Raw genomic sequence first — 108,024 nt, 5'->3', positions numbered from 1 at the left:
GCAGAGAACACATTTGACAGGGTGGAATAGATCTGCTACACAGATCTGGCTTTGGCTCAGGTTTTATATTATATAACTGTCCAAAAGCAACAGGGAACAAGCTGAAAGACTTCAGAAACGACATTAGTCAAAATTGGTTTGATTTACCTCATATGTTTGTTTTTATTTTTTTGTTTGTTTGTTTGTTTGTTTTTTTGTTTTATTTTTTAATTTGATTAATTTATGGATCTACAAAACACATGAAGGCAAAGAGATAAATGCTTATAGTAAAGTGAGAATGCTTATTTCAGACATGTTCCCAAGATAATGAAACTGAGATAATATTGATAAGAGGAAATCATTATTATTAACTGTATTATAGAAGCACTTGTACAAGGCATATGAAAATGACTATTTACAGCAATAATATGATAATTATAATAGCAATAATAAATTCTGTATCTGACTTGTATTTATAAGGATAAACCTTTTTTGCTTGCCCCAAATGTAATATGTACGTCACAAGTTATGGCCTTAGTCTGGACCTAAGCTTGTAGCATTTCAGTCACAGAGTAATTTCCCCTCAGGGATTGTTTGATGGATTTTATAAGGAGAATGCATCCCATAGGCTATTACACAACAAAAAAAGCAAAATCAGAAAATATATATACTACATTTTTCTGTGTTACAGAAGTATCTGGTAAGCCAGACGAATAAATACTCTTGGTTTGTACTATATACTTCTTTTTTGTTTTGTCTGTGTTAAATTAACACACACACACACACACACACACACACACACAGAGAGAGAGAGAGAGAGAGAGATAGAGAGAGAGAGAGAGAGACCTAGGGCGAGATAGATAGGAGAACTGTATCACTGCAACCAAGAATTGTTTTCACTCTTGAAACAGCTTTAATTTAACTATAATTATTTGAATTAACTAATAGATTGATTAACTAATAATTCAAGTTGTAGAGCACTGGGTGGTTTCTGAGAGAATAACGGAACTGTGTTGTGAGGGTTAATAGGCTGGCAGGTTGCCAGGGAAACCAAACGCCATGCACTCAGCGAAAGCAACAGAACACTTTAAAAAGGAAGTATCAAAATAAAAATGTGTAATCAAACACATTATTCATGACTTTTAGAGACAAACTTTTTTTTTTTTTTTTTTTTTTACGACCCGAGGATGGCGAGTGACGCCGCGTGCACGCGCAACTCAGAATGCGCGCGCCCGCGGCGTCAACCGGAGTCGGAAAGATGGTGGCCAGCGCCCGGGTGCAGAAGCTCCTCCGACGGTACAAACTAGCGATTGCCGCCGCATTGACCATCCTCCTGATCCAGGGGCTGGTAGTATGGAGTCTGAGAAGTCTGGAGGAGGGAGAGGCAGAGGTGAGACGCCGTCGCACCGATTATTTCTGGCGTGATAACGACTGGTTTGCCGTTAGCGCTTAGCTTAGCTCACCGTGTGTTATGATACGGGAACGCTAGCTGATGCTAGCTAAGTTAGCGACTAGGGGGGTAGAAGGGGGACGGGGGGGGCAGCGCTGCTCCGAAACATTTCAGTATAACCGAACCAGCCCTGCCCTGTCTGTCTGTCTGTCTGTCTGCAGCTGGGCACAGGGTTGGACACACACTACAAGCTGCTACGTGTACACAGCTGAGAACTTAGTGGCACCAATGGGTCCAGTTATATGGTAGTTGGCTGGTTTAAGAAGCAGCCGCGGTCTTAACACTGGTGACTGACTGTGTGCATTTCATTTGGAAATCACTGTGGTGAAAATGTGATGATGGGCAAACGGAGGAAACAGACACTGACTACACAGCAAAGAGGAAGAAAATGTCTGTGAAGTGATCCAACTTTGTGTGAGACTCTGTTATGATTCATTGAAACTAACAGCTCATCAGTATGAGCTGGATCGCCTCACACAGCTGTCCCAGGATATCCAGCATCTGTTCTGCGTTCTTCATTTATTCTCTGCTTATTTATATCCACCGGTGGCCTTTCACAGCGTCTCTGTTCTGTTTATCTGACCTTCACAAAGCTTTGACCCAGGGAGGCAGCATTTCCCACGGATGAAGGCTAAAGTTAAGCAGAGAGTTGGCCTCCTCTACATACCACTTCAATAATTTATTTCACATTAGCCTAGTCCTCTGTGGGAACCTTATCTCTCAGTCTCTCTCACACACCTGGAGCATACTACCTTTAGGCAGTGTCTCTTCCCTCTAAATAAAGTAAGGCGAGTTGTGAACAGATGTGACCAGTGGAGGATTGCTGTGCGTGTGCAGAAGTCATTTTTTGAGCTGCACCAATACTGATAAAGCCCCAGGAATGCAAGCTGAAACCTGAAGTGGGAAGCGTGCTGTCTCTCTGCCAATGATGTGACAAGAGTGGAGGGTGCATAAAATCCCTTCCAACATGAGTAGATTGCAGATCTGTTTGGTGGGTAGGAGGCAGGCAGCAGATGTGACAGTGGCTTCAGAGGAAGATGTTTGACCCTTTCCGTGTAGGAGGGAAAAGAAGGGTCATGATTCTGTAGTCTGTGCTCTCCCTGTGTTGACCAGTGAAAGGATTTGTTTGAGTTTAAGCTGTATTGGTGAACTGAAATCTTAATTGTCAATTGCCTGGCCCTTTGCCACATTGTTACTATGAATTACACCAGCCTAGATGAAGTAATTCATTTCCTCTGTACACACTTGTACACACACATTGTACCAAAACGGATAATTTGACATGAGATTCACCATATTGCAGAAGAGATGTTCATTTTGACTTCTATCACCAGTTTGATTTGTAAGCCTCCGGGCTCTCTGCTGCTTCATCAGATGCAGGCTTAAACATGCTTCAGCAAAGATACAGAAAAATGTTTATAGGGGCTTTGTGGTTAACTGTAGTGCACATGGGACTGTAAAGGACCAGAAGTGCACACCTTTAAAAATCTAAACACAACAACATGCAGGATTTGCATTTATCCAGTGCCTCAGATAAATGCTTTAAAGGAAGGGATATTCAGTAGCACTGGATTTGGACCCAACATGAGAAAAGTCCCAAACTCAGAACCCACACATATTGTTCACTTTATTAATGATCTGATTTCAATTATTTTTGTAATTAACGATTTAAAGTTGAAAACAGGTGTCATTAAGTCCCCTGTGAATGCTCTCATGGGAAATGTGACACTGCTGCTTCATACGTATGTCAGCCTTAACACACAGAATCTATGCAAACGGCAGCACACGGGTCTTTGCATGTTTGCAGATTCAAATTTCAGACTTACGCATCCATACTAAAACATCACTTCACCTCAGAACAGCACATATTCAGTCAGGGACGTTCGCCAATGTAGGCAACACGAGCGAGCGTGGCTGCATTACTCCATGCTCCATGGTCTCTGCATTAACTCACAACTGCTCTCATCAGTGGCTTGCTGTTCATGTGTGAACACAGCAACATGTGTTGCAATATTGCCCAGTACAGAAGAGTGAAAGGATTGTGAGGACAGAAGAACAAGACTCTGTCATCCTCGTATCATCCCCTGCTTGCCCACACTCTTCTACAGAGCTGAGCGCTTGCTGCTGCTTCGTGCTTCAGCAGATGGTGACGCAGATATGGTTTCACTTGACTTTAATTGGAAAGTAAAGAGGCTGCCTAGCTTGCCTTTGAATCTATACATTTTTGACATGATGGCGTTAATTAAAAGCTGTGAAAACGAGTGATAAGAAAAAATGTTAGCCCCTGCTGCACGCTTGTCTTCTGTGTGAGAACATTTGCTAAAGCAGCGTAAAAGCAAGTAGTCTCTTTATCAGTGTTAGACGAAAAAAAAAAGCTTAGACGACATGTTATTCACAAAGAAGTGTTTATAATAATTTTGCAGCTATGAGCCACCACCAGAAAGAAAATGTGCCACTGTTGAAAATGTGTGAAATGACCAAATTATTAACAGTTTCAGTGCTACAATTTGCGTCAGAACCAAAACTGAGAACAAAAGCACAAAAGAAATGGCATTGAGCTGAAATTGATCCTCATCTACCACTACTAGACAGAATCATTGGGAAAACACAGCTGGAAACAGTTGTCTTATCCTTAATGTTGTTTTCTAGCTTTGCTGTTAAACTGCCCTCTTACAATAAATGCTGTTTACATGCACATAATTTTTTTTCCTTAGACATCAGATTAAGTCAGAAAACTCATGTACATGCGCTGCAATAATATGCTGTTGTAAAACCAGATTTCTTCCCATCGCTTCTTTAGATGGACTAATTTCAGGTGCAGTTTTTAGTTGGACTTTTGATTAGATTTTAGTTTCAAGGACACTGCTGTCACATTGATGATTTTTGTGTCTGGAGTGAACCTGTAAAACTCAGTTTAGAATACACTACGTGGAGAAGAAGTTGGGTTTCCGCAGCACAAATCTAGTTGTGTGTCTCTTCATCCTTCGCCCTGATTAATGGAACCCAGGTTTTTTTGTCCAGGTGATGTTTTGGGCATCAGGGCTCTACAATGCATTTTACTGTAAAGTCTCTGAGAGTGCAGTTGGCAATCAGTAGCTCACTGTGCTGTATTGTTTGGCAGCTGGTTCACTGGCTGTGTATTATCTGGCTCCTTGTCTTGACCACGCAGCTCCAGTCCCTATTCTGCTCCCACCGTCTCTGGGCCGTTGCCGTTCCATCAGCACGAGGCGAGCGAGCCCGCGTTCAGCCATACTGTCTGACGAGGCAGAAAGCTTTCAGCCCACTCACTGTTGTCTCTTCTTCCTCCTCTCCAAGTGCATATTTTGAAGGGCTTTTTGTGCGATTCAGTAATCTGCTGTGCCAAACCTATGATGCTGTTTGGCTAGAAGATTTTGAAAAATGGCCTAAGTCCTGTTTTATTCAAAGCCTGCCTTCCATTTTTGGAGGTGCGATTTGTGCTCCAGTGGGACTGATTCTCTCATGGTCTTGCTTTGAAACCAAACTGTGTACTTGGGACGTGATGCTGGAAGTGACTCAGATTAGAGTGATGATTATGGTGTGTCCACCATTGGCTCTCTATTGGATCAGTTTTCTTTGATACTATTTTTTAATCAGTTTTTACATATGCTTTAGAGGAGAGCACAAAATCAGGCTGATATCTATTTTGAGCTGTTGAAAAGAAAAACTTTTCTGCTTTTACTTATGCTCATATGACTTTTCTGTTGGGGAAACACACAGCTCAACATGTCTCTTGGAGTTGAGCTTTCCCTTATATAATGTCTTTCTTCATTGAACCACAACTGTATGATGCATACTCTCTGGACCCTACATCTCTTTCAGGGAGGTTACAGCCAAATATTCCAACAATAGGATACCTGAATGATTTCATTCCTTCATAGCAGATGATAGAAGATCACATCTTGACATTTTAGGGAGCCTATGAAGTCTCAGAGGATGATATTAATATGCAAATGTTAAAAACACACAAATGAATCTATGATGATATGTTATAATGTTACAGATTTATTGTAATAAAAATAGTAATACATGGCTGGAGTAAATGCACTTCTCTGCCTTTGTGCAAACACCTGCCTTTGAGCCCACACAGAGCTTTATTTATCTTGAATCAATCAAATTTGGATATTTTTACTATCTTTCACCTGCTGTAGGGTAACCATGACCGATACAGATTTTCTGTGACACCTCCTCGTCTGAGGTGTGTATTAAGCGTTCGTGAACACGTGACCTACATGTACATGTGGATGCATTTTTCTTGCAGTTTTTGCCAAAGGCTACAGACAGAGGTTTGCTGAGGTTTCTACGGTGAATCACTGGGCTCATTATGCATCTTTGAGTGTGTGACTACCCAGAACAGTGCTTTTTGCAGATTAGCTCCACAAAAAGGCAGAGGCTCAGCTAAAAATAACCCAGATCAGAGAAATGGGGGGGGGGGGGGGGGACAAAACCAAGTAAACACATCCTTCCCTCTGGGCTCTTTCTGCTGTTATCTCAGTGGAGGTCTTTGTTTACCTTATGTCATTCTTGGATTGTGAATCAATGCCTCTTCTCAGTAGTGTTTGTCCAAAATGTTCTGAAGGAATGATTGACACCAGATCTGATTTAAAACATATTTTTGTTGTCCCTCTCTCTCTCTCTCTTTCTCTCCCTCTGTCTCTGTCCTGCTTTCTTCTTCCCTGCTCTCTCTCCTCAGAGAAAAATACGACGGTCTAAGCTGCCAGACCACAACAGCCAGGACCCCAAGAGAGACACAGCACTTTGGGAGAAACAAAACTCTTTGTCAGGGAAGAACAGGGGCAGATGGAGCACCAGGTTGGAGAGGACAGGGGGCACAGCAGCCAGTGCACTGAGGAGAGGAACCAGTCGGCGAGGAGGAAAGCCTAGCATCAGGCTGAAGTCTCCCCAAGAGCGGGGGATGACGGGGGCTGGAATGGACGGTGTTCTACCCCATGACTTGTCCAGCAGCCGCAACTTGAGCGAGACCCGAGGAGGCACAGATGGGGTGGCTAAACTACCTGCTGCTGCCATACCAGGGGAGCCGGGCAGCGTGGACGGCGCTCATCAAGCTCCTAGCAGTGACTTTGTGCCTAAATGTGATATCATGGGCAAGGACGCTCTGTCTGCCCTCCATCGTGCCGCGTCACAGCAGTGCCGACAGGAGATCGCCAACATCGTGTGCCAGCATCAGGCTGGTCAGCTCATGCCAGACGCACTTCCTCAGTTCTGCCCCCAGCTTGGTGAGAACATTTTCAAAGTTTGCACGGATGATGTGATAATGCTGAAGGTGCAGGCAGTTTACACACTGAGATTTTCTGGTCTTCACTCTCATTTCACTCGCTGATCAGTTAGTTGATCAACAGAAAAATGCTGCAGCAATAATTTTGAAAAACAATGATGGTGACAATCAATGGTTTTCTAAGTCTCCTTCCTGTGTCTTCAATTTGAGGATTTGCTGGTTTCTTTAATCATCTTTTATTGTAAATGAAACACCTTTGTGTTCTGGAATGTTGGTCTGATAAACAAAGACATTGTTGTGGGCTTTGGTTAATTGTGATAGACATTTTTCACAATTTTCTGACATTTTATAAACCAAACAATCAATTAAATGCAGTGTCAATCGTTCTGGAGCCAAATTACCCACAGAGATCTTCACCTCCCCAAAGCAAACAGCCCCTGCGATCAGATCCTGTAAGAAGACTGAATAAAGCAGTTTTACTTTATAAATCAGTTTCTCAGACGCTGACATAAGACATGTCAGAGGGGCTGTGAGCCAAGCTGCTGCTAACATTTGCTCAGCTTGTTTCTCTGATAACATAAGATCCAAATGTTTGATGACTAAAATCCTAAATGTATAGTTTTTTTTCTTAACCGCCTCTGGCAGACAACCACACTGCTGATGCATGCACAAAGGGGATATGTCATCATTGACAGGCAACCAAATGAAATGCACCGTTACCTTGATTAAATCACAGATTTAGTTTAAAAATGACTAGAAACATTTTGGATTATGTAAGTATTCAAAAAAATATATCACATAGCTCTAGTTGCTTTGAAGACATTTTAATTCGCTACGCTCTTGTAAATGTTATTTATGTCTCATGTTAGTGTTTTTATACATCAATAAATGGCCCCTCCATTTTTCTAAAACCCAAGTAGGGCTGAGTAATAATTGAATATAATCATACTGACTCTTCATATAGACTTATGACAAAATTCATTTAGAGATGTTGTGGCTTTACAGTTGTTATGCGTATATGAATGAAATGATATTTACAGAGTATTCATAAAGTGTTCAGACCCCTTCAGGTTTTCCATATATTCATGTTTATGTTGCAGACTTATGCCAAAATCAATAAAAAAAAAAATTCTGTCATCAATCTTCACTCAATAACTCATAATGAAAAAAGTGGAAACAGAACTTTAGAAATGTCTTTACATTGAATAAAAACATGGCCTCCACAATTCTTAAATGGTAGAAGTTAGGAACAACCAGAACTCTATCTAGAGCCGCCTGACCGGCCAAACTGAGCAATCAGAGAAGAAGGGCCTCAGTAAGAGAGGTGACCAAGAACCTGATGGTCACTCTGGCTAAGCTCCAGTGAGCCTGTGTGGAGATGGAGAAACACGGCGCTTAGAATGGAGACCAAACAGTTCAATCTTGGTTTCATCAGACCAGAGAATCTTGTTTCTCACAGTCTGAGAGTCATTTGGTTGCTTTTTTTTTTTTTTTTTTTTTTTTTGTGGCAAACTCTACATCTGGAAGTTTATGCCTGAAATTCTGTTTTCACTTTGTCATTGTGGGGTAGATGGATGAGGATAAAAAATATTTTTTTGATTTTAGCACATGTGAAAAATTTAAGAGCTCTGAACACTTACTGAATGCACTATATACATATATTTTTTTACCCATTTGGTCACAGAATGAGATCATAAATATACATTACTGAGTCAGTAGGATTTTCGTCCAGCACAGTGCTAAAAGCAGAAACATTTGAACCACTGTGATTAAGATGTATGTCATATCTCCATGTGTATTTCACCCACCGCTTCTCTTACACACCAAGTAAGTTGGACATCATGGAAATCAAACTGCACATATCTCTCATTTTATATCCAGTGAAATTCTGTATAGCTTTAGTACACAACTGTAGTATAGCGTTGGGGTTTGCACTGGAGCAGAACACACAACCCACGCCTCTGGCTTGGTTGTGCGTTCAAGTGAACACAGTTGGCAGTGTTTTTGTGTGGGAAGCTTGTTAAAGGGAAACTAAAAAATAGAAAAACAAAGACAGAATGTTAACCCCTTTTTTAATCTTGCACACTTCAGACATAAACCTATAATGTAACCTACCGAAATCTATTTTTACCCATTGAACAGTGTCTTTTTCAACACTCAGCCTTTAAGCTATTATTATTGGAAACTCTCCAAACCCTCCTGAATCCTCTATTTCTCTGTCCTCTTTGGTCAGGTGTATCAAATCCAGTTCAGGCTGTTGGCGAGCTGGACAACAGCCTATCCAAAGTGGAGAACCCTGTCAGGGTGGCTTTTGTTCTTATGGTCCACGGCCGTGCTGTACGGCAGCTCAAGCGCCTCATCAAAGCCATATACCACCGTGACCACTACTACTACATCCATGTGGACAAGGTAATCACAGTGCATTTACTACTATATATTCTCTGCAATGTGCAGTCCCACTGATAATGGCATACAGTATTATTTATTCATGCTAAGGCTGAACATTGAACAGTGTATTTGGCTCACTGCTCGGTGCTGGCTACACTGAGCTCACAAATGCTTTTACCGGTTAGGTCGTCTTGCATTATGAAAGTTAAATTTATCCCACAGGTCTCACAGTGTGGTAAAGGGGATTAGCCTGGATAGAGTAAAGTGTGGTTATTCTTAGGGGCTGGATTTAGTGGAGGAAAAGTCTGCCATCATGTGCAGCTGGAAGGCAAAAGACAAATAGCTGCTGACACCGAGGCAGAGACCTCAGGTGCGTTGAGCACAGACGGCAGAAGAACAGGTGCCTCTCGTCAGTGCACCTGTGTAGCCGGAAAGGTTAACGAATCCTGGGGAGTTGCCCTGTTCTGCTGCCAAGGGACAGATGTGAGGCTTGCCGGAGGCAGTGATGAATAAGAAGTCAGTGGAATAGTCACACCGCAGACACAATCTCAAAAGCCTATTTGAGAGATGAGGCTGTAAAACAGGTCAGGTTGTACTAGAATCAGTCTACCAGCTCCTCTGCGCTCCACCACCCAAACCCTTTTCTTATTTTCCTGCTGTCTACAACTGAACTCTGTGATTTTAGGACCATCACTCTGCCTTTTTCTCTGCTGTTGCTCTCCTTTCTGAATACAACCAGGATAACCATAGATTCTTGGCCAATCTGAAATCCTTGTACTAAATATCCATTCTGTATTTATTTAATACAGGACAATGTATGTCCTTTAAGTCCTGTATTAAATAAATACTGTTTGTGCTTCACTTAATACAACAAATTTGGACAAATGTATAGACACCAATTGTGTTTCTACCTTGTCTTTCACTGCTATGGGAGTGTGTGGTAGCCCCTAGAATCGTATGGTAAAAAGTTATGAAATTTGGCACATTGTTTGGGGACCTTCCCATGATGCTTTTCACCAAGTATCATGTCTGTGACTCAAGTGCTGTAGCGCCACCAACAGATCAAAGTTGGAGGTGCATTTGTGAATGTAACTTCTGAACCATATGCCTGATTTTCAAATCAAGCCAAGTTCAACTATGAAGACAATTTCCACCATATGGTTTTGTTCTGTCATATGGGATTTTTTTTTTTGCTACTCCTCAGACAAACTTTTCCAATCTTCACTAAAATTGGCATAGATGATCTTCAGACCAGGCCCCACAAAAGTTATTACATGGATTTTTGATTTTCAAAACATTTGTTTCTCACAGCCAATTACAAATGACAGCAATGCCAATGAGGTCATACCTCAGAAATGCTTTTATGTATGAAAATTAAACTTCCTACGTGGACTCAGGACTCCAACGGGAGGTAGCTCAAAAAGAATCTGGTGTTTATTGAACTCTAGGGGGCACTGCAGTAAGAAGATGTCCATTTTGTCTTAGTTCCTGTGTTTGGTCTTTACCAACACTGACACAGATGTTCTTCAAACCAAGTCTGACCGAAGTTATTTGTTGACTTTTTGGTTCGCAAAAATGTTAATCAGCCAGAGCCAAAATTGGTGACAAAGGTGCTTAACAAGAAATCGAGTCATATACCAGCCAATCTGTAATCAGCCGACATGAAACTTGCTGTGAGTGCTCTTGACATAATGACATCATGTTTCCATGGTAACTTTCGCCTGCTGGTCTGCTCTGCCCCCACATTGCTGGTTGCAGCTATATTTTATAAGTGTCTTTTTCTCTTAAGCTGCTCATTTATCACTTCAGAACCTTTATTAGCTGTGTTTATTTGGAAACATGCCTGCTAATTAGTTGGTAATTAATCTAATTTATCTGCATGAGGAAATAAAAAAAAGTTTTATATATCTTTTATACCTGCAGATTTTGGTTTCCTCCAATCTCTACACAGTTGGTCACACATGCTCATTCACAGCTACATCTCTCACCATGTTATGCGCATGTCTGTGCATAAAGCTTGACAGCTGTTTGGTTTTTTGACTTTTTCCATCTCATCCTCTATGCCCTCTTAATGTTTAATCCCGGCTCTGCAGTTTTCCCCAGGCTGTCCCTTTCATTTATTTTGGTCTTGCTGTCACCTAGAGCCGCTTAAAGAAGGAAATATAGTCAACTTGCTACAAGGCAAAAACAGCTAATTTTGATCTTCTCTTTCTATCGTCATAATGACCCACAGTACAAAGCACCATGTGGCTGTTGTTCCTCTCAGATCAAATTCTCTTTCAACATGAGCCAGCTTTGTGTGGTTTTCTTGGCACAGTGGCAGCTGGAGATCTGTGGGAACTGCTATACAGCTAAAACTAGATTACATTTGCTATGCAGAAACACAACTCATTTAACTGTTTGACCTTTTGCTTTGAAATCTTCCAGCGGTCCGGCTACATGCACCGAGAGGTTCTGCAGATAGCCCAGCAGTTCCCAAATGTGCGAGCTACACCCTGGAGGATGGTCACCATCTGGGGTGGTGCCAGCCTACTGAAGGCCTACCTACGCAGCATGCAGGACCTGCTCTCTATGCTGGATTGGAAATGGGATTTTTTCATCAATCTCAGTGCCACAGACTTCCCTACCAGGTTGGTCAGCCACGTGCAGCAACACATTATCTCAAATTATCTCTGAGAACCTTTGGCCTTACTGCATTTAGCTTTTACTGTGGTCAGGTTGTTCAAAGGCTTAATATGTTAGGTGCAAAATATACACCTGCTTCGTATTTTTGTGGTGCTCTTTGGTGCATTGCCTCAAAGTTGTTAAGTTCTGCACAATTTTTCCAGTTTGTGTTGATTATTTTGTCTCTTTCACATTCATGGTTTAATCCCTCAGTGCTGCATTGAGACCTGCTTCTCTTTCTGTCCTGCAGTGAACTTGTCTTTTACAGCAACACTATACTACAGTAGCAGCCAAAGCATTTGCCGGATGAAAAGAGTACTCTAGTAGCTGCGTTAAATGGATTGTTTTGGTCACTGAATTGCAGAGCTGGCAGTAGATAGTCTTTGTTCTTGCTGATCAGTTCTGGCTGGATTTCTGGGGCAGCTCTGAACTCCCTATCAGAGCAGCTGCTTGTCCTACTGAACCGTCCCAAGGGGTAATAGCTCGGACTGCTTGGATGCACACAGAGTATCTAATTTTCTACTTGAGGATATTTTCAGCCAGAACTACAGTCAGTCCAGCGTTTTATTTTCAAACAGCCCTCTAGACCTTCTTCATTTCAATTCTCACCTTAACACCCTCCTGCAGGACCAATGATGAACTGGTGGCTTTCCTGTCGCAGCAAAGAGACAAGAACTTCCTCAAGTCACATGGGAGAGAGAATGCCCGGTGAGGATGCTAGCTTTAACATACACAACCTGCTAAAATCACAACTCTGGTTGGCATTTGGCTTAATTAAATGTGACACCTCTTAACATTTAATCCAAACCTTTGAAGTGTTTTTTTGCCTAACAAATTAAAGAGATAGTTCTGATTATTTTTTTTTACTTTTTCTGACAAATATCTAGAAAATTATGCATGAACAAAAACACACTCTGTGAAATCGGTGGAGATGTTTCATCAAGTTTGCAGCAGCTGATGGAACCAATTAAGAAAACGTTTTAAACTACATTTTGATATAAGTGCAGACAGACATTAAAAGCAAAAAGCAACATGATAAATGGATCTGTTAAAGCTATTTACCTGCCAGTGTTAAATACAGTGTGGCAGCTCAGAAAATGGTTTGTTTTACCATTTACTCTGATCAGTGCTTCACGTTGGCTCCTCCCCCCCATCATTTTCAACCGTCCTCTGTGTTCAAGGTTTATTAAGAAGCAAGGCCTTGACCGTCTCTTCCATGAGTGTGACAACCACATGTGGCGTCTCGGGGAACGCAACATCCCGGAAGGCCTGGAGGTCTCAGGTGGCTCCGATTGGTTTGCGCTCACCCGCCGTTTCGTGAAGTATGTCATCAACTCCCAGGATGACCTGGTGTCAGGGCTGAAGCAGTTCTATTCATACGCTCTGCTCCCTGCTGAGGTAAGTAAGCCTTAGGTGGTCTGTTTATCAACCGTAGTTGAGACAGACAGTTTGATATACAAGTCTGTCTCAGGCTTGTCCTCCCCTGCCAAGTCAGAAGAGCCTAGCAGTGGAGATAATGTAATACTTTAAGCTTTCAGGCGCAGTGTGCTGCAGAGGTGCCAGACGAAAGGAGGGTTCACTAGAGTTTATCTGACTGTGTAGTTTAATGTCTCACAGGAGGAAAAGCGGTGTGTTCGCTGTTGTTTGGTGCTATACCGGCATAACCTTTTGTAATTTAGAGTGGGTTAGAAACTGTTTATGCATATCTTTGACAGTTTACAGTAACTTGACCCCCTTTGTTTTATTTCACAGTACAACATAAATATTGTATTTACCCCTCCACTTTCTCCTCAGTCTTTCTTCCACACAGTGCTGGGGAACAGTCATATGTGTGACACCCTGGTGGACAATAACCTGCGCGTCACCAACTGGAATCGTAAACTGGGCTGTAAATGCCAGTACAAGCACATTGTCGACTGGTGTGGCTGCTCTCCCAATGATTTCAAACCACAAGACCTCATCCGAATTCAGGTGAGTGAGTCAGAGTTCATAAACCTTTTTTTTTTTTAAATCTGTTTCACTCTCACGTTTATTTTACTACCAGTTTGGTTCAGTATTTTAAAGTCTAATTTTACCAATTTCTCTTTCTATTCCACAGCAATTGACCCGGCCAACATTCTTTGCCCGTAAATTTGAGTCAACAGTAAACCAGGAGGCCATAGACATCCTGGACACTCATCTGTATGGCCAGTATGCTCCAGGCACCATCGCCATCAAGGCGTATTGGGAGAGCCTGTTTGAGCAGCTGGATGGCATTGGCTCACTCAGTGATGTGGCACTCACTGCTTACGCTTCTTTCTTTCGCCTGGGCCTGAAGAATCTGGCGACCACTCAGAGCAACGTGGAGGCCTGCAGGTAGTCAGTCTGTCTTTTTACTGTAACTGATATAGCATATGTATTACTTTATTAAATATATGTTACTTTCATATGTTATGTATGATTTATTTATTTCCTCACTTCAGGTTTGAACCAGTAGGCTACCCTTTATCGGTATACTTGTACTTTTACGATGACCGTTTCCAAGGGTACCTGGTGCGTCAGGAAGCCCAGGCTGTGGGGTCAAAGGTCAGGGAAACACTCGAGATGTGGGCAGTGCCCCAGGCCTCACTCGTCCTGGAGACGAACCTTAAAGAGTTTGAAAGGCTCAAGAATCTGGAAGTAAGCTCCCTCTGATATAGTGGCTTTTACATCACATTCATCATTGTTCTTGGGTGTGTGACTTATGATACATGCTTATTCTTTATTATATTGTTAAAGTTTCTATCCTGCACCTTTAAAGATGAATTTGCCCCATGAAAATAGCTGTGTAGAGAGATCCTCTCCTGATATATAAAAATTGGGGTGGCATTATCAGGGCTTGATCTGACCACAACCGAACTTTGAAGTTTAATCAGTCTAAAAACTATGTTAATATTGGGAGGAAGGGTAGTGCAGAAAGTGCTAACTATTCATTTACCTTGTCCTCAAATAGCTCGCTACGGACTCTACAGACTGTGAATCTTTTCGTCTTTCTCCCTGACAGATTGGCACAGAGTGGGATCCTAAAGAAAGAATCTTCCGAAACTTTGGTGGGGTGATCGGGCCTTTGGATGAACCCCTGGCAGTCCAAAAGTGGGTGCGTGGTCCCAACCTCACAGCCACTATTGTGTGGCTTGACCCAGCTCTGGTGGTGGCAGCATCATACGACATTACAGTGGATGTGGATGCAGAGTACACCCAGTACAAACCGCCGCTGCAGCGCCCCCTGCGGCCTGGGACCTGGACAGTGCGGGTGCTAAAGCAATGGGAGCGTGTGGCAGAAGTTCGCTTCCTTGTCATGCCGCTAACCTTCAAAGATAAGGAGCCACTACGCAAAGGTAAAACATGGAGGTAGAGCTTTTGAATTTGGTTTGATTGATTATGTTAGTTCAAAGAGTAAACCTTGTGATGTTCTATATATTTTTATTTTCAACAAATCCCATGAAATGACCAATACCAATAATGTGTCAGTCTGCTTCTCAGTACTCTCTGATTTTCCAGTACCAGCCTATTGGTTCCTACTAAAGACACAAATCTTTAAAAACAGGTCACAGACATTGTTTAATTTTGAAAAAAAGACTCAAAAAAATCTAAAACAACTGGTCATTGTAGGTCATTGTAGTTTTTGCATCTGATGATGACTAGTGTTCACAGCACCAGGAAGGTGTGTGTGGGATCAGCTCAGTAGCCATTTTCATGGTAATAAAGGTGCAGTGCAACAGTGTGGCTCGTTGATGTCTTTAAATAGTTTTTGAGCAACAATAGAGCTCTGTGGCACAGAGTGGCACCTACAGCATATCAGCCTGTGACTACACAGTCACAGTGCTCAATATTATGATCAGTTCATTGAGCATTTTGGTCTTTTCTTTGTTGGAAAAAGAAAGAAAAAACATATTAGACTTAATCGAAGCTTTAAAGTTTAATATGTAGACACTCATCTATCATGTGTATCATGTATCACTCATCTTGTTGGATTTTTTTAAAGTCCCTTACCCCTTTTCAATTTCTCCAGGAGAGGACAGCTGGCTCCATGCAGGCCCTCCAGGGAACCTGTACCTGGAGCAGAGTTTCCAGCAGCTGAGCTCCATGCTGAAGCTGCCTCCCCAGGAGTCTGCTATGCAGCAGGCCCAGCATAACGCCCAGCTCGTGGGTCAAGCCCTTGAAGCGTGGGTGGACAGCAGTGTGAAGACCTTCTGGGTTACAGGCGGCCTGTGCGCCACACAGACTTCATCCTGCCCAGCACTGGGACCTTGCTCCAAAACCTCCTGGAGCTCTCTGTCCCCAGACCCCAAGTCTGAACTGGGCCCAGTCAAAAGTGATGGGCGGATCAGGTAGCCCCAAGAGAGGAGGGGCTGTAGACTTTAACACATACACAGGAAGACTGCGAGAGAGCTGGGCCTACACTGGAGAGCTCCAGGAGAACCTGTGTGAACCGGATATTGTCCTCATGGTCGGCTCAGAGCTCAAGGGCACATAAACAACAACAAGGCAACTTCCTGCACTGAGGAGTTGAGACATTCTCAGTGAAGTGGTAATACAAAGTTAAAAGAGGAGGATATGACTGCTGGAAAATTTGCACATAGAAGATTGCAAGTGGAAAGACTTGTGTCATTGTTTGCTCAATGGTTCCATGGATGTTAGATGTATTGTTATGTTTTTTTGCTGGCACACAGGTTTTCAGTCAGGGTCGATCCAGGTCGGACTCTAAAAAGAACCCTCTGCACAGTTTTTGGTTTTGCCTCTGCTTTAAAAGAATCAGAAAGCAGTTGTCAAAACTCAACAAGAGGTTCCTTCGCTGTGCTTCTTGTCTTCATTTCAAGGGAGAGTGGAACCACTGAATCGTATTATTGTGCTTATTTTGAAGCATTACTATGTAAGCATATGGAGCAGTCAGATGAAGTGCACTTTACTGTAAGACTGTGATGTTACGAGGAGGTGACTTGGTTACAGTGAGGAGCAGAAGTTAAAGAGTCATGGATAAGGTCACATCACGTCTTCATTTTACAGTAGGCTCTAAGATAAATACCTGCACCGTGACTCCCTGTTGCACAGACACATCAGTTAATACTCAGACTGTAACTTGGGTTAGGAAAAAATAAGGAAAGAGAGTGAGTGGGGTTCATAGGTTTCAAGTGTTCTTTTATTTTTAGTACTGTTTACTGTGACATATCTTTTTTTTTTTTACGTGTATTTTTCATGTATTTGTTTTGTCTGTTAGTTCCTTGAAGTGGCTGATAACGCGTTGAGTTGTCCATTGTTGCAAAAAAAAAAAAAGCCACTCACTCTCGTTTTTGTGGTCAAAGGAAGTGCCTAGACAGCTGCAGCAACAAGGTTGCAGAGATAGTGTGGTCGAATTCAGTAGTCCTGTGAAGACGTTGATAAAACTATCTCAGCTCAAAGACGCACACTTTCATGACAGCTGGGTGTCTGAGGAAGTGTGGAATGGTCTAGAGCTTCAGAACAAGCGAGTATGTGGACCTTGAGTTGAGATTGTTTTGTTAAATGATGTGACAACGCTCAAATATTCTGAAATAATTTAGAGCTGCAATGAGTAGTCAGTTAATCAATAGGTCTCTCAATAGAAATAAGCAACTATTTGGATTATTACCTAATAATCATTCATTTTCATTCATTCATTTTCAAGAAAAAATCCAAACTAATCGTTAGTTGCAGCTGCAAAACAATTAAATTTCAATGAAACTTAAAAGGAAAAGTTTGACCTTTTGGGAAATACACTTTCTTACTGAGAAGATTGATACTAATCTCATGTCCATACACTAAATATGAAACTACAGTCAGCAGCAGGCTTAGTTAACACAAAGACTGGGAACAAGGGAAATAGCTCTTTCCACAGGTAACAAAATCCACCAGCACCACTAAAGCCCACTTACTTGTTACATCAGTTTGATCAGTTTGTCTTCCTTGGTTGGAACCAGTAACTTGGCATAAACTTGCCAAGCCTTTGTAAAACAGTGACTTTTTGTTTTCATACTGGTGTGTTCAGATTAAACAAAAAACAAGATATAACATTTAAAGTAGTGAGTTTTAGAGATGCTGGCTGGCAGATTTTTTTTACCTTTGAAAAGAGACAGTGTAGCCATTTCCCAAAGTTTCCACACAACACACCTAGTAAGTGTATTTCCAAAATTGTCAAAGATTTCCCTTAAATGCAAAGTTTTCAAGCTGCAAACCTGCAACCTGGTTAGATATTGTATGTTATACCTCTTGTGTGTCAGTTTAAATGCAGTATTGTCACACCTGTGTGTGTGTGTGTGTGTGTGTGCGTGCGTGCGTGCGTGCGTGCGTGCGTGCGTGCGTGCGTGCGTGCGTGCGTGCGTGCGTGCGTGCGTGCGTGCTCTGTTTGCCTCACTGGTTGGTTATTTTCATTTAATTTCTTAAGGTGCATTTCAATTTTTCAAATCCACCTACCAAAAAATGGTACATAGCATGTTCGTGTTTTTATTCTAGCGTGATCAAGAGAATCTAAGCTGCCTTTACTTAGCTGAAAAGATGAATGGTTTATACGGGATAATAGCTTCCAGAAATGTGCAGATTAATGCCTTTTCAGAGGACAGTAAACCCCCCTGTCTGTGTCTTAGTTTGCATTTTACCTAGTTTTATGTGACCTTTTATGTACTTAAATAATAGTTGGCCACTATATGAGTTTTCAAGTGACCTTGTTTACCTTGCACAGTACAGCTGCTTCAGTGAAGCCCCAGTTTTATTGAGATGAGAGAGCAGAGTAATCGGCGCTAACAGATGTTATTTTTCTACACATTTTGAAAGGAAGTGTGTGTTGTCCGTTCATCTCCAGTGCTCTGTTAAACTATTAAAAACTGCTGACTACTTGTGTTGTGTTTGACAGTCCACCTGTTTAGTGTCATTTGAAGCAGACCTTCTGTTCTGTTTTGTTTTGTTTTGTTTATCTTGGATGTTGTTGGGATGTTGAGGTTTCCGTCCGTGCTGCTGTGATAACCAGCAGCAGTCTGGCGGCTGGTGAGTCATCCTGGGCTCTATGGCTCTTATATGAGTAGAGAACTTTAGCCTGTCGCTGAATGCCTCTGGAAAAACTCATAGGATAGGCATCCTGACTGATGACTCAATAAAAAACACTTAGGTGAAGGTTTTTGTTGTTATCTTTTCTTCTTTACATGTCTTTACATTGTCTGTCTATGCTGTTTTCCCCCTTTTAAAGCAGATGGAGGGGGTGGGACATGTTTATGAGGAGGAGAGTCGCTCTCCAGGGTGCTGAACACTTCCTCCTGATGCTTCCTTGTAAAACTGCTGAACATGATTTTACTTCATAAATACTGTAAGCTACACCTTTCGTGTTGGTCTCTAACCGGAACCCTTTCATATAAATATTTATGGTCAGGTTTGTGCGTGCTTATCCACATGACTCGTTATTGTGCGTCGTTTTGTTGAGGATATAAACCTGCACAAAAGAAGGGGCAGAGGTGATGAGCTACAGGCTGGGGAAACGAAGAACCGGACTAAAACAGGATTTAATTTATTTTCAGGACCTCAGCTGTCCAGAACGTCTCCACTACTGACAGGTAGACTAAGTGACATGGATGATACCTGTGTGGCACGGAAGGAGGAGGCGGGGATGGTTTGCTCAGACAGCGCGTACATGTCGTCTGTAGTGGACACGGACACAGAGGATGGACAGACACCCACATCCAACACCTTCCCTTATAATGAAGAGCTAACACATAAGGTGATTACTTTTACTTTTGATGAGGATTGTCAAAAGCCATAGCAGTAATCATCTCTAAGAAATTTGACATTTAATTTTGCAATATTCTTAGTTGTTGTAGGTCTAGTTATTCAGTTTTTATATTTTGCAAACTCAAGTCTGTCTATCTAGGCATCAAGACACTGTGCTTCTAAGTAATGTGGTAAGGTTTGTGATAGTATTAAAGATCTCTACTGTCAGTGATTTGCCCCAGCAGATGCCCTATAACTTAATAACTGTACTACGATAATAAATATACCAGATACAGTAAACCATGGGACCCCATAAAGTTTGGTATTAAATCAGTAAAAATACATAATGAAGTAAAAGGTCATATTAATTAGTTGTGTGAATTAATTAAATAGTTAGAGAAATTAAATTATATATCATAATTATATTATTTCATAATTTTATGAAATAACATCATTACTCTTTTTCAACAGTGTGTTTTTATTTCATTCTAGCATTTGTCTTAATGACACTTAATAAAGTCATTTTTCATGACAGTGCTTTCATCACCTCCTCTTCATCTGTCAGCCCCTGCCTCTCAGCAGCAAGCGGAGCCAGTTAGACTCTCTTAATGACTTGCATTACTCAGTTACTGCATGCTTACCTATTTATTTACTTCTAACTTACTTATTTATTTATTTATTTGATATTGAACGCTTTAGGGCTCCATAGTAAACCACTGGTTTCAAACCTTTCTGGCTCATGTCCTATTAAAATAAAGCAGCTTCTCAGTGTGACACACTACCGTGTGACAAATGTGCTGTACCCTATGAGTCCTGAGCAGGTCAACCAAAGAAATGTACCCTCTCAAATGATTAGTTTCAATATTTCTAGGAGCCCAAATGGCAAAAGATCCATGTTGGGAACCACTGCAGTAAACATCTGGTAATTTCTAAGAAAAAACAAAAACAAAACATTAGGTACACCTGTACAATCTAATGTAATACAATATCTGTGACAAATCCTACCACTAATGAATCTTCCCCAGGTTGTATTGCCTCAGAAATTTTACAGCCAAGTTAAATCAACACGTTTCTGACCGTGTCTGACGGTATGTCACTTTATGTATCTAAGTAAAATCAAGAATGATTGTTACGAAATGACAGCTGTTTCAAACACATCTGATTTTGGGTGATGTTTGACCATCCTGAAATGTGTTCCTATAAAGAGTCCCCCACACCTCTGAGTGGTGGGTGGGGTGCTCACATTAAAACCTTCACCTGGATCAGCTTCACCGCTGTTATCTGTGCACCACATCATTTAGTACATCATTGGTATTCATGACTAGAATCGTTTTAATCCTCTGTGTATGATCACATGCAGTAAACCAGCAGCTTCCTCACTCAGATGCATGAATCCACTTATACACATGATACACACACACACACACACGCACACACAGTCATGTTTCCATCACTTCAGAGGACATTACGTTAACTCTTTTGAGACACACCCTAACCATAACCACTAAACCTCTAAAAAACTGGGTCAGTTAAACAACAAGTCTCCAGTGGAGATGAGTAGGATTAGCTTTGCCCTTTAACCTTATTATTACAGTGCTCATATACATCTTCATCTGAAAAGGCCAATCAACGCGTTCTTCTACAGACTTGTTTGTGGATGTCATCGCTTCACCGCTGCAGCTATTCTGATGGTTTGATCCCTTCATAAACTTCAAGACCTCCAAAAACTCAACTGCTCAGTATTTGTGAAATAAATGGTGCATTGTGTGTGAGCCTAGAACAGGCTTCAGCTTCCTCAGTAATTTAAATTTGTGGTTATATTTGTTGTTTTGCCCAGTTGCAGCATGCCAAAAACTACACAGTGTACTAGGTACAGATGGCTCCAGCTTTTTGCAGTCTAAAATGGGCCAGTTGGCCCTCAGTTGTCTAAATAGCCAGTAAACTTTTAAGCGCTCTTACTAGAAGTCTCAATGACAAACTAGAAAATAAATAGAAATTTCTTTGAGAATGCACTGTCAAATACAAACACGTGCAACTTGGTACACATGAAAGGATACCATTTTTCTAAAGTCTGGTACAGTCCGTTTTGGTTCCAAAATAATTATTAATGTGGAGGCTTAATGTAAAGGTATCCGCATTTAAAACATCTGCTTCTTAATTACATTGCCATCTCCTGGCTCTTCAATGATAGGTTGCTTGAAATACTTTGAAGTCTTTGGATTAATGCGTGTGGGCAGGTCATGACAGACACATCTCAGTCAGGGCCTGTTATTCATCCTGAAACTGCAGACAAAATATACGTATGCTGCTTGATGAGTTCTCTGCTGGTCCCTGAGGCTGGACACTTGTGACTGAGTGAGTTTGGATTCACTGGACACTAACATGAGAATCTTAGGTTTCCTCTCAGCAGTTTTCATGGCAACTGTCTCATTATGACAGATCTCTGGGACTCGCTTGTGACGAACCTAAACAACACAGAGAAATCTCATGTTGCCATGGAGATACAGTCACCATCTCTTCCCCTACTGTAGGACCCTCATCACTGTAAACCTCCATCCTTATACTTCATACACACCATCATTAGTTCCCATGTGCTTCCTGGAGATAAACTACCCCCTTGATGCCGCTGCTTCCTGCTCAAAGAGTGTAAGTCCTGAGAGCGTTTACATGCTAACATAAAAATTTGATGAAGGAAGCATGAAATAGTAATATGTTGATTACACGCTGGGCTGCTAAACACTAAACAACTTCCCCTTCGTACAGTGAGTCATCTGCACAGCGGCTCGCCTCTGGTCTGTGTTATTTGTACTGGAGGGCCAGTTTGTGCTCCACTCCCACTGTGGAGGAACGTCAGCAAACACTTTCTTATTCAAAAATAAAACAACTGCATCCCACGTAAAGATGATTTATGTCCTGTACACTCTGTTTAAAAAGATAAGAGGTCTATTTGCTGGATTTCTGGGGCTTTTTTCTATATTCGCAGTATAAGAAATTGTTGCTTCGCTCAGCATTTCAGAGGGCTGCATCTTCAGTGAGGGCTCTGCAAACATCCACTTTAAAAAAAAACAACCTGATTTTCACCCTGTGCATCCACTCAAACTGTCAGGAAGTTATGTTTTCAATGGGAGAGCGAAGTCCAATGTGCAGAACTTGTGCAGTGAACGTATTGTGAGTGGCAGAGAGCTGCATGCTGTGATGCTGCGCCGTATGTGGGCACTTTGAAACTGCAGATAAGAGGCAAACAGCAGAGCTGGCTGGCCTGCTTGAGGAGGAGAAGGAGGAGGAGGGTGGGTGATAAATGTCAATAAAAGAGGCAAGCATCTGCTGCGAGGGAGCTCCAGGCTGGACCCACCAGCTCCCAATGAGACGATAACCATGGCGACAAGGCGAATTGATGCCTACGTCCAGCTCTGTGGTGTCAAAACCGCACATCCCTGCTGGGGTAACACATGACCGTGAGAAATGATGGTTATCACGGCTGCTTTGACTGTTTGTTTTTACTTGTGTGTGTGAGAGCTTTGATTTGTGGCTCCTGAAAAGTGCTGGAAGAAGGACTCAGATTCTTTACCAAAGTAAAAGCACCGCTAAAGCAACATAAAAATACAAATAAAAGTCCTGCATTTAAGGACTTTATTAAGACATCACTATTGTTATTACTGATGCATCACTACTTTATATAATTAGGGTAGCAGTCCAGTGGTTCCAAACATGGGGGTTTAGCCCCTATAAAGGGCCGCCAAGTAAATCTTAGGGGTCATGAGATGATTAAACAAAATTCTGTTGCAGAAATTTATATCTATTTTATAAAACCTTTCTCTAATCTTTATTTAGTTATTTATTTATTTTTGTGAAATATTGGAGCATTTTACCTCCTTGGATCTCGGACAGTTATTTAAATGAGCCCATCTGAGAGGTTTAGAGGAGAAATGACTCTCAAGTGAAACTGAAAACAACTCATAGATGTCTGAAACATGACAAAGGGCACCACAAGTAAAAAAAAAAAAAAAAAATAGGAACCAGTGGTTTAATATTAAACATTTTGTATAAATAATATTTATTTCTTTACCTGAATATTTCCCTCTGAATTCTAGTGGAATAGATGTCTACATTTGCATAAAATTGAAATATTTCCCAGTATTTCACAGAACCTGAGTAAATGTTCTTAGTTGCTTTCCACCACTGCTGTTGACCATGTGACACGGGTTAAAAAATTAGACAGAGAGAACAAAAACAAAGACAGAGCATGGAGCCTGAGATGTGAGTAGCTATTTCTGATACAGTGACACAATACAGCGGCCCAAAAACACACACACACACACACACACACACACACATTCCCCAGTACATTCCCAGTTCAGCACTGCAGAATTGCCCTTTCCTTCTGAAGATGTGAAGCCAACCTCCAGCTGTCACATCACATCACAGAGCACGGGGCTGTGCACTGAGCAACAGATGAACGTGCACAGTAACCCACACCATGTGCCCACACAGTGTCCTGGCCTCAGGCGATGTGTGCAGAGGCAGCAGTGGGGCCTGGATCTAGGCCCTACATGATGATGCCTCTCTCTGTGACTCTCTCTGCAGACCATCCTCGTGGGAGACAGTGGAGTGGGCAAGACCTCCCTGCTGGTTCAGTACGACCAGGGCAAGTTCATCGTAGGTTCCTTCACTGCCACCGTCGGCATTGGCTTCACAGTGAGTGAATTGGTTTTGTTCTCACTGGCATCCCCTCGTCTGCGTTTTGTCCCCCCCCCCCTCAGCCAGGCTGTCGACTTCGCCCGAGTGATGAGAAGGACACTGTCGCCGTGATGGGCTGTTTTTGCTGAAGTTGTGACATAACAGCAAAGCAAATGTTCTCTGTTTCTGTGCTGTGGAGGGTCTGACTCCCTCAGTGTGTCAGTGAAGTGCAGCATGAATCAGTGGTGTCCTCCAGTGTGGGATGGTACATCTTCTCACTGCATTCATTAAGATCCTTACCGTGTGTGGGGGGTGGGTGGGGGGACGTTGCTTGATAGAGGGAACATTATTATCTTTAATGATGCCACTGCTATGATTAAATTACTGTGAAGAGAGCACAGCTAATGAATGTCATGGCAGGAGGCAGTTTGCTGCTGGATGTTTGTAACAAAGCTGCTTTAAACCAGGCTGATTTTCTGCTTTGTGACGTGTGTGTGTGTGTGTGTGTGTGTGTGTGTGTGTGTGTGTGTGTGTGTGTGTGTGTGTGTGTGTGTGTGTGTGTGTGTGTGGTGGTGGGGGGGGGGCAAAAGGAGACAAACAGGAAAGATGTATGGCTCATTTAGAGCATGATTTTTCTGCTGTGACAGTGACAACTTTGGCTTGGTGTCACTGCCATGAGAGCAGCAAAGAGGAGGCAGAAATCTGTGAGAGAGTATAAAATTGGCTTTGCCATTTTGCATTAGCATTGGTTTTATAGAAATGAGTAACAGGGAAAAAAAAGTCACTCTGCTCAAACATCTGCTGGATTTAAAGTCATGCGTAAGACAGCACCTGCAAATATACATGGATCATTTTGTGGGGGGGTTTGTCTTCATTTTGATAGGACTCGGCACAGACGATCAAAATAAAGTGTCTTAAGTGCACATGAGGTGAAAATGTATCCAGCGTTTGTGCGGTTTCATAAGTATTTGATGTTGCGGCTCAGTCGGCTGGAATACATTAATACATTTTTGCATTCAAAGCGTTTTCAGCCTCTTCGTTCATTCTGAAATGTCTCCTCTCTGCTTTCGACCATGGATTATAAAACAGCGCGCGGAGAGGTAAATACGCAGATGCAAGAACGCAACAGGAGTTTGCTGTGCGATGACAGTTTAGTTGATGTGAAATGTTTTAAAGTGATCCACATTGTTGTGCATCTTGCAACTTTTACTTCTATGCGACCCTGTTCGGGATCAAATCAGTCGCCCACTCAATCGACTCCGTGCGCAAATAAATGGTTTGTCAGGTTGCCTGCAGCCTCCTGCGCCACAGAGTGATGAGTTCATACGTTTGATGAAACGGTGACATGTCACTTATGTAACATGACTGATCTCTGGCCATTTGTCACTCGGCCTGTGAAGCACCACAGAGAGGGGGGGCGCTGCTCTCCTCCTCTCCACTTGTACACTTGGGGGAGACAAACACTACAGGGAAAAGATTCCTCTTCGGACTTGGTCGGGAAACCGAGTCTCTGTGAAACCATGTTCAACATGTTTTTACACGCTAATTAAATAAAAGGATTGGGACTATTTATAGAATCATCTGCTCTTGGCAAGAAGAGAATTGCATTTGTTATTAATTTTCTGTAAGGGAGGGAGGGGGAGGGGGGGTCATTATAGAAAATGGGTTGCTAAAGAAGCTACAAAAATAATAAGGGAACTTTTTTATGATAATAGGATATGTCGATAGGAAGCTTTCAGGAGTGGGGACAGGGACAAGTTTAAAGAGTCCAAGTACAGGTTTAGCAAAGCGGTGAGAGAAGCTAAACGACTGTACTCTGAGAAACTTCAGCTCCAGTTCTCAGCCAACGACTCTGCTTCTATCTGGAAAGGGCTCAGACAGATCACTAACTACAAACCTAAACCCCCCCACTCCATTAATGACTTCCGTCTGGCCAACGATCTGAATGAGTTCTACTGCCGCTTTGAAAGACAGTGGGACAAGCCTGACACTAACCTCCACATCAGAGCCACATCAGAACCCCCCACCTCCCCTACCAAAGGAACGTCTCTCTCTATCCTGGAGAGAGATGTCAACAGGCTTTTTAAGAAGCAGAACCCCTGCAAAGCAGCCGGTCCTGACTCTGTCTCTCCATCATCCCTGAAGCACTGTGCTGATCAGCTGTCTCCAGTGTTCACGGACATCTTCAACACCTCACTGGAGACCTGCCACGTGCCAGCCTGCTTCAAATCCTCCACCATCATCCCTGTCCCCAAAAAACCAAGGCCCACAGGACTAAATGACTTTAGACCCATTGCCCTGACCTCTGTGGTCATGAAATCATTTGAGCGTCTTGTCCTGTCCCACCTCAAATCCATCACTGACCCACTCCTGGACCCCCTGCAGTTCGCCTACAGAGCCAACAGGTCTGTAGACGACGCCGTCAACATGGCTCTCCACTTCATCCTCCAGCACCTGGACTCCTCAGGGACCTATGCCAGGATCCTGTTTGTGGACTTCAGCTCTGCCTTCAACACCATCATCCCGGCTCTGCTGCAGGACAAGCTCTCCCAGCTGAGCGTGCCTGACTCCACCTGCAGGTGGATCACCGACTTCCTGTCTGACAGGAGGCAGCACGTGAAGCTAGGAAAGCACGTGTCTGACTCCCAGACCATCAGCACTGGATCCCCACAAGGCTGCGTTCTTTCTCCTCTGCTCTTCTCCCTGTACACCAACACCTGCACCTCCAGCCATCAGTCTGTCAAGCTCCTGAAGTTTGCAGACGACACCACTCTCATTGGACTCATCTCTGATGGCGATGAGTCTGCCTACAGGTGGGAGACTGAGCGTCTGGTGACCTGGTGCAGGCAGAACAACCTAGAGCTAAACGCTCTGAAGACAGTGGAAATGATAGTGGACTTCAGGAAGAGCCCAGCCCCACCCACCCCCATCACCCTGTGTGACTCCCCCGTGGCTACCGTGGAGCATTTTCGCTTCTTGGGAACCACCATCACACAGGATCTCAAATGGGAGCTAAACATCAGCTCCCTCATCAAAAAAGCTCAGCAGAGGATGTATTTCCTGAGGCAGTTGAAGAAGTTCAACCTGCCAAGGACTATGATGGTGAACTTCTACACCTCCATCATCGAGTCCATCCTCACCTCCTCCATCACCATCTGGTACGCTGCTGCCACGGAGAGGGACAATAACAGACTGCAGCGTATCATCCACTCTGCTGAGAAGGTGATTGGCTGCAATCTTCCATCCCTCCAGGACCTGTACGCCTCAAGGACTCTGAGGCGTGCAGGGAAGATTGTAGCTGACTCCTCCCACCCTGGACACAAACTCTTTGAGACACTCCCCTCTGGCAGGAGGCTGCGGTCCTTCAGGACCAAAACCTCTCGCCACAAAAATAGCTTCTTCCCATCTGCTATTAGCCTCATCAACAAGGCTAGAGAGCCCCACTGTTGCTGATCAATTGCACCAATCACCAGAAAAAATTCCTTGTATGTGAAAACATACTTGGCAATAAAACTGATTCTGATTCTGATTCTGATTCTGATTCTGATTCTGATGTCATTTTCTTGACATGTTCTTACAAGGGGAAAATAAAAGTTTGGTTTTTGGAGCAGACGTGCGCAAACCCCTGAGGTTGCATTTCATATTGTGCACCGCGTCTGATTTTGACCAACAGGTCAGAGTGGAGCCTGCGTGGCCCCTCGCCCTCGTCTTTTTGACCCCGTCAGTGATCCAGCGCCACCTGTAGCGGATGAGTCACCCTTCAGGGGACAGTGAAAGACAGGCTGAAAGACAGGCTGATGCCTCAGGAAAAGACTGGTGCTGCCGGAGCTGCCGACGTCCCTTCATATTTCATCTGCCCACGCCAGGACGCGCCGCTGCGCTCTGCCAAACCGCAGCAATGTTTCCGGCTGCTCGTCATCACAGCTTTCTTGACTGGTGGTCGATGTAGACGCCGAAGCGCCGCCGCCGCCGATTGTTCTCAAGTTTTCATCGTCGCTTCCGTCTTTCGATCGTGCGAAATTAAAGTCTGATTTTTATTTTGTTATACATCCCCCCCCTCTCTCTCTCCCTCTCCCTCTCTCTCTCTCTCTCTCTCTCTCGGGGAGCGCTTGGTGATCATTTTGCGGCCACACGCAGTACTATGCGAGCAGGAGGGCTGGAGGCTGGCGGAGACCGGGACTGAGAGGCGGAGATCTCTCAGACACCGTGCGCGTCTTTCTTGGACACATCTCGGAGACAACTGTGGTGTGCCCCCCCCCCCCCCCCCCCCTCCCCAACCTGCACACTTTTCTTCTCAGCATCGGCGATGTCCACGGACAGAAAGACATCGTTGACGGACAAGCAGACTAGAAACGGAACCTCAAAATATGTGCTGGAGAGATGCGCTTCTGTTAACGAATATTATGATATTGCCTTCAAGGTGTGTATTTCCGTCTCGCAATGTGAGTTGATTTTTTTTTTTTTTTTTTTGTTCTTCGATGGTGGAACAGGTGTTTAGATTTACTGTACACAGAAACAACCGGGTGTACCTGCAGCAGCAGCAGCAGCAGCAGCGGCAGCAACATGAATATTTACTCCTCACATGTGGGGAATGTGCAGCGCTCACAGATCATCGAGGTGAAAAGCGGCGACTCTCGGCTGATCGGGCTGGCTTCGTGCATTTTCCGTGTTAAACAGGCCATGCACACTGTTTGCACACTGACGACACACTCCAAGTCATCAGCCTAATGTGTATTAAGTGCATTGAGTCGCCCTGAGCCTTGAAATCTCCCGAGGTTGCTTTGTCCGCCCTTTTTGAGATGCAAATATTTGCTGAGGGTGTACTTGTTGCTCCTTACAAACCCTCCCATTAGATATTCACAAAAGCTGCACGGGCACACCTGTAACTGCTTTATAAGGACTCAAGACAAAAGGAAAAGTTGAATTGAAGTTTAATTGCACCGCTATCTGACGGTTAACGCGGCATGTGAACCCGCCAGGGCTGTTTGGATCACATTTAAGGTTTACATCACTCGCTGCCGGACGGGTTGTATAATTACACATCCTGTTGTTGTAATGACATTGATTAGTTTTGGAGAAGGATGCACGCTGAAAAACGATGAGAGTCAAATTACAGAGTTGGCTGCAAACATCTTGAACCCCCTTCTCCAGTATTGGCAGCGTGTCACATGTTGGTGGCAGCTCCGTCAGCGGTGGATCACAACACTATCTGTGCTGTTGCTCTGTTTGCCATATCATTTTAACATTTCAGTGAGCTGACACAGTAACTGAAAGCTCACCAAAATGAGATCTGACTCAATCATCATGATCCCAGTTGTGAAATAAGTCTTCACTCAAATGCAAAAATCATCAGCTTTAATTTCGTCCTTTTGGGGATTGTTATTCTTATTCTACCATCATGTAAAGGCTGTCAGTCATGTTTTTGGCCAGCTGTAACCTGTTGTCCTTTTCTCTGGTGGTGGGTTTGCTTTAGGTGATGCTGCTGGGAGACTCGGCCGTGGGGAAGACGTGCGTCTTGGTGCGCTTTAAAGATGGGGCATTTCTGGGCGGCAACTTTATAGCCACCGTTGGAATAGACTTTAGGGTGAGAGAGATACTGTTGAGCAGTCTTGACTCACAGAATGACTCATAATGTTCATTATTTCTGTATGAGGCATTAAGGGTTTGTCACTTGTGTTATATTCTTGTTACACCTATGAGACACTGCAATCTGAAAAACAACATAATGATATTTACAAAGAAACAAGGCATCCACTTGTTAGAGTGACATAAGACCAATTATCGCCTTTTTTTCCCCCAAAGCTGAACACCTCGTCACTCTGTGATGATAGCACCAAATGTACAAATCCTCTCACCAATCAGTCAAGTTCACAGACCACTTGTGCTGCGAGGCGCTTGTGGATGGCTTCATAAATGTCTTGGCAGATGCCTGCCCACGTCCCTGTCTCCTGGAAAGATTGGCTGCAGCTCAACTTGGTCCTGGAGGAGTCACACTGCTGACAGACGAGCTCTTACCTAGTCACATACACCTCATGCACACACGTGCACGCACACGGTGACACCGTCGCTGAATTTGGAGCCAATTTCTACTAAATATCCTCCTCCACTGGGGCTGAACATGAAAATAGGCTGGAGTGAGTGGTCTGCAGCCCCCACCTCCCATTTCCCTCAATCAACGCAAAACACTTACACTAATGGCAAGTCAAGGAGGGGTGGTTTAAAGTGGAAATTGTGTTGCATTAGCTAGAGTCATGTATTGTCTTCTTTGGATGACGGTGTGGACGATGTGGCAGCATACTGGATGCCTAGTGGGTAGAGCTACATGGACGCTCTCTATTCAAAAGCACAATTTGGCTCCATTCAAGCAACAGGTACTGCAGTTAGAATCCATTCATAAAATGCATTAAAAGGGTGACGTGACACTGGTTTACACTTACATTCATATGGAAAAACATGCTGGATTAAGTGTCAGGCTATTAATTCAGAAGAATGGCTGTTAGTGTAAGCAATTACCTTTTGTTTTCTCGCTTGTTTATGAACGGGCGCAAAAGCTGCTTAGAAACAGAGTCATTTGAGAAGCAGAAAGAGTGGAGTCAATATGCTGAGCTTGTCCTCTGTGCATGGATGGGCAGGCAGGCTGCTGTGGCAGCTTGTAACATGGCTGGTCTATTTTCGGCATGCTTCCTTGTAGCAGTTACTCAGCATGCAGGCTCCTCTCACGTCATAATTGGGGGGAAAATGGAAACCCATGGCAACTAATGCAGGGGTTGAACCATGTCCGTTCTGCCAAAGCAGAGGATTCAGCAGGTGGCAACTCTAGCTTCCAGTGACGGCTTTGCTCACATTGCAGAGGTTTCTTTTATTACCGTGTAGCTATGTTTGCATTCCTTGTGCACATTTTTGTGCGTTCCCAGGAAAGGCAGAAGCTGTTTGTCGTGACCTGTCACTGATATGAAGTTATGAAGTGATTGAGGAAGTGCTGAATTTGCAAGCCACACTTCCTTCATCTCAGCCTCTCTCTCTCTCTTTGGTGGTTTTTGCTGCACAAGACTGAAACACAGTTTTGACCTGTGCCTGTTGCTGTAGCAGGTGATGGTAACACAAGACAACCACAATACCCCCTCAACCCCACAAAAGAGAACGCTGAAGAATCTGTTTTTTTCTTTGCATGTCTAAGCACGCATGTGATAATACAGAATGTTTATCCTTTATTTCCACTTTAACCTTAATTCTTTCAGGAGATTTTTATTTTATTTTTTTGCAAAGCTTTCCCCCTCCAGCCCATTTACATTTTGCCTTTTTTAGCCACTGTGCCTAAACTATTTTAAGCCAATCTTTGCTCTACTGGAAATCAGAGGGCACCCCTACGGGGCTACAGGAAATTAACGGGGGAGTCAGTTGTTATGCTGCCAGTCGTCTTTCTCACTGTTGTGTAATTAAGTCTAATCCCAGGACCTTGTTGTTGTGTGGGTGTTGCAAATTACTTTCTCTGCCAGCATTCAAAGCCACTTTTAGTTGTCTTGTTTCTTGCCGTGCCTCTGAGCTTTTTTAGTCTGCTGTAATGTTCGTCATTCATGTCTGTACAGTTTTCACATCACTCCAGTCTCTGAAGCATATGGTGAATTGTCAGTCTCTCACAGCGCTTCTCGTTTCTGTAGAATAAAGTGGTGGATGTCGACAACCTGAAAGTCAAACTCCAGGTAAGAGCATGCACCTTTACACCAAACGTACATTTCAGCTCACCAAATGCACCATCAGCTCATCTTCCTGGCAGCCACATATACAACCTTAACCGCCCTTGTAGATTATGTAGAATCAAAATGAATCCGAAAAAGTAATTTAGGCCACAAGTAGTAGTTGACCTAATTTGTCATTGTTTGCGTTGCCGATCCAATCAAAGTCTCTGATTTATATTCAGCGTGGTATGGTGTAGTGTAAGGGACTCTGCAAGGTTATGTGCCAGCATGGTGTTAATCTAAGGCACATACCCGTCTATTACTAAAACCTGTTCATTCAACACTGAGTGGGAGGTGCCAAGATTAGATTCCTGAGCTTGTTTGAGTAAATCCTCCGCTTCTCTTCTCTTGCACGAGCCTTGCACATGATCAAGGCCCGTGACAGATGCCATGAGTCTATAGGCCAACTGTCACACAAAGACAGGGAGCTGTAATATAAGGTTGGAAAAAAATGTTTAGTCTTCAGGCTGACTGGATAAACTGTGTGACATGGAAGTAATGCTTTCATTTTCTGTGTTTTTTGACAGATTATTTTACAAAAACAGTCAATTATTTTTAAAATAAAATAATCACTCTATGTGTTTTATAAAAATATGAGTAAAAGACAGCATCAACAAACAAAATGTGTTCAGCTTTCCATCTGCCATTTGTAAATATTAACCGTGGAATCGACAAAATTCACCACATCAAACTGTGAAGCCTACTTGAGTCAAAAGCTGAGACGGCAGTTTCTGCCACTGGCTAGTTAGCTAGCTTACCTTTTAGCTTTTAGTTTAGCTGTTTTTATTCTCTTCAACCAAATTTAGCAAGAATATGGGGGATAACAAATTAAATTTCACTTACAGGAAAGAGCTAGGTGGTGTGAAAAAATGACTTAGCGGTTCGCTGTTTGACTATTTGATATCCTTTAAGGATTGTTCAGGATGTTCAGTTTCCCACTCTGCTAAAACAGTGTTTTTTTATTACCTGCTACTTTACAACAAACAATTATCTTATCAATGTCTTTCAATTACAGGAAACAGCTAGGTTTTTTTTTTAGCTTTAGCAGCTTGCTGTTAAACTGTTCAGAAAGTTTTTTTCTTTGTTGCCTAATCTGTGGCATAACAATTGTAAAAAAAAAATTCATTCAGATTCTGGCCTTAACTAAATTTTGACTAAATATGTGTTACTGAATTTTGGCTTTCTAGGGGACTCACTTCAAAGTTTGTTCGAGGTTTTACTCAGCTAAGTTAGGCTAATTAGCCTTCCGTTTAACAGAACTAGCTTATTCATCTTTGACCAAATGCCTTATTTATACGAGTGAATAAAGTGATAAATTACCAAGATGTTAATTCATTTCAATTGATGCCATCGGCTACATTTCATTTATTGGGAACAAATAAAAAACAACGGCTAGCTGTAACTATCTCAGCAAGCAAAATTTTGTTCTGGTTTTTTTTTTTTTTTTTTTTTAATCAGAACAAATGCCATGATTTTGGTGTTCCCACATTAGCAAAACTATGTGGTTTGTTATGCAGATCTGGGATACTGCCGGTCAAGAGAGATTCCGCAGTGTAACGCACGCCTACTACAGAGATGCCCAGGGTAACCTTTGCTTTTTATATGTCACTTCCTCATACTTTCTCTCTCTCTCTCTCTCTGTGTCTGTGTGTGTGTGTGTGTGGGAAGGCCTAGTAAGGAAGCAACATGGCAAAGATGTGTAGTGTTTATTAGTGTGCATAAAAAGCTTGTGTAGGTGTTGATGTGTGTGTTACATAAGACAGGGTGCAGATAACAATAATGGTTCAACCAAACTGCTCCTCTATGTCCTTTTACAGCGTTACTTCTGCTCTATGATATCACCAGCAAGCTGTCATTCGACAACATCAGGGTAAGATTACTTTTCCCTCCCTCTTTCTCTCTCTTTCTCCCCCTCTCACTTTCACTATCTCTCTCTCTCTCTCTCTCTCTCTCTCTCTCTCTCTCTCTGCTCTTTCTTAATTTTCACTTCCTGTTCCTAAACCCTTTCAAGCTTAACGTTTCATTCTGTCTATTTACATGCAAAGTACTATGAGGGCCTCAAACATTTTCTCACAGCCCTTTTTGGAAATGACATGATGTTATCATTTGCTTGGCTGCACAGTTCCCAGTTTCAGTAATGAAAAGCAATAAAAGTGTTTAAGGATAAGAGTGACTCAGAATCGCCACGATTGATTGGAGGATGATAATAACAACACAGCACAGGAGGAGAAGGAAAATGCAGACTTCAAGTTGTGGTATTTGCCTTGCTGATAGACAAATCTTGCTATCTTCTCCCCTCCCATTTCTGTCTGTCTTTTGTACTTTTGAAGGCTTGGCTGACTGAAATACACGAGTATGCCCAGAAGGATGTGGTCATCATGTTGCTCGGCAACAAGGTGAGCAAAGCTTCCTTTTTGTGTTACATAAAAAGATCAGAAGGATAACTGGTCTCTTAGCACAATTTTAACACACTCTTATCACATTGAGATAGGCATGAGAATGCTTAAAAGCCAGAAAATGCTTCCACTGTGCAGCACATACATTGATGCAAACTCTCACTCGCCTTGTTTAACATTTGCCTATTAAACACTGTTAACTGTGCTTGTGTGTCTTCACTGATCTATGTTTTTTATGTGCACTCTTGCCTGTGAAAAGAATTATGCTGCATTTAAGATAATGTTGGTCCATTTACAAAATTGTTGCTTTGGAGAGTACACATTAATGCATTAAGGTCTTACACATAAAGCAACATTATATGAGCATTATGACAGGGAAGGATACATTGCAAAACAGTGCCACACAAATTACTGTTCGCTTCCATTGCATGAAGCCATTTTCTTCACGATTCTGTTGTTGTTGTTGAAGAGGACTAATTTTCATGTCTCATTGCAACCAGCAGTCATTGCTAATATATCTAAAAGCTCCCTCTGGTGGCCCAGAGAGAATTTACCCTTCTCCAGGGTCATAGATGTCACACAGCAGCAGCTCAGATCATTTGCTGTGAGAGCAGCAGGACTGGTGGCAGCAGTCTGTGGGTGCACTGCTCTTCTGCTGGAGGTGGGGTTTCTGACATCTCATCAGTCTAAAGGAGTTCTGGCTCAGCAGCTGGCGGCAGGGCAGCCAGATAAGGGGATGCACGCATTGACATGATGGTGCATCACTGTAGCTAACGGCATGGTGAATCTGTGACCTTTCATCTCTGCCTCGATGACTTGTTTTCTCTTTCCACCGCTGTCTTACAGTCAGACATGGCTGCAGAAAGGGTCGTGAAGACAGAGGAAGGAGAGAAGCTGGCCAAGGTATTGTATAATGGCTCAAGTGTGGTTTTATTTTCCGCAACAGACACTCCACTTGCTCTTCTAATGCTTTTTCCATCTTAGGAATATGGTGTACCATTTATGGAGACCAGTGCGAAAACAGGAGTCAACGTGGAGCTGGCCTTTCTCGCTATTGCAAAGTAAGTCTTAAAGTCTTATTAAGTCTGTACACGACCTGCTGCCCACCACCAAACGACATACAGTCCAAGTTAGCAACTAGCTGGTGACCAAAGTGGAGCATTTAGCTGCTAAAGAGCCAGATATTTCCCTCAGGAGTTGGTGGCGAGCAACACAGAGCTAAAAGGAGAGTGAACACTGGACTTATATCGCTCCAAATTAATCGTCGCAAGCAATAGTTGCTAAAAGGTTTTCCATAACAATTTGATTATGACATAATGTGGTTACAGCTTGTTGTGCTCCCCCCAAGTGGCCAAAAGAAGATATGAATGATAAGATGCAAATTTTCCAGTCTGCTCAATATTTATTACTCTAATCCTTCTTTGCCATTCATTTTCTACTAAAGAAAAAAAAACTAAGGAGATTGCTACAGACAATTGGCTCTGGTTTGAGATAGAACCTTTAATTCCAGTTTTGAGGAATCTTTATATTACAGCATCCACATGATTTTTGACATGTAGTGTGTTTAATGTTGTATTCTGATTACAAAATTACTGAATGAACATATCCAAAAATAGAAAACTTTTCTAGTATTGCGACTTACCCATCCCACAACACAATGAATTAAAAATTCTTTTATAAATGTAGCTTTGCTAATGTAATGGATACGGGAGGAGAAATCCCCTGAATGAAGCAGGTGGGAAGTTTTTTCTTTTTTTTAGAGACATGATTGGTCAGTCATTCATGTGTATTTATCTTGAGCTCAAAATCAAGGTCTCATAACAGTTTTGTTCATGTTTTGATTACAAGCTGCTGGAAAGAAGCGACAGGTGTAGGCTGCACCTTTCTCTACACCCCACCACCCATCTAAATGAGAGTAATGGAGGAGGAATAAAAACCATTAACAGAGAAAAGATTGAAAAAAACAAAACAAATACACTCGGGGATAATACAGAGTAGTTATTAATGCTTTTCTTATTTCCAGAGTCGTCTACAAGTGATCTCCAAAACGAATATTTTACGCTTCAAAAGCTGCATCTCCGTTGAAAGAAAAAGTCCTCTGCAGTGAACAAATCAGTTCACCTTTCTCTGCTTGTAATAGAAAGGCCAAAACAAACCAAAATGAATCCAATTTCAGTTTAGCTTGGGTCGAGCTTCTAGAGTAATAAACACCGAGGTTTGTAGTTTAATCTGCTTCATGAATACTGCCAACATCTTGTAGCAGACTGAGTTTTCTCTGCTTTTTCCTCTGGGTTGTGTATTTATACTTTTCTTTGACGCGGCATTGATGCTCACAAGCCTCCCTCCGACTCCTGAAACTAATACACCTTAATGTTTTTCAGCCAATTTGATGTTTGTTCCTGTTGACTTGTTATAATGGGATTGTGCATGTTTGAGGCTCAAACATTAACTGTGTAATTTCTTTTGGGGTTTATTTTCTTTTTTCTTTTTTGACTGACTTCCTCTTGAACACACCTTTCTTATTGAATGGCAGGAAATATGAAAGGGCTTGTTTGTTCTGCACAGCATGTTCCCAGAGCTGTGGAAGAAAATAATATAAGTGATTTGCTATCTTTGTGTGATGGGTATTTTAAGTGCAAGTTAGATTGGATGATTCATGCCAGAGGCATTTTGATTAAATCTCAGCACACAGAGATGTTTCTCTTCCTCACACTCTTGCTTGTTTTATTTCTCTTCCCTTCTCATTTTCTTTATTTGCTCACCCTGTCTGTGCTCCATCCCACACATCCACCTCCTCTGTATCTAACTTCCTCTCTCTCTCTCTTCTCTTCTCTCTTTGTCAGGGAGCTGAAGCACAGAGCGACACAGCAGCCGAATGAGCCCAAGTTCCAGATACACGACTACATCGAGTCCCAGAAGCACAAGTCTGGCTGCTGTAGCCTGGTGTAGCTGATGCTGATCACCAGGCAGAGAGAGACACACACTGAGAGAGAAAAAGGGAGGGAGGGAGTGGGAATGAGGTAAACATGTCTGCTCTCCTACAAAAAAGCCGATCCCAGCACCGAACCTGAGAAGTGGACGCCCTTGACTTCTCCACTGAGCTTTTACCTGAATGGGGGTGAATCTGGATTGGCCGCCATCCCTTTTACGAAATGTGAATTTAAATCTCTTTTATGTCATGTGTAGAAATGTTTGTGGTCTTTGTGGTGACAGTTGTATCAAACTACAAGTCAGGAGTTACAATCTGAAATGCTATATCCATGTGCAGGGACAAAAAGAAAACAGATTTATTATTCCACTCTCAATAATCGACAGTTTTATACGAACAATGAAACGACTGTTGATGTGGATATAGCATTTTGCCATGCAGCTCTTACTTTGTTTCATCCCAGTGTTACCAGGCTGTGAACTGAATCCCTTTTGGCCTTACAGTCTTCATATTGTTATCCTTTGATAATCTAGCGTGTTTGAGTGGACTTCAGTCTCACAGTCAGATTGTAGCTAAAATGATCCCGTCTGTTCACATCTGTACTGCTGTTAGATAGAATAAAGCCAACGTTTTGAGGGCGCTCGCCCACTGTGTGTCTGTCTGTACATTCAATTCAGGGCCAGTGAAACTTCATTCAAAGTACTGTACATGTAACTGTGCCGGAGGATCATCCCACCAGGCTACATACAAAGAGATTATTTTCATTATTTTCATGTCTTCAGTTAAGAGTTTCCTCAGCATGCAGTTTGCCTTTTTCCATTCACACACACATTGATGCAGACAGCACTCCCAAACATTCCTGTGTCTCCTTTAATGATGGATGTTGTTGTCTAGGCTGTACTGAAGCTGTATTTGTTCACGCACCGCATCGTGTAACTCGTTTCTTTGTACAATCCTCATTATGAATGTTTGCTTGTCGAATTTGCTTGATGTCACATTTGTCCCTCTTCTGAGGCATCACGGTGATCACAAAGTGCCATGAAAAAGTGCTTTGTTATCATATTATATATATATATAAAAGTATATTTTGTAATGTATGTGGCGTTGTTTTATTGAAGTCAGTCTCATCTGTGTGTCATTGTGTGTGTTGGGGGTTGGGAGAGGATGAGTGGGAGCATTGGGATGTGCTGAGGTTAATAAGCCACTGTGTGGCAGCAGCTACCCTGTTTATTATCCAGCATGTAGCACTAAAAAAAAGTGTTTTATCAATTAGACAGGTTATAGTACACACTACGTGTGTTTTAGAGTCTCTTTCATGCCATCGTATTGGTTCACTGTTTTTTAAAGGTTGCTCAACATCTGAACCATGAAGTTTTTGTTGCTACCGTGGGTGCAGTGTTTGTATTAATGTGCGTGGTGACGACAGTGGGCATTATATGGAGCATATTCATGATTCACTGTACTGGGCTGTACACCTGAATTCAGTGCGCCTTCTCTCCCACTCACATCTATGAGTCACTCTGCAGACACATTAAGGTGCCTGTACATTCTCCATCCCTTACTGTGAAAAAAAACCTCAGTCCATTATTTGGATGACTTCCCATTAACAACTAAATGGTCTGCTGTATGTGTCAAACATACTGTAGCTATCAGCGCTGATGCTTCAGTAGCTTTATATTTCCAGGTTGGAGAGTGTTGAGATATCCTGTCACTGGCCTTTTATCGGGTCTGGAAGCAATCTCAGCTGAAAAGTCAAATCCTGCCTGAAGTTGTGGTTCAGCAGCTTTCCTGCCAGGGCACGCTCTGTTTTCAAAGCCGTGCCACCTATATCTCTGTCAGAGGTCTCTCTGGGTTGTCTTCAAAAGAATGTGGAGTTTAAAAACTGAAGGCAACCATTATTATAATTATTAAATTTATCTCTAGTTAGGGTTCACAAAATGCCTAATTTGTGCATATTGATCTTTAGAATTGAATCTGAAGACTGGCATTTCAAAAAAGTCATAACCATGTGTTATGTGACTATTAGCACTGGGGCAAAAACAACTTAGACATTATTTCTGGCAGCCAGAACTCAAGCATCAACTAAAACTGTCCTATTATAAAAGCTGTCTAACCTATAAAATTAATTCAATTCTATTTTTAGAGCAGATCATACGCCACATGAAAAAATGAATGCAAGTCAAATGCTTTTAAATGTGATCAGGTCACAGCATAATCACCATGGAATATCACAGAAAGACATGGAGGGATGGATGGATGGAAGAAATGATTAATGGAGGGATGGTTTATTCTTCCCCGGAGGAAAATTAGAGGTGATAAAGAACAAACACACCATGCTAAATGAAAACGAACACAAATATGTAAGAAAATGGGTGTTGTAAGTGTTGTGCCAAAAATATTTATACATTTCTATAGAGCAGTACGCACAAATACTGTATGTGCACAATATGTAAAATAAATAAATAAGGCCTGCTCACAGTAAAGAAATAAGTTGCAAAAAAGTTGGATAAAAATAAAACTAAAGGGAAAAGAATTTAAAGAAATTCCTAAGATCCTGTATTTTACTACACAGCCTTGGTTCAGTGTTTACTCATCCATTCGTCCCGTATTTGCATGAAGCAGTCGACTGGGCTGTTCCGTGAACGCACCTCCCTCTTCCTGAGTGGCTTTTCTACTTTTGTCGCCGCAGTGGACGGGAGCGACTGCTGTGTGAGTTTAACCAGCCTCGGATCAGCCCCTCAGGGTCGGGACCCTCTCCTCACAGAGACACAGCCTGACAACCAGGGGTCTCACTGAGGATTACAGCGGGCGTGAAGATCAAGGCAGACATTTAAACCTCTTTGTGGAAGTGGACTGGAGAGTGGGACAAACACCAGCTCCGTTTCCCACGGACTAATCTGCCTAAGAGGGCGGGGGTTTGGTGTCTGTGTGTGTGTGTGTGTTTTGTTTTTTTACGGGGTACCACTCATTCTCACACACCCCTCCTCAGCAGCATCCTGAGCAGGTCTTCTAGTCATTTCCACTGTGAGTGAGCAACAGGTTGAGCAGCAGCAGCAGCAGCAGCAGACTGAAGCCTACCATGCCGAGCAAAAGCCAGTATCTGCGCCCCCGGCTGTGCGCGCTGGAGAAGGGGGACAACGGCTACGGCTTCCACCTCCACGGAGAGAAAGGTAAGTCGGGGCAGTTTATCCGGTTAGTGGAGTCCGACAGCCCGGCAGAAACCTCGGGGCTCCGCGCCGGAGACCGGCTGGTGTTCGTGAACGGGGAGGACGTGGAAAGCGAGAGCCACCAGCAGGTCGTGTCCCGGATACGAGCCACGGTGGGCCGGCTGGAGCTCATAGTGGTGGACCCGGACACGGAGCAGCTGCTGAAGAAACACGGCATGAAGTGCCTGAAGGAGTACGTCACCGACGGCGTCCCGGTACCTTTCGATGAGGAGGAGGAGGAGGAGGAAGAGGAGCAAGAGGAGGAGAAGGTGGTGGTGGTGGTGGAGGAGGTAGACGGGACAGAAAACGGGATCGAGCAGCGCGTCAAGAGGGACGAGGTGGAGGAGGAGGAGGAGGAGGAGGTGGACGTGGAGAAGGTGGTGGTGGTGGAGCAGCAGCAGCGGCAGCAGCTGGAGAGGACACCCAGGGAGTCCACGCCGGTCCCGGGGAGGAACGGAGAAATCCATGAGCACGTCGAGAAGAAGCTGAGCGTCAACTCTGAGAAGGTGAGAGTTCAAATAAGTGCAGGGAGAAGTTTCTGCATCACGCCCCCCTCTCATGTCCTGCAGCTCTACACCTTTCTTTGCAAGTGCTTTCAACACAGACTCTCACATTAGAAGTGCCCTACTGAATTCACTACTTAGGGCAGAGAATAGGTGCTCTGTGTCTTAGTCAACACTGGAAGCTGCACCCACACGCCCCTTGCTGCAGATGCTGCCAGGCCGGGGGCAGGGTCAGCTGGCTGGACATAAGCTGTGGGTGAGAAGACAATAAGAAAAAACCTAGTCCAGCTTTGGGATCAGGAAAACAGGGGCGAAACCAGACCGCGACCCCTCTGTCTATCTGTTAAACTGTTGCCATCAGCTATCCTCTCAAGTAACTTATTTTGTGCGATTGTTTTTCTGCAGCAGTTTTCCTGCCTTAAAGAGCAATCACTTGAAAATTAGAGACCATTCAGTCTTTTGTTATTACAGTGACGCCACAAGGTTAGGCATTAAATCAGCAACAATGACAGGCCGCACAAAAGACGGAGAAAACACTCAGAGAATACATGGTGTTGTTGTGTCTTGGTGTTGTATACTGTAGAAAAGGACCATAACAAAATATCTGACATTGCTAAACTCTCCACAGCAAACAACAAGAGGTCATTTTGTGTCATTTCTAAAAAATGAATCCCACAAAAGGAATTTTTTCAACCTTTGATCTTTGTCTGTAAAACATTACGGGCACAGTCTGACTCCACAGTGGCTACTTGTTGTTGTGTCTGCCCTTATTTTCTCCTGCTGTGCTGTCAGTCTGAGTGGCTGTGAACTCAGGACCAGGGTTCATTAGAAAGCACATGAGGAGAAGGGGGTCTCTCCTGTCCAGAACATCTGTGCCCCTCACTGCAGCATCCTGGATGTTTACCCCCGAGGCTGTTTCTGTCCGTGCCCGACTCTTCTCCTCGGTACATTACTGTGGGTGGGAGTGAGGTGAGAAGAAGTGCACGGCCAGCAGCGGTGGCCAAGAAGCAGAGAAGACCCCGCTGTGGCCTTTTCTCTTCATTTCTCTTTCCCTCTGGCTGTGGATCTACCTCAGTGTCACCCTGTCTTCCTTGTGTCGAACAGCATAGAAACAGAGCGTCCAGTGCTGTCCAACTCCGTTCAGATTTTCTGAGGCACTTAGCAGCCTTTCTGGCACCTTTGATGGAGGTAAAAATAATTTTAAAAAATGCTAATCATTAACTTGTTCTCTATCAAGCCCAGAATTAAGCTTTTCTACATGATGTCATATCGGTGGGAGCAGGGACAATTTAGTGATTTCCTGAAGCTGACAGGAGGTCAGGGAGGTCAGAAAGGTGGTAACACTTTGAATTTAAAGGGAAAGTGAGGACGAGGAGTCCTTATTCTTACTTTCCAGGCATTAAAGAATAGTTTGGCATTTTAGGAAATACGCTTATTTGCTATCTTGCTAAGAGCTGGATGAGAAGATTGGTGTCAGTCTCTTGTCTATACAGTAAATATGAAGCTACTGTTAGCAGCTAGAAAGGGGAAACAGCAGTCAGCCATAGCAAAAATGGTGATGATGATTTTATATTGTTCTTGATTAAAACCCCAAAGATATTCAGTATGGTATCATAGAAGACTCAGAAAAACAGTAAATATTGATATTTAAGAAGCTGGAATTTAGAATGAAAAATAAATTACTTTTCTTTGAATCCACTAATTGATTAATCATCATTCATTTGAACTTTTCTTGGAAGGATACTTCTGTCTGCTTAGTCTCCATATCCAATTTTTCTTTCTTTTCTCAGAGAGCCATCATTTTTTAAGAAAGCCTTTAGTGGTAGTGAAGGAGAAAAAAATGTGAAGGAGAGGATAAATGTCCCTTCTCCTCCACTAAAATGTCACGCTGCCGTTACTGAGTGCAGTGGTTGACATTTTGTCATAGGTGGCAACTCACTGCCTACTTACAGTTGTTTTTCCATAATAACTGTGTAATAACAGCGTTCACATATCCAGAGCCTGCAGGGTCTTTTGGAGTTATGTTTCTGGTATTTAAAGCCCACACTTGTGCACAGCACTCGAGCACTGCTGGGTTGTGTTGTTTGTCCTAGGAATATACAGCGATTGTTCCTGTGTTTACTCTCGATACTCTCTGCAGATGGCCTAATGGACCTGTGGCAGCACAATTCACACTGGCACGCAACCCAGAGGGAAGTGGCGTCGAAACAAACAATGGCACTCTTAAGAAACGCATTTTCACCACTTGGATTTTCATTTCAAAGAGTTACACACCTAGAGCAGAGGGCAGTTCAAACCATGCTGAGCAGTGAGCCTTGCTGGGAATGTCTTTTTTATTGAAATGCTTAGTGTGAAGAAAACCACATTTTCAGACACTGAGGAAGTTACTTGGGGACAGAAGAAGACACAGTAGAGTGTGTGAGAGTGTAAATTGGACTCGAGGGATGCAGTTTAGAGTCTGCTGTGTCTCTATGTTACAGTCAGAGGCACCTCAGGATCTGTTTTGCATTGACTCCACTCTTTCTGGAATTTTCTCCCTACATCCTGTCCGGCATTCCTGTGCCCGAGCCCTGTGGCCCGGCCAAAGACACACACACACACACATTCACAAAGCCCTCACAAAGCGCACACAGCGCAAACACACTCATGTTCAGCCTTGTAAGACACACACAGCATTGGTTTAGCAGTCACGCTGACGTCCACACACTGCCTGTCTGGCCTCGTCTTTGAAGCGACACAAAAGAGGGTTCGAAGAGCAACGCCCTCTCCGGAAACCAAGGAGCCTCGCTCAAGGTTGCCATGGTTACAGTGATGTTGTGTGTGTGTGTGCAATCCATGTGGAGTGTGTGTAAGTGTGAGGATGGAGGTAGGCGAAAGTGAGACAGCGCAGGGGAGGTGCGAAAAATGGATGAGCTGTGATGAAGGTCAAAACATGGAGCGTGGCCCGAGAAGAAAATAGGAGCCACTGTCGTCATCATGGAACAAAACACACAAAAACACACCATCGGTTCCAAAGGTCATTGTTTCATTTACCAGGCAGTAAAAATTTCGCTCAGTGGAGCGCAGTGAAGTAGCGGTGGACGCTCTCTCTCAGCTCATATTGCAAATTGAGGTCCATCAGGTCACCCAGAAGAAGATCTCTCTCATTCAAATTGTATTTCACATCCACATTTGAGATGGTTGTATAGTTAAAATTAGAGGTGAAATGAATTGAATAGTCGATTGACAAAGTTTACAAGCAACTCTATTGATTACTGATTTATTTTTTCAAGCAAAAAACCGTCTCAAATCTGAGGATTTGATGCTTTGTTTTATATTGTTATAAATTAAACTTCCTTGGATTTGAAACCATTTGACAATGATTTTGTTTATCTGATATTTTATAGACCAAATAATCACTCAACTATTCAAGAAAATATTTGTCAGATTAATTAATGAATTAATGAAAACAATCACTAGTCGCAGCTTTTGTCAAAAAGCTTCACAACCGATTTGAAAAAGCAAATTATCAGACTGTGTTTGTTTAAAAATGCAGACCAGTAAACTCATTTCATTTTGCTATTAAAACCCCCTGAAATGTATTTTTCATTCTCATTTGCTTAATCACACTGTTTTTGCTTTTTCTCCAGTGATTCACTCAGAGAGTGTGAGGGTGAGAAGTGTTTGGGAGTCTTCCTCATGACTGCTGGCTGCTTACATAAGCCAGTCTTTAAACACTAATTACAGAAGAGGAAGAACGGTTGTGTCAGATGAAATTGACTGTGGTTAGATCAGATCTGGTCTCTCTAAGAGGGAGTGTGTGTGTGTATAAGACTGCCTTCCTTCTACCTTGATAGAAATCAGTCATGGAGGCCTGAAATTAGACAGGAAGGCGACTTTATGTCGATCTCCCCGTTGGTTGTCACTTCTCTCCTCTAATCTGCACGCTCATATAAAACCTACTTATTAAAGAGCTCAAAACTTCCACTGCTTTCGCCGCACATGCTTGGCTGTTTTTTTGCCAGCTTTACATAGAAAGTGTGGTTCGATAACTGCACGTTTGAGAATGATTTGTTTTCCCTAAACAAATCATTCTCAAGCTGTGTGCAGGGCTGTATTTGTGTAGTCTCCACTGTATGGCTTTCAGTGCATCAGACTGACAATGGTCATTATGAATTGGTTGATACAGGCTGTGCACAGCTCACTTTAACAGTCCAGCCAGTGTGTGTGTGTGTGTGCGTGTGTGTGTGTGTGTGTGTGTGTCGCCTGAAGCAAACACTGAACTTATCCATGTGTTTTCACAATTACAGCAGTAAAAGTGCTTTTTCCTCTGCAGGACTCATTCAGCTTTGAGTTTGAATATTTGTCTGTAGTTTATTGCACAGGGGAGGGAAACATCACATCCACGTGACATTCCTATCTGTGTTCTGTCATATCTATTCCAGCAGGGCTGGATAAATTGAGTTTTGAGAGTTTAACTACTATCAAATCCACATTCACTAATATCTGATGCCTTCAGGAATAGCCCGTGGAGAAGACTTTCTGTTAATAGAATAGACGTCGGCGTTCTGTGATTATTTGTCATGCATCAGAGGGAGAAATGACCACACCTACATTAACTATTTGAGCCAGGATGGTCAGGAGTTGTGTTTCTGGCTGCCTGCTGCTGTGTCTGTGGAAGTCTTGGCCTGTGCACACACCCCAGGACATTTGTGCCGATTTCCTGGCATTGTTGTTTTTTTGGAAGATTCCTTCACCTCATCGTCTTGATCCTCCTCTCACCCCCCTGGCCCGCAGTGAGAGGGCCAGCAGCTCATTGTAGAACAGTTAACTATAGCGTAAAGAGTAGACAAACTGCCTCATCATCACCACTGTGTATCTGAGGAAGCAGAGCAGTCACAATGAAAAGATGATAGATAGGATGATAAAATGTAAGAGGATGTCATTCCAGCAACAGACACTGAATCATGGTTCAGAGTAAACAGCGTCTCCAGCTGATAGTTGCTGTGTTTGCTGGTTATCATTGAAGCTATCATTGTGTCATAGCCAGGTATTGTTCCAGCCGTGTTTGGGTAATGGAGTGCGTATCATTGTGTTTGTCTGATGGGATCAGGTATACATCATGATTCATTCAGACTGGCCGCACGCTCCGCTTGACGTTTTCTAATGTGTTTGGGCATGTCTGGCATTTATATCTGTTCTGTGTGCGTGTTTTTTATGTACTTGCAAGTGCGCGTGAGAAAGTTTGGGAGTCACCCTTCCCTTCACTGCTCTTTGTTGATTGTTGGGCTGTGTGTTTCAGGGGGAATTGTCCACATGACAAGACAGGGCGGAGGGTATGGGGGGCTTCATTGTGTTTCCACTCACAGATTTGTGAATGTGTAAGTGTAACATTTTTCCATATGACTGTGTAGTACAATCTTAAGTGTGCAACCTGTATGAGCTGGGTGATAGGACTGAACAATGTGATGATAAATACTGTGAGATGAAATTTGAAATTTTTCTGCTGTCGGAGACTTTGCTTTACCCTTTATAAGTTACTTAATGCTGCAATGATTAGTTGATTAATCAATTAGTTGTCTGACAGTCAGTCCAAAGCCCCAAAGCATTCAATATATTATCATAATAAATCCTCATGTTTTAGGCTCTGAAAACAGAGAATGTTTGGTATTTTTGCTTGAAAAATGAAATTGAAATTGATTAAGATTAATTTTTTACAGTTAAAGTATTCCTTAAACTTACCTCTTTAACCCCTTTTACCCCTTTTACATTTAATCTGCCCCAAAACACTGCAGACTCTGGGTGTATTGGGCCATTGTGGGCAATGTTGCAAACCAATTATTAGGACGGCATTGTTAGTCCAGCGGTCCTATTGGATTTACAGGACATTTGTATTCATGTAATGAAAAGCAGACATTATATCCTTATAAAAATCTCAATTTGAATTTCATATATCAGTATCACAGTGTAAAAATGCGTATACTATAACTTTCAGTCATTCTCACTAAAACAAATATTCCAGAGAAACACTGGGAACACATTCATTATTTATTTTATTTATCTATAGCAGAAATACAGCGAAATAATGTGTATCTCTGTACTGTAATGGAGGAATTAAGATTAGGAAAAGGTAACACTGAAGACATGTTGCCATTACCAAAATCCTGTTGTCATATTTAATATTGTCTCAGTTATTCCAATATATCTTAAAAACTGCAGGTCATGGTCTGATTCTCTGTTTAGTTGGAGCTGAGCTTTGTAGCTGCCTTGTGACACATGCTGTTTTTGTATGTCTTATGGGTGGGAATCAAAGGGAAACTCATGATACAATACTATCATAAAACATCGCCCAAGATAACAAGAGTATCGCCACAAGTGCAGCTATGTTATTTGCAGTGTTTTGCAAGACAGTCACGTACAAGGCAGAAATAAAAGCACCTCTAAACTCCAAGAAAACATGGCGTGTTATGTGCAGCTAAAGAAATCTAAAATTACAAAAAACTAAAAAGACAAATTCTATTATATACTGTATACAGAGTCTAGAGTATATATAGTAATACAGTGAGTCTCAAGTCCATATTAAATCCTAACTCTATTTAGTGTATAATATATAGTAATTGTCATAGTAGGCTACACTGTTTTAGCAGTGAATATACAATAGAATCAACATACTGAACTGATTAATACTGAAAGGAAATAATACAATATGTTACAGTCAGACATCAGTCAAACTGTGTCACGGCCACTTCAACACAACAACAGAAAGCTAGATATCTTTTGTTTTCAAAGATTTTTTTGGCTGCGAGCAGCTCCTCCGTTTCTTTGTGGATGAATAGTATCTATCGACAGCACATGGGGGGGGGGACATGCTCCAAGGTCCACGGCCAGACTTGTGGACCTTGAGATTACATGGTCAACATCTTAAACTCCCCCAGGCCTGCCAGATGGTACCAGCGTTACATGTCAAGCAAAGGAACATTATATTGCTCCATTGATTAGGGGTGGGACAAATAATCAATAGCAGTAATATGTCAGCATACATCTTTGCAGATCACAGCGCTCTCACTGAAACTTCTGTGACGTCAGTTCAAACAACAGCAGCACTGTCCCGTACCCACGGTCAAGGCCAGTGTGGCGCAGGTCACGGGTGGAACCTGAACCCTGTGTGTGTGTCTGTGTGGGTGGTGGGGTGACTGGTGATTGGGTCTCATGGGATGGCGGACGGAGACTCCACAATGCCACATTCCATTTCCCTCTCCATTCTGCCGAAGGTTCACCACCCCGCCAGGACAATGAGCCGGAGGGCCGCGCCCTGCCGGGGGTGGAGGGGGAAATGAGTGGCTGCTCGCCCTGAAATAGACTCACTCCCCTGCTAGCCACCTCCCCACCCACTGTATAAGGCAAAGACGTCACATGGGGGTATGACCAAGACAGAGCGTAGATTGTTGGATATTTACATTCACTAAAATGCTATCAAATCCCAAAATACTTCACATATCATTCAAATCAGTAATACAGTTTACTCTCCTTGCTCCAGTTTGTTAGTATGTGATGGTATTTTTGGCCATGCTCTGATAATCCTCTGACTTTCCCTCTAGTACTGTTAAAATTACAGTTGCAGTAATGTGGGTGTTGAACGGGACCATTGTGGTGAAGATGGAGCTGAGCCGGGAGGCAAAGATTTCAATTTACCAGTCGATTTGCATTCCAGCCGTCACCTATGGTCATGATCTTCGGGTTGCGACCGCAAGAATGAGACTGCAGATACAAATGGACATCCTGAGGGAGCTGGAACCAGTTGAGGTGGTTCAGGCATCTGATCAGAATTCCTCCTTCACACCTTCCCTCAGCTGCACTGTGCATATAGTGCAAATGACGAAATGCTAGCATGCTAACCTGTTAAAGTAAGATGATGATGAAAAGCCTGTCTGCTTAACATGCTAGCATGCTTTTAGCATACAAATACCCTCAAAGCTTGCTGTAAGAAACCATCACTTTGACAAAAATCTTCTTGTTTTTATTTCTGTGGAAACCGAAAAACAAACACACTTATGATAGATGACTGGCTGTGATGTTGTTTCCTGTGTAGCCACAAATAGAAACAGACTCATCATTTCACATTTTACATCCCTAAATAAATTCAAATGTATGCATGTACCAGCCCCTCAGCAGCATCCATCACAAAAGAAAACAGATTAGATGTGCATTCCTTTATCGAGAGTAGTCTCAATAATGCAACACAGCCATAAGACATGTTTTGAGTAAGAGGCTTTTTTTTTTTCTAAATTACAAGATCAACATGATTAGATATGAGATTGGTTTTATTTTACTGAAAAGCTTAAGTAGCAGTAAATGTGATGTTGAGTTTGATCACATCGTGTTGTCACTTCTGCCTGAATGTAAAATTGAGTTTTTGCTTTGTCAGACTCAACCCTCAGGGTTCATTTATCTGAACCTCTATATTTTCTGTGCCGTCTTCCACTCTTTCTATAAATGCATTTTGTTACATCAAACACTCTTTTTGTGTGTGATGACCAGGATAGAGGAACTTGTTCTAGAGGTTGTCAGCCCGACGGTGCAAGTCTGCAAGGGTGGAGGGTCAGGGACAGGAAGACTGGCTTAGGAGATAAAACTTGTTGACTCCTAAGTTGGACAAAAGTTGTTGGTCAGTGTTGGGCTGATCTAATACAATCATGTTTTCAAAAACGAAGACTCTTGAGCAAAGGCACAACCCGTGAGCTCATTTTCAAAGATCTTCCAGGCCTCGGAGGTAATCAAGACCACTCCATTTGTTCTTAACAGTATCTGTACCCCTGCTGTGATGACTTGCTTTTCTATTTTCAGGTCTCCCTGCTAAAGAGTCTATTGTAATGGGAACCCTGAGCAGAACCTTTCTTCAGTGTCTTTTGTAGAGCCAGTTTGTCCCATCCTTAAATAGAGGTGTGGGGGGGCACAGTACCATGCTTTGTTTCCCACTTTGCCTGCTTCGCAGCTGGTTCAATGGTCCATCTTGAAACCCAACACCCCCATCCTGCCTGAGGGAGTGGTGCGCTCCGTACACTCAAGAGGACAAAACTGGTTAAAAAGAAACCAGGTTTACGTCAAACATTTATTAAGTCTTTCCTTGAGGCTGTTACTCTCGGTCAAAAACTACACATGGCAATCACAAGGACCGGGAGGCCAACGATATGTCATGTCACTAAGTAACCATGGTGCCTGGCGTTGTGTCACATTGGCGGTAATTCTTTATGCTGATCAAAGAAACCGAAATCATGGGAGAGCTGGCTTCTCCTATTAGAACGACAGGGGGGATGAAGTAAGCAGCAGAAGGAGAGAGGGCAATATGGAGAGATGAAAGAGAGACTGCTTTAGATGACATGTCTGAATGCAGAGCTCAGCTGAGTGTGACAGGTTTCAGCTGATGATAGGCAGAACTTGAGGGTTTACTGGACGTTATCAGCAGCTGTTTGGATAGAAGAACGTCTGAAGTACGTCAGTGAGGTGTTTATGTAATTATAGGAAATATTCAGCTTGTGACCTTTTTTTCGTGTAGTTGAGTCAGAGACCAGGAGCTGTGCAGGAACACACTGTGACACAAGCCTGCAGTAATAAATGTCTCATATGTGCTTCTTTATTAAGGCCTGCAGTTACACATTAGTTGTCTGGCCAAGCATGGGGGAAAATATGAAGTAACTGGCAGGCTGAGTGGCAGAGCTGCAGCCTCTGGCATCTCTCTCTCTCTCTCACACACACACACACACACACACTCTCTTTCACACAGAGACTGCTCCTTCCATGCCAGAGAATGAATCGCTCACAACTACAGCGCTTCTCTGTCAAACTGAATCAGCAGGAGTCTGGCAGATGCAAATCTCCAGTGGCTGAGTCAGAGACTGATAAACATGATGGATGATTATTATGGAGGTAGATGTTGCTTTTTAATACTCCCTGAAGAGCTTTAGAGGATGCAAATCAGGCAGTCTAGCATGTCAAACACTCACCCGTCGGTAGCTTCGAGGGAAAAACGATGACACTGTCCTGCTGTGCTCTGTTGGAGCAATATTCATGTAAAGGTTGATATTTAACGTATTTTAGTTGCTATCAGGATACAGCACATGATTGCAATATCAGTCTGAATCTCAAGTCTCAACTCTCTCTCTGATGCTGGTGACTGTGTTGTAGTATTCGAGTCCAGAACTTGGACTCTCGGACTTTCAGGACCCGTTACTCAACTTGGACTTGAGCTCTGATGACTTGGACTTGGACTTGAGCAGTGGCTGCATTCAGACTTGGAAGTTGGAGACAAGGACTCTGACTTTTTTGTTAGTTTCAGTGCATGTGTGCCCCACACTGTACAACTCCTGGAAACAACCCTCTTCACAATGTACTCACTGATTTGTTCCAACACACTCATTTGTGCATTAAAACAGTCAGTAAGGTCGTTTAAATTCCTTGAGAATCATTTATTCATTCGCCACGGACAGCCGTCCTTTTCTCTCTCCCAGATCGTTCCACATCCACTCTGCTCAGTTGTTACCGAAGCCTTTGACTTGACTAAAGTTGAGCACTGGAGCCCATCTTGAAACTCGACTCAGACTCAACTTGACTGAACTCGACTTTATAACTCAGACACAACTCAAGTAATGGGGACTCGACTCGGACTGGATTCTGACTCTTCTTTGGTGACTTGGACTTGAACACTGAGGACTCGAGACTTGACTTGGACTTGAAGTTTAGTGACTCGACTACAACACAGGTTGGTGATCCCCTGACATAATGAGGTCAACATTTACTTTCACCTTCCCATCATCCTCAGCAGCACTTTATTTAGTGCTAATTATCTAGCTGTACCTAAACTATAAATGTGTGTGTTGTGTTAGCACTGTCATTGTGACTATGTTAGGATTTAGATCAAAGCACTGTTGTGCTTACAACCTCACAGAGCTGCTGACATGACGCTCATGACGTCTACAGCGTAACAGTTCATGTTGGTTCAGAAAATTAACAGTAGTTAGCACTGTCATCCATCATCATGAATTATGACCCATCAGGTTTGCATTTCTAATAAAAAGGCCTCTTGCATGGCAGAAAAGGACTTTTGGATTTAGCATTATATTTAAAAAAAAACATCTTTGGTTACCAAAAAAAAATTTTGGAAATCAGTACTTCATTTTAGAGTCAAGAGTTTTATCTTTAGCAGAAACATGTGATTTGAGGTGCTGCAGTTTGGTCAGAGTGCCTGTTAGTTGAATTTTGACCTGGTATCTTATCTCCTGGTTATCGCTGCTTCCTGAGGAAAACCAGAAACATGTCTAAAACGGGGTTACATCAGCCTCTGGGTTGGGAACCTTTAAACTGTGCATCTTGAAAACAGAGAAACCGGAGCAGCAGATGTAGTGAGTTTCGTGAGACAGCCATGTGACTCAGAAGTGTGTTTTGAGAATATTAAAATGGGCCTTGGTATTGTTTTGGAGTTATTGGTATTCAAAGCAACTGGTTATTTTTTTGCCAAAGTCTGTGCAGTAGTGATACATTAGCTGCCTGAGAGGCAGTGCATCTTGATGAAAGAGGCTGTGGTCTAACAGCAGCAGACACTAGAGTGAAGCTGAAAAGACTTTTGTCTCATTGGAAACAAATATGATGCAATATTGCATCATATTTCTACATAAAAGAAACTGGTTTCACTTTATTTGGACTGTCTAGTGTTACTTAACTTTGTATCCACCCAAGTCATGTTCTCACTGCGTCGGTGATGGTAGCCACTGTTAGTTGAATATTAACACCACAGGACAAGTTTAGACCAGGCAAAGTATTATTGACTCAGACTCAACTCAACATTACACAACGGAAATAAAATGTTACTGAAAATTATACCAACGTTTTAGGGCTGGCAATCTCAGCATTAAAATAATATTATGACACACAGTATACTGTGAGACAGTCATAGACAGTAGATCACAATCTCTGTCACTGAAGATCAAAATAAACCATAAATAAACATATTGCATTTTGCTGTTGCAGATTGCATTTTGCATTTACACAATTAGGTGCTTTCAGTTTTACAGAATTTGGACATTTCCCTAAATGCCAAATTATTCCTTTAATTTTCAGCAAATGTTTCAGTATTACTATGAAATACAAACAACCATATGCGGTGCCAGTGTATCAATAATGTACTGTATTAATAGTATTGGCAAAGTATTGCAAGTTAAGATGTATTGGATTAGTGCTGAAAGAATCTGATTATTCAATTAGCAGAAGATCTATCACCAAATATTATGTTTATCAATTAACTGACCAAAAAACAGTGGGTCTAGCTCCTCAGATCTGAGTCTTTGCTGCTTTTTTTTCAGTTTTAAAGAGTTTTAGATTTTTGCAAGTTTGAAGAAGTTGCCTTGGAATTTGAGAACATGTGATGTTTTTACTATTTTTCAGTATTTTCTGATGTGTTTAATAGATTACTAATATTTTTAATGATGATCATAATGCTGATTGATTTTTAATTTAAAAAACTGGGCCTCATGTGAATCAATGAGCACAGTTATTAGTTGTAGCCCAATGTTACATTATTAGTCCCATCTGCATGTTCTGTCTTGCCATCTTGTTGTAACCTATAGTGTGTTTCCAGGTTTTGTTTGGCTCTTTGCAGGACGACTTTTCCTCTTCACTCTCTTTCCTTCCTCCTCCTCCTTGTCCCACAGAGCTAATGACGGTGCTGCCAGGCAAACCTAAAAATCTGTCATTAAGGAAAATTGTTTTATCCAAGCCTTTCCAGTGTTTGTGTTTTCCATCTCCATCTTCAGCCCGTCATTGCTCCCTCCTTCCTGTTCTCCTTCAACTTGTAAACAGTGTGTTTCAGCTTTTAGGATGAGTCTAAATGTCATCTCGTAGTTAATGTTTATGTGGGGGATCAGCAAGTTAATCCATGTCATATTTACCTTGTGGGCACGCTAAGTCAGTGCTTGAGAGTGGTTAGATGCTGCCTGATTTTGTTTATTAGATTTCAAGCACAGTGTTTTCATTCTAGTCTCTCTAGGGAGATTAAAATATCTTTTTTATTTATGTTTTACAAATACTTTATCGTCTATGTACTAACTAATGAAAGCCTCCTTTCTCATGACGGTGTGCGTGTGTGCATATGTGTTTTTGTGCATATGTTTGGCTGTGTTTGTATATTGATTTCTCTTTCATGTCAGGAAGTTGAGCCAGCACAGAGGGAAGCATACCGAGGGAAGATGTGTCAACAGTTCCTGTTCAACACTTCCCTCCTCAAAGGGAAAGTTTGTGTCACTCAGAGAGGGTGTTGATCTCGAAACTCAATTTTTCTGGGCTGAGAGGAACTTTTCACACAATAGAAAAGTATGTGACTTTGATATTGAAGTGGATACACTCTGAAATAGTGAGACATGTGAATAACTGGAATCCCAAACAAGATGTCATGTCACATTAAGTGTGATTCATATGATTTACTCAATGGTCACAGAAGCATTTTTTTCATTAGTCGGAGAAAAAGGAGAATATTTTTGAGATTCCCAAGCATGAATAAGAGCTTTACATGGTGCATTATATTAGAAGAAGGAAGTCCAGTTTTCTCACAGCCCTGCCGGAACCACACTATGACCAACCTAAATCTGAAGAGTTAGCACAAGTAGATGAATTGGTCTGTATTTTCTTTCCACATATGGTGTACTCACAGAAGCTTTCAGCCTGGAAAGTACTCTAAACAAAATAAAGAGTCTGACGGGAAGTATACAAATGTTCCTGCCGTAAGATGACCTCAGGCCAAGGCCAAGCCTGTCCAATGTATTTGTGGTCTCAGTCTAACACATATTTGTGAGTCATTGAAGGCCTCAGCTGATTGTATGAGGAGGTGTTATGATGTCAGTTTGTAATTTAAAGAACGTCCCCCTGACTGTCCCGAGGTCGCACCTTTAATGTGCCCGGTTTATCTGCAGCTCATTTCCTAACTGTGTGTATCACATTTCTGCTGTAACATTAGGGAGAACTTGCAGTGTATTTGCTGATGTTGTTAACAAGTAATCTCAGTGACGTACAGCAGAAAACATGCGTGCGTCCACACACACACACACACACTCACACACAACACACATTTGACAAGTAGTGGGTCCTTGGTTCCCTTCATGGCTTGTGTGTGTTCAGCAGATGCCACAGATTTCAGACCCGCGTGGAGATTCTTGTGCCCTCCTGTCCTCTCCCGACACAAACCCTCCTCTGTTGTCCCTGCCAGAGCCTCCCTCGACCTCTCCCCCTGCGCAGGGACGCCTAATGGCAGCCAGAGCACCCGATGAGTGTCTTGATAATTCAAAAAGTAAATCATCTTGTTTTTTCTTTTGTGTCGAGCATCACACTTTATGCAATACTCTGACATCACACAGCTAAAATTCATGACCAAAAGCTCAGTTAGTTACTTCCAGCCTTCCAGAGGAGTTAAGATCAGTAATGAGACACACTCTACTGCAGCAAAACTAACCATTTACTAAAACAAAACACAGAAAAGACAGCACTTCTCTGTTTAGTCTGTGCTTTTGTTTGCATAAAGTAACCGTAAAAGATGGTGATTTTACCTCAAGTTTGGATGTAACACTTGAAAAGCTGAAGGACAAGCAATCAAAGATAAACCATTTTTGTATAATCAGTTACCAGCAGGATGAAACGGCGACTGCAGACCTCTTATCCGGAGCACATCTGATCGGTGGGACAAATGTTCAGCACACACTCCAGATGCTCAGCAGGCTCTTGACAGGGATAGACATAAAGATGGCCAATCTGCATCCGTGATGAGAACAGACTGCTGTCAGCAACACTGTCTTAATATTGAAAATTTTATGTCTGATTTTTAAACCATGATAGCAGTGGATGGCAGCGTTGGCCTGTCAGTCGGCCTGTGATATTGGTCTGTTCATAATTCAGTCAGAGATATCAGAATATCTCCCACTTGGTGAAAATAACTACAGACATGTCAACAAACTGTGGGAAGAATCACGTTTGCATTAATGTTTGTACTCTCTTGTATGTGTTTTTGACCTTTTAGACTGATAAATTATTTTATATCATATTTTTGATTTACTCTGATTAATTTTTTCAAAAGGGTTTAACTGGAAACAATATTGATAATAATTTTAATATATCTAATTCTTAACATGCTCTTGCTTCCCATCTTTCCCATCCGCTCCTCTTGGGAATGGGACCAAAGATCACAGGTGAAAAGTCTGTTTTCTCCAGGCGCTAAACTGAGAAGAGGAGAAAAGTTCATTCTTGGCAGAGATGAGAGGACTGGGTGGAGTGTTAGCTCAGAACAATTGTGTTGCATAATATAGTGAAGTGACACTCAAACATTGCCAGTGTCAGGTTGTGTATTAGAGAAAATGTTGAGTCAGACGGTTATAATAATGTCCACTGTTAATTTATGTCCAGTCATGTTTTTAATCAATCAGCCTCCCGCCAGTATTTTGTGTAGAAAGTGACTCATTTGCAGTGACTTATTTATAGAGGCTGTTCATTGTCTTCGAGTGTTCGGTTGAAAGAGGGTGGGAGCACGCAGCCGCTCTGATGTGCAGGGAGCGTCAGGTCGGATTCGGTCACACTGACAAAGATTATCGTGACCTATCCTCCTGTATGCTGCTCGGTACACTGTGTTTTGACCCCTTCGATGACAAGGCCATTAAAGCTCCCTCTGCTAAATAAAGAAACTGCTTCATCCATACAGCGGAAGGGAGGTTCTGGGATCGAGCTTGAGTTTTTTCCTGGATGACAATACAGCTCTAACTCTTCCTGCCATCCCAGAGCGGGACTGGACGGGACAGGGCGAGGGGAGGTGGTCAGAGGTCAACGCCCAGCTTCCATTGTGCTTCTCAGAGCCTGGAGCGAGCAGGGCTGCGGACCACACCGGAACTGGTCCCTTCCTCTAAAGCCCCTGTCTACTCCCCTCCCCAAATTCTCCGCAAACCTTCCCAGCAGACCTCCAATCACATGCCTCCAAGACCCTCTTCCTTCCTGGCGAGCAGCTGGAGTCACGTGGAGTCAAACAGCAGCTTAAGTTTACTCATGATCGTTAAAAACACACTGCACAACACATCAGCATGCAGCAGCCACCTGCATGTTCAACCTCGGCTTCATTTTCATGGTTAACGATTCACTGGAGCTGTCCGTTATCTTTGTGCCTCTCGTTCTTCCTGAAGAGACACCCATGGTGGAGGTATTTTTAAAAGCTAATGTTTTCATGTGTCTTGAATGTAACATACAGTGTGTCAACATGCCCGTGTTCGCTTCTGTGGTGTCTTTCAGGAGGTGTGTACTGAACTGCGGCCACGTCTGTGTGTGATCCAGCGAGGGTCTAATGGATATGGCTTCAACCTGCACAGCGAGCGGGCACGGCCGGGCCAGTACATCAGAGCTGTGGATGAAGACTCTCCAGCAGAGAGGGCAGGCCTGCTGGCCAAGGACAGGATAGTACAGGTACTTTAATGAGGTCATTGCTAGAGAACTGTGAGCCCATGCAGGGATGTAAGTTAGCATGGTGTATGAAGAGGGACATTATTATTGCTCTGGTAAAATGATTTTCTAGTCTAGAAGTCCTCACACAGGGGGCCACTTTTTTGTCTTACTGAATAGTCAGTAGCATTTCTCTAATATTTATGGAAAGTCACTGATTGCAGTTCTTATAGTTACCAAAAATATCTATGCAAATAGTGTATCCTGATTAGTCTGCCATACTTCCGCTCTGGACAGCCTGCAGTAACATTTGGGATAAAGATAGAGAAGAATGGCGAGGCACGTCATCAGGCCTCACCTGCACGACGAAGAATGAGGTAGAAGGTTAAAACAAAAGAATGAATCCTGTGATCCAGTCATTGATACAGTATGGCGTGATAAAATAAGCAGACAATTAAATATAGTCACACATGCCATGAATTCATATTCTTTTTTATCACACTTTGTAGACATGGTCTCATAGCTGCAGCAGTGTCATCCGTATACCACACACCTAGATATTATCATAGTAAAACATAAAAGTCACATAAAAATGTTGTATACTAATAAGAAAAAGTAATCTGAGTAATCCACACCCACGGGTCTGGTGAATACTGTACTCAGAGGTGCAGAAGTGTTGGGGTCTTTTCCCAGAGTTAACTGTGTGTTCGGAGGAATGTGATGTGAACTAACAGCCGCTGTGTGGGGTCTTAAATCCCCCAGGGGACTTGGTTGTAACTGTCTCTGCAAGCGGCCTCACACTGGAGTAATCAGCTGGTCTGGAGTCTGCCATTACACTGTGGACTGGCCTAAGGAGAGACGTGTGTGTATGGGATCCTGATTTTCCTGGAGGTCTTCTAGGTCTGAACAACATTGTATATGTAAAAAAAAAAAAAAAAAAAAGAATCTAAAATTACAAATACTGAACAGTTTCCAAATTAAAAGTCTGGCTGCAGTGTGGCTCCCCAAAGTAAACTGTTTAACATGCAATTTTGGAGAAAGCCTGCACATTTTCTCTAAGTTTGTCATTAAAATGTTTGATAAAACTTCTAAAACTCTTAAACTACAATACCACTCACAGTTTTTCAGCAGGACTTGAGAGATGAGAGAGGTGAGAGATTTTTAGTTTTTTTTTAGTTTTTTATGTGCTTTCATTGCACTCTATACAGCTCTGACAACCACATGGCCATGTGGTTACGATATATACAGTCAATCATCCCCCCACTGTTATTTAGCTAGTAGAAGCAGAAGTAACAATGAACATCTCTGACTCATTCAGTGCTGTAGTCTTTTTCAACACATGGTCAAACCAGAGTGGCGGCGTGTCCACTGATGTGGCCCATCATGCACGCCTCCTCTCACTCCCTAACTGAACGACATTTTGCCTCCCAGCACGTGAGAGCGAGTGACTGTACGGAAAGTATGAGAAATAGAGGAAAATGAAGGAGAAGAAGAAGGACAGGGAGTGCAGAGGGATTAAAAGATCCACACAGTTTCAGGTCTGTGTTTGAGTCTTGTGAGGGGTTTCCAGTCCCCCAGAGGGCCCCAGACAGCCACACCACCCACTGGGGAGCAGGGCTTTGTGGGGAGTGGACAGGCATTGTTACTGCCGTTACTGGCCAAGCAGCTATTGTCCAGCTTCCTCTGTGGGACTGGCTTAGACGTGCCGGTCCACCCTATGACCTAAACACACACACACACATACACCCTTAGAGACATTTCTCACATGCTTTCCCATGGTGATTTTATCCCAGTGCGCTCAGCTGGTCTGGGCAGGAGCCACCTGACATACTGAGTTATTTAGTCCAGAAAGCACAGCTGTCAAAGCGTCACACAGCGAAGTAGCAAGTAAGACATGAACATGAGGGATAAAAACGTCAGGCTTTCCAACCCTTTATGGAGCTTGTTTTGCAAGTTAGTGGTTGAAGGTGTGTGTGTGTGTGTGTGTGTGTGTGTGTGTGTGTGTGTGTGTGTGTGTGTGTGCAAGCGTACGTGCACTTCTGTGTGGACACACAGGATATCCTGCCCTGGAGCCTCTGGCAGACCAAGTGATAATATTGAGAAAGAAATCCTGACAGTGATAAAACAGTTTGTTCACTTCTGTGTGGGAACAAAGACAGACGGGCCAAAAAAAAAGAAACAATAGTGACTTTTCTGAAGGATTTCCCGTCATGCCTCAAAAAAACCTCAAATAATCTTTTCTTCTCCTCCTCAGGTGAACGGTGTGTCAGTGGAGGGGAAGACGCACTCACAAGTAGTGGCTGCCATTAAGGCCGGCGGAAATGAGACCCGGCTGTTGGTGGTGGACCCCGAAACAGACGCCTTTTTCAAGAGGTGCAGGGTGGCCCCCACCCCGGAGCACCTGACTGGTGAGAGGTCACACAGATAAGATGATTTCACCATCACTAAGAGGCAGGACAAGTTACCATTCAGCTGCAATTGTCTGGCAAGGACGGAGTGAATGACTGCAATTAACTCGTAACACTTCACTCCAGGTTCATTGGCAGTCAACAGCAGTTACAGACGGGTTGTAGACACTTGACACTGTCTCCTCGCCTTTCCTGCAGATTTAAAGTCTGTCACAGTTTCATGGCCCTACTTTTCTCTCCTCTTTAATTTCTTTCTGTCTCTCTTTCTCCCACTCTATCCTGCTTTCTTTCTCTGCCAAGAAACACAGACAGACAGAGACACTGAGCCACTTCCTGCCCCCACCTTATGTTGATGCCCTGTGGAGAAAGTTAATCTTTCAGACATAAATAGATCAGATCAGACTGAGCAAGTGTTGTTTGTAACGTGTGAAAGTTTAAATACAGATCTCTCTCTCACAAAAGTCTGAATATGTTGCATTGCAACTGCACCTGAAAATAATAATTATAAGTCAGTGATTGGATAGCTTGAGAAAAAGGTCAAATTCATGTGAATTTTTGGACCTTTCAACTGAATCCTGTGGGCTTCATCAGCATAGATGGTTCAGTTGTTAATGTGACCTTAAAACGAGTAGTCATATATGGGTGCATAGGTTTCAGGTTTAAGTTGAATAAATAGATGCATGACTGATTTAAGGGATTATTTTTTTGCCATCCTCCCTCTTCAAAGAGGCATGCTCATCCCAGGAGCTGGTTGGGGGGTTCGGTGCTTTGCTCAAGGGCCCTCTGACATCACACAGGCCCTGGTATATCTACTAAACCCCCAGGGGGAGCCCTAGTACAGTCTGTGATTTAGTTCCTGTGTTTGAGAACGATCCCCTTCACCAGCCCAGCAGCTGATCCTCGGGCAGGTGGTGTGTACGCCTCCTCTGCTTTGCCAAATGTCTGACTCTGCACAGAGACCCGTATAAACATGGTGCTGTCTGCTGTTGGCACGGCAACAGCCGGGGTAGATGGGGAACCCTCTGTATCCAAGAGAGAGAGCCGTTAGTCAAAATAAGGGCACAGAAGTTTCTTATGATAATTTTTGAGATATAACATGTTAGTGGTGACGGTTTGAAAGAATTTGTCCAGTGATCCTTGTTCATTATTAACGAATTAGTTAGACAGTGGTGGGAGAAGTATTTACATTCTTTACTTAAGTGATCATACTGATTAAAATTCAAAGTGAAAATACAGTATTATGTTTATACTGATGCATAAATATGTAAACAGCATCATTTTGCCATAGTTGGTAGAGGCAAAGCTAATTTTAATTAGGACTGAAATAATAATTACATCTCTTGTATACTGTAATTTTCAACTGACCAAGGTGAGTTGCTCATGTCTTCACGAGACCAAACCAAGTTTCAGTTTACGTTCATGTGTGGCAAAGAAAAACATGAGAAGCTGGGATCATAGAAAAAATACTAAAATGATTATTTGACTATCAAAATAGTTACTGATTCATTTGTAATGGATTAATTGACTAATCATTGCAGCTCTTATTTTAACTGCTTTATATAAGGTTAGGTAGGTTAATCCAGTGGATCACAAGTTAGTGGTCAACTCCTGCCTAAAGGTCAGAAGATAAATGTCAAGGGTCCAGAAATATTGGTTAAATTGACGACTACTGGCCTCGAACTATTGTTTAAATGAAACAGTGTGAAAAGTTTAGAGGAGAAACTCATGTGCAGATACAAATACGCTACAATGAAAATGTATTTGTATGTGTGTTAATGTTAATCTGAAAATAATTACTGCTGACAGGTACATGTGGTGCAGTAAACAGAATAATATTTCCCTCTGAAATGTAGTGAAGTAGAAGTTTAAAGTGGCGTAGAATGGAAATATGTGATTAAAGCACCTTCACTGAATGAGAGGCAGATGTTTTTTAGTAATTTCCTGGACTTTTCAGTGGTGTTTCAGTGCAGGATTAAAAATAATAACGTCCGACAGGGGATAGAGATTTCAGTGAGGTGTTTCCCAGGTAACTGCCTGCACTTCACATGCTGCCCACTCAGTGGGCACCTGCCTACACTGACTCTTAACTTCAACACGCATTCACACACACACACACACACACACAGAGAGAGAGAGAGAGAGACAGAAAGAGAGAGAAACACACTGCCTCTCTCTCAGCAGCCCGGCTGGCCAGCACCTTTGTTTGGTTTCCAAGGCGCTCGCTCCAAGTGGCCTCTCAGCCTGGAGCTGGAGCTGTATTAGGACCTGGAGAGGCTCCTCTCAGAGTCAGGGGCACAAACACACACACAGCAAAGACCCAAGGAGGACTCAAATCTCAGATTAACTCTGAAGGAGCAGCTGCTATCTACTATAATACATCATTATTAGCTAAAAACTCTTTTCAGCTGAGGATCACAGGGATGGAAGGTAAGGGACATGTCAGTCCTCTGTGATGATCTCTGTCTGCAAATACCACCTGTCAAAGTCAGGTTTGTGTTAAGACATGGCTTCATGGGAACATCAATTAATTTCTACAAAAGAAACTGAGGCCGAACTGCAGATAAATTGATAGGTAAATGACCTGTGGCTTCACTGGAGGAGGAAGAGGAGGAGAAGTAGAGAAGACCAAGAGCAGCACCTTCTCATAGAAGATGAACCATGTGTGAATAATAGATGATCTGCTCATACCTGTGCTATGTAATAGAGTAGGTGCTGGTGGAATGAAAGGTGAGCTGCAGAAAGACTCTTGATCTGTCAGAGAGGAGCTCTCTGCTCCGATGGTGTAGGACTGTAGGTGTTGCACAGTTAGGACCGGTGAGACAGAAAACGTGTTTATGGATTGTATGACTGACTCTTGTGTCATCTTCATGCCTACAGGTCCACTGCCAGAACCTGTCATTAATGGAGGAATAGAGGAGAAGGTAAGATTCACCAGCAGGAGAGAGAAACACAAAGTGACACTTTAAAGTGTGTAGTGCTATCATTTGGTTTGGAAATCTGCATTAGAGCAAAGCCAGAGGTGGGATTTGAACTTTGAAGTGTGCAAAGAGCTGTCAGTCTCCCACAGCGGCCACTTCCCTCTTCACCGATGGAGCCTCTCCTTCCTGGCAGAGAGGAGGACAATAATAGTTCAGCCTTCTGCTTCGAACAGTCTGCAGCTCCTCGTGTGGCACAGACTGCAGCGCAGCAGGCCAAGGTCGAACAGTGTTTGAAAGCAACACGCTGCGTTGTTTTTTTCAGGTGCGGTTTGCCTCATATGAAAATTGAGAGGCTGGTGCAGTGAGTTATTAACCACAGAGACGTGGACTGAACAGACTTTTCCTGCGATTGTCTGAACGTTCTGGTCTTCATTGTATGGTGTGGTGCAGAAAACCCCACCCAGCTAGTCCTCCATTAATTTTGGATTATTTGAAAGGGTTTGACCAAGGACAGAGAGTATATACAAAGTAAGATTTATTCAGTATATAAAGCTGCTTAACCCACAGCTCAAACTGTAGTATATTTAAAAACTAAAAGCTACATTTATGAGCTGAGGAGTGGAGAATGTAGCAGCTTCATGTTAATCCTGTTGAAGTATTTGGGTGTAATCCAAAAACAGACAGAATGTAAGAGGCAATGTGAAGTGGCCACTGGCGTCACCTTCAGATATACTGTACGAAGATGGGAATGATATCAACCTTCTCATTAAGCTCTCCACCGGAAGGAGAATACATGTGTTTCTCAAAAAGTCAAGTCATTCCCTTGAAATTCTGTATTGTATAAAACTGTAAAACACACACTATATCCGTGTTTGTGTGTGTTTATGTGCTTTCAACGTCCTTAGTCATCAGTGGCATCACAAGAATGCCTTTTGAGGGTCTCTCAGGTTACCAGTGTCCTGCTCCTCAGTGAACACACTAGACCTTTATGTAAATCAGTGTTGATAAGATGAGATGATACTGCATGAAGACCCCAGAACACAAACTAAAAGAAACTACTGTGTCCGCTGTGGCTGCCTTCCACGCTTGGGCATTCGGCCAGATATGCAAAGTGAAGCCTGACCCCAGCTTCCCATTACTCAGGGACTGTATGCGCAGCAGTGAAGTTACATGTTCCCCGTATTGTTGTGTAACAGCTGGTTAAAAGGTTGAAGAGCTGAGGGGGAGGAGGGGTTACAAGAGGTCAGGCAGTAGTCGTCTGTGAGGTAAAAGATGTGGTTTTTAGAGGGTGTTCAATGCCTCGTCTTGCAACCTTTATACCAACTGCTACTAAAGATAGAGAAAATTGCTGAATGATATGATGAGTAATTCAACCAGGAAGAGAAGCAGGAAGAGTTTCTCAACACTTTAACAAAACATATTTTGTAGTGCTTTTGCTGATTCCATGACCCCCACCTCAAACATATTCCAAAGGAAGCTCACAAATGTACAAACTTCCTCATACTGTTTATTAACAGATCCATAAGTGTGACATGTTTAACAGTAAAATAACTTTAAAAAAAAGAAAGAAACTCAGAAATCATCATTAAGGTTTACAGACTTCACTGTATTTGGTTTTATTAAACTATTTAGGTGTTTAAAAGGCGGGTTTGAAAAAGTGCACTGTCCACACCACTTCACCAGTTTTAAGTTTCGTTGAACTTGTGCTTAGTAGAAAAAAACTACTCAAATCCAAGGCTGCCTCCCTGTGGACAGGACTGGTACTGCACCAAGTCTGGAAAAAGATCATGTTTCCTATTGCACTTCTTCAAATGTGTCTCCCATGCTGCACATTTTTACTGGATTCATGTTAGCATCTAATCTGTCAGTGCATGTAATGAAAGTGACATTGATGGGTTTCTGTGTTCCCAGGTGAATGGTAGAGGGGCCAAAGAGGCAGAGAGGGACTCGAAGCTGTCAGTTAGTCCCTCTCCATCCAACGCTTCGTCCAACACCTCGCTCACAACCCCCCCAACAAACACCCCACCTGAGGTACGTCACAGAAAATAGCTTCTAGCTCAACAATCTTTTTGAACTTTCAAAAAACATTAAGTGGAGCATGTTTTTATTAATTGTTTTTTTCTGTCTTTTGTTCTCCAGGGTTTGATGACAGAAGCCATCCCAGCTCTCAACATGAGTCTGCAGCAGGTCAAAGAGCTCGCCCACCAGAAACGCTCCAACAAGAGAGCCCCGCCCATGGACTGGACCAAGAAAAATGAACTCTTCAGCAACCTATAGGCACCTCAGATCACCTGACACACACCCACACACACAGATTTTTATTATAGTGACTTCTTACAAAGTGACATAAGAAAGACATTTTATTATTATAATGACATAAAAAGAGCAGTTTAACTATTGGCACAAGACAAAATTCAAGCCGTTCTGTAAGATATAGTCTTCGTATTACTCTTCATGTTATTATAACCCAGATATTATACGTATAATGTGCTACTAACAATGAAAGATGCATATGCCAATGAAAGAGAACTGGACCATGCTGAAAATGTGTATGTATGTATGTATTTGGCTATTTATGCCCTGTGAATATGTGGGCATGGATTCCTTTGTGTGGATGCGCAAGTGTGTGCGTGTGTGTGGACAGTCTGATGCCTTATAGAAACGAGGAGGAGTGTATTATCACGCTTCATTTAATGACCCGCTCCTCTTTATATTAACATCTAAAGCATGATAGTGTCTTCTGTTAGAACGACAGCGGGACCAGCCACATGCTGTAAAACCAGCTTGACAATCTGTGCATCATTTATCTCTGTTTTACTCAGTTATCAGTTTAGGGATCAAACATATGACACAGGACTGAGATAAATTTGCTTTTGGGTCAATATAATACTTTTTTTTCACAGATTACATGTTAGAGCTCCTTTATGATCCCTAAAATAAGATATACACAACATACTGTTTTCTAACATGAAACTCCTCTTGGGAATCATTTGTGATTTTGGGGGGACAATATTCACTGATGGCTTTAAACTGGAAAGAACTGTATTTTAATGTGGATTATCTTATAAAGTATGTATATATCATATATCCTGTATATTTTTTCATTTGTCACACAAATGTCACTCTCCGAAACGAAAGTGATCTCAGCTTAACCCTGTGTTGCTACAATACCATCCACCATTCATCCACACATTGTCTGAATACATGATATCATCTTCTGAATAAATGTGAACTACAGTTTATATATGAGTAACTTATACCGTCCTTTTACTTTGCCATCATGTCAACTGTGAATGGCTGCTCTGTTCACATTTTTAGCATTTTTATTGCTCCTTGAAAATGCTTTGTGAGAGATTTTTACACATTTCTATTGATGTCTTAAAAACAATAATTATGTAACTTTTAGATCATATATTTCCAAAAGAATGTTTGTGCTTCACTAGATTTTATGCATTTTGCCCAATATTGATAAAAGTGATGATTTGAAAACTGAATGATTGAATTGTATGAAGAGTTGTAGCTTGTGTAAGCGATTTCTATACTGTAATAAATCAGTCATCACAACAACATTATCCTGTGGTTTATTCAGTTATGTGAAAAGGAAAAAATCCCCAGTGTAGCCGAGCTGTTCACTGGTGGAGAAACTTCAAATTTGGCGATGACACTGCTCTACAGAGTTCGTCTGACAGTGATGCATCATTACATAGCTAGCTTTTATCAGTCTATAATCAGCAAACGATATGCAGCGTTAAATATATGTACTATTCTGGTCATACTTTCTTTCAGTTATCCAAACTGATCTGATGTGGAAACCCTTCGTATGCAACAAGTGTGTACTGAACTGTATAGGTTTGCCGATAGTTTGCATTTAATCAGTTATAATCAATATCTGTATATTACCAGTTAGTCACAGCGTTTACTGTTTGTAAGGTCGATTACAGTGATGAAACCAAGATCCAATTGTCCAATTATTAACCCGACCCTGCGGTTCCCCTCAATTTTATGGCACTTTCAGCTCACTGTTTTTCATTTTCTAGCCTGCCACTGTTCTGGTTCACTCTCTCTGTTTTCATAGTCATTTTCAACCTCAGTAGGCAGCTGTTAACAGCAAAAATGAATGAAATGAATGATGATGACTCCAAATGAAAGAAAATGTAGCTCTGTCTCTGCTCAGTGTGTAAATAGGCAACTTTGTGCTGATAAGTTTGGTCAGTCACTCACTCTACACTGCTCTCTGTGGATCAGACTCATCTGTCAAAGGCAACAAATAGATCTGACTTTAATGATCTGTGATCCTGAGGTGCAACATGTTCTCATCCCACAGAGAGCAGCCGATGATATTTACTTTAAACCATACCAGAAATAACTTGTTTGAAAAGTTGTATCTGCTATCTCTGAAAAACGTAAAGAAGGAACAGGGTTGTTGAGTGTGTAAAAAAAAATCCTTTGGTTTTTTCAATCTCTCTGAAACAAGAATCATTTGGACTATTGCATCTCATTTTTTTAATCTGACACCATTGATGTAAAATATTAATTTAAATATCAGCCTGCTGATTCTTTCCCACTTTCCTGCAATTTCTTCACACCACCTTTAACGTTACATTCATTTTGACCCTTAATTTACTGACAAATTCTGTGTTATTGTCATATTTTTGTCTGATCCCACTGTTTTGCAGACTCAGACTGTATTGATATTGATTTGTCACAGGACTCATTTTTTCAGGAGTGTTGTGTGTGCTCCTCTTCTATCCCCCAACATGTCACTCTGTCTCCAGCAGCTGTCTCTGACTAATGGCCTCGATCTTTCTGCTCCTCCACTCTCCTTCTAGGCCTGCCATCATTATCACAGCTCACTGTCACACTCTGTACTGTTCACTCTCTGTCTGTGGGATAATTAACCTAATTGGAAATCATGACATTGATGGACATCAGGGTGAACTGGGGTGAAATGGCAAAGAAAAATAATAATAACAATGATGGCTTTTGTAATTGGCTATCATGAGAATCCTGGTAAAGATGCAAGAATAATGTGATTACGATAATAGTTGTAAGGATGATGATTAAAAACTGTGGTCATAACTGCAAATGTGATTGTAGAGACTATGATGATCATCAAAAATCATTATTTGAATTAAGAGAAACTTGCTCATCTGTGGGTAATTTATTGCACAAGAAAGGCAAAGAATTTAACTATCTTTACTAATGCAGATATAAAGAAGCAAATCTGATTCAGACAAAACATACATCTTGATTGAAGTGTTTTACCAAAATGTCAAACTATTTTTTTAATGTTCAGCATTGTACTGGTTATCAGCTGTGTCTATGTTTGTACTTCTTGATGTTGTGTTACAATAATACATGTCAACTCTCATTATGCTTAAGCTATTTGGGCCATAGAGTCATTGCATTTCAATCTCTAATTCAATAAACATTCCCTTATAAAATCCAGCTGATATATTGAAAATACAGATTTTAAAACAGGATGGTTAAAATGGTTGCACTAGGGGCTGAGATATCCTGACTAAAATCTACCAAGCTCTAGAAACACTATTTCCCACAATCCAACAAATACTATTTTTTGTTAAACCCTCCCGGCCAGATCAATAATTACGTCTTTCAAACGTCACACAATCTGTAAAAGAGGCTTCCTACAAGTCCAAAATAAATACCTTGATGACATAATCAGGGTAATTTTTTTCAGATTTGACAAAGTTCTTCCTGAGCCACAAAAGACACTATACAAGTTTAAAGGGCAAATGAAAGTCTGTTTACAGCTGTTGGGGAGAACTACCCTTTGAAAAACCTTTTGTGGCTCCAGAAGGGTCTGAAAAATAACCTCAAGTGATGTCACTTGAGTCAGCATTGGTTGGGACTGAAGACTACAAGTTTGAAAATGAGAAAAAAGTTTGGGGTTGAGAAGAAATGAGGTTGCCCAACCTCTGTAGCCTGCTCCTCATCTCTGTGTGAGGATGGCAGCTCAAGGCTCCATACACTAGCCGCTTATCAGGTTTTATCAAGGAAATCAATTAGCTGTCTATCATTGGTCCACAATGTTATAGGATTGCAATCCTAAATTGGTGGCATACTCTTATAAGTATTAACACTAGGTAATCTAATTCAATAGGAAACAATCAAATTTCCTAATTTATTTGAGTGTTTGTGAGAACTGATCACCCATCTGTGATCAGTTCTGTGTTTGTTAAATTTTGAATTTTGAACTGTTGAGCAATATAACCCTATTTACAGCTCAGCGCATATTTTCCTCTCAGAAAGCAAGCACAGCACACATTTTTCATCCATTTTACAGCCGGCATGTCAATTTTCCATGACCCACCCAGATATAACTCGTATCTGAACAGCTGAAGACACAATGAGCACAACTTTACATCTCTCCTCTTTTCTACATTAGCACATTGAACCAAGATAAAGATGCTGATGCTATGAAGGAGGACAGAGGATGGTGACGTTGATAATTAAGATGATGAAGGGTAGGGGGAAGGTCATTCACTGGACCTTCACAGCTTAGGTGCAAACACTGCTGGTTGCTGGGCAACCGTGTCCACTGGGGGGTCCTTGTAAGGCCTGGAGCTGGGGTGAGACAAGGGGTCGGCACAACTCTACCTTCAAACCCCACAGCATGCTAAAAATAGATCCAGGGTGTGTGTGTGTGTGTGTGTGTGTGTGTGTGTGTGTGTGTGAAAGCAAAGTGGAGAAAATGACAGACAAAAACAGAGATACGTGGAATAAGTGACATCAGGTGTACGACGAAGGATGGAGAAGAAGATTTGTGGAAAGTGCTCCATGCCTATGAGTGAAAGCAAAGTCTGAAACATTAGCCGAGTGGTGCATGAGGCTGCTGTAATACGAGCTTTTTTCTATCTGTCTTCTCTGAGAAAGCTTCATCCCCTTCTGCCTTACTTTCCTTGTGCACACACACACACACACTCACACACACCCCATCTCCTTTTATAAAAATACCCAAGGACAATCCTCACTATTAATAGGAAGTGTTGTCAACTGGCTCTGGAGAAATGAGACCTTCTGTTCAGCTAACTATTTTTGCAGTCCTTTGTAGCCCTGACCCCTTACACTGTCAATTACATCCATTTTCCAGACTATTAAGGACAATATAAACATGTTTAAGAAATATTACATAGAAATGAAATAAAATAAATGTTATTAAATTTAAACATAATACTGCTGTTTCAAAAAGTAACCATAAAAGACAAAAAGATTATACAGGAAAAAATGATATTAATTAATCCAGCATTAAAATGTGAGGGCTTTATCTCCTCAGAGCTCTGGGTGCCCACCATAAGTTCCCACAGGGAATTGTTCCAAAGCAGCAGTGATGGACTCAGTGTTATATTATTTACTTGGCTCCTCTTTCAGCACTGGGCTCTTTTGGTTCCAGCTCTGGAGCGGTAATCGAGCTCCACACATACTGCGGGTGATTTATAGGCCCTGGGGTCGACATCCAGCAGTCCTGACCTCATCTATCCCCCGACTGCCACAATCTGCCTGCATACTAAATTAACTTCAATACAACACTGACACCTGGGAGAAGAATTAATGAGAAGATGCCTGTTTTTGAGTCAAAGCATGCACACTGTGACACAAGTGAGTTACTTTTAATTTGATGTCGGTTGCTAGCTAGGCACATCTAAACCTTGAGCCATTCATCACTGATTTATGAGATCTGATGAAACTGCTTTTATATGACAGAATTTTAATGTTCGGTAGTCATGTTGTCATGACTGGTATTAATTTAATGTGCAGACAGAGAATGTGCTTTTTAAATTCTTTTAGCTCATAAACATTGTAAAAGCTGTAATGTCAGATGCACTGAAAGATTGTGAGTCATGTTTTTTTACTTTTGCATCCATATTTTTGAAAATGTAAGGTGATTTTTAAATATTTTACACCAGTCAAGCTTTCCATCTGTGCTCAGCAAATGTGCCGTTAACGATAACAACAGTGGCAGATTTACCATTCAATATTCTTATTAATTTAGTCTCTTGAATTCAGGTAGAGAGTGAGTGCTGGTAGGTTATTGCTGTTTAACTCCTTGGCTTACATGCTCGGACAAGGGCAACAGAGGTTAGATTTGCTTTATTGTTCATATTTCTAAACCATTTGTTTCACCGTAACCTTAGAAGAGAAAAGGCTTTTGGAACGAGAACAGATGTGTTATCTCAGATAAAAAATTTGGTTAACAAAGGTTAATTTCCCAAAATCTAACAGAGTGGAACAAAGCCGCTGGGCTTCCATACAGCAGGCTAATACTAGAGTGGATGTGCTAGCTGTCAACAGGCCTTTCTTAACCTGTAATCCCACACAAAATAATATTGCATAAAATGCCCCTTGTCCTTGTAAGTTACGCTACAACTCAAGAATAAGCTAGCTGGCTGGACACAACATTTGCAGGCAAAGCAGAAGCAGATAAGTACACTGTTTAATGTATTCCTTACACTTTACGCTTTGGCTTGTATTTTTGTTTGTTTGTTTGTTTGTTTGTTTGTTTTTGAGAGGGTAAAAAAGACACCACCCTCAGTCTTTCTGACAAGAGTTGTACGCACACCATTTGCACATCTGGAGACTTCCTGACAGGCCTGGTATGCCTAGTTACGGTTGCTGATTAAGCTAGGTTCGGACAATTGCTGTTTGAGGTGGGGTTTCGCAAACGGTTAGTTTGATCTTAAGTAAATGTAATAACCATCTGGGAAACAAAAATCTGCAAAAAGCTCTTGCTTGTGTATCTGTTATGCAAAAAACTTTTTGTAATTTTGCTTCAGTCATAATTATTCAGGGATAGTATCCTCCTATTGATGATTACTATTATGGTGTTTGTGTGTGTGTGTGTGTGTGTGTGTGTGTGTGAGAGAGAGCGAGAGAGAAAGAGAAAGTGTACCCCAGGAATAGGGCTTGGGTTGGGACAGCACTTAAAGCTTAGCGCCATTCCAGCAAAGCACCTGTCACACAAACACACACACACCCTTGCATGTGCACTCACACTTGCATGCCCACACACACGCACCTGTCTGATGCATACCATACACTGTGTCTGTCTGTCTGTCTGTCTGTCTGTCTGTCTGTCTCACAATCACACTTGAACATATTGTGACATACTCAGAAATGTTGACACTTGTGCAAGGTCACATTTCTATATTCTCTCACATGGCTGGTGTTACACTTGTTTTTCTGATTGCAGCCTGCAGGACTTGTGTTTGACACTTTATGATAAAAGCCACTAATCAAATGCAGGTCAATTATACCTGCAGCTGAATTATCTTTCAATATTCCTCAGCACTTTGTCCAGAAGCTGACACGTTTTCAGTATGTTTTAATCATATAAACTGCTTAAAGAAATGAGGAGGCCAAACAAAGGGTTTGTCACAGCTGGTCAATAACAAGCTAACAGGTGATAAATATTGATTGTCACTGATCTCTTCCACATCTCTCTCTCTGAACTTCTTTGTAGTTAAGTCCCTCCATCTTCCTCAACAGTCATCCATCATCCTGTCATCGCTACTGTTTCTCCGACCCTGTGCACCAAGTCATTCCCAGCCTGCCCGCGCTCAGGCCCGTATATGGTGGGGCCATCCGGCAGGGGAGCCACAGGGTTAAATATACTCTGAAGCTCCAAACATGCCAAACTCCTCCAGCTAAGCTGCCAGAGAGAGATGCACCGCGGAGCAGAGGGCCATACAATAGACACATGTGCTCATTGTCTCATTAGGATAAACATTTTATGATTGTTATGAAATGAAGTCAGAGCTATAAGGTGCATTCAGAAATGCTAAAACTCTTGTTCATTCACTGAGTAAATTCTCAGACATGAGAGTTACACTGAAATATTAGAAACTGTTACATGTTTCATACAGTGCGTTGCACAGGTAAATGCATTTAAAAGCCAAAATGACTGTTGGATACTCCACATTAAATACACCCCAGTCCCAATGCAAGGTACACAAAGGAGGAAATGGAGTCAAGTTTGAAATTAAGATATTTTTATTTTACTTTTGCATGTCTATAGACTCATATAAAAAAAAAAAAAAAAACTTTAAGAAGCTATTTGTATGTTTTTCCTGCCATCAAACATGGTTTATTGCCAGGGGTGGGTGGTGGGGAAGGTTGCTTGCCAAGAGCTTTACCCATTGGACCAGGCTGGTTATAATGCTAGCTTCAGTTGAAGAAAAGAAGTGATAGATACAGGCTCAAAATCTGAGTTAACATTAGCATTGCTTTCCACCACTGGAGACAGCTCTTGGTGAGTAAAGGAATCACGTTTGATGCTGACGGTTCTTCCCTTTTTTGTAATTATTATTATGTTGTTGGTCTAAAAGGTGTAAAATCTAAACCTCTTTAGTCTAAAATATAGTCAATAGCGCTGCTCAAGTTGCTAAAACCTCAAAATTCACAAAAAAGCAGTGTCCTTGATTGTAGCATTTGCTTATAGGTCCCAACAAAGACTGTCTGGCTACAGAGGTTAAGAATTACTTATGTAATATTGTGTTATTAATGCTCATTATGAAATACACTATTGCTCACAGTGCCTGGTATCAGTATTTTGAATATTTGCCATGACTCCAATTAATAAATTACAGCCAACCCAGATTAGTTTCCACACCCTTCTTGTTGAGACATAACAACTCGTAAACCAAAGAGATTTATATTCAGAATACAGGCGCTGGAGTAGCTGGTAATCAGCCATTAATTGATGTCATAAGTCTTATAAAAGACTGGCAGGCCTCTGTAAACAGAAGCACAACACAGATCTTGGAGACACAGTGCTCAGTGTGTATATTCTGTTGTGTTTGTTGGCTCTTCCTTGTGGCAAATCTGAACAAGATCTTGTGAGGAGGAAGTGGCTCTTTATCAGTTTCCAGCCTCTCCTTGGAGCAGAGAGGAAGGATCAGGGGGGCTCACTCAGTCTTAGATTTGGTGACATAACAGAGCAACAGGAGAGCCCGCGGAGTGTGTCCTCACTTCATGTTGTCAGGGATACACTTACTTAGGAGAGCACCCGCCCTTGGTTTACTTCCAGGGACAGTTTTCCAGGGCGTGTGGCAGTAAAGTGATGAAGCAGGTGAAGGAGAGGACAGGAATCATGGGCTGATGAAACAGAGAACACAAAGATTTCAGACGAGAGATTGTTGGGATGGCAGGACATCGGCGTATATTCACACATATGACTGGGAAGCAGCAGTCATTGTAATAAAAGAGCACAGTTTTGGACTTTTATTGACGGGTTGCAATGATAAAAATGGTGTGTGACATTTGAATTAACAATGTAAATAAAGCTACATGCACATAAAAAATACTGTTCAGACTAGAGAGACAAGGTGTTCACATGTGTTGCATTAATCAAATTATTCTAAAACACCAGTATGCATTTGGTTTGGTCAGTAATCTGAATTTGCTGGCAAAGTTAATGGGTTAATGGGGTAAAAATAGCCCATTTAATGAATAGATCAATATTTTGGGTGTTACAGTCTTTCTTGCTGAGAATTAGATGCGAAGAAAGTCTCTGCAAGAAAGTGCATAAGTGCTGCTGTAACACTGTGAATTTCCCCACTGTGGGACTAATAAAGGTGATCTTATCTTATCTTATCTTATCTTATCTTATCTTATTTCCCAAAATGTCAAACTGCTCCATTAACTGTTGAAGTCTTTCTTTAAATCTTTTATCCTTTAAAAAGGAAACTAAGTTTTCTGTTTACACTCTCAGATGAGCTTAGTGGTGAAGCAGGGTAAACACTACCGGTTACCACAGTGCATGTAAATGTTCTGCAAACAAATCCCCACCTTGATGTAACCTTCAAGCCTTGGTGTAGCATCTAGGGGGGTCCTCGCCTGCAGGGTGTCACATTCTCAAACCTCCCTGAAAGAACACTGAAATTCTGCCATTGTGTCATAGCTGCCTGCCCACATGCCCACTGCACTATTTATACCAGAGGAGCACAACTGCTGCTATAGGTACAGTTACAGTGAGGCACTTCAAACCCCAGCTGCCCTGCCTCAGCTAATAATACAATGCAGTATACACACTACCTGCACACACACACACACACACACACACACACACACACACACACACACACTACCGCTTGCTCTGCTGCTACTTTTGGCCCTCATCTCCCTCCCTCAGAGTGCTTCCTGTATCTATCACAGTGATGAGCAGCCACAGACAGGCAGTCCTGACGTGCCCACCTCCCTCAGTGAGCTGCCTGCCAACAAGCTCTCACACACACTTGCTACACCCAGGTTACATCACGACTGAGCCTGTCCCCCGTCCCAGCTCCAAATCATTATGCACATAATGATTTGAGGGGGAAGGTGAATGTGGAATATAACTGCAGGTTGGATCGATGATGAAAAACAGATGGATAATTAAGTGACAGTCACAGTGTTGACGTCCTGGAGTCTTTTGGAGGCTTTTCCACTTTCATGAGCTAAAACTTGGTGGCCACCACAGGACATCCAACTTCCCAATTTCCAAAATATTTAAGGTGAACAGAAGTATAAGTGCTGTTAGTAAAGATAACTTTTTTAGTGTATAGTTCTTTGTGCATATTGTAGCAAAGTTTTATTAAATGTACCAATTACACATTAACAACAAAAAGAAAGACCAAGTAAACTATCAGCAATTCATGTCTATATAAAAATTAATAATACTGGTCTTTATTAGCAGTTATTAGAAGTTACCTACATGATTGAAAACAGTAATACACTATGCGTGAATGCTCAGACATAATGTGTTTAATTTTTTCCGTCAAAATTTTCTATTCTGTAAAGCATTTTTTTAAAGTAATGACAGATATTCTTTTATAAATTATTGGTGATTAACTTATCTGCAAATTACATTAACAGAGTCAAACTTCAAGACTGAATAAACTGATGATGATTCAAATCGTAGCATAAAGAGACCATATGTGCTCAAGTTCACTGAAAACAAATCTATTTCGATACAAAACTTAAATATCAGAAGAGAGAGAGAGTTCAGTTGCTTTTCCATAAGTTTTTTTTTTAAAACTCACAGAGAAGGCACTCAGTGAATCAGAAAACATATTTTCCTCATCAGATCTGATTTATTACCTTAATGCTATGACATGCTGTGGGTTAAGACTCTGAACACACTTCAGAGCACTGAGGGGTCGACAGTAGAGGACGTCCTGTTTTAGGAGCACTGTGTCCTGTCCCTTGTCCCTGTTATCCCAGAACTTAAATGTCCTTAAGTTAACTGTCATGACAGAAACCATGAAGCATCAAACCTGACAACATGAACTTACAGGTAGAACTGCAAACACTGACTCTGACCGGCAGCTATAGTTTGAAACAACCACTTAATCAAAGTCAAAATAAGGTCAGCCAAGGAGAGCTAATTATTCTAATAATGGAGGGATACACTGGTCCAATAAAACACCTTATGAACATAAAATGTCATTATAATATTATTACATAGCAATCTCTTTTATTTTAAAGTTAGACATAACAGTCAGTCACTCACTTTCACATTGAGGTGAAGCGTCCTATTGAATTAAACACTCACCACAAACAGCTCAAATGACTTGACATGCATCATACACATTATTCTTTCCAAGTAATGAATCCAAACTAGTGTTTCAGGAATTGCCTTCTCACTGTGCAAGAACATTGTGATGTGTGTGTGTGTGTGTGTGTGTGTGTGTGTGTGTGCAGCATTATCACTGCTGTGTTTTATTAGCATTAGAGCACAGTGCTTAGAATCAGCCGCAGTAACCTGATCCCAAAGGGAGATTGAGCTAAATGTCAGTGAGCCACCTTGAGCTTTGCACTGCTTCAGCCGGCCCACAACAGCACCGCGGGTCAGAGGAGCAACACACAGTGCAGGAGGGAGACCAGTGTTGGAGCTAAAAACAAATAAAACAGAGGTGGTGGGACAGATAATGGGAAAAGTGTAGTGATGAAGGATGATACTCTAATGTTAACGAGTGGTCAGCTTCCTGTGTTTTGCTTGTGTTTGTATGGCTCAATAATGTTCACACTGTACCCTGTAATAAACTCTTCTTTTGTTTTTGTCACCCCTTATTCCCTAAGTTCACATCTCCTGGTACCTACTGTGTATAGATGTAGCCTATTGGTACAAACTGTAACAGTGTTAGTAAAAGAAGTTACACCAAACACTAAATTGGGAAGAGTCACACTGTATGTTAACTAACTAACTAACTAACTAAAAACTACAAAACATTACAGACTACATCAGTTTTGTTTTATTTAAAGTGCGATTAATTCAAACATAGCTCATATATAAAAACTTAAAACAATGGCAAAAGTGTACTGCAAAGTAAATGCTAACATCCTGATGTTAAGCAGGTGTAATCTCCACCATCCTAGTTTAACATGTTAGCATGCTAACATTTGCTAATTAGTATTCAACAAAGCTGTGGGTGATGGGGATGCCATTAGTTTTACACATTTTTGAGCATAAGCAAAGTAATAGATTATAAAATTATATATATATATATATATATATATATATATCTCCAGGATGAGTGAGTAAGTAGACCTTCAGCTGAGATTTTTTATCAACTGTTGTGTCCCCAGTGGTTCTAATTGAAACTATGATTAAAGTTAAAACAAAACTTAAACAGCAATAACAGGTTTTAGTCTGGTGTTAGACCCCGCATTAAAAGACCTGCTGGTCACTTTGGTAGTGATAACTGCAGGTAAACTGCATGCCACAGTAAATCTACCCCAGTCAAAGTATGTACTGTATGTGTGAGAGGATCTTACACAAAATAGCAGCCCTGAACTTCTTTCCAAACCAATAATTGTCAGTATTTTATGGACAAACAGCAGATAATAGCTGTACATGCTTTCCACAGCAATAAATGGGGCTTAAGTGTTCTGAACTCACATGGTGTTCGTAGATCCTAAAAGTCTCTCTACCTCTCCTACTCTATGCTTTCTCTCTTCTTCTTCTTCGTTTGGCTGCATGAGTGTTTGTGTGACTGTGAGTGCGTTTCTCTCTCTATATCAGAGCCCTGTGCAGCACAAGTCCTTTACTCTCACAGGCACTGAAGAGGAGAATTGGTGGAGCTGGACCCCCCCTTCTCTTCAGATTGCTCTCCTCATTGCTCTTGATATATAGATACATGTGATATGCAAGAAGTGGAAGAAGCACTGAGATCCCTTTCTTAGGTAATGGTATTATCAGCTAAAATAAACTATCAAAAGTAAAAGTAATAGTTTTATAGCAAAAATGTCCCTTTGAATCATAGATATTATATCTCAAATTATTAGATTGGTAATCGGGACACATCAATGCATTGCTAGTATTTTGTTGTTGCAGTTAGTCGAGGTGGGGCCAGTTTTGACTAGTTTGTATAGATTAAGGTTGGTCAGACGACCTGCAAAGGGTCACAAGATAAATGTGAGGATCATGGGATGATTAATGAGAGAGGAAAAAGAAAAAAACAAAGTTCTGCTAGATAAAGATGTTTTGTTACTAATAAATCTTTTCAAATTGTTTTTTTTTTTTTTTTCTTCTTTGTGTTGGGTCACAAGCCAAAAAGGTTGAGAGCCACTGGTTTGATGGCAGCGTAATAAGTACTCTCTGAAATATAACTATATGTATAACTATATAACTACAAATATAACGATAAAGTAGCATCAAATGGGAATAGTCAAGCAATGTGCAAATCAAAATTGACCACTGCACGCTGAGGTGACTGAAATGAAAAACTGGCTTCTTCAGGTTCAAATGGAAAAATTACAAATGACAAAATGAAGACTGTGATCATCGGTCATGTGATACATGTGTATTTTATTTTTTTCTGTGAATGCTGAAGAAGCAAAAGGAGAAACGTGTGGCTCGCTCTTAATAAAAATCACAGCGAAGTCATCGTAGTGTGTAATTATGATTTTCGTTTACAGTAAGATGTTCCTGTGACCCACCAGCAGCTGATCGCTGATGCTGACTGTGTGCTTGAGGAAATGTGCTAGAGCATAAAATTTGAAATGTGCTCTTGCAAAAACAGAAACACACCCTGAAAAGAAAACTTCTTTTGCCCTTGAAAATGTGAAGCCCTCTCAAAACCTTACTTTAAAATTTTTTTTTTATTCACCTGTTGAGCAAATGAGTGTCCACGTGTCCACAGACGTGCACACGCTAGTACGCTGTCATGTGCCCATCAATGTCCCCTACGTCTCATTCAGAAACCCATTGTCCTGACCATGCATGTTCTACTCTGCACATCTTATTTCCAGCTTGACGGGCAGTCGTCCCCTCCACAGTTGCTGCCCCTCTTCCACCCACCCCCACCCCCACCCCCCTTCCCATTCTTTACCACAGAGCCATCCCTGCCCACCTATTTGTGACGTTCTCAGCCAATGAGGGGTGAGTTCATGGTGAGCAAGCACCAATGAGGCCACTTTTTCATCTGTATAAAACTTTTCAGGACAGTTTGCCGGGTTGCACTTTCTGTCAGTCCAGGGCTCTGAGAGGAGAGCAACAGCCCAGAGAGAGAGAGAGAGGGGGCAGAGAGAGAGCAAGTGTGAACGCAGGGGGTTGCCAGTTTTTAATCCCAATCCCACACTCCAAGAAAGTGGTGGGTTAAAACAGCTTCAGTTGTTTCTAAGTTTCAGTTTCAGGCCAGCTGGGCCGCCCAGACTGATGTGAGTGTTTCTGTTTTCTTTATCCCTTTGTCCTGAAGCCTCTCCGTTTCAGCGAGGATGGAGAACGCGCACACTAAAGAGTCACAAGACGTTCTGTCCTACTTCGGCGTCACCGAAGACAGCGGCCTGTCACCTGAGCAGGTTAAGAAGAACCTGGACAAGTATGGCTTCAACGGTGAGGGAGAGAAAGAGATGGATGGATGACCAGAAGGAACAGGTGGATGGAGAACTGGAGAGTGGAAAGAGAGAGTGGTAATGAATGAAGTGATTGAGGAATTGCAGGATGGAGAGGTCCAGCAGGAGGGACACACATGCATCAGCTCATTGGATTTAGCTTGGAGGAGAGATGGGAAGGCGTAGAGGCAGAAACACTGTGTGTATGGGAGGTTCAGTTTAAGATAAAATGGCTGAAACAGACACTGAGGGGGGGGAGAAGAAAGAGAGGGTGAAGGAGGAGAAGAAGTGGGAAGACTGTTGATAGATAAACTGGCACGGTGTGTGACTTTGTGATGACGGTCTAATTAAGGGAAACTGAATGACTGAATGACACAAAGGGGGAGTGATGTTTGTGGAGCAGGTGCATCAGAGTTTCAGGTTTCTCACTTTAGATTGAGGATCATTTATGTATTTTGATTTGGAAACTGAGAGAATCCACTTCTCACACCAGGGATCCACTCACTTGCTTTTTCCGACCACATCTCGGAGTGAAATGAAGGCTCTGAAATGCTCCAGAAAAAGCTTGTAAATGGACCTTGAGTTGAGAACACCTGCATCCTACAGGTTGTTTTTACAACAGACACTTTAACCTGTCACAGCAGGAAAGCATCAAACATCCCTCTGTTTTATTTAAGTGTCCCAGTGAGCGATGGGCCTGGAACTGGGACACTTAAATGGAACTGGGCATTTCCTGCTGAGACAAGTCCAAATGTTTGCTGTGAAAAAAGTTTTTAAAAAAAACCGTCAGTAAATGAACAACAAACATGGTTTTGTGAAGAGGCATATTGAGGTAAATGTACTATCTGACTGTTGCATGCTCAGTCAGGGTGCGGCGACTGTATTTGGTGTAGAGAATCTGAGCTGGCAAACAGATGTTGACAGAGTAACAGTAAACTATAATAACTCAGTAATTAAGGGTCACTGTAAAGGTCAGTTACCGAAGCCACTGCATCTGTGTCGTAAACTGGCAGCAGAGGAAGGCCTGAACAAACCAGCTGCTGCTTATACAGCTTTAAGTTACACTACGTTCATGAATGAACGTTGAAGGACAGATTGCTAGAAATTGCCATCCAATTCAGTATATTTATAGAGAGAGAGATTGTTGATTCTGTAATGTGGTGTTTAGTTTATTGTGCATTTTGATTCCTTAGTTGTTTAAGGATCAAAACTGTGTTGCCCTCATTGACATTTAATGCTGCAAACATCAAAATCAATTGCAATAAAAATAGTGTTCTGCCATCTTTTATTCATATTCTTTGTCTCTCTTCACCCACAGAGCTGCCAGCAGAGGAGGGTGAGTCCACTTTAAACTCCCGCTTTTCAGTTGTTCACGTTTAAAACGCATGTCCTGTTCGTCAGAGTGCATCTCTGAACACACACCTGCTCCCCTCACTTCCTGTGAGGACAAGTCACACGGTCGTTTGTTTGACACCTGTCGCTGGCTTCTTGCTCTGTTCAGAGTATGCTGCAGGCATGGAGATAGTTATAGTGACCTAGATGATTAATACTGTTTACACCACACACTGCTCAAGACATCAGCTGATTTAACTTGAAGCCTTCCAGCAACTAAACCCAAAAAAATAAGCTATTATAAAAGCTGACAGAATCATGAGTACTGTATGTGATTTCATCTATTTTCTGTTTATCAGGAAAGAGTATCTGGGAGTTGGTGGTGGAACAGTTTGAGGACCTGTTGGTCAGAATCTTACTGCTGGCCGCCTGCATCTCTTTTGTGAGTCTTTTCACTTCTCACTACACGATATAGTGATTCACCAGATTTTTGAGGAGCGTATGGAGAAAAGAGAGATTAGATATTTGTTCCATTAAGACTAAAGTTGCTCAGTGTTTGATAACTGCTCCTACAGCTGTGGCCCATTCACATTTACCAAAAATACATATCTGGGAAATTTGAACCATGAGCACAACAGCAAAAAGAAAAAGTGAACTATTACTCTTTACACATGCCCACACACTTGCACTTTGCCACCTCCTCCTGTATTTCAGGCAGCATATGTCTCATTATTTCCCACTCCCAACTGCCTAATTTTCTAATCTGCAACAAAATAAGGATGTGAGAGCCCTAAAATTAGAGTCACAAACAACATTTTTGACAGTATTATATATGTGATCTATTCAGGCCCATTTATACTCATCAAAACTGCATTTAGCACGTTGAAGCTAACCGCTGAGAAGGCGGTATCAACACTTAAAGGCCACCTTTGCTAACAAGCTGTCCAGAACAAGCTCTACCAATCGAATGTTTGTGTTTAGGTTTAGGTTATATTAAGATAAATGTCTGACTTAGTGTGAATCAAAGGACCAATCCTGATGGAGCTGTTTGAGGGGCTACATGGTCATATATTAGCAGAACGTTTTTGCCAATGAGGGCATGCATCACAAACGTGTCTTGATGTTGATGATGTACCTCAGAAACAGAGCTGAAACAAGTCTGATAAAGTGATAGGATTAAGACGGACAAGACTGGAGGTCACAAAGACAAATGTTAAGGCACAACAAACTAAAACAGTGAATGTGCTCAGGTCCTCCACGATGAGCTGCACCTCCTTTAACCCATCACATGTCTTCTTTGTGATTACACACACACTCACACACTCAGGTCGACAAACACAGCATGTACATCACCAGGTTATTAAATTACATTTGGACTCATGTCCTCACTCTCATTTACACTAGGAATCCCTCTCTCCCTCCCCCTCCCCCTCCCTGTCGCTCTCGCCAAAACAGTTTTGTGGAGGAGAGTAGGCTGGACGCATTGTCTTAATCCTCGATCTCTGCCCTCTGGCCTCCCTGTACAGCTGTCACTATGGCCTTAGAAGGCCTGACAGCTCTGTGTGTGTGTGTATGTGCGCGTGTGTGTGTGTGTGTGTGTAAAACAGATAGAGCATGATAAGAAGACAAGAGAGTGGCAGTGTGTGTGTGTGTGTGTGTGTGTGTGTGTGTGCATATGCATGGCCGGAGCTTTATTTTAAGAAAGTCTCAAGCCAGGACGAGAAACTGTATCCTTGGACAAAGGTCAGGGATGGAAGGAACGAGGGATAGCTTGCAGCAGCAGGAGAGAGCGAGAGACAGAGAGGAGGGTGAGGGGGGAGTCAGGGATTGGGTTGCACAATGGCATTGTTTGTTACAATGACAAACGAGAGCAATAGATTCAGAGTCGTATATGGTTTCTAAAAGAGAGAACACTAAATACTGCAGATACATGGTCATCCTATTCATATACACAGGAATGTCCTACCACTGCAACGTGCTGACAGGCTCTAACTCTCATTCTGGAGATCGATTGTGTCTTTGAAGAGAAGGAGGGTGAAGACAGACTGGAGAGAGTGAGCTATAGAGCCTATTTTGGGATAAGGGTGAGAAGAGATGTGAGGTGAAAAGCAGGCAAATGAAAAACACAGAAGATTATGATGCTGAGCAAAAAGTTAAATGCTACTGGAGGAGGACAGGAGGACTCTTGTCTTCTCTCTCCGGTTAGCTCTGTGCTCCGCTGGTCTGCAACTAATCTGTGTCAATGTCAACACGAAGCCTTTCCGAAACAGACCTGTGATAGTGACATGGGACCCCCACTCACAGGGGCGCACACGTGTTTTACTATAGAGTCACATGTAGAGGAAAGACTTCACACATAGGATAACATAAGATACAAAGGGAACAAAGTGAAATGTCATTTGATCCAGTAATGGTTCATAACTCATAAATAGCTCCCCGTGACTGTTTTATGTTTAATGCCGGCCGGCAGTAGAAGATAATACTGTCATCAAGAGCAACAAGTGCACAACCAACTTAAAGACCAGGCAGAGTATTAGGCTTACCTGCATTATAAATACGCAATATTTCAATTCAAAATGAAAGAGTCAGTACCATTATTTTTAACCTCCTCAACACTACCAGACTCCATTATGGATCCATTATTAGAAATGAAGCACTGTTCAAACACAGAGAGCTTCACAGATACTAAATACATAAGGGTGAGTATTGGGGAAATATATATAAAAGGAGGCATAAAGCATCTACAATATTTCAGTTTGATAAAATGTTGCTGTTTAATAAAACATGATGTCCCAGGGTTTGAATATTTACTTAATGTAAACATCATCTTAGGGCAACAACTAACAACTTTTTAGCTGTTTTTTATATTTAATAGTTGTGTCAGAAAACAGTAAATAATGCCCAACACTAGAGAACATGACTGACGAATTGTTTCAGCTATAGATCATAAAGCTTAAAGAAGTCCTGGAAACATGCAGGTATACAATATTCAGAGTCCGAAGTTAAAATCCGAGTTTAAAGACTTCAAGTTTGAGATTTGTAACTGAGGAGGAGACCTCACAGTGGCTGTCTGGGACCATACCACCTACATGTAAATCATAAACATAATAAATTAGACAAAGTAAATACAGACATTTGCAGTCAAACAGATAATTCAGTTATGTCAATCAACAAAACTTTAACAGCTAAACATTTTGATAATTGCTTTATCATTTCAGTGAAGTAAAAATGTTGAACGGTGAGGATTTTCTTTTAGTTTCAGTCCTCATGTTGTCCCCAATTGTTTATAGGCTTTGTTTTTTAAAATGAGGAGAATATTAGTGAGAAATATAAGGAGATAACTTCAGTGATCACAGTGGCTTTCTGCATTTTAACATGTGCTGTCTGTCTGTCTGTCTGTCTGTCTTAGGTACTGGCTTGGTTTGAGGAAGGTGAGGAGACAGTCACTGCCTTCGTCGAGCCCTTCGTCATCCTCCTCATTCTCATAGCAAATGCTGTCGTTGGAGTGTGGCAGGTCTGTGAGCGCTCACACTCACACACTCACACACTCACACACACACATGCACGGAGGAACAATTGCAATCACAAGGACACATACCTGGCCCTTGAATGCTGTCTTTTACACACACCTAAATAGACTTTCATACTTAGCAACAGTCACACACAATAAATCACGCACGACGGCGGCGTGCTCTGGTCGCGGCCTGTGTCCTTTACTGTGAGCACACACTCCTTCCAGCACAGCGGCTGAAGGCTCAAAGTTCAAGGGAAGCCAGAATGAGAGGCATGACGTCAGCAGGAGGTGAAAAGGTGAAAGGTTAAGCCAACAGGCTGAGTGGCAGGGTGTGGGTGGGGGGGTGGGGGGAGTCAGACTGGGACCCGTCCTGCCTTGAAGGCTCAAAATGCTGTCTGCTTCGTTACAGTCCACACTGCGCAATCCACAGTAAAAATACAGAGGGACGATCAGGTTACCACAGGCCTGGGGTGTGTGTGTGTGTGTGTGTGTGTGTGTGTGTGTGTTTGTGTGTGTGTGGCGGGGGGTGTTCATATCAACCCTGTGGCAGTCATTTGGAAACTATGCACAAGGATTCACACATGGGGGGCATGGAGGGAGAATGGAGAGAGGACGGGCGGCTGGCCTAAGTTGGGCTTTACACTTTGAGGCGATCGAGGGCAGCCTCACAAGAAATCACAGACTGAGCTGAACATTATTCTCTGATCAACCTGTTGTTCAGATCAAGGCTGATCAGACATCTCACAGTGCAAACACACATGGTGTTCACTACACATTTATCTATTTGTATGTCTATCTATAGATTTGTTCTACTTTTTACACATTTTCTCACCATCCTTAGCTGGATGGTGAACCACTCCTGTTACCATAGAGACTAATTGGTGTATACTGTATACATATATACCAACCACAAGAAGCTGATTAGCAAAATTTTTGTGTGTTTAACTCACAAAAAACAGTGATTTTTTTCTCCAAGCTTTGATTGTCGCTTATATGATCATGAATATTTATAGGCTAAGAAAGTAAATAATAGATAAAATAGTCAAATAAAAGCCACAATTATATCTCTTCTTCTCTCAATTCTGCATAAAACAGAGGCACAGATCTATTTCCTTTCACATGTCTCAGACTGTAGCAGATGTTATTACTTTTTACGCCTCTTCACTGGTGTCAGTTGAGACTAGAGGTATTATGTTTTCGTCCCATTCTCGCAAACACGATATCTCAGGAACACCTTGAGGGGACTTTCTTCAAATTTGGTACAAACGCTCACTTGGACTAAGAGATTAACTTAGATTTGGTTGTCAGAGGTCAAAGGCCAAGGTCACTGTCATATGTGGCCATAACTCAATAATTTATATGCTAATTACGATAAAATACACTTAATAGCTTTTATCAAATCTTCAGAGTCTTCACTACATATATCATGAGTTTGGACAGACATGGATGTAAACTGCAACTTGACGGGTTGTCAGAGGCTTACAACAGCGAGGCAGTAATTGTAGTTAATATGAGCTTAAAGGAGCAGGCAAAATAACAAAAGAATCTAAAATACAATGCAATCAAATGCAACAATAACACAAAACACTAACATGAGCAACTATAGTCATTTTCCCTGTTAAATCAACCCCATGGATAGTCTTGACAAAAATGCATTGCTTGAAAGGTATTGCAGAAATATTGTAAGGGTTTATAAAGGGGTTATATCATCTTGTATTCATGTTATTTTGTCCAACATAAGATGCAGATAGCTTGACTTGACCAATTAAATACATAGCTTTTCGGGTGTATGACTCTTTTACTCACCATACATAAGAATTAGTTAGTATTATACACTATTTTTCTATTTGCATATAATGTAAGGCCTCGACATCTGTCCACACATCTGTCTGTAAGACATCTACATGCCAAGAATGAGCAACACAGTCTAGAGTCAACACAGCCAGGGAGACCATGGTACTAAAATGACCATTTGCCTTGTGTGTTTTTTCACAACAGGAGCGCAATGCAGAGAGCGCTATTGAGGCTCTGAAGGAGTATGAGCCTGAGATGGGGAAAGTTTACCGGGCCGACAGGAAGAGCGTGCAGAGAATTAAGGCCAGGGAGATTGTTCCCGGTGATGTGGTAGAGGTTTCCGGTAAGACCCCCATTAATGAAGGGCTTCGCTTTCACTGCTTTACCTGCTGCATTTATTCAAAAGTCCATTCATCCACTGAAATCACCATAGATATTGTTGTGATCGACCCCTGAAGAACATAACAGTCCCAGCTCACAGTTAAGAAGAAGTTAGAATAAAGACAGTGCACAAATGGTATAATATGGGAGAGGAGCAAGCATCATCCAGTTCTTTATACTGCATGAAAATTCTGGTTAATGTGCATTTTTAAAATACAAATTTAGCTTGTAAAAAGTAAAGAGCATTCAACACACCTAAACAGAAATAATAAAAAGGAGCCACTGATTGTATGCAGTTTGTGTCCAGTCAGTCAGCAAAAGACGCAGCACTCACAGTGGTAAATTTAAATTCAAGTATATTGTCTTTGTAATAATTATAACAATTCATGTTAAAGTGGAAAACTACACTGAAAAGCAACAAAATTCTTCTTTTGACAGTCAAATGATAAGTAATAGCGATAGTAGGTAGGCTACTACAAACTAGTATGTGCTCAGAATATTTAGAAGGTACTTTAACTGTGTATCATCATTATCCAGGACTTCTTAACCTTGGACATAGACAGCACGTGCTTCATGTCTGACTCCTGGTGTGAAGTGAAAGAGTGATCACTGATGACCTTTGCCCCACAAACAATACACAGCTTGCTTATTCAGCAAAATCTTTGATTGACCCCTGATTTAACGTGAAAAATCTCAGCATGCTATAGCTACTGATATGTCCACACTACTTAAAGTCGAGTCACATGCACGTGAGTGTGTGCGAATACGTGGGTACTGATGTCCTTGAGATTGAACATGGGGCCTTTTAAGGCAGTCACAGAGAAGAGGGGGTGGAGGGGAACCGAAGGAACTTTCTGTGAGAAGAAAAAAAACCAGCTTGAGTATAAATACATTTAATATCTACTCACTCCTCTGTCTCACCCTCTCTCTCCCTCTGTTTGTTGTACACCTGTTCTTTTCATTTCATGATCTCCCCAAGGTCTCCCTCTCCCTCTGACTCTGTCTGTGGTATCAGTTTTCAACAACAACACCATCCATCCAGAGTGCTAAAACCAGTCAATCAACTCTGCCCGCCCCCCCCCCCCTCCAAACCCCCCTCCACACCCTCCTCCATACCTCCATCCTGCTGTAATGCTGCAGTGATATGGAGCAGTTTGTACAAAAATAGTGCACAAAAGGGAAAAATGCGGTCACTTAAAGGAAAAAGGCTAAATCAAATTTGATTGTTGATGAAGTAGTGATGGCCTTCTCTGTGTGTGTTTGTGTGTGTGCGTCTAGTTGGTGACAAAGTGCCAGCCGACATCAGGATCATCTCCATCAAATCTACAACCCTGCGTGTGGACCAGTCCATTCTCACTGGTAGGTGTTGCGTGACAAATGGGCGGGCAAAAAGTGATTTTTCGATGTCTGCTTCCTTCCTTGATCATCCCACCCAACACTTGTGTCTCCTTTAGGTGAGTCTGTCAGCGTGATCAAGCACACTGATGCTGTCCCAGACCCTCGAGCTGTCAACCAGGACAAAAAGAACATGCTGTTCTCCGTGAGTCTTGTTCAAGCATCCTGCTCTCTTTTTTGCCATCATTTGAACTTTTCTTTGTTACCTTTATGTTTCCATCAGCCCGGAAAAACTCCAACTTTTTCCTTCTCAACCCTCCTTCCTCCACCAAATAAACCTTTTTCACAGCAGACATTTGCACTTGTTACAGCAGGAAAAGCTCGGGTGTAACATAACATGAAACAACTAGAAGGGCGCTCAGAGAGTGCAGATCTCAGCCAAGGTCAAACAACACAAACCAGACTTCAGAGAAAAAATTCAAATTTAAAGCAAATGATGTGAATCTACCCCAAAATTTAATGGGTTCTTTGCTGGCCCATATGCCACCCCTCCACCAAGTTTGGTGCAAATTGGTTCAGTTCTGTTTTTGTAATCCTGCTGACAAATACACAGACAGAGGTGAAAATATAACCTTCTTGGCAGAGGTTATAAATATATATTCATAAATACTACATTTCCTTCATGTTTTCCACATTTTTTTAATCTTTCAGTGGCAGTCTCTGTATCACATCATATCATTGTGCCTTCTCATTCTTTAATGGCACCAGAATGGAGAGTTGGCAGTACCAGCTGTTCATCTTAATGCTCCCATCACCCAACTAGTTGTACTGGGTGGAAGATGTCATCTCAGTGGGTTTAATCTGATATAATACATTTTGACAATTAACGGGTAATCCAGGCGATATTTCTTCATCATCATCATTGATTAAAAGATACTGAATACTTGCTGTAAAATTCACACCTGTAGCCGACTGACTCTCACCACTCTATCTATTAATACAGTTACACTGTAGATTGGTCTTTTTCATAGAGGATATTTTAACATGTCACAGTAGAAGAAGCAGTGGTGTAAATAATAAAAGCTGTTGAGCTGCTTCAGTTTCAGGATTGTGGTGTTGTGCATGCTGGCTCATGGTTTACTAGAACACTTGAACAAATTTCAATCCATCTGATTCTAGCTGTTGCAGCATTTCATCCAAAACCACAGATGTCAACCTCATGCAAGCTCTAGAGGAAAGGTCTGGTGATCACTAAAATCATCAGGCTACATCCTCTTGGAACTAAAAATGCCTGCACAAAATGTTGTGGCACTCCATCTTGAAGATGGAGACGACTCAACTTGCTGATGGGTTTCTCACTCTCTTAAACCTCTGTTTAGGGCACCAATATCGCTGCTGGAAAAGCCACTGGTGTTGCTGTAGCAACTGGCGTCTCCACTGAGATTGGTAAGATTCGTGACCAGATGGCTGCCACTGAGCAGGAAAAGACCCCTCTGCAGCAGAAACTGGACGAGTTTGGAGAGCAGCTCTCTAAGGTGTTTACGACCTAAATGACCTAAAATATGTACATGAAACAAAACTCCAGCTAATATCTCACACATCCTCTGACTGCCTGTACTCTAGGTCATCTCCCTCATTTGCGTGGCCGTGTGGATAATCAACATTGGCCATTTCAATGACCCCGTCCATGGAGGCTCCTGGTTCCGCGGTGCTATCTACTATTTCAAGATTGCTGTGGCTCTGGCTGTGGCTGCCATTCCTGAAGGTAAATCACTGGGATTAACTTCCATTTGCTTGCCCAAGAAGATTATCATATTTAAGATTCATGTTGTGTAGCTCGTCTATATGACGCTGGAGCTCCATTAAAAATTAAATGAGGGCCTGTGGCTTAAGATTGATCTTTACAATATGAACACTAGTACACAGCTCAGTAACATCATGGATATAATGCACTTTGTCAAGTTGATTTCCAGTTTGGCTCTCATTCATTATTGGTTGGTTTATGCTTTGGAGCTCTACATTATTTTGATTTACTGATATGATTATCTTGGTCACAACCCAACTCCAAGAAAAGATGAGAATAGAGTTAGAAAGACTTTTGGTCAATAAATCAAGAGCGTACACTGAGCTTGATCGTTACAATAAATTCCAATACTTTGGCCATCTCAACTGATTTGCCATCAGCTGTGAACAAAACCCTAAGGGACTTTAAAAAAGGCAATTTAAAAAGCAGTTTAATTTAATATCTGTTACATGATCATATTGGCCAAAGAATCAAAGTATGATGGAAAACCTGTTTGGCAGTTTTCATCTATCCACATTTTTGTTTCTTATTCCCGACAAGAGTTTCTAATGATATAAGTTATATTAATGGGACCTGAACCCAGATAAGTGGCAGAAAAATTATGGATTGGTTTAACCAATGTAAAATTAACACAAAAAATAAAATTAAAAAAAATAAGAAGGAAGAAGTAGTTGTGTGTCCAATCCACTGTCACATCAGTTTCAGTTGTAATTTATATTGGTGTAATGTCTCCTGAAAGCCAACAACCACAAACCAATTTCAAGACCAAACATTACCCTGCTCTGAGCGAATAGGACAGATTACATTTTCTGTGACAAAAACAGTCTCTGGCTTGGAGGTGCTCTCACGCCTCTCCGTCACACCAGTCAGCAGCAATCTGTGCCAACACACATCAGACACCAGTGATCTAATGATGCCAGAAGGGCAACATCATCTGCAGACACTGATGCCACTATAATGTCACTAAGCTGGATGCTCTCCAGACCTTCTTCACATCATTGTCACAGTTGATTTTTGCCAAGAATCTGCACCCAGGTCTGACTCTGGGTGCAGAGGGACTCAGTGGTTTGCAGCAGCCCCCTCCCCACATGAATACCTCTGGAGAACACAGCAGTTTGGGTGCGCTCCAGCCGATGTGTTAACTGGACTTTGGTGGGACCACCACTACTGTCAGCCTGCCAAGTGGCAGATTCCCTAAAGTCCAGATGGTCTTGAACAGACATGTCAGATCATTCTTTAACACGTGTTCTTTTTTCTTTTTTTCTTTGACTGAGAAGACCCCATTACTATTTTGTCCATCTTCCAACCCATCTTACATTTCACTTTATGTCATCTTAACTGTGTACCTCTCTTTTGAACTACGCTCCAACCGTCTGTCAATCAGGCCTGCCCGCTGTCATCACCACCTGCCTGGCTCTGGGAACGCGCCGTATGGCAAAGAAGAACGCCATCGTCAGAAGCCTGCCCTCTGTGGAGACCCTGGGCTGCACCTCAGTCATCTGCTCTGACAAGACTGGCACCCTCACCACCAACCAGATGTGTGTAACTAAGGTGGGTTCATACTCACAGGTGTAAGGTCACTCAAAAGGAGAGCAGATCTAACGCAGAAACTGTGTCTTTTGTCATGTCTCCTTGCAGATGTTCATCATCGATAAAGTAGATGGTGACAGTGTTTCTCTCGGCCAGTTCGACATCTCTGGCTCAAAGTACACCCCTGAGGGAGAAGTGTAAGTGTCAAAGAGTAAAGAATTCATGTTGAAAAGACACACACATAAAACAGTAACCCATTCTTAAAGAACAGTATATTGTGTGTCATTTTCTATCAGCACAAAGAACAACATGTCTGTCAAGTGCGGACAGTATGATGGACTGGTTGAGCTGGCGACCATCTGCGCTCTGTGCAATGACTCTTCTCTGGACTACAACGAGGTCTGCAGAGAACTCAGGATATTTTGTATGTTTACATGTAACAGACAGCTGAAAGATAAGCCTAAAACATACTCACTATCTTCCTTTCTCGGTCCATGATGCAGTCCAAGGGCATTTATGAGAAGGTGGGGGAAGCCACTGAAACAGCCCTGTGCTGTCTGGTGGAGAAGATGAACGTGTTCAACACTGAAGTCCGTGGCCTGTCCAAGGTGGAAAGAGCAAATGCTTGCTGCGCTGTAAGTCCACAAAAGATCCCATACAGTATGTAATGTGTTGTCCTATCCAAACACATCTCACTAACACAGACGACAGGTCCATTTGTCTCCAAAATGAAAGTGTAATCTGAGCAATTTTAAATTCATTTTATTGGCCACACAAATTCAAAGTTGCTGTTATCAATATTTTTACATGAACAGTGGATCAAATGCCTTTTTGCTTGTAAAAGATGTTGCTTGAAGTTACAAACCCACAATGAATTACAACAAATGCAGGTCCCTCCAGTTTTAAAGAGATTAAGCGTGATTCAGCATTGTTTAAGACATCCGAGGCATCCGAACTTTGATTTTTGATCCTTTCCCCCAGTTCACCTCCTTTTCCTTCTCTTTCTGGCAGGTGATCAAGCAGCTGATGAGGAAGGAGTTCACCCTGGAGTTCTCCAGAGACAGGAAGTCCATGTCAGTCTACTGCTCCCCTGCCAAGTCTGCCAAAGCCCCTGTGGGAAACAAGATGTTTGTCAAAGTGAGTGTGTGACACTGGACATACACAAAACGGCATCAACAAAAACTGCTCAAATGTAGGGACTCTATAAGAAATATTATGGCATTATAATTTTTAAAAAATCACAACAAATAAAGGAGCCCAATATCTGTTCAACAAACGCAAGCAAATTGTCATAACTGGTTGTCATTACTGTTATCAGGGTGCTCCAGAGGGTGTCATCGACCGTTGTACCTATGTCCGTGTGGGCACCACCCGTGTACCCCTGACTGGCCCAGTCAAAGACCACATCATGTCAGTCATCAAGGAGTGGGGCACAGGGCGCGACACCCTCCGCTGTTTGGCACTGGCCACCCGCGACACACCTCTGAGGAAGGAGGAGATGAACCTGGAGGACTCGACCAAGTTTGCAGACTATGAGGTGGGTGACAGATAAGGAAATATAAAGATAGAAGTGAAAGGCCCCATAGAGAATCTCTCTGGTGGCAGTGTATCACTAAAACAATGTTGTGTGTATAGTTTGAAAAAAGTATGTCCATTAGTTTGTTTTCTTAGCTGCAAGCGTCTCCAAATGAATTCAACCTGTCCTGTCTTGTTATATCCAGACTGATTTGACCTTTGTGGGCTGTGTTGGCATGCTCGACCCCCCTCGTAAGGAAGTTATGAGCTCCATCGAGCTGTGCAGGGCTGCTGGCATCCGCGTCATCATGATTACTGGTCAGTATACATGTTTTACTTTAGATAAATTCAAACTTTAACATAAAAAGCTAAATCTTAATTTCTATCTGCCCCATAGGTGACAACAAGGGCACAGCTGTGGCCATCTGCCGTCGTATTGGCATCTTCAGTGAGGATGAGGATGTCACCGGCAAGGCCTTCACTGGTCGTGAGTTTGATGACCTCACGCCCTACGACCAGAAGAAAGCTGTGCGAAAGGCTTGCTGCTTTGCCAGAGTCGAACCGTCCCACAAGTCGAAAATCGTTGAGTTCCTGCAAGGCTTTGATGAGATTACTGCCATGGTGAGAAGAACAAAGCATTTGTTGTGTTTAAAAGGCAAATACCATGACTTGTCTCAGGCTAATGCATCATTCCTCTGCCTCATTTTCGTTCCTACCCTTCACTAAGACCGGTGATGGAGTGAATGATGCCCCTGCCTTGAAGAAGGCGGAGATTGGCATCGCCATGGGCTCTGGCACTGCCGTTGCCAAGTCTGCCTCTGAGATGGTCCTGGCTGACGACAACTTCTCTTCCATTGTGTCTGCTGTTGAGGAGGGCAGAGCCATTTACAACAACATGAAGCAGTTCATCCGCTACCTCATCTCCTCCAACGTAGGCGAGGTCGTCTGGTGAGTACAATGCACTAATCTTGTATGTGATGTTGTGACTGTCGCATGTAATATTGTAGGGCAGCCTAATAAAATGTTCAGTCTTTGCATAAGACAAGACAAAAAGAGGAACTGCGTCAAAGCTAAGAACAAAAAACTCTTCTTCAGTATCTTCCTGACCGCTGCCCTGGGACTGCCCGAGGCTCTCATCCCTGTCCAGCTGCTGTGGGTCAACCTTGTGACTGACGGTCTGCCTGCCACTGCACTGGGCTTCAACCCCCCTGACCTGGACATCATGGGCAAAGCCCCCCGTTCCCCCAAGGAGCCCCTGATCTCTGGCTGGCTCTTCTTTAGATATCTGGCCATTGGAGGTACAACACACTGTGTTCTCTCTTTCTCTCTTTAACCGCCTTTTCATTTGGTCTCAGCATTTTAGGGCAGGAACACGGGCATGAATTTATATATTATCTTATAAATACATCACGTCTCACTTTCATCTTCTGTCTAAGCTGTTGAACCTTTAATATGGTTTGATTATTACTGATTCTGCAGATAATTCCCTCGTCCTCTGGTAGTTGAAGCTCTGGTGTAAAATTTCATTTAGTTTTGTCTAAAGTGGCCTCCAATGACTTTTGGTAGAGTTGTGATTTAAAAGAACACATCAACAGTCAGAAGACTCAGACTTAAAATGTTCAACACAACTTCGTCAGTAGTTTTCATCTAAATGGTAACACATCTCCCTCTTGGGTCTAACAACATCATCAGAAGCTCTTTGGCAGGCATTATAACTGTACCATCCACATTTTCATCAAGATTTTGATTTGAGATTAAACACAGTCATATGTCTTTCAGGTTATGTTGGTGCTGCAACTGTTGCAGCAGCTGCCTGGTGGTTCCTGTACTGTGAAGAGGGCCCAATGATCACCTTCCACCAACTGGTTCGTATTTAACACTTTGCATGTGAAAAATAATCATCTGTGGGACGCTATCAAACTGAACTGCTGTAACAAAAAAAAACAAAAAAAAATCATATTAAACTACAACACCTCAATACAAACACACTACACAGAGTCTTCTTAGCATCTGAGAAGCTGTGCCAGACTTTTAAGGCTTTGTGTTTCTCTCTCTCCCATCAGTCACACTTCATGCAGTGCAGCGAGGAGAACGAGGACTTTAACGGGGTCCACTGCGAGGTGTTCGAGTCTGCCCCTCCGATGACCATGGCTCTGTCTGTGCTGGTCACCATTGAAATGTGCAATGCTCTGAACAGGTCTGAGCACTCAAAGGGCATTGCGTGTTCTACTTTTTTTTCTTGACTTTTTGTATCAGGAACAACCATTTAATTGCAGTGATTTCCACAGCTCTAAAAACAGTGGATAGTTTGCATTATCCTGGTAGCACATGCAAAATATCAGTAGTGTAGCATTGCAGCTGTTATTATCAGATCAACACAACGTATAACATGTTTAATTCACATGACAGTGCAGAGACAAAGAGACAAAAGCTGAGTGCCGACAGACACTGGTTATTATGCAAACACCCTCGCTGTAACAGTTTCCACTGAGCCAAGATGTTTTTAGAAGCCTAGCCCAGGACATCCTTCAGCATTTGCCTTATTTCTAGTTTATTCTTACTCCTCATGTGTATATTTTCATGCATTCACCTCAACACACATGCATTAATGTACCCGTCCGCCTCCTCGTCCAACCCCAACCCCAACCCCAACCCCCCCCCCCCCCCCCCCCCCCCAGCTTGTCTGAGAACCAGTCCCTGGTGCGCATGCCACCCTGGAGCAACGGCTGGCTGGTGAGCGCCATGAGCCTCTCCATGTCCCTTCACTTCATGATCATCTACGTCGACCCCCTGCCCGTGAGTCTGGCCTCCTGCATTACATCCATGTCCCACTTCACCACTCTTCCCTCACACACACACACACACTGCGTCTGCAAACCTCCATGTTCTCTCTCACACTCTCATTGCTTAAATACTTACAGATGACATGCCACTCTGTTGTCCACATTACTGACAGAGGTGGCATTCAGGGTGGCGCCCAATCGAAACAGCTGTTCAGCTTTGTGAACTCCTCAAATTGTGTGAAAAGATAAATTTGCTTCATTGTTTCAGATGTTTCTTTATATCCAGACACAAATACCCACATACCTCATTTGCTATAACATCTTAGTACCAGATTACTCTTAGCTCTAAGTTGTTAAATTAGCACTTCAGCACTCATTCTTTCACTTCAGCAGTCAAAGAGGTAGGATCAGGGTTAAGTGAAGGTCATTCTGTCATTTTACAACAGTAAAATCTAAAAATATGATGAAAAAAATACACTTGTCACTGCTCTCCAGAGGACAAAAAATGTAAATAAATAAATAAAACGGTTTCAAAATTACCTCAAACATGGAATTTCTACACTCATATTGATTATATTACTGTTTAGCCAACATATGACCCAATACAGTTAATAGTAGCAATAAGCTAATATCAGTCAGGTAACTTTAGATCTTTATTGTGGATTGATTGTGCACATTTATTTGCTTTGTAAATTCATTTCATTTTCCATGTTCCTTCACCGTGATGTGATTTCCGGCTGAATAAATCTGAGCCGTGAGTCCGTGTGGCAGTTTTGACACAGCACTGCTCTTCTCCACAGATGATCTTCAAGCTCACTCACTTGAATGTGGATCAGTGGATGATGGTGCTGAAGCTCTCCTTCCCAGTCATCCTCATCGATGAGCTTCTCAAGTTTGTGGCGCGCACATATCTGGACGGTAAGCTAAACATACGCCCTGTTTACCACGTATCTGTTATTCTATCAGTATTGATCTCCATAGTGTGTAGAAACTTTATGTTGTGAGCAGTGATGATCTTGTACTATGAGAAGACGATGAATGAATTCATACCAGATATAAGGGATATGGTGACGATGCGCACTAGAGCTTTGAAGTACTTTTACATGAGAATTTCCATTTGATGCTACTTTATACTTCTATTCAACTCCACTTCACTTTTTACTCCTCTTAATTTAAAAGCTTTTTGTTACAAGCCAATTAAAATATATAATTAATTACATTACATATAATGAACATAGAAAATATGTTGCTGTGCTTGACATTACTGTTTAAAACGCCATAATCACAAATAATAACTTAATCTAAACAAAAAATTAAGTATAATGCAGCGAACGTGTGTAGCTACAGTAACTGGGAATAGCTTAGGTTTGGGCACTCAGCTCATTCACGTTCTTAGAAGTTGCCAATTGCTTATGCTAGGACCCGAAAACATGAAAAACACATCCTTCTGTTCAGACCCAGAGCCACTTTAAAAAAAAAATACATGGCTTCATCCCCCTTCTTGAACATTTCAGCCTGAACTTTTGCCTCCTTTCAGTAATTTTCAAAGAAAATATGACTGATTGATGAAATGTTATGAAATAATTTATTATATTAAATAATTTCCCAATTAAATGTCTTTTAATGTATTTTAACTGTTAACCTCTCCTCCCTCTGTTCTTCTTCTTGACACTGTTTTCATTTTATCCCCATTTATTCACTTTCCTATTTATCTAATATTAATCTAATGTTCCTCTCCTTGGATGCTCTTTTCCACCGTTCCCCTTCTGACAACACAGCCTAAACCTGTTTACCCCTCCTACATATCCCTGTAACAAAACAAGGTATTCCCCTGACTCGGTCTAAAGGTTTAATTAAGCACCCTGCACGTGCATGTTCTAAAAGATTCATGCTGAGTATTATACAAGTTTAAGTGACTGTGTCAAAGAAACATTGTGTGTGTACATCTTCCTAATCTTTCTGAACTAATCACTTGGACTGTGAATGTAGCTGTGATCATTCTGACGGCCGTGACTCTGTCATGAACTGCCAGTAGAAATCTAATAATAAGTCACAGCATCATGTGTAGTATTGCATAGCCGGTGTTTATCATTGTAAGCTTGAATATGCTACTTTAGCTTTTGCTTAGAGTAGTTTTATGGATCCCCTGACAGAGGAAATAGCACACTTGGATTTGAGCCTCCTGCTTTGACTGTGCATTTACTGCACTTAAGACTAATATTGTCCAAGCAGCCTTTCTAATATTTTTTGACATTGCTCAGACGTTGATTATATTTCACTTGATATTGTTTGGGAAATGTGTTAATTTGCTTTCTTGTTCATACTTAGATGAGATGATTGATACCACTCTGATCTATACAGTAAAAACAAAGCTCCAGCCAGCAGCTGGTTAGCTTAGCTTAGCATAAAGACTGGAATCAGGGGGAAACGCCGAGCTTGGCTCTGCCCAAAGATCACAAAATCTACCTTCCAGCACCTCTAGAGCTCACTGAAGACGTTGCATCTTGTTTGTTTAGTCTTTAAAAGAAAGGAAAGGAGAAATGAAAACTGCTCAGGAATCAACACTTCACAAACATGGCCACAGTAAAATTTGACCCACAATCAACCACACTGCCAAATGACTTCAGCTAGTGGTTAAATGTGAGGAAATAAATGTCTGCCAGATGTGTCCCTTTTCCTCTCCTAAATTTGACCATGATTTCTTGGATCTCAGCAGTTGCCAAGCAACCAGCCAAGAAATAGTCCTGCGCATAACCCCCAGTAAAAACTGCAAACGTCACTTTCCACACATCAGTTTCTGTACTGCTAAAACAAACAAAATATAATCTGTCAATTTGTCTTAGAGAGTTTTAGAGATGCTGGTAAGTGGATTTTGCTTGCGTTGGACAGAGACAGGTTAGCTGTTTGGTTGTGCTGAGCCAAGCTAACCAGTTATGACGGGCATCAGTTTTCTCATCTACCTCTGATCAACAAAACACATTAGCGTATTTCCCAAGAACTTAATGTCCAATTCCCTCAAACAAATGAACTATTAGCTCTTAATGTATTCACATAACATCAGCACATTGCCATCACCTCACAACTGACAAGCCTTTGTTTTCTCATCCAGGGAAAGTCTAGAGACAAAGTGCATCAGAGTGTCTGAAGCAGAGAGAGTGCAGAGACACAGAGGATGCAGAGCAAAGGCTGAGCGCTCCCACTGAAAGCCAGCCTGCCAACAGTCACCTGATGTGATCAAATCATCAAGTGGCATGAATACAACAGAAAACACACAAGCCATCTGAAAATACACCAAAAAAAAAGCTGCAAAATATTTTTTTCTGTGTATGTACTGAAATTAATATATAGGTGAGAGTTATTAAAACTATTCTGTGTTGATTCTATTCTTAAAGAATAAAGATATGTATTAAAGAAAATGTCAAACCTGGACATCAGTGTTCAGTTTCCTCTTCAGTTTTGATGTGTATAATTTGCTGTTAGCAGCTGTTTAGCATAATGTCATAACATTAATGAAGGCTCAGTAACGCAGCAGGGCACAGCAGGATTTATAATGTGGTCAATAACATTTCGTTGACCTGGTCTGGACTGAAAACTTAAGTCATCAGAGTTTACGAGACTTCTACAGCTGTAAAGAATTAACGTTCAAACAAAAACTTCTTTGTGTTTGACTCCGAACAGTTTTCTGCTCAAACAAAGGCTCTTCTGTAACTAGTCACTACACAAGCAAATAACTGAATATATTCATGTAGACTGAGTTATGACCGTCGCTGCAGCTCTATGATTACACTTAAGGTATAACAAGTTATGTATCATTTTGTAATTACTCTAAATTCTATTATCTGCATATGATGTTTACTCTGGATCTTTGCTACATTATTCAGGGTTTTTCAACCTTTTCTGGCCTGTGACTCCATACATGACTTTGTTCCGGCCATTTTTCTTTTTTCCTGAATAGATCAAATAGAAATGATCTCATTAATATATCAAATATGCTGTGTAACAAACTAATAATGAAGATTAGTTGTAGAAATTTCCTGTCTCCGTATTAGGCGACCCTGCGTGCAGTTCAAAAACTTTATCATAGTATTTAACTATGAATTCAAAGGTTGAAAAAAAACGTGAAAGTCTGTCACTGGTTTTCAGTATGTATTAACACAAAAAAATGGCAAGATGTTACAGATTTCTTCATTAATTTTTACTTCTTTCCTGATCCACAATCATAAATTAGTCTAAAAGCCACTGCGACTGTTCTAAGAAAGGGAATAGTTAACAATAATACACTTAAAGGAAAAAAGACAACAAACTAAAATAGATAATAAAAATCCCATCTGAAATGCAGTTAATTTAGGAGACTCTCTATTTTGTATTTATTATTCCGTTACTTGAAGAGGTCTTCATATCTCTTCACAAAGAAGTGTTTGCAAAATGATTGTGTAGTTTGCATATTAGTTACTGATGCAGTGCAAAATCAAGTGTTGAACTGTTGAGTGTTTTGCTGGAGTCATGTCAGTTTTATAAACAGATTACATTTACAAATGTTTTAGTACAGAAATAAACATGTTATTAGATGTAAGAAAAAGGGACTGAGACAAGTAAACAGTGTCTGCAAAGAATTCATGGTTCATCAGAGATTAACTTTGGTCACTTAGCAACAGTTTGAGTCACTGACACCAAACCATCGTCTGTGTAACAAACAGAACCTCATGTCTCTGTTCGGGAATACCTCCAGTGTTACAATACTGTGTTAGCAGCACCGGCTGTGATGATTTCAGTGGTCACTTTACCACAGCATTTGTATTTAATGTGGCCATGGTTAGCTGGCCCTTATTGGTCACTCTAGGGATACTTCATCTTGGTCCATGTGCTTTGGTTTCTAAGACTCATGAGGCATCTGCAGGTGAGGAACCAGCTTCACTGACCCCCTCTTCCAGGATTTCCCTGACCTGCTCAAGATTCTCAGCCTGCCGAATTAACTCCAGCTTCACCTGAGGGCAGAATAAAGTTGTTGATTTAAAGTGTTTGTCATTAATGTATAGCGTAAGAATCTTGGCTTAATTCTAGCATCGTCCACTGATTCCTACCTGCAACGACTGGGAGAGCTGGACAAAGTCTCTCTGTACAGTCTGGCTGGTTTCAACCTGGGAGCGCATGCTGATTACTTGACTTCGCAGCTCCAGACACTGTTGGTGCAGGGACGCCTTACAAAGAGAGCAAGTCACATTAAAGTCCAGTGTGTTTGATGACAGATGATCCCTGTTGTTAGTATTAAAAAAGAGACACTATAAAGGTGCCATTTATTCTATTTCACAAAGTAAAATGAACTATGTTTAGTAATCAAGTCTCATTTCAATACTATCACTATACTGCACATCATTAACGGTCATGTGTATTTAGTTTTCTCATTGTCTAAATATTGTAATTTGGACTTGTGATCCAAGACCAAAAAGCAATATTTACTTGCTTCTATGACTGAGAAATCAGGGAAAAAATTCTAATTAGTAGTACATGTGCCATAAATTAATTTTTAATTAACTTCCTTAAACTGAGACAATAAATCAGAATTAATAATTGGAATTGAAGATTAATTCTTGACTTTGAAAACATCACTTTTACAAAACAGTTCTCAATTCACTGAAATATTTGGAAACAAATGTGTTAAACCTCGTGTTTTTGATTGATAATAGTAAAAAATAAATAAATAGATTAGAATCATAATTTCTGCTGATCCCTGCCACAGCTCATGAGACCAGCCAAACACTCAACAGATTAACCCCCATTACAAACAACATGACTACAGACTTCAGTGAGGCACATAGACAGCAGCCGACTATGCAGGCATCAACAGTAACACTAAGTTAAGTGCTAAGCAAAACAAGGTTGGATTTACTTTATCATTGCTGAGAGTCTTGTTGGTGCTCTGTACGTGAGAGAGTGCCACCCGCAGGGCTTCCAGTTCAGTGCGGCAGGCCAGTAGTTCAGCCTGCAACTGGTCCTTCTGAGCCTGGATCCTCTCCGTCTCCGTTTTCAGACTGGACAGCTGCACTGCACACACAATCACACACACAAGGCTGCATTACGAGGCAAAGAAATTAATCACCACAACATTATGGATGTTTTTTTTTTTAACTTGGACAAAGAATGGCATGCATATCAAAAAGAAAATTCCAGGTTATGACACCCCGAGTCTTATTTTCGTAATAATTCTAGTAGTGATCTCACCAAAGGGAATACAAAAGTTAAAGGTGAAATAAATCAATACACCGATCACAAGACCTACTGACTGGCCCACCAGAGTAATAATAAAGCATGAGTTGTCTACTCACCTTCTAAAACGTCTGATGACAGAAGATGTAATTGGGAGAAGGCAGGAGGGGAGAAAAGGGAGAAAAAAAATACTGTGTCACAATCAAGGCAGTCAGTGCAGGAAAAACTGTCTAAGTGAGAATGTAATCCACAGACCGTTCTCCTCTGTCCGAGTGTCCAGCTGTTCCCTCAGGTTCACTATCTCAATGCGAAGGCGCTCCTCACAGTGCGCCCCCTGCAGATCAAAGTTCAACAGTGAACACACACTGATACAGCGAGCAGGTGACGCATACAATAACTGCTGCTATAAATCTGTGCAGCCATGAGGCCGTACCACTACCTCTAATATAGGCTGTCAAGCACAAACACTATCTGACCACCTCTTTCAAAATAAAGAAACCAATTAAAAAATGAAAACAGCAAATAGAGGGTGAAAATACTTCCAAAGCCAGGTCAATGACAACTTGGATATAAAATCAAATATTCATCCAAACATGATGATGTTTGACAAAAACACAACATCTTCTGGTGTGTGAAGGTTTGAATAATGTCAGAAGAGAATATATATAATATCAGAAATGAAGAAAAGCAGCACTAAACAGAGAGGAAGGGACCTCAAAATAGATGTTAGTAATATGAAACTATTGTTGTCACTATACAGCATGTGATGTGACTCAGTATATATTTCACAAATTGTGCTACAGTCCATGTTTATAGTCTTTATAAAATGGTTTCAAAGCGGGTCTGATCTACTGTAAATGAAAACTTAAACAGTAACTGTACCTGGAGTGTTGCTGGGAATGACGAGCCAGAGTCCGGTACCTCGTCCTCAACCTCCTCTCCTTTCAGCCTGCACAGCTCGCTGCACACCTTCCTCTGAGAGAGGGACAACTCTGCCTGGACAGAAAAATGCAACTTTGAACCCCTACGCAGTACGACATTAATAAATTGTACACTGGCACACAAATACAGACTTGCACCAGGAATCAGGCGACTACTGTTGGCTTAATGTGATGGATGAGTGAGTCATGGTGCACTTGAGTAACGCATTTGCGACGAAACTATTCAAATACTGCCACTTAATTTCTGTTCTTGACATCTTTCCATTTTTTTATCAAGATGAATAAAATAAAAGTAATGATGAGAAAATTGATGGAATATTTGCTTTCTTACAAAGACTATTGTGAGAAGGCTGAACCACTCTCATATATGTACCACAAAAATTAAACTGGAGCCAGCAGTCAGTTAGCTCGAAAGCAAGTCTGGCTCTGTCCAAGTTCTCTCTCAAGTTCTCATTAATCTGTAACATGTTAATTAGTTTGTAAAAGTCTAATTATTCCCTTAAGGAAACTACCATCTCTGCCACAGTCACACACACCAGGCAGGATCAACATGTCACTCACCAGCCGGCTCTGGACTGCATTCTGTGATTGGCTAAAAGATTTCTGTAAATCCTGAAGGAGGGCCTCTGAGGTCTGGACCTGAGACTGCAGCATTGTTACCTGAACAAACACAGAAACACAGAAACACATTAACACGTGTGCATGTCATTGCCACTCTGTAATTAGATCTGTACACTATGAGGACACTCTGAGTGCAACTGGTTCACACTCACACAGTAACAGGTGTTTACTCACACTCAGAGCAGTGCTGCCCACCTGTTTGTGTGTGTGGTTGGTCTGTGTGTTTAGTTCTCTCTCCAGCTCCTCATTCTCAGCCTGCAGCCGACTCACCTCCCCTCGCAGCTCTGACACCTGCCCAGCACAACACAGCACACCCTCATTACACCTGACTGACTGATGACTGAAAGCATCCCTCAATGAATTCAAATTGCACAAATTAGGGAGTAAGGCTTTTTCCATCAATATAAGAATACACAAAGTCATGAAATTTTGGATGTTGAAATGAAAGATATGATGAATGTTTTTTATTCAAAGACAAACTTAAATAGCTTGAAATTACATTTCTGCAAGTGGATTTTGTGTCTTTGTAAGTGTATTACAAAAGAGGACAATACCTGAGCATTGAGTGCGTCCCAGTCACTGTGTGTGACCAGCCGGTGTCCAGCCGGCGGCAGGTAAATGGCTTCAGGCACCAAAGTTCCTGTGGACACCAGCGAGTCTGTGTCGTCCTGAGCGTGGAGTTTCCTGGGCAGGGAGGGTGTGTCTAAGGAGAAGGAGGACAACGAGGCCGAGTCGCAATTCCGCAGTGAAAAATATCCGTCTGTCGTAAGCGGAGCGCCCTCTCCCTCTGCCACCACCTCGAGCTCTGCTGGTTGGCTGTCCGTCTTGGCCGTTGATGGCATCGCCTCGGCCTCCATCAGGCTCTTGTTGATTAGTGTTGAGGATTCATTGCTGACGACTTCAGCATCCATCCTGCCTTTCCTCCCACTGAGCTAACAGGTGGAGAAAAACAAAAGGTGGGATTGAGTCCGAAAACAGTTGGACACAATTTAAGAAAGTTTAACACTGACCATGTTCTGTCCACTGGCTCTCCTCCACTCCACAGGCTGCGACTGCAGAACAGCTATCCTGGCCTCATACTGTGCCGCTGTCTCTGTAAACACAACAGGAACAGAAAATAATGATGAAACCATTTCCCTCCAGTCACATGATTTGATTACATTTTGCTTAACAAGGCTTTCACTGTTTGAAAAGCATAACTTACTCTCTATATGAATATTTGTCTGCCTCCTCCTGACCTTTCACCTTTAAGGTAACATATAAGCTACATGCTAAAAATTCTAGTCCATTCAAACTGAGCTTTGTATCAAATATCTAACTAAACAACTGATTTGAAGACAACATGGTAATTAAATCTGGCTTCAATCAGAAACTACACAAACAGGAAACAAAAATGAAAACCAAAAACTGTAAGCTGTTTAGTTCCCATGACAAATTAGTATCAGCTCTTTTTTCAAGAAGTAAAACCAGGTTTTCATATTACAACGACGCCAATTGCAGTGTTTCGAATCACAGTCAGATATTACTTCTGTATACACTTACTGCAAGCAAGGTCAGAGAGTCAAAGCCTTGTTTAAACTGAATATGCTCATAAAACAAAAATATTCTGTGGTATCCAGTAAGTACAGACAGTTGAATTACAGGCTTTACTTTTCCTTTGGAGCTTTTAAAAGACCAGCATCTCAGGAGACGTCACACTTGATTGGAATATAAAAGCCAAAGTCTTAGTTGTTGAATGAAAACAAAAGCTGTCACGTTACCTGTATGTCTTGCTGAAAAATCCTGTCACATATCTTATCAGATATATCATAAGTCATTTATATTTGCTTTAATTTGATACATGCACAAGTATATTTTCTTGAACTTGATTGATTAAACATGATTTTATTTATGATATGCTGTTACTGTATTTATGTTAAGTATCTATGGTGCAAAATGTTATTATTATTTAGGCTCTCATTTCTTTCTCCTTACAAACAAAAAATACTGTCTTATTATGTGAAATCACCACACCATGTGCACACAAGGACTGTCACATGCAAAACATGTTTCACTCACACGTGTAAACACACAGGCACAGGCACAGCCAAACACACACACACACAACACACACAGACCTCTGAGAGCCTCCTGCAGAGACTGGATCTCTTGATCACATTGTTTCTGCAGCTCTGCCAGTTCCTCCTGTTTGCTCAGCTCACAGATCGTTGCCACACCCTGCCAGTGTTCGACCTGAGCTCGGCATTCGGCTAGCTGGGCCTGTAGGCTCGTCTCTGAAAATGACAAACAGATTGCTGTGTTATGTCTTCATTATGTTGTTTTGAGGTTGTTTGCATCAGTAGAGATTGAAATATGGTAAAGAGTCAGGTGACATGATTAAAAGAAGTCTGCATCTTCTTAGCAATCAGACAAGACCTGGAAATACCAAACAAGAAAATTAGGTAAAAGCTCATCTGATGTCACTGATCTTTGCAGGAAGCATCCCTACTCGTATTTCTGCTTTATTAAACTACACAGCATATTTGTGTCATCCTTGTTTCATGTAGTGAAACTGTTTGACTGTGGCATAAAAATCCTTTTAACACTTTACATAGGTCAGCCAGTCCTGTGATAATCTATATTTTCACAAATATTTTCATGTGCAAGGTGGAGGCTATGGATGGCAACACCTGACAACATTCGTACAGTATATGAGAGTATGTCAGGGCACATGACCAGTTGTTTACATAGTTTAATACAGTGGTAGACTGATGAGGAGAGTGAACCCTGTCAACATGTGATGCACATGAGCGAACGCAGAAACAGACCATTGATCCACTTTGGAAACCATCTTGGAGGATACAGAATATATTCATCAAACTTACTCCTGATCCATACAAGGCCTACAACTAATGATTACTTTTTCTTATTGATTCACCTATTGACTCTTTTCCTAGAATTATCTTATTTTTCCATCAAATAACAAAAACAAAAACACGAAAGAGTGAAAAATGGTTTTGAGTTTCCTCGAGGTCAGGTAGATATCTCTAATGTGCTTGTTCTGTCCGACCAGCCAGAAGATATTTGACTTATAAAGACATAAAACAAGAGATAAACAGAAGATCCTTACATTTGTGACACAGAGCACTGACTTGAATTATTTCAATTACCCAAATTGGTGCCAATTAATTTTCTGCATTTTTAAATGTCAAATTATCAGAAGAGGTCCAACCACTGTGGAAATAGGGTACTTTGAGACTCCAAATAGCAAACACACACCTCTTCATCTTTCTTTTACTGATGCTGCTAAGGCTCAGCTAAGAAGCCTTCTCCGTCCCCCGCTTCCTCCTTCTTACAGAAAAGAGAGTAATAGACCAAGGGACCTTGTAAACTTCGACTAATACTACCTGCAATAGGATTCCTCTCAAAGGCCATATTTAAAAGACAGTAGTGAAATGCCTTTATTACACTTTTGAGACACTTTTACATTTCAGAGAGAAATGCACATTTCACTCCACTACATTTATTTGACAGCTGTTTATTATTATTATAAAATATGATCAACTGTTATAAGATTAAACCACTCAACTGTGCATAAACCATATAGATAGATAGACAGATAGATAGATAAAATCAGCTCCACCTTGACCAAATATAAAGTACAATACTGCTTACATACGTATGCACCAGTAATAATAACCCAGTGTGGTTATTACACTCTCAGGGGGCATTTTTCTGCCCTCGGAGTACTTTTATTGTTGATACCTTCAGTACATTAAGCTAATAATGCGGACTGTTACTTTCACCCGTAAAGAAGTAGTGTTTTAATGTAGCACTGCTACAAGCTAATGTTTTGAATACCTCTCCACCACTGCTTAGACAGCTCACTATAAAGACAGGACACTGAAAACTGAACTCTCAGTGGGTTCATGTATTCAGTAAAATAACTTCCAGAGGTCCCCGGACCACAGTTTGGACACGGTTGTGAGCGTTAGCTAACAGCTAGCATCGCCCGTTCGTTTCTACAGTAAACGATGCTAACAGGCCGTTTGTCGGTCCAAACGAGTCAACGGGTCTCACCTAAGACTTGCAACAGGTGAAGGTTGATGTTTGCTAAAGTTTACGCTGTAGAGAGGTCAGTGTCTCCTTCCAGCCAACCCTGTTAGACGTGAGGCGGATTAAACGCCGCTGTTTTTATTTGTTACCTGTGTCTTGAGTCTGGGAGCTCATCCTCTCGTCGGACGGCTCAGCGGCCGGCGGGGGGACAGCACTACCAGCAGCCCGACAAACCTGTCCAGGTCATCCCTCTTGTTTGAGCAAGCACCAGGTCTTTACCGTGGAAACGATCGGCGCAGCGTCAGCTTCAGGAAACAACTTTCCCCGGTCTAAGCCTGCGGAAATCACGTCAACCTCCTTCCTGTTCTCAAATGCCTTTCCCACTTTTGCCTTGAATTTCTGTCCTAGGTTTCATTTGACTGGTTTTAAGGCAGTTAAATACCAAGAAATTTGGTTTTAGGTTTCCTTTTTTTATATATAACTGTTACACCCACATCCCCCATCCCAAACCCCACATGTCCAGTCACATCCTGTGGTCAGAGGCCAGTGGAGGTCACTGAACCATAAAGTGAACCACGCTCAAGGCTGACTGTCACAGAAATGACACTTACACTGCCACATATTTAATCTAACATCTTTCCCCTCTGTCAGTCCTGTTGTGGCCAACAGCCTGACTTAGACATCATTTTATCAGCTTGTCTATTTGGAGGACTCCACACCCTTAGGTCCTTACTG

General features: G+C 41.9%; 5 protein-coding genes across 8 annotated transcripts; 4 read left to right on the top strand and 1 right to left on the bottom strand.

The window, feature by feature from the left end:
- Positions 1-1,191: 1,191 nt before the first annotated feature.
- xylt2 (xylosyltransferase II) lies at positions 1,192-17,027 on the top strand. The gene is made up of 11 exons (XM_071474087.1): positions 1,192-1,369; positions 6,141-6,684; positions 8,917-9,092; positions 11,499-11,701; positions 12,363-12,443; positions 12,917-13,133; positions 13,530-13,706; positions 13,834-14,090; positions 14,198-14,393; positions 14,758-15,091; positions 15,766-17,027. The coding sequence occupies exons 1-11, from the start codon at positions 1,202-1,204 to the stop codon at positions 16,086-16,088; spliced, it is 2,676 nt and encodes an 891-aa protein (XP_071330188.1). The 5' UTR covers positions 1,192-1,201; the 3' UTR covers positions 16,089-17,027.
- A 2,209-nt stretch (positions 17,028-19,236) lies between these two features.
- On the top strand, positions 19,237-38,298 carry LOC139618274 (ras-related protein Rab-37-like). Of its 3 annotated transcripts, none has more exons than XM_071474091.1 (9): positions 19,237-19,473; positions 24,048-24,158; positions 31,799-31,840; positions 33,394-33,460; positions 33,694-33,746; positions 34,207-34,272; positions 35,119-35,175; positions 35,257-35,333; positions 37,116-37,361. In XM_071474091.1, the coding sequence occupies exons 1-9, from the start codon at positions 19,324-19,326 to the stop codon at positions 37,219-37,221; spliced, it is 729 nt and encodes a 242-aa protein (XP_071330192.1). In that variant the 5' UTR covers positions 19,237-19,323; the 3' UTR covers positions 37,222-37,361. The 3 variants fall into 3 exon arrangements, with proteins under 3 accessions (XP_071330192.1, XP_071330189.1, XP_071330191.1); XM_071474088.1 differs by lacking the exons at positions 19,237-19,473; positions 24,048-24,158 and adding exons at positions 28,061-28,560; positions 29,614-29,724 and having other exon boundaries at positions 37,116-38,298; XM_071474090.1 differs by lacking the exons at positions 19,237-19,473; positions 24,048-24,158 and adding an exon at positions 28,323-28,560.
- Positions 38,299-39,866: 1,568 nt separating this feature from the next.
- Positions 39,867-66,239, top strand: nherf1b (NHERF family PDZ scaffold protein 1b). Its single transcript, XM_071474086.1, has 6 exons — positions 39,867-40,913; positions 57,195-57,365; positions 59,596-59,749; positions 62,627-62,670; positions 64,579-64,698; positions 64,807-66,239. Exons 1-6 carry the CDS (start codon positions 40,281-40,283, stop codon positions 64,942-64,944), a joined length of 1,260 nt encoding a protein of 419 aa, XP_071330187.1. The 5' UTR covers positions 39,867-40,280; the 3' UTR covers positions 64,945-66,239.
- Positions 66,240-79,125: 12,886 nt separating this feature from the next.
- On the top strand, positions 79,126-98,917 carry atp2a1 (ATPase sarcoplasmic/endoplasmic reticulum Ca2+ transporting 1). 2 transcript variants are annotated; one of them, XM_071474084.1, is made up of 26 exons: positions 79,126-79,259; positions 79,365-79,501; positions 80,819-80,836; positions 81,192-81,274; positions 84,242-84,346; positions 86,345-86,483; positions 87,800-87,880; positions 87,976-88,061; positions 89,236-89,391; positions 89,480-89,621; positions 91,045-91,211; positions 91,299-91,387; positions 91,487-91,589; positions 91,694-91,825; positions 92,202-92,327; positions 92,509-92,727; positions 92,912-93,023; positions 93,103-93,326; positions 93,433-93,653; positions 93,801-94,003; positions 94,485-94,570; positions 94,769-94,902; positions 95,384-95,501; positions 96,289-96,406; positions 97,267-97,311; positions 98,598-98,917. In XM_071474084.1, exons 2-25 carry the CDS (start codon positions 79,384-79,386, stop codon positions 97,269-97,271), a joined length of 2,985 nt encoding a protein of 994 aa, XP_071330185.1. In that variant the 5' UTR covers positions 79,126-79,259; positions 79,365-79,383; the 3' UTR covers positions 97,272-97,311; positions 98,598-98,917. The 2 variants fall into 2 exon arrangements, with proteins under 2 accessions (XP_071330185.1, XP_071330184.1); XM_071474083.1 differs by lacking the exon at positions 97,267-97,311.
- Positions 98,918-99,620: 703 nt separating this feature from the next.
- rabep2 (rabaptin, RAB GTPase binding effector protein 2) lies at positions 99,621-107,761 on the bottom strand. Its single transcript, XM_071474085.1, has 12 exons — positions 107,439-107,761; positions 105,372-105,527; positions 104,265-104,347; positions 103,809-104,186; positions 103,450-103,545; positions 103,195-103,293; positions 102,575-102,688; positions 101,948-102,026; positions 101,812-101,823; positions 101,376-101,530; positions 100,570-100,686; positions 99,621-100,473 (listed from the first exon to the last, which is right to left on the bottom strand). The coding sequence occupies exons 1-12, from the start codon at positions 107,461-107,463 to the stop codon at positions 100,369-100,371; spliced, it is 1,419 nt and encodes a 472-aa protein (XP_071330186.1). The 5' UTR covers positions 107,464-107,761; the 3' UTR covers positions 99,621-100,368.
- Positions 107,762-108,024: the final 263 nt, after the last annotated feature.

The sequence above is a fragment of the Trachinotus anak genome, unplaced genomic scaffold (assembly GCF_046630095.1).
Source record: "Trachinotus anak isolate AG129_WGS33_773 ecotype Australia unplaced genomic scaffold, CSIRO_AGI_Tana_v1 ptg000003l, whole genome shotgun sequence".
Classification (NCBI taxonomy): Eukaryota; Metazoa; Chordata; class Actinopteri; order Carangiformes; family Carangidae; genus Trachinotus; species Trachinotus anak.
The sequence above is the reverse complement of the archived record's forward strand: the minus strand, read 5'-3'. Positions and strand labels throughout refer to the sequence as shown.

What these genes read in the sequence shown, in the direction of transcription:
- atp2a1 (XM_071474083.1), top strand. Translation starts at nt 79,384, where the DNA reads ATGGAGAACGCGCACACTAAAGAGTCACAAGACGTTCTGTCCTACTTC. An exon ending in TACACCCCTGAGGGAGAAGT is followed by an intron (nt 91,388 to 91,486) that starts GTAAGTGTCAAA and finishes ATTTTCTATCAG; the next exon opens with CACAAAGAACAACATGTCTG. An exon ending in CTTCTCTGGACTACAACGAG is followed by an intron (nt 91,590 to 91,693) that starts GTCTGCAGAGAA and finishes TCCATGATGCAG; the next exon opens with TCCAAGGGCATTTATGAGAA.
- rabep2 (XM_071474085.1), bottom strand. Translation starts at nt 107,463, where the DNA reads ATGAGCTCCCAGACTCAAGACACAG. An exon ending in CCAACCACACACACAAACAG is followed by an intron (nt 103,294 to 103,449) that starts GTGGGCAGCACT and finishes GTGTTTGTTCAG; the next exon opens with GTAACAATGCTGCAGTCTCA. An exon ending in ATGCAGTCCAGAGCCGGCTG is followed by an intron (nt 102,689 to 103,194) that starts GTGAGTGACATG and finishes TTTTCTGTCCAG; the next exon opens with GCAGAGTTGTCCCTCTCTCA.
- LOC139618274 (XM_071474091.1), top strand. Translation starts at nt 19,324, where the DNA reads ATGGATGATACCTGTGTGGCACGGAAGGAGGAGGCGGGGATGGTTTGC. An exon ending in ACCTGAAAGTCAAACTCCAG is followed by an intron (nt 31,841 to 33,393) that starts GTAAGAGCATGC and finishes TTTGTTATGCAG; the next exon opens with ATCTGGGATACTGCCGGTCA. An exon ending in AAGGAGAGAAGCTGGCCAAG is followed by an intron (nt 35,176 to 35,256) that starts GTATTGTATAAT and finishes TTTCCATCTTAG; the next exon opens with GAATATGGTGTACCATTTAT.
- nherf1b (XM_071474086.1), top strand. Translation starts at nt 40,281, where the DNA reads ATGCCGAGCAAAAGCCAGTATCTGCGCCCCCGGCTGTGCGCGCTGGAG. An exon ending in CACCCCGGAGCACCTGACTG is followed by an intron (nt 59,750 to 62,626) that starts GTGAGAGGTCAC and finishes TCATGCCTACAG; the next exon opens with GTCCACTGCCAGAACCTGTC. An exon ending in CAACAAACACCCCACCTGAG is followed by an intron (nt 64,699 to 64,806) that starts GTACGTCACAGA and finishes TTTGTTCTCCAG; the next exon opens with GGTTTGATGACAGAAGCCAT.
- xylt2 (XM_071474087.1), top strand. Translation starts at nt 1,202, where the DNA reads ATGCGCGCGCCCGCGGCGTCAACCGGAGTCGGAAAGATGGTGGCCAGC. An exon ending in ACTACATCCATGTGGACAAG is followed by an intron (nt 9,093 to 11,498) that starts GTAATCACAGTG and finishes GAAATCTTCCAG; the next exon opens with CGGTCCGGCTACATGCACCG. An exon ending in AAGACCTCATCCGAATTCAG is followed by an intron (nt 13,707 to 13,833) that starts GTGAGTGAGTCA and finishes TCTATTCCACAG; the next exon opens with CAATTGACCCGGCCAACATT.